Source organism: Passer montanus, unplaced genomic scaffold, assembly GCF_014805655.1.
Source record: "Passer montanus isolate IOZ18808 unplaced genomic scaffold, ASM1480565v1 scaffold15, whole genome shotgun sequence".
NCBI classification, from domain to species: Eukaryota; Metazoa; Chordata; class Aves; order Passeriformes; family Passeridae; genus Passer; species Passer montanus.
In genome coordinates, this window is record NW_024362051.1 from 3355415 (window position 1) to 3489360 (window position 133946).

General features: G+C 36.9%; 1 protein-coding gene across 1 annotated transcript; it reads right to left on the bottom strand.

Moving 5' to 3' along the window:
• Nucleotides 1-15782: 15782 nt before the first annotated feature.
• On the bottom strand, nucleotides 15783-77696 carry GABRG2 (gamma-aminobutyric acid type A receptor subunit gamma2). The gene is made up of 10 exons (XM_039701581.1): nucleotides 77574-77696; nucleotides 53472-53620; nucleotides 51821-51888; nucleotides 50847-51067; nucleotides 48466-48548; nucleotides 47649-47786; nucleotides 22820-22972; nucleotides 21097-21302; nucleotides 19231-19254; nucleotides 15783-17783 (listed from the first exon to the last, which is right to left on the bottom strand). The coding sequence occupies exons 1-10, from the start codon at nucleotides 77678-77680 to the stop codon at nucleotides 17508-17510; spliced, it is 1425 nt and encodes a 474-aa protein (XP_039557515.1). The 5' UTR covers nucleotides 77681-77696; the 3' UTR covers nucleotides 15783-17507.
• Nucleotides 77697-133946: the final 56250 nt, after the last annotated feature.

Sequence of the window (133946 nt, forward strand, 5' to 3'; positions counted from 1 at the left end):
TACTGCTCTGTGTGTTGCCAGTGGGTGCATTCAGTGCAAACACAGCTGCTCTGCAGCTGGCAGCTGACTCTGTCTGCCCATACCCTGAACCAGCTGCGGTCACCTTGGCTGGAGGTGGGAGACGTGTGAGAGCGCTGGCAGAGAGCTTTCTCTTACGGTAATGAAGTGTAACAGCTTGGGAAAATGCCTTTCTGAGGAGTTGTCTGGACTGAAAACAAGCCAGGCACATCAAAGGACCTAAATCCCTGACAAGGGGTTTGAAAAATAGGTCTGGGCACACAGAGGAACAAGAACCTGGCAAACAAAATGAAAGTCTCTTACGACTGTGCCATAGGATAATGCCAAACAAAGTGCTTGAGAATGGGCACCTCTTCCTAGAATTCTGGTATCACTTTACTGAATGCTTCACTTAGAGGGGTCTCAGTCAACCATTCAGATGTTTTCTGTCAACCATTCCTCCTACACAGCTGCCACTTCATTTATTTCTACTTTGAATGACTCTCTAAAAAATACCTTTGGAGAATTAGATTGGGTTGTGTTGTTTGTCACCTTCAAGAGAATAAAATCTTTTCATGAGTCAGGAAAAGTAATAAAGGATGAAGGGTTGGATTTGGAAGAGTGGCATATTTTTTCTTATTTGTTTTCTTAGGAAACTTAAAAATCAGAGAGGATATAAGTGGGCAAGGATACAAGTAGGAAGACATCTGAAGTAGCAAATTGTACTCTGTGAGAAGGTTGCTCTAGTACAATAATCGGAGGTTTGGTTGAGTTGAATTTAGTGTAATTTTTTGAGTAATGTCAAGCATTTTTGTCTATGAAAGCAGAAATAAGAATCAATGCTTGAATTTAAAATGCTCCAACTATAGCAGTGCAATGAGGAAGACATCTAAAGATTCCTCCCTCCTCAAAGTCAAGCTTTTGGCTTTTTGGAATTGCATACTCTGCATGACCTGGTTTTAAATCTGTTTCATTTGCTTGTGCTAACTCTAGAGAATTTGAAAAACAAGTAAGAAAATTGACTTGCTATGTTTTTTGCAGTTGTTCTGACTGTAGAGTAGCAAACAGGAAAACTCTTTGCTAGTCCAGTATATTTTTTTTCAGCTTCAATTTAGATCTACAACCCCTTTTTTGTCAGCAGTGTGTAGTGTTTTGTTTGTGGTGATGTTTAAAGGCATTGTACTTAGTTTAGGTAATACAATTTGAACCCAAACTTCTGACATTTCAAAACTCTTTTCTGTTGCTTCTTTTCTTTTCCCCAAAAAATCACACCCTATTCTTTGAATACAATTTTTTTTCAGACATATCCATTACATTTTAAAAGTATTTTAGGCAACTTTCCAGAGACCTTTCGGGTTTACTTGGCAGTGCTTATTAGTCAAAATTTGTCCAGCAGGTCCGTTTCTTCTTTCCTGCTTCAGTAATATTTAATACCTAACTGGTACTAGGCACGTGGCCCAAAACTGGTTTTGATCACTTCTAATGACCTGAATTTTAAATCTGAAGACAATAGAAGATGTGGTGATCAGAGGCTATTGGAAAAAAAAAAAAAAAAGACAAACATAGGTAACTTGAACATTGTTGTGTTTGGTCTTTTAGTTGCAAGAAGAATTTCAGTGTTGTCTGTGAAGAGCCCTGCAGTGACTGATCTCTGGCTGTGGTCTGCTTTGCAGTGTGAGGTCCAGGCAGCACCAGCAGAGCTGTCAATGCTCTCCTGCCTTTTCCAGGTCACTGGCAGCCTGGAACTTGTGATTTTCAGTCCCTCTCTAATGGATTCATATGCAGTTAATTACAAAGGGCCATTTTCCTGGATTGCAGCCAGAGTAAAGCTTTCTGAAAACCACTTTTCTGCAATGTCTGAACTTCTTGCTCCTTGAACATTGTTGTGTTGGTCTTTTAGTTGCAAGAAGAATTTCAGTGTTGTCTGTGAAGAGCCCTGCAGTGACTGATCTCTGGCTGTGGTCTGCTTTGCAGTGTGAGGTCCAGGCAGCACCAGCAGAGCTGTCAATGCTCTCCTGCCTTTTCCAGGTCACTGGCAGCCTGGAACTTGTGATTTTCAGTCCCTCTCTAATGGATTCATATGCAGTTAATTACAAAGGGCCATTTTCCTGGATTGCAGCCAGAGTAAAGCTTTCTGAAAACCACTTTTCTGCAATGTCTGAACTTCTTGCTCCCCAAAGGTGAGAACTGTGAAGTTTGCTGTTCATGCACAGAGCAGATGGTGGCAATGCCAATTTCTATAGGAGCAGCTTACATGAACCCTGGTGCAGAAGATCAGTCATTTGGAGTGAAATGTTAATTAAATATTGTATGCTTTAGAGTCCTACTTTTCTAATGATGATTTAGTCTCACTGCAAATTCCAATAAAGCTGCTGCCTGCAGCAGCACTTACCAAGTATCTCCCTGCATTCTCTTTTAGACATTCAGGTGTCAGACTCTGCAATTCAGCTAGACCTATTTTTTTTCAGTTTTCCAATGAAAAGTAGCCTTTGAATTTGAAATATTCCCACTATGTGAGGCAACTTTGGCCAGGCAGAGGTAATACTATAAAGTCATCTTGTGAAAAGTAGCCTTTGAGTTTGAAATATTCCCACTGTGAGGCAACTTTGGCCAGGCAGAGGTAATACTATAAAGTCATCTTGTGTCAGCAAAACCTCTGTCTGTAGTATGCATCGAGGAGAGGACATGGTTAAAACCCTTTTAAGTATAATTTTCAGCTTGAAAATGGAGAAGAAAAAATAATAATAGGTTTGTATTCAATTGTATTTAATTTCATAGTATGACACTCTTTTGGAGATAGAAGACCAAACTGGCTATTCCTGCCAGGTGTTTCATAAACACCTGAAAAGTTTCTGCAGTGGGAATAAGCAATTTGCAGAGAGAGACAGAAAACAGATTTTCCCAGGATAAACTTTTCCCCACTGATGAGTGTAATCCTTGAATAATCTTATGATCTTAGTGTAAGTCAATGCTGCTGCTATCAAGCTATGAATTATGAATTCTCAGTAGATCCATGTCTTGAACTTCTCTACTGTAAATCAGTCTGATATTCCATTTTTTCACAATTAATTAATAATCAGGAGACTTTAGTAGCAGAATGGATTACAGAAAGCCCACAAATGAGATCAGATGCTTTTCCTAAATTAATTCATTAATAAATTTGAGATCTTTTTCTATCTTTTGAAAAAAAATTGTCCTATTTTTCTGTCATAAGGAAACTAAAAATAAAGAGAAAATAGAAAAACATGAACAGTTATAGAATGAAACATTATAAATTTTTCTTCAGAGAAAAATTGAAATGTACTTTTAGATTTAGGCTTTTTATTAGTGTTGTAGTGCTTCAGAACAGATAAAATATGTATACACAATGTTTAATAGTCACACTTACTGGAGGTCTGAAGTTACACATTACATAAAAGAATCTAGTCTAAATAGTTCAGAGGCAGAGACAATAAGGCAGAGACAATATTGATTGATATGTTATTTTTGGCTATCAATATAAGTTGCACAATTTCAGCCTAAATAATAAGGAAAAAATTCATCTTTGGAATTTGGACAAATTACTTCATTACAAAAGTTAGAAAATATTACCTCTTGGCTTTTAGAAAATTGGTTTATTTGTTGTTCTTGGTCGTTAAAAACTACATGTTAAAAGTGAGGAATATTTTCTTTCACAACTTTTTAGGGTCCTCATAGCTTTACACCTTTTGTTCTTAAATTTCCAAACAGCTGTTATGGTAGGAGGACTAGGGAAGAATTACAGTTTGGGGATTGATAATGACATGCTAGAAACTGATATCAAAGCTTCAGAGAGCTGCAGAAGTACAATAAGAAAGAAGGATGTAAAACAAAACCAGTGTGATCTTGGGGTCTTTAGAAGTGTCACTTCCAAAATGATCCCGTGTATTCCTAAAAAAGGAAGCAGTATTTGAGACAGTGATGGCTAACAAGGGTTTGTCCTGGCTACGGGAGTTTGTCACCCCAAGCAGGTGGACACCAAACATGTTTTCCAAATTCCTGTGGAAGAAACATGATTGTTCCAAGCAATCTCAGACAACAGCTATGGTTTATTCAGAAAATGTGGCCATGGGATGCAGTAGAATAAAAACAGTCAGTCTTGCCACCTCTCATCACCCCTGGAGTTTGTTTTGAAGTGAAGAAACAACCTACACAACCCAAGCTTGGGATCCAATCAGTGAAATTCACTGTAGACAGAACAGGTTGGATTGCAAAAGCTCACCTTTTTGTATTGTGTGGCCACAGCACACAAGTGCCAGTGTTCTCCTGCATCTTCTAAGCTTCAAAGTGATTTTGAGAAGAAAACAGGTCAGGGATTTTGGCTGGTGCACATAGGATATAACCTGATGTGTTTTCCACTGTTAGTGAGACACTGCTCTGGTTCTGTTCTGACCTGGGGAAGATGCAGGGCTGCACTGCACTGTCAGCAGGACTGGTACTGCTGGCAGCAGGGACACGTGGGTTTCCATGCAGTGTGACAGAGCTCTGGTGGGGTCTAAGAGATGTGGAAGGTGCTCATAGTTTGGGGGTACATCAGTTGGGGTGCAAGGCTCTGTATCACATTGCCATTAAGATACTTCCTCTCCAGACTTGCACATTCAGACATTGAAGTCTTAATTCACTTTTATCCACAATAGAACCCCACTTCTCCCCTCCTGCAAAATTTGTTGGAGTTCTGCGTGTCTTTAAGAAAAGGCAAATGAACTTGCCCAGTTGACATAATTGTGAATAACTTTAGGACTTGCACCGTATCATTCTTTATTCTATGAGTAGTCCCAGGGAACAATGACAAGGGCTGCAGAATTTGTTATAAACAACTCATTTATTCAGGAGCATTTGCAGAAAATATTTACTGATCCGCTGTGAGGGATAGTGAGATTTTTCACATGTTTTTAATTAAACTGAAAACTTCTATGTTTGCATAATAGGCTGCTTTCCTTGCTTGGTTGCATACTGGTTTTGCTCTTTTTAATTATTTCTTATGCAAGAATCCTTTTCACCTTCTCTTTGCTCTGAGCAGTTTGTTGTTGTTCACAGTTATATTTTCACTGACAGCTTGCTTTGCTGTGTTTTCAGTGCATAAAGAGCAAAGCATACATTTCAGTCTCAATTACTTTCATTTTAGATTAGGAAAACCGAAATACAAAGTGAGAACAAATATAAAATCTTCATGAGAGAGAAAGCAAAGAATCTCTAAGATCTGCAGTTTAAAAAACTCTGTAAACCTTTCATCTTTAATCCTCTTATAATGCTGTCACTGGCTGACAGGCAGGTGGGGAGATTTTCCATTTTATGGCATAGAAAGGACAGATTTGTGATTAAGGCATAGATTGGGTCTCAAAGGATTCTAGTTCAGTTTACATCTTTTGATATAAACTTTGTATGGGTGTCAGTTTAGAATTCACATTGCCTGTATATTTTTTTTGCTTTTCTCTGTAAGGGTAGCAGTTCTCTGTCTATTTAGATGTCATAGTATCAAAAATGTTATTTGCAGTGGAACTCTAAACTTTGCTGTAATCTGAAATTTAGGTCTCCAGTTCAGGGATGCAGCTGTGTATATGCCTAATCCCTGTGGGAAGTCAGACTAACAGTGTGTTCAGGGTGTCTCCATACACCCATCTGATGCTGAAGAAGGAACAGATATCAGAGAAATTCAATGTAGCAAACAATGCCTCTATTAGCAATATGAAATTTGCATAGTGCAAATGTTCAGTAAATTTCTGTTGGATGTGTTTATATTTCAGTGTATTTCTAACTCTGCACTACAAGCAGAAATGAATATTCATCTTTTTGATGCTGCACAGACAGCAGTGGATATTTCAAGGGCAACTTCAGTAGAGTTTGAAATGCATATCAATATTTTAAAACACTCTTATTGGAAGGTATTACTTTTTACTCATACATAACATATATAAGGTATTACTTTTTACTCTGACATAAAGAAATTATGTTCACATTTAGTTGTGTATTTATCTCATCTTTTATGCTGTTCACCAGTCATGAAATCGGGTTCCTTTTCACCTAAACCAACATGCCTTGGTTTATCTTACACTAAGTTTTGTGCACAGCTGTGTGACCCCACTTTTCATATTCGGTCTTTCAGGCTTAGAGTATTAATTAAGCAAAGATTTCTGCACCAACTAAAGAAATGAATTTGTGATGTTTTGGCAAGAAAAACATTTTTTTCCCAATTAGTGAAATAGGAAGTCGGTTTTTAATTGCAGATTCAGAAACCTTAAGTGGCTCCTTGAGAGCTATCTGATGTCCTTTACTTACAATTTTAATATTCACAAGACAGGCGAATTGTGTCTCTAGGTGTTTTCTCACTTTTTCCAAAGTCTGTAAAATAGGCCAAGGAAGAAAAGAATCAGCTGAAAGAATGGAGAAGAGGCTTGAACAAATGGCCCTTGCATTTACCACTTCTCCCAGTAGCAGTATCATCAGAAAGTTCTTGGTGGGAATAATTGCTTGGCAGTGTGAGCCAATTTATCCTGGTTTTGCTTGCAGATCATGGAGATTATAGAGAACTCTAGGCGGAAACTTCTGTGCAGGTGTCCAGGATTGCTGCAGTCTCTGTCTCCCTGGGACTTTTGTCAATTTGTCCTAGACAATGCAGAAACCAGCCAGTGGATTTACATTCATTTCCTCCTTTTATTCTTCTTCAAAGACCGCTTTCAGAAATGCATTTTCTGTTTCTCATTACCTCCAAATATGTATTTCAGTCTTAAATGGATTAAACTCAAGGGATGGGTGTAGAGTCCACATCCTTGGTTTCTATGGTAGCAAATGGAATTTCTTCCAAGATTGCCTGCATGAGTTAATATGAGGTACAATTGAAGGGTGATCACCTAGAGGAGGATTCTGGTTTCTTGAAACCAGAAAAACCTTAATTTTATGTAACATTATTAATCAATGATTAGGGAATCAGTATGGGGACAGAGAGACTAAATCCTGGGATTTTCACTGCCTGCTGCTGGTAAGGGACTAAGGTGATTAATTTCATAAGGTTAATAAATAAGCTGAAAGAGCCTGAGTGTTTGCTACAGGTTGCTGTAGGTTTTGTTAACTTGAGGTAAAGGGATATTTTAGATTGAAAATAGGAGTAATGCAGTATATCTTTATAAGTCCTTCCCCAGCATGCAAAAACACCCAAACCAAAAATCCCTTGAGACAAAGACATCTGCTTCTGTCCAGAGGTGGCATTCATAGTGCTTCCCTCCTCAATGGGCTTGAGCATTCTGTTAGAGAAATGGAAAATGCAAAGCAATGTTTCACCTCTCTCCAGGCAGAATGATATTTCACAAAGAATATTTGGGTTATGTTTATGAATATCATGAAATGGTTCACTTATTTGTTTTCAATATTTACTGTAAAATATGTAGTATGGTTAAACTGAAGATTACCTATGAAGATGATATCCCTAGCTGGTACTTTAACCATTTAGTAGTAGAGCAAGCAGGTTAAAGGTATGAAGGAGATACAGAGTAATGAACGTAATTGACTCTTTATGCACCTTAATATTTAGCTTTATATAAACAAGTGTTACAAAGGGATGATGTATCACTGAAGTGATGACTTTTTAAACTTCTGTATGTACCTGTTCAACAATCCAAGGAAAAAGTATTTTTTAACTTGTGAAGAACCATGTGCCTGCCTCCTACATTTATCTTTTTTGTGCTATCTGTGAGTCTTGGTTGCCATCTAGACATTTATTGAACTTGGGTGAAGTCAGCAAAATCCCTGACAAAATGTGACAAGTCACACTGATGGTTCTGCAGTTTTGAGGGGTGTTTTTGCTAACACAGGTTAGAACATTGTTCCTCAGTTGGGAGTTTGTGTGGGCAATCCCAGCAGGGATTTCTTTGGTGCCTCTTTGGTTCCTCCACCTTACAAGATGGGATTGAAGGCTCCTTATGAGCATGGACACCTCACAGGAAGCAGCTCTGTCCTGTGTCCGTTTAAAGACCATTTCCCCTGAGTTTTACAACATACACCAATGAAATGTCAGCTTTTTCTCTGTATAATACCTGGAGAAGTGAAGATGTGAATCCTGAAGTTCCCATAGATGACTAAGTAACTTATAAAGTTACTTATTTTTGGTGATCTTACTTCTCCCCTTATGTTTTGATTGTCTAATTATACTAAGGACAGGTGACCTGAGATTTAAATTTGAAAAAAATAAACCTGCAAATAAGGTTTTTGAAAGAAAATTGGTATCTTAGGCTGTACAGGAGGAAACAAAGTAAAAATGCAGATCTACAGAACTAATTACAGATGTTCACTTTCAGGTGGGGATGTATTCATTGCTAGTTGTGACATAACTCTCCAGTGGTTCTGATTTTTAAATAATAATGTATTCCAAATTAATGGAAATAAAAAGTACAAACTTTAAGAATGTTAGTTCTTCAAATGTATCTAAAGAATTTTTAATTTATGGTTTCCATTATTTTACCATATTTTCAGAGATAGTTCTTTTGGCTGTTTTCTTTTCACTTTCATTTCCTATGTAATTATTTTAATTTTTTAAAATAAGTGAAGTATGCTTTTTATATTTTAACTCTGAAAAACATGTTCCTCATAACTTGTAATAATAGCAGAACAACTTGAGAAACTGCTACTGTTTAGAATAAAATACTTTCTGTTCTATTGTGGCATGAATGACTTTGATTAGTATTCTGATTAATATTTTGCCTGCTACCTATGAATTAAACAGAACTTTTCAAGTTAGTAAGATTTTTTTTTACTAAACCTGAAAAAGTGAGGCTTTCCTTTTCTGTTTCAAAATGTTAATTGAATTCATTTTCTAGGCAACATCTGAATGTCAATCCATTTATTGGAACTGTGATAAATGATTCAGATAGGATAAAATTATTTAATTGTACTAGTAATCAGAATGATGTAGGGATCTGGTAGTATTTCTTACAGGAATGGTCATGATGTTCTTAGTCTACCAGCATTAATTTAGAAAATTGCTATGGCCTGAATTTTTCTAAGCTGTTTAGGAAGACAAATAGAGAACAGAAAATAAACTGTCAATACTTGTCTCTTTCTTTACTTAGAGACGTTTATTACAAAGCTAATTTAGAGTCTTTATTTTTTAAAACTTCCTCCCAAATATTACTTTTCAGTTCTATGGGCTTTTTTTGGATGACAGGGTAAAATAAGGGCATTTTTAAAAAGGAGCATCTTCTCCCCTTGTAGTTTTTCTTTCCACCACGTATGAATTCAAGAATACTGAGATCTCATTTCTTCTGTGCCTGGATGCCAGGAGAGTGGGAGGGAAGGTAGAAGAAGCAATAACAGGGTACTTAGCATTTATTTGGCAAAATCCCCTGAAGAATTTTTACAATTATCTCAGATGTACATGGGATGTGAACTTCAGCCTGTTTACATAATGAAAACTCGTGTGTCTGCATTAACTCAGCATTATTGTCTCTTCCCCTTTGTACAGGTAGGAAAAACATCCTCTGGAGACTAAAATGCATGTTCATGCAATGAGCTTGTATTCAGCTTATCCCTTAGGAGATATTACCATAGCAAATCATATTTCAGATTTGGGATGGATTTTATTCTTAAATTATCTGTTTTATCTTTAAATTCCTGTAAAGGATGAAATTGCCAATGGAGGAAAAAAAAAAAGTGGATCAGGTTATTTTCAATTTTCAGAGATTTTGAAGAGAGCCAAGCACTTCACTGCTTTACCAGGCAGGCATCCTGTAGTTTTGTTCACTTCTCAATAGCTCTAAGCTATACAATTATAGAAGAGATGTATCATTTACACTTGGGCAATATTTGGTCCAAAATGCTGATACCAATGCTAAAAGAAACAGTCAGAAGTGATGTAGAGAGAAGAACAAAAAAAAATTTATATGTAGAAACATCACTTCATGGTTAACTATTACAAAATAATAACACTGAATAGGTAACAAATTTTCCTGCTTATTATTGATGCTGAGCCTTTTAAATCATTGTCTTTTCCCCATTGCCCTTTCTCATGCTGCTCAGGACTTGTGTTAGTGCAGTGCTTTAGGAGCAGAAGAGACGAGGGAGGAGGTGCCAGTAGCTCTGGAGTAATGACCCAGCCAGTGGGTGGGACCTGCCAGCTTGCACGGGCTGTAGCACACCCAATTCCTTTATGGGCAGGTGAGAAGGCTCTTTAGAAGGTTTTGGAAGAAAGCCATAACTTTGGTTTAAAAAAATCTCATTTTTTTGGGTTCTGTTCAGTCCTACTTTCAGGTGTACTTGGCACTCCGATTTGTTTTTTTGCACACAAGTGCTGGGTATGAGGTTGACAACAGCTGGAAGGAGGAACTGCCCTACCTGTTCTTGAAAGTGAGTGCTCCAAAGGACAGAAAAGGTTTCCAGTGCCTAAAAATGGTATTTTATTAAAGCAGAGGCAAATGTACTACAATGAGATGGCTCTTCAAATATAGGAAGTTCTCATCAGTTATGGCAGACCATGCAGAGTTTGAAACAGATGCCTTCAAGTGTACTGAGTTTGCAAGGTGATTTTTTTTAGCATAATTTTGTTTTCTATTTTACAGATTTTAAATAGATTTGTAGCTTGGGCTAATGCGTTTCCCATGTGACATTCTCTCCAGGTAACCACCCATGAGTTGTTTTGGACCTGTCTGTGCAAATGCTCTGTAGGACCTGGAGGGGAGCAGCACAAAGTCACACTCTCTGGTCCTCATTCCCCTTTGTAGCAAAGCATGATTTTGGATTTTTCTGCAGTTAATTTTTAAACAAATTCTTTTAAGAAATCACAATTAGAAGTGGGCTTAAAATTATTTGTAGTTTGATTTCATACATTTTGATTGTGGTTTTTTTTTTCTTTTTGCTGTGGTATATTTGCAAAACAATCTGTAGAAATAAATGGGGGAAAACCCCTTTTATAACTACATGACTGTTTCTTAAGTGGGTTTTGCTGCAGTTTAATTTTGTGGAGTGTTTTAATTTTTTAGACTTATTTCTTCTCTACGTCAAATATTTGAGCTGAAGAGCAAATGTTTTACCTTCATTCAAACATAACATATAGTAAACTACCTTCTGTCATGTCCTTATAGTCTCTACCTTTGATTTTTTGATGCTAAGACTCTCCCAAGGGCCATCCAGGGTAGATTGGCCAGTGTGCAATTATCCAACAGAACTGCTAAAGACCCCTAAGAAACTGGCAAAGCTACTGGAACCAGCCAAAAAATGTAAGGATGAGTTACCTGAGGTTTGAAAGAATTAATGACATCTGTTTTGGCATGAGTGTTGTCTTGGCTTTCCAGAAGTACTCCATCTTCAGCAGCTGTAGACTATCCTCAGGTGCTTGAGGGCAGCAGGACAGCTCCTACATGGGGAGGGTATGGTTTGGGTGGGATTTATGCCACACCTGGATGTTGTCAGGGTCTGCAGATCATGCCAGTCTAGGCACTCTCTGAGCAGTTCAGCGTAAAGAGATGGGCCTTAACATGAGCTGACATCAGCTCTCCTGAAAGCAAGTAAAATAAAAGTGAGCTTGAAGTTAGGAATTGGTCTGTTTTACCACTATTTTGTTTCCTGATGTCAAGTCCATTAACTTTATTACTTCACTTGTAGCTTCTTTAGAAGTAATAGTTTTCAAATTGCAAGAATTTTTCAGGGTTGAAATGGAATCACCAATTTAGATGAAACTGTGGGGTGGTGATTTTTGGGATAGAAGCATTTGTGCAAGAAAGATGCAGCACTGCTAAACCAGCAGGAAGCCATCAAATTCAGGTGAACGTAGCTGAGGGCAAAGGAATTGGAAAGAGCACAAGGAAAGTGCTCTCTTCTATAAGAAATCTCACTGTGGCAGCAGTTTAAGGAGTTGTGATAGAAGTAGAACAAGAATGAGAAACAGAAAAGCTTTTGAAATCGGAATAGGTTTGTGAGATAGTTTTAGCACTTCTACAATCTGTCTAGTCTTTCCCTTCTAGTCCTAAGGGAAGCACTGAAATGAATTCTGAGAGTTGATGGATATGCGTTGTTTCATCAATACAAGCATGGAGACTTTTTTTAATCTCAGTAAAAGCATGGTAAATTAACATGGAAGTTTTTGTTCTTTAATACAGCAAAGTATCCAGCTAGGCTAAATCCTCTCAAGCAGGTCTGTCTGACTTTCAAGCATTTATAGCCTGATTTGCTATTTTTATAAACATCTTGTAAATATATTAGTTGTGTGGATGACTCTGTGCTTATGTCTCATTTCAGGAATGAAATGAGAAGTCTTGATTTGGAGCCTTTTTGGGGAAGGTTGGTGGTGGTTTTGTGGGGGTTTGGGTTTTGTTCCTTTTTTTTCCTATGGGTAAATTAGGATGAGGCTTCACACAGCAAAATAACTGAATATATAGTTAGGTTTATAGCATATACTTGAAAATTCTAAAGAGAGTGATGGCAAATTAAATCTTGTCAGATATAGGTTTCAATATACCAATATTAAAAAACATGTTTCTGGTGGAAAGATCAATATTTCTGATGGTTTTCATGGCTGAATTAAAGCTACATTAATATTTCCTTATTTCTTGTTTTCCCTTTTCTCATTTTGATAATCAATATGAATTTTATGTGAATACAAATGAGAATGGCTTATCCAGTCTAACATCCTGTGATCTGGGTATTTTTCCCACAAGAAAGACAACCTTTTAAAATATATTTTTGTGAAGTAAATTGCCATTCTGGAATGAGTTATTCAAATGTGTTTGCTGACTTGTAAGCAAGCTTTTAGTTCATGTCTGTTATTCAAGATCTTTTAAAGGTCATGAGATTTCTTTTACATATTGAATAGGTATGTTTTTCATTGTAAATCTTGTCTTTAAAAAAAGCCCCACAGTAACGTGTAAGTAAGAAGTCTAAATATTTTCATCTACAGAATCCTTATAAATAAGGAGGGGAAAGTGCACTGACTCTTAATTTTTATAAATGGAACAATAGATCTCTCATGGGTATAATAAACCGATTTATCTGTGAAGCTTTTCATAAGATTTAATTAAATTCTCAGCAAAGTGACTGAAATTTTGTTTGAAAGACAACACTTGCTTTTTAAAATGTTATTTTGTCCCTTGGGCTGTAATTAGGTTGCATTTAGATGATTCTTCATATTTTACTTTTCTTTACTCTTATTACTGGGTTCTGCCCTGGATGATCCCTTAGTTTAAAAGAACATGCTTCAGTTCCTCAACTGAAGCCCACAAACAGACTGTATTTTCATGAAGACCTCATCTTGTAGCTATTAATTTTCAAATAACATTACCTTTCTACTATGGCTACACTAAATGTGATCCCTCATGCATGCAGATGAATCCTGAATCCCAAAGGTACTCTATTAAAAGTTCAGAGAACTGCAACCTTCATTATTTTAGCCTTGAAAATTATTTTCTGTAGATCATTTTGCCTCTAATTTGCCTTCTTAGCCTGTTGTTCTGGGCTGCCACTTTAGTCCATTAATTCATTTGCAAATTCTTTTGCTTGCTTGTCTAATTCAGTTCTCAGCTGCAGCCTGGATAGAGCAGATCAGCTTAATAATGACTTCAGCCTCTGTGTCATAGCCAAGCCTCAGTTTCTCTCTTTAACTACCAAATTCTCCTACAAATTATTTTTTTCCACACTGTCCTGCCTTTTCTCTGAAGCATGAGAAACTCTTCAGCAAACCTGGAAAAGTTCTTGCTTATTGTTTTCCAGACCTTTTTTGCAGCTCATCTCTGCTATGGTCCTACAAAACCCAGGTTTGGTGGTAAGGCAGATAATCCAAACCCTTTTTTGTTCTGTATAAAACAATGCTATCCAGTGCAATTTCTGCAGTTAACAGAGCTTTCTTGTTCCTTTTCTGACATTATTCACTTGCCTAATTCTTTTATAAGTATGCTTTTTTTTCTTTTTCTACATGTTTTAATACTGAAGGGCCTTGGGGGCACAGGTGGCAGGAGGTCTAAATGTTTGGATCTCCAATAGCTGTGTCACTGAACCTGACACACTGTTATTGGGCTAGTACAACTGTGGTATAGATTTATGTAATTGTGGGAAAATGAGGTGCAAATGAGGTAGGCAGGATTTTAAAAAAGACTCCTTGGTTATTTTTCCCCTTTTTTGTGTGTGTATCTTTAGCATTTTTTTATTGTACAGAGACTAAAATTATTCCAACTTGCTTGGCAAAATGTTTTTTTGGGGGGCTGGCTAACATAAAAAATAGGAGAATTATTGTTGAGTCATGTGATCTCCCTGAATACCAGCTCTTTATTTACACTATGGGATTGTAAATGTTATAAATGTATAAAGATTTATAAATGCTTTGAAGATGTCCTGTTTTGGTATAATCCCTGGGACAACAGTGTCTTGTCTCATTCAGGATATTACATCCTCTTGGAATGTAAATAGCAAGTAAATAATTGTGCCACTAGAGTATACTTGATAAAACCTCCAATACCAGTCTGAACATCCTCAGACACATCCCAGAGCAGTAATATTTATTTGCAGTGTGATGAGCTTGAAAAACATCTCAGCAAGCCTGGTGCATCAGGAGTGAGTTTGTTCCCTGGAATACAACTGGGACAGTCAGTATGTAGAATGTATACATTAGCATAATGTTTTCTCTGATATGTATACATGACCATGTCTCTGTAGATAGGTTTCTGGGCAGTTTTCTTCTGAATAATAGCATTTATCACACCCAATGTTTTGTGTACTGTGGTGGCAATCTGGATTTGCAACACAAAGGTTTTTTCTGTACTGGATAGGTAAATAATCCCTATTAGAGGAACACTTAGATTGCGCTTTGATGTCCGTTTCTTGCTGGGAATTACGTGTTTCTTCATGAACAATCCTTCTGAATTTCCTCCATTTTCCCCAGAAGGGAATGACAAATCCCCTCAGTAAGTGTGGCAGGAGGGAGGTTTTTGTAATCACTGATTAGGGTCTCATTTCCTTTATTTCGTGTTGTGATACACGGTGAGAAAAGTTCATTCACCTCCTTAGGGCAGGTGTGGCACACTTTTCTAGTTTGTATGGTTTGCATTATTGAGGTGAGGATATATCAATTCTTAACTTGTCCCTTGCTGGAAGGAGAAGCCAAACTTGCACAAATGAGGGATTGGATCATTTGTTCCTCGTTATTGAATCTGATTCATCAGTACTGCAGGTTTTATTACACACAGGTAACCTGGTGGCTGAACTAGGGTGAAGTGCTTAGTTTCCCATTAATTCTGCAGATCATGACAAAAAAATAATTCTGTGTATGTCAACCAAAAGACACTTGGACTGAGAGCATTAAAGGGCTGCTTTGGACTGAGTTTCTTGGCAATTATGTATAAAACCTATATGGGAGCAGGGAAAAATTGAAACTTGTAATGTATAAAATTAGTCACTCTTATTAATTGCAAGAAAATAAAAGTTCTTAAATCACTAACTACTGGGAAAAAAAATTAGAGGTACCATCTGAAACACCTTCCTATGTGAAAGGTGATTGGCACTCATTCAGATAGTGGTGACTCTCTAAGTAGATAAAGGAAAGTTATTTCTCTTTAGAGTACTTCCAATTCAGTGCTTTTTTACTTTTTTTTTGGGGGGGGGGAGAATAAGATTATCTTCAAAAGAGTTAGTCTCCATTCTTTCAAGTTATATGTGAGCCATTTGACTACAAAATGAGACAATGCAGAGGGTTATAAGGATTATAATCACTTACATTTAGGCAGCTGATGAATCCAACTGGTCAATCAATCTAATTCTCAAAGCATGCTGTTAACAAACTCATCACAGAAGAACTGGAGTTGAGTGCAGTAGTTTTATTGAAAAAGTCCACAGGTGTGTGCAATTCCTTTATTAAAATGTTTTCAAATACATTGGACTAGGAGCAATGGATGATCAAGAGATATTCCTTTTTTATACATTTTTATTTCCAAAACTATACAGACATTGGAAAACTCTCCTTTTCCTCCATTTCAATTAATAATGATTCTGTAGTGATGAGCTATAGGTGTCCCTTTTTAAGCTGCAAGCCCACTTTTCTGGAGGTGGTATTTTGCATCTTTGACAAATGAAAAAAAAAACCAAACCATCAGTCATATTTACATGTGCTTGAGGTTGCATAATTGAGCATCATACAGGTTCTGAAAACCAGTGGTTTTCAGGATTCACCCAGGTGGGTTGAAGGTTTTAAATACATACATAACTGCATACATGTGATTTAGTAGCCAAGACACCCTCTGTTCCCTTTTATTTTCAAGGCTATCTATAAATTCTGTGCTAGCCATGGTAAAGGTTGGTTTTAGTAAAGGTACTCACTGAGTGAAAGCAGCACTGACAACAACTATTGCTGGTCGAGGACATGAATGGGCAGAGAATTGTGTGTGTATATACAATAGAAGGACTAGTGTTTCAAAATTAACTTGAAGATCTTATGTAAAAATGACATCTATATATGTAGAATAAAAGCTATTTCCTGTACTGGATTAAAGAATAAAAGACCCCCACAAACACTTGAGTAAGGAAAAAAGTGGAGCTCAACATGGGATAAGAACAATAGAAGCACATGGGTTAAATTCAGAAGCTGATCTTGCAATGTATAATTACTGGAGATTCAGCTGAAATATAGCAACATTACCAATGGGAAATGAAGCTACAACTGCAGAGGACACATACATTACACTTTATGAGCTATTATATTGGCCAAAAAGATTTGTCTATATGTTATTTAATTGAATCCTTAAGGCTTCTCTAATATCTTGCATGACAGTGCTGTCTGCTTGGATCTTCCATGCACGAGGGAGAGGGGCAATTTTTCAAGAAAAAAGAAAATTAGGTTTGTCCACATTTCAATTACAATAGCACATCCAGAGACACAAAATAAAAGACAAAACTTTATAGTACCTTTTTTCATTTATTTTGGCCCCCAAAAGATGCATGCACTAGGCTTTATGTACTATAAGGTATTGAAATATTTACAGCATTGTACATGTGCTCTTAAAGGGATGGCAAAGGGAAAGGTCTGTTTTCATCTTGGTGGGAGTAGAAGTTAATTTTCCTAGCTTAATAATACCTATTCAAAGTGAGAGATGACTCTTCCAAAAAGAAAAGCCCACAGAGAATAAAGCTACAGCATAATTATACCCAATGTTAACAAACTGTACAGCACTTTACCTGGGAATTCTCTCTCTCACTCCTGTGTGGAACCACAGTATCAACTATTAAGTGATGTTGCTATGCTCCCATTGTCCTGTCTGCCCTGTTTCTCTGTATTCCAGCAGGTATAGGTGTATATTACCTATTGACATGATTTTATTTTTAAATTATTTTGGCATGTGGAATGGACATGTAATTCACAATAACCTGATGGCAGTTTTTGGACAAATGATATGACTGATATTTACGGGATTATGGCACTAAAGAATTCAGATCACTATAAAGCGCATCATAAATACTTCAAGTGGATTTAGGAAACCATCTCTCTAAGAAATTCAGTGAGTAAGGCTCATATCACTGATTTCCTACTGCTTTTAAAGGTACAGATATGATACCCAATAGACCAGGTTGAACAAGCAGAAGGCAGTCGGGAAGAAGATGCGGGCGTAGGAGTCCATTTTGGCAATGCGGATGTGTATTCTGCCGTGCCTCCACGCCCCCGTCCGACAATCCTCAAAGCAGCAAAAAAAACTGGCACAGTCCTTGCCATCGAGACACTCGTAGCCATACTCCTCATCCCTTTCTTGGAGGTGTGTAGCATTGTTCATTTGAATTGTAGCTGATCGGGGGCGGATGTCAATAGTAGGTGCCTAAGGTGGAGCAGCAAAAGAAGAAAAAGATGGCAGAGGGAGAAACTGTTATTACCACCAGACTGGTTGGGGATGATGGTCAGCATGTGCATGATCATTCTGGGGGGTACATGGGAAATTGCTGAGGTGTTCTAGTGGCAAAATTACCTTGAGCTTATTAAATGCAGTTGCATCATACCCATTAGGGGAAAGCAGCACAAACCAATCTAAAGTTAACAGCCATGGGAAATCAGCTTCAAAGCTAAACTGAGTAAACATGAGAGGTTAAACGAAACATCCAGGAATGTAATTGATGGTATTTGAAGTTTTTGTTTTATAGTTTATGTAGCTGCTTGATATCTGAAGGCAATTTCTGTATTGCGCATGAAAGGAACTGAATCAATTGGAAATGCAGGATTTTAAAAGGGGTTGTTCATGTTGAGAAAAAAGAATATGTATACACAGGAAAAAGACAAAATGTAGATTTTTTTGAATAAGATTAGGAGAACCTCTATAAGACTCTCCAATTATTTGAATATTTGCAGCTCACCACCTACTAATGCTCACAAGCTAGGAGGTTCAACATGTTCTGAATTTTATATAGTAGCTGTACATGTATATCTACATACATATAATTAGAATGAATTGAGCAAGTTAAACATTTAAAAAACACATTCACTGGGTGAATGCTGGGATGATTGGCATTGAAATTTCATGCCGATATTTATTAGGGAAGTACAACAATTCCATTCCATAAGTATGGAAATTGAATGTCATTTATTTTATGTGGTTTCTTCCCCTTCCCCTCCCCCCCCCAACCCTTAAAAAAATTTAATAAAATCTCTGCATTTCTGAAGGGAAATAAGGTTTCAATATGGAACACAACTAGATATATTAGGTAATTTTCTCAGTGTGTTCATCCACTGACAACGTTAGAATCTATATGCATCTTAAACCCTTTCAAAACTCTGACTCTTTTTTCTTTTTTTGCATAATGAATAGCATTTGAGTAATTGATGGTGACATTGAGGTTTTTTTTTCAGGTCAACATCAGAATAATTTGGCTTTATAATTAGGAGTGAAATCTCAAAGGTTAAAAATCTGGGGTCAGAGTTGAGTTCTAAAAGGGTGTATTGCAGGTTTTAGGCTAGCTGGTGCTATTGGATCCCATGGCAAATTGAGACAGAGGAGCAGAAATGTTTTAATGTTAAACTCTCTCAATTCATGCGATCCAATAATGTTGGTCACTCCTGAACTTAGGTAAGTTCAGAACCATAGTGGTATTTGGGCTGCTGAATCAACTCAATAAATTGTTTAGAAATTTGTAACCATTCTACTTAATTAGGAAGTAGCTTGAGGAGTTTTCTCATTAATTAAAAGACCAAACAAAACACCACTCTCATCTAAGCTCTACTAGTTAAATTCAGCAGTCGCATGCAGTGAATTTCCATTCCAAAAAACATTATACCTTGAAGGAAAACATCCGAAGAAGCTTTCATTTTGTAGACAGAAAAGAGAATCAGAGGGTTTTGTTTTAAATTAAAGAAAGGAAAGAAAGAGACAAAAATAATGTAAATTAAAAATATGTTTCTAAAACATGGTAAGTCAAAAAGAACTCAATTTATAGAAAGATTGGGATTACAGCAATTGAAACAAGTATCTGTAACAGAAAATCCCCCACATTTTCAATTTGTCACTTTCCTGTTTACATCTGGGCCAAAGACATAAGATATCAAACTCCTGTTAGGTTTTCAGATCCTGAGGGAATGCCGGTCTTTTATGCTGAACTGCTTTGAAAGAAGTCATTCCCATTTTATAGAAGCCCCTTTTAGAAAGAAGACTTTACCTGCAGACTGTGCCCTGAACACAACTTTTATGGTTGTTAGACTCTGTCATTAAGATTCTGGCAAGCATTTATAGTTCTGTTTCTTCTCAGAAACAGACAAGCAATGTAAAGAACAATTAAATCTGAGGTACATTTAGTTTTGGTCCTCTACCTGACTGCATAAGACACACAGACACTTCTACGTCCATCTAACACAGGACACATCACTTGATCATTTTACCTTTTTTTTTACAGTCTACCTCTCAGCAGCTTTTAAACTTGAAATTATAGGAATAGTATGTAGTGAAAGGTTCCTTAAGTGCTATTTTTTCTATATCCATTTTTACGATGTATTTTAAAACTAAAAGAGAATAGCTTCAAAAATCTTTGAATATGTTAGCAGAACAAGTATAAATTACTTTATTCTTTGTTAAATGCCTGATATGGATATAAAAATACTCTCTAAATGTAAAACATTTGTCCTTCACATTTTTCACTTTTTCTTCCTTTGGTTGGTTTAAATTTTTGTTTGTTTGTTTTGGTGGGGTTTTTTTCTTTTATGTGGGTGTTTTGGGTTTGGGGCTTTTTGTTAGTTTCTTTTTTTTTGGGGGGGGGTTGGGGTTTTTTGGTTTTTTTTGGGGGGAGATGATTAAGCTAAATGTTTTAGAGATTCTAGACAACACATTTGTCAGTGCAGTTGGCAAAGGCAAGGAGAAATCTGTCCTGGACAAAATAAGCATCAAATTCTTTCGCTCTCTGGGCAAAAGCCCAAATTGTTACTACACATTTGTCAGTGCAGTTGCCAAAGGCAAGGAGAAATAATGGACAAAATAAGCATCAAATTCTTTCCCTCTCTGGGCAAAAGCCCAAATTGTTACTGAGGGTGTTCCCAGGATTTTTTCACTGCTTTTATTATATACATTATTTTTACTTTTGGGTAGCATATATCCATAAGTATCATTATAAACTACTGAAAAATCACTTTCTAAGGCAAAGTAGGTAAATAAGGTAAAAAATATACAAAAAAAGAATTTAAGGAAATAATAGAAAGTAAACAGATGCTAAGGGGAAATTGGAAAAAACACACCAAAGTTTGAATATAAAAGTTTAAATGTAGTCCTGGTAAACAAGGTAGTCATGTTAATAATGTGGACATAAGATAGTGGCACAGAAATTGCTAATACTAATACAGAGAAACTGAGATTTTTTTTCTATGAAGAGATCTATATATAGCATAAATAATGGCTTTGGTAGTTGTGGTAGTTGTGCAGAATAGTTTGGTTAAAAAGATCGTTATACTAAGAAATTAGTTCTTCTAATTAGTTCTTCCAGAAAGCTGTAATATGTTTTTGATTCTCAAAGTGAATATTTGCATTCCTATTGTTATGAAGGATGGGGCTATAGGTAATAGAAAAGTATGGAAAAAAGGGATAGTTATAAAGGGGGATTTAAATGCTTTCTCAGAAAAATTAATTAAATTTTAGGCCTTGCTGGTAAAAAGATACATACTGGGTTTTTCTTCTTTTTGTCTTTATCCTTGCTTGGCTTTCTGTTGCTGACAAAGTAATGCAAAGTTCCATATTCCACCAGTGCAGAGAACACAAAAATAAAGCAGACTGACACAAAAAGATCCATGGCTGTCACATAGGAGACCTTGGGAAGAGATTTACGAGCAATTGTACTCAGGGTGGTCATTGTCAGGACAGTTGTAATTCCTAGTAAATAGAGAGAAAAACAGAAATAACATTACTTCAAGTAGAAAGCTGATTTTGCCAGTTATCTCTCTGTGGCTGGTTTTGAAACAATTTCAAACACGCAGCAAAGGTATTCAGTAGCACACTCCAGCAGTGAAATGCCAGCTAAATGGGAGCTTAGAGGATTAACAGGGGTAATGCAACATTTTTGCGTGGTCACTGCCAGTGCTGCTCTGTAGAGTACTTTGGTTAGATGAATTCTGATACATTTAATTTAAGGTTTTGGTTTTGTAGTTTACTTCTGGGGAGTTTGTATTTTTATTGAAATTGAAGTTTAGGGTTTATGCACTCTAATGCTTAAACAGAACAAGAGAAAGATCTACAAAATAGAAGTACTGTGACATGTCTCACCATCCCTTCCCTTTCAGAACATTATTGCATGTATTGCAATGTGAAAAATGTTAAAAAATACATCAGAACAGTTAAAATCTACCACATTTTTTATTGCATTGTTAGTTTTACTTTCTTACTGGTGCAAATAGATTAATTCTCAACAGAGGGAGAACTCTGCTTTGTGTACCTAGGTAAAATTTTAAATAATAGCTGAATGCCTTTATTAATTTTGTACTACTTTAAAACAGATTTTATAGCCTCTTTTTAAAGAGGATGTGAAAAAAAACAATAAAATGCTTAAAGCTTTCTTTTATTGAAGCCACTGGTCCCCTGTTATGTTCCTTCTAGAGAATCTGGAATGAAAATTGTGTACCCTATTTTCCACTCCAATGCTCTGTGCTGTGGTTCTCTGAAGAAATGAAGATGCAGAAGGAAAAACTGAAATAATTCTCACTTGTGTGGATTTAATGTAAAAAATGTGTTAAAGTTTCTCTAGCTGAATGTTTCTGCTTTGTTTTTTCTTACTGTTACAGCTTCTTTGCACAAGATTAATTTGGTCTCTTAGTTTATTTGTGGAGAAGTTGCTAAATGTGTAGAAATTTCTAATTCTGATTAATTGCATGTCACATTTTCATGTATAAGGTTTTGAATACCACCAAATTCCGTTGATTTTTTTTTCCTGAAGTCCATACTTGATTGTTGGTTTCTAAAGTGGTCATGGTGGTACATTCTCCCCTTATTACCACTTTGACACACAGCCAGATTGGTGGCTTCCTTCTAGGTAGTTATTTAATTTGTGTTGCCAGTCACCATAATATGGAAGTAGAACAAGTGAAACTAATGCACCCTGCCTCTAATCCAGCTGTGGGTCCCCATCCTCTTGGTGTTTATAAAAATTCTGCTGAAATCAGAAAAAATGTGAAATCTTTTATTGTTGACAGTCTACAATAGTCAGAATCTGACATGGTAAAAAGGAAGACATGCAAATATAGCTCAGTCTGTGTTATTCCTTGGAAATTACTGCATTCCTCTAAATGAGGAGAGTTCATGTGAGGTTGTCTGTTCTCATATTTACAAACTGATAACCTGCAGAGGTGTCAATTAAACATGATAATGCTTGAAGGAAACAGGAAAGATAAACTCACCCAGTGATGTTCTGGCTGGAACTGCATCCTTATTAATCCAGAATGAGACCCAGGACAAGACAACAATAAGTGTGCAGGGAATGTAGGTCTGAATAGTGAAATAACCCATTCTCCTGCTCAGGTTAAAGAACACAGACATGACTACATAGTCTCCTGTAAAACAAAAGCAGAACAAATAGAATAATGTTTTAGAAAACCAACATAAAATTTGTATGTAAGAGCTAGAGCTTTCCTATTTCACATCTGGGGTGTGTGTGCATAAATATTAACCCGATTCACCAGATGTACTGATAGCAAATACACACACACATCTTTAACACAGCTCTAGCTCAAGAACCAGTGGATTTACCACACTAGGAAAATTAGCAGTCGTGCAGATTAACTCGGGGAACTTTGCTGTATGATTTCAAGGGTAACCTGCCTTGCACAGCAGAACTTCTACCAGAGTAACTCCTCATAACCACACGTGACTGGTATGATCCCAGCAGCAGCCCAGGGTGTGGTGGGGGTCCTTCCTTCAGTCTCTGTGTCCCCATCAGTGTGCTCCCAGCTCCACTCTCAAGTGTTGCATGCTTTCAGATGTACTTCCTAAATTTTTAATGCTCTTAACTATTCTTCAGGGCTATGCTGTGTCAGTAATTATTTATTTTATTTTCCTGCTGGTCTTGTGTTGTATTCTCCTTTAAAATAATTTGAACTCACATTTCCTAAGTGACCCCAAAAGCTGGGCTGGAAGTTCCTCAGGTGTACATAACACATCATTCTTATTCAGTAGTTTGTGATTGTCTTTCCAGGTTCTCTTCCCCTCTCAAATTATTAAGTAAATTCCATCTGGGTTCAGGAACACAGCCAAGCTTCAGTTTTTGATGTGGTTTGTTTTTTAGTTTTTGGGTTTTGTTGGTTTGGTTTTTTTGGTTCATTGGTAGGATTTGTGGGCTTTTTGTTTTGTTTTTTGCTGGGGTTTGTTGTTGTTGTTGGTTGTGAGTTTTTTCCCTACACTAAAAAAAACCCCTAGTTCTTATCTTTACTTCAGATTACAGCACTCCTGGGAAAAATCTTGATTGCAAAGGAACTATGGAACCCCAGGGTACAAAGACTTCATTGCAATTCAGTGAAATGCAGCCCAGAGAAGTCTCTAATGGAAACAGGATATGATTTGCAAATATAGAGTGAGCTAGTTTTCCAGCACTATCAAAGAGTCTCTGTGGCTAATGCAAGTTCTGCTTAGATCAGTACCTTTAGTTAATATTGAGTTCCTTCTTCTCTGGCATAAAAAATTTAAATTTCTCCCAAAATAATCCCTTTGAACCTGACCACAGAAGAAACTTCAGAGATATTTTTCAAGTGGCGCTTCTTAGTTATTTTTTTTTAATTTGAATGTTTATATTCCTGGGTTGACTGGCTTTAGTTTAATTATATTATGATTAAACCAAAAACATAAATCTCCCAGATTTTAGATATGCAGTTTTTAAGCTGATACATCTGAATATGAGTGAACAAGTGTAATAATTACACTCTGATGATTTCCTTAGGTCACAGATAACTTTGCCTTGTATGTGCATATCCTTCATAAACCAAAAAAGTCCAACCAACCTATCGAAAAAACAGCACTCATCAGCAGCACTGCAAAGCTGAAGCCATAAATTTACAGTATGACTCATTCTTCATCTCTCTGGATCATATATTAACTTCCTAAGGAATGATTATTTTTTCAGTTTTTGGAATTATCCCTTTATTCACTTACCTTCATATATGCTATTAATAGCATTGCTATTTCAATTTGATTCTGCTATGATATGGCAGAGATCACTTGTAGCAGTAGCTGGTTTACTTCCATGCAAACATTTTTAAAGAGAAGGATTTTATGCTCACTGTTATTATATCAATTTAATGGGGCAAAGAATTTCCAGATGGAAGAGATGAAATATAAACCCAAATATAGATCAGAACAGAAAAAGGTACAAAAAGACCCAGAATTAAAGTTTAAGAATTAGGTGTTTTATTGCCGTTCTTGTTTCTTTCTACTGAAGTTTCAACTGCTACGGACTCTTTTGGAGTAAATGAGTGAGGTACCAGAGCCCAGGTAACTACTTGCTCCTTATTTTTTGTCCTATACTTGCACAGGTCTTTTTGCCCAACTGTTTGGCAGCTGTAACCCTCCTGCCTTGTATTCAAAGGAACAGAAAATATCAGACTTCAGTATACAAACCAGAACTTTTCTACAGGATTAGAGTTAAATGCAAAACTCAGCACCTGTGCTGAGAAGAGCTAGATAGTGATGATCTGAATCAGGGCATAGTGCAAGCCCTCCCTCGCACACAGTCCTTGTTCAACAGCTGTATGTGCAAACCAGCCCAGGGGTGCTGTGGTTAACGTGTGAATATACACCTATGTGTGTAGAGAGAGAGCAACCTCAGTCCTTCCATTTTATAGACCATTTCCAATTACTTTTTTTGTTTGGTTTGGTTTTAGTAGTGATCCCCTGGTGTCCGTGGAGACTTGTCGGGATTTTCCCTTAATCCAAGGAATGCTCTTTATACAGTAAACTATTACACTAATATTTTTACAGTAGTGTATGCATTATTTCAATTTTTTTGTTGCTGTTCATAATGTAATCCACAAGACCATGTAAAACATAAACCAAACTTGTAAAGGCCTTAGTCCAGCCACTGGCAGTGAAGCAGAGCTTTGAATTCTCTGTCATCTCGAAGGTGCACTTCAGAGGGCAGTTCATTCCCATAGAGCATTAACAGTGACAACAGGACATCTGCTACACAAACTGGAGACACTCTAAGTGCAAGTGTTTCACATCTAATCAAACTAAATTCTCTCTTTTCTTTTTTTTCCTTCTTTTTTATTTTTTTAATACACAACTTCATAAGCAAATATGTTTAGAAAGAACATCTCCCTACTAAAAGGTTCCAAAAGTTCAAAAGTTATATAATTGTTGTAGGACTTTTCAGCCCTCACAAATATTATTGCACATTCTTTTATGCAAAGGCTTTCTTCCCCAACTGATACTTGCATTTAAAAAATCCAAACTATTACAGAATGGTATTTGTAGGAAACTCTATCAGTTCCTGTACTTTAAAAGTCCATAGTGTTGTTCTGACAGACCTTATTTCTCATGCATTGGAGAATTGGAAAGGTTTAACTGAAAGCTCAGGGAAATAAGAGACCGTATATATTTTATATGAGTTTTAAGGTTTCTACTAATGTAGAAGTTAAATCAGGGGATGTAAAAACTTCAGTGTCAACTATAACTTGCCAGGCAGTGTGGAATTGACCAATATGATGAGTCACTCAAGGATGTATAAATTCTTCTAAATTATATCTTACTTTTTCATCTGAAAGCCTGCTGATGCTGCAAGCACTGCTGTGTTATGGAATGTTTCAGATCCTTACAAAAGAAAGGAATAATGTTAATGTATTACCTTGCTTTCTTGGGGTTTTGGGAAGTGGGATGTACAGATGACTTTTTTTTTTTTTTGAGGTAAAAGTAAGAAAAACAAATGGAATTTACGAATTGCCAGGACAAGGCAAGTTAATAATTTGGTAATGTACTTAATATGTCTTTTAGCCTTGAAGTAATATGTTCTAGTTTTGTCTGGGACAAGGTGCATTTTCTTTTGAGTAGCTGGCACAGGGCTGTGTTTGCATTTAGCATGAGAATGGTGCTGATGCCACACTGATCTTTGTTGGTGCTAAGCAGTTCTTACCCCAAGTTCAGGAGTTTTCTGTCTCATGCTCTGCAGGTGAGTAGCTGCAGAAAAAGCTGGGAAGGAGCACAGCCAGGACATCTGACCCAAGCTGGCCAGAGGGATACTCCACACCCTGGGATGTCTTGCCCAGTACATGAACTGGGGGAGTGGGCTGGGAGCTGCCAGTCACTGCTTGGGGATGGGTTGGGAATATCAGTCTTTGGTAATGACCAAATGAATTGTGCATCACCTGCTTCTCTTGGCTTCTGTCACCTTCTCCCCTTATCATTGCAGTTATAACTAGTGTTATTTACATATTTCTGATTAAATTATTAAGTTGTTCCTGTGTCAGCCCATGAGGTTTACCTTTTCTTTCTGATTCTCCTCCCTGCTGGGGTGGGCTGGTGGGTGGGGAGTGAGTGAAAAGCCACGTGTATTCAATTGCCAGCCAGGGAAAACTCTGACAATAACGAGATAAGGAAAAGAGGACTAAGTGGTGGAATGCTCCAGAGAAGTATCTTGCTGGGATTGCCAAGTTTACTTAAGTGATGTTGGAACGATATAACAGCAGGTCTTCTGAGATTTTGAATAAAAAATTCTCTGAACATACAAAATAATGCAAGACCTGAGATATGAAATTTAAGACTCAGTCTCAGTTGTCGCAACACATACAACCAAAACGTCAAATGCATCAAGTCCCCTGTGGAACATGGACTTGACAGTGCTTTGCTTTAATCACACCTTTCTTGATGGAATCTTGCCCCAGCCCTGTTTTTATCCAGATTTGGTTTATTTTCTGACTCTATTCATGCACTTCTCAGCTCTTTAGCTGAGACCAGTTTAAATACTCTGTTATTTTCAGATTAACTCTGTGCCTCAGGTGATTTTTCACTCCTGGTGTGTTGCCTGCATGAAGCTGTCAAACTAAGACATTAGTTTAGTAAAAAATTGCTAGACTTGATCCTCAGCACAATGTCATTTATTAGTCTTCACTTGGCAAATCTATAATCGTTTCATTATTACTTCATCCTGTTTCCCTGAGCTCTGTCTCTTGTTTGTCCAATATTGTCTGCTGCAGCAAGAAAGCTTCTCAGACTGCCAGATTGCTGTTTGGAACACTAATACACTTTTGGAGTTTTCTAGAAATGAATAATAGTGCAACCTGACAGTATCTTTATAAGAGAACATACTTAAGCACTCAATGTTTGGCATTGTAATTAGAAGATATTGGATTGCTTAGCCATTCACCTTATGTAGGTCTCTACTGTACATTCCTATTGTCCATTCTGAGGTATGTTTCTATTACACGTGTCTAGAAAGCAATACCTCCATAATTTTCAGTTTTTAAAGAAATACAAAATTTCCCTGGAAAAAATAATCTTATTACACTGAGGAGCATAATAACTGATCCTTCATATATTTAGATCCTTCCTCTCTTTCTCTGAATGTACACATTTCTTCTTATTCCTTTGTAGTAATCTGTGTTTGTATCTGCTTATAGACAGTCTTCATCTGAAAACACAATAGCAAATTAACCAGTTTCATCATGAAAAGGACAATCACATATATTTAAACCAGAATGCACTCCCTCTGGAAAATGGTATCCAGGTTGTATTTATCCTCACGTATAAATGCTCATATCATATTTTCTACTAAGTGCATATTCCTCCCAATTACGTTTGGAAGATCAAGAGATACAGAGCAGTGTTTTGACTTGAGACAGCATCTTCATGCTGCCACACTGAATGGGAAATGGAATACTTCTCTTGAGGCACACAGAGAAAGTGCATGAACCTTAAGTCATTTCCAGAGTAGGAGATAATTTGAAAATTAGATTAATACCTCAGTATTCAGTGCTTGTGACCTTAGTAAACCCTTGCAAAAGGTTTTATTTCTAACAGTCCTGTTCATCCTAATTTACACAGGCTCATAGAAGTCTGTATGAACTTTGGAAATTGTGGTCTTCCTCCTAGCCTACACTTGTGTGACATAGTGATTTGAATACCAGGATTCTGTTCTACAGCAGGGGAAGTGAATTCCTAATTTGAGGAACCATCTGTGCATATGTGCTGGCCTAGGTCCCAAAGGTTCAATAGAAGGAATTAGTCGTGCCAGGAAGCACAGCCAGAGGGAATGTACACTGTGCTTAAGTGATTTAATCAGCTCAGTGGGTGTGATCCTTCATTGCTCCCTGGTTGAAGAGTCGTTTGTACCTGTGCAAAGCGAATGGGGAATTACACCCATTAGTGCTCTCTTTATGCATGTTTAAGTGACTGTGCAAAGTGTAAGGTACTGGGGAAAAAAGCCTCTAATTTGTGCTCAGAAGTGATTTGGAAGCTAGTGCAAATGCAAGAGAAAATAACACCTCTAAAACACCACAAGAAATTGGTGTCTTAATTATAGTTCAGGTAGCAGCACTTAGAGCTAAGATTATCTCACACTTAGTATTATGAGATTCTTTCTGTTGTTTAAAATACTGCTGGATTTAAATTATTGAAAGAATTGCAGAAGAGCTTCAAAAATCATATATTGGCCACACAGTCAAGTTCCTCGTATGTGTTACTTCATTCTCAGATGGTTTTTGACTGGGGAAAATTCAGTGTTTCATTCCTGTTAAGGATACAGAGTTTTGAACAGGGAAATTCAATTAGGTGAAGGGCTGGCCTTGTTGTGTGTTCACATCATTAGTCATTCATGGCTAACTTAAAAGCTTTGGAAAACAGTGAATGTATGCATAGGCATGTCCATATGAATAAGGTTTTTGAGAGTTTATAAGAAGCCTATTTATTTCTGATTCTTGCAAAGCTACACACCATTCTGAATGGCAGGAACAGAGGGATGGTAGAAGTGGCTCTCTTCTCAGTCTGTGTTTTTCCTTTATATATTCCACTACCTAAAATGTCCAGCATTTCTCTGTGCTGCTGAGAGTTTATAGCACATGAGCTCATCACCTCATGCTGACTCCAGGGTGTCAGGAGTTTCATGGTGGAGATCTTCTCCCTGAGTAATGACAAGTCTTCTATTCCAGGGTCTGAACAGGATTTTCTTTGAGTGTTTGGTTATGTTGAATAATTTTGTCAATGTTTAGTAGTATTAAAAAATCAATGTCTGTTTTAGTTATTCTGATAATATTTATAATGTAGTGCCTTTTGTGTTTAAAATTTTAAAATTTGTGGAGAAAACAAATTATGTAGGAGAACATAGGTAATGAGTCAATAATTACCAGAAAAAGCTACCAAGTACCTTTATTATAAAGTTTTAAAATCTGAAGTTTTTCTCCCCTACATGAATTTGTTAAACTGCCAAAAAAAAAATAAAAAATCAGATAGCAGAAGAGTAATGTATTTTCCAAACTCTCCCAGAATTTCTAGCCTTCATTTGCTCCTTAAGAACATATCAAATTACTAAAAACTAGGATTGATGTAGGTTATATGGTATGTAATAAGCACAGTTTTGTTTGTGCAGCAAATACCAACCACCTGGCTCCTACAGACAGAGGTGCACCCACTGTCCAGATACCCAATGGGCTTTTATCCCCCAGATTTACACAGAAACCATACAGAGAGGAGCAAGCACTTTTTAAAATATTTGTTTAAAGGGACATGTTAAAATATAGATAAAAATTGAACATTTTCTCAAAATTACTTCATATAAACAACTATATAAATAAATTACATGCTTCTAGATGGGAAACCTTATGCAGTTCATCTTTCTGGATGGAGTATACATAGGGGAAAAATCAAAAACAAAACCTCGTGCCACAGGAGGGCACTGTCACCACAGAATAGAAATGAGAAAAGCTTGCAAGTCTGCCAGTGGAAAACAGAATCTTAAAAATTTCTAATAATTCTTGCCATTGAGTGTTTGTATGAACACTGAAATGGCACAGCTGACTTGTGTGGGTCTGGTATTAGAGGAGCACTTTTAAAGACAAAGCCAAGTCTTGTGTGATAGAAATATCCCCAAAGTAGCCTCACCTTTGTGCTACAAGTAATGACTATAAACTGAATCAATTGTTAATGAAGAACAACTGTGGCAGCAGAATTTATCTTCTTTTCCTCATAAATAGCTAATAGATACATCCTTGTTCTCTCTCTCTTTTGCTGTCAGCATGGCCAGCAGTCTTTTTCTGTTAGGCAGAGAACACAGCTAGTGCTCTTGGTTTATTTTAAAAGAAGGAGTGGTAAATGGTAGTTTGATGGAATAGATGTGTTTTCTTGGGTTTAGTCATGGTACCTGGAAATACCATTAGAACAGCAGTGCATGATGTCTATGAACATCTCCTGTAGGAGCTTCTAAATATCTCTAGTTCTTAAAAGGTTGCTGGATTAGTACAAACTATAAAAATAATAGCAACCGGGACCAAAAGGATTCAAAATGCTGCATCCTTCATAAAAGAGTTAGGCTTAGTGCCATTTTTAGACAGATATTCAGCAATAATAGCAAATAACTAATTGGTAAACTTGTGGGGCATTGCCTGTAAAGCAGCTGATTTCCTTCCCACTGTGTGCCCTCCTGGCATGGTGGAGGTTACCCAAAAGCTGCTGCAAGTGGAGAGAAAATGAAAGAAAAAGAAACGAATGCAGACAAATGTCAAATCGGGTGTTGGTACCAGAACTCTGGTGTATGTTCTGCTCAGCAGTGGCTGAGGCAGATCCCTGTCCCCAGAAAATGCAGGAAAAGGGAAGAATTGGTATCAGGATTCAGACCTCTCTACCAGCTCAAGCAAATATCAGACTGTGGATTACATTGTACAGTCCAGCTCTAATCTAGGATAAAAAATCACATAAATAGCTTTAGATTTGTATTAGTGTTTGTCCTGATGAATCTTCATTTGGCTTTTGTGTCCATCTCTTTTCTTCCCTGACAGGGTCTATATTTGGAGTTGTGCTGGCTTTTACTGTCTTGGTGGGAGCACTGAGTCAGCCTGCAGACTCAGTGGTTCAGTGAGATGTCTTAGACTGTTACAGTGGCATAAAGAAAATATTATATTTGTTCTCAAGACACCGTTTTCTATGAGGATTCAGATTTAACCTATTCCAATAATTGTCTTGTGTGAAACCTAAAGTGACCTATTTTTCTTTTCATTTTCCAACAGATCAGAAAGTTCATAAGTCTGTCAAGTTCAGTACCAATGTCTTTCTAAAACTGGTCTTTTGTCACTGTGCAATGTTTTTACATATATGGCACAAAAATATTTTTGGCTGAAGTATTTGATCACTGGGCACATGACTGAATTAATTTTCTTAAAGACAGGATGGAAATTTGACCACAGTACTAATCATATGCTGATATGTATGAGATATATTTGTTCCCACAGACAGAAATGAGAAGTCTGGGGAGAAAGCAAAACCAGAGGGAACACTGTTCCCCAGGGATCTGATCTTGAGATCTTCTTATCTCATTCTTTGCCAAATGCCCTTTTCATTGGTGCTGTCCTCCATAGCTTTTTGTTCTTTCATTGACAGATTTTTAGACTGCTTAAGAGCCAGAGAGTTTAAAAAAAATTGAGTCTCTTCCTTTCCAAAAATGCTTAATAATCTCTTTCCCTCTGAGGTTTAGCTGCAAAATACCACTAATTGTGTCATAGAGAAATCACGATGTAAAATTAAATAAAATGGTGTAAATACTTAGGACAAAGAAAGAAAATATGCCATGGCATTGCAGGTGTTTGCTTTTAACAGACTTGTACATGGAAGCAGTGCCATTCCCTACCTGACTGCTGGCATTACATAAAAATGAGGTGAGCTGTGGTCATTGCTGGTACAGCACAGCAACTGTGCCGAGAGATTTCCCCAAAAAGTCTAATAATAGAAATTCTTAATATCCATTTCTAAGCTGTGATTATGCAATGAGGTAAAACAATACCAAGATTTTGACAAAGCTTGCACTGTAGTCCATTTATATAAGATTATCTCTGGGATTCAGATAGCTGCAAGCCTGGTTTTCAATTTACATTCCAAGGGATGAATCCTAACTGCATTGCACAGCTGGATGGAGGGCAGGAGATGGGAGGAGATCTGCCTTTTTTTTGGTGCAGTTTTTAAAAAGTAAGGCACTAAGGTGTATGTCTGTGTGTTAATATGTCTGACATTAAACACCTTGATTTCCTGTGGGAGCAGGCAGAAGAGAGATGAAATTAGTTTATGTTTGTGAAATTACAATCTCAGCTGATGAAACTTCTGCAAAATGAGATGAATCATTAGACTCATCCAAGCAAATGAAATTTCTTTATGTATGAACATGACTTTCTGCCCAACAGTTCTGGATTTTGTTTGGTCCTTGGCCACTCATTCCACTTGAAATGCTGTTTTCTCAGTTCATTTGACAGAATGTGTTCCGTTTCTCATTAGTTTCTAATTATAGGAGGAAATAATGTAATGACACTAGGCAGTAATTAAAATCTATTACTCTTGTCTGCACCTTCTCTCTGGAATCATGGAGACAAGATTTAGCCTGAGAATTTTTTGTTGCTGAGAAATGTCAGTATGTGGAAATGTACTGAATGGAAGCTTAGGTGTGTTTGTCTCTAAGGTTTTATCTGTGAGTGCCAGAAGTCTGAAAGGAAAATGAACATCACTGACTGTGTGTGTTTGCCCATGATATGACTTTTTTTTTCCTAGTTTGTGACATAATTAAAAACAATTTTTTTGCTTGTCTGTGAAGGTGAATAAGCTATTACATTAGCATTAGCAAACACAGGAGGGTTTTTAGTGTGCAGGATTAGTATTCAGATATGACAGCAGCAATGGGTTGCTACTTCTGCGAGTGAACCATTAAGTTCCAGTGTGCAAATAATCTTCAACTTATGGTGCCTTCTGCTCTTTCCAGTTCCTCCTTGCCTAGGAAGCATCAGCCAAGGATGAGAGTTCAGTGTCTCAACTCTGAATGCTTTGGAATTGTTCAGGTTCTCAAGAACCTCTTTGACTCCCTGTGACAAAAAGTTCATCCAGTTCAGAGGCTAAAAAATGTGAGGATTACAGGAAATATCAAGTAAGGAGAGAAAGTAGAGAGTCACCATTTGCAAGCAGCAGCACCAGCTGGGGTGCTGTTCAGTCAGGAATTTTGCTGTGCCTGACACATCCTGAGTCCTTGGCTTTTTTGGATGTCTGGTTGCTATCTGAATACCTCAAGAAAAGCTGTCTGCTTCAAGGAAATTAGGCACCTATAGCAGGGCTCTGTGCGTGTTTAAAATAATGACTTGCTTAATTTTGATTATTTAATCTATTGCCATAATAATAGAGGTTTTGACAAAATGCAGTCATCAATATAAGCAACAGCATATAATAAATATGTTTTATTATAATAAAACTTTATATTACATATTTTATATTACATATAACTTATATGTAATATTTCATTCATTTTAAGGTATCCAGATGGCATAACCACTTTCTGACAGCATCCAAACCTGCCTGCTGCAGGGGGAACTGGAAATAACTTCTGTTTCTGTGCTTCAAAGTACGAAGTACAACACATCCCTGGTACTTTAGATCAAACACACTATCAGAATTATGAAATGGCATGGAATAAGGATTGTCAAAACTATGTAAATTTTATCATGTTGAAATTTTCAGCAGTTCGTGTCAGAGAAAGCAAGCACAAAATGGTGATTGTTTTTGTTTTATGGGGTGGCAAAGCACAAGATTGATACCGTACCATGGTATTCGGACTTTCTAGATGACTCTGCAAAGGATTTGTCTGAAAAGAGAGTCTGGGCAAGTCCAGGGGTAATAAAAGAAATATAAGATGTAAAAATGGGAATTAAATAAATGTGACACTTTGAGGTCTAGGTTAAAAACTGCTAATAAAAATTAGATACAGGCCTATTTGGTGACTGCAATGAGATAAAAAAATCAAGTATTTAATAATGTTGATCTAAATAAAAGCAGTCCCACAGACATGTTGAAGAACTCCCTTGAAACTAGTACTGTTTCATCAGCTTTCTGCAAGTCCTGGTTGCTGAAATAACTGCAAGTGACTAATATAGTTCATAAACATCCCTTCTCAGATTTGCTTTTATATCTTTGTGAATTGTCTTGCACAGCAGAGGTCATTCTTGAATTCCTCTGAATGCCTTTCATTTGGGGAGAAGAGAAATTTGAGGATACAGTACATTTAATCTTGGGTTTTCATGTTTCCAGTTATTTTCAGGGCCAGGAGACAGTAGTACATAACCTGGGGCTGCAATAAAACTTGACGTTTCCTTCTACTTCCTCTCCAGAGGAGAGAAGGCATGACTGCGTGGAGGCAACGTTCTGCAGGGGAGCTACAGATTTCACAGATTCATTCTGTCTGAACGCCCCAGCAGAAGAAATATTTATACAAGGAAATACCACTCAAACAGCAGCATCTCGCTTCCAGTGGGTGCACAGGGAGATGACTGGGAAGACAGTACCATAAACAAAGAGCCCAAGGGGTGCTGGGAGGGAGGGATGCATCTGCCTTTATTGCTCAGCTTCCAGCATTAGACAGACTTTTTTTTCCTTTCTTTTTTTAAGTGCTTAAATTCTGTTTATTTTTAGCTTCAATTAAATATTTTAGGATATTTCATCAGTGGATATTTAGTTTTAAACCCCCAGAAAACCAATTCAACTAACTAAGAAAATACTAAATTTTACTTGAGTATGAGACTCGAGAAGGTAAAACATCAAAGAGCAAAAGTTATACAGATCAGACCCAAAGTAGGGTGGTCACCTCCCAAATGTCCTGGGCTTCAGAGAGCTCAGTAAGAAAAGAAAATGCCTTTGAACACAAGAACTCAACATGGTAAAATGTAAATAGTCCTGCTGGAAAACACTGCACTCACTCCCACGTGAGCTGTGCTTTTCTCCTGCTGGACATGGGAAAGACTATACAAGAACAGGCTGCTCCCATTAGTAGGCATGTTTCAAGAAGGGTGCCTGCCTCATAGGATTTAGAGCTGTAGTTACACTTATGCTTGAACTGAGCTCAATAAAAAGAATATATAAATTGCATGAAGTCATGTGAATTACAGAAATAAGTGATGGGTTGCATATATTACTATATTACATACAGCCATACACGCATGACTTGTGCTTTTAAAATACTGCAAATCCTACATACAAAAGCTCAGAATGAAAGGAAAGATATTTTCACTAGACACATCTGGGTCTGTGTTTAGGTTGACTTGTTTGAGAGTAGCTCATTTATTGTCAACATTTTGTAAGCATCTAAAATCTGTTAAAACCATGGTTTAAAACCATAACATATAAAGAGATTACCAAATTCCCTAGAAGAAAGTGTTCCAGATTACACATCTCTATTAAAAATATGATGTTCTTATTGTTGGTGTTTAGAACCACTTAGAACAATTTTTGATAAAAATATGATAAATATATTTCTTTTCTATTTGAGACACTCTTCTAGAAGAGACTATTGCGGACGATTATTTGAGAGTCAAATATGATTTTCTTTCTCCTGCTATCAGTTTGCCTGAGGACAAGGCCTGCTCTGTGTGCAGATTCCAAATTGTTTCTCGTTTATTAAGTATTTTGTCTTGCAGAAGCCAGGTGCAAACCTTCAGCAATGTGCAAATTAATCTTGTTCACAATCAGAGGCAGCAGCAGAAACATCCGCTGGCAAAAGTAGGTGTTGCAAAATTGTCTAAGGTGTGATTGGTGAGGAAATGAAATGGAAAAAAAACCTAGCTCTAATAGAACAGTTATTTATATGCTAAGAAAGGAGATGGCAAATGTGTTTGGGTGTGTTTTTAACCTCTTTAGCTTTCTAGGAGGATGTTATTGACATCAGGTACAAAGTAAAACTGTTGAAGGAAAGAAAAAGCCTTTAAAACCACTATTTCTTTATCTGTTAGAGGGTGGAAAGAAAGGATTTTTAAAATGAGAGAAGAAATAAAAACACTGAAGTAGAAGGAACTAGGTTATTATTAAAATAGTAAATAAATGTAGAGTTTAAAAAACTGTGGAAGGTGTTAAAGAAACTAACTGCAAGAAACTATGAAATATGGCAAACAATGAGCTAATGTTCTAAAACTGTACTTAATACCAAGAGTAAGGCCACAGGCCTGAAGGGAGGAACAGAGATAAAGGGGATGCTTGGTTTGAAGATCATGCCTCAAAAGAGTCAGCTATGAATCATGAATAATTTATGCCCAGTATTGCCATTTGAAGTCAAATAGATCAAACTTAGGACGTGAAAAAAATCTTTAAAGACTACAGATAACCATCTTGAAGCTTTAGTTAGCAGCTTCACAGGTAGAGGTAGATCTTCTAGGTGTATGTAATCACCCTAGTCCAAATCCTACAAGGTATTTAAATGGCTTGCTCTTTTCAAGAGGAGACCTTTGAAGAACTATTTGTTTCTCAGACAGACATATTCAGGATAGAAGTTCACAGCTACTGTAAAACTGGTTCCCCTGGGAGTCCCCATTCCATGTCACAGTGTGTATTGCCATCACATTGTATGTTTTCAGGCCCACAAGTGTAACCTCTTAATATCTTAAAAGTGAGGTTACATCAATGTGAACTCCATGGGTAATGTCTTTTTAAGACATTTTTTCTTTTAACATTTGAAAATGTTATGTCCTGGAAAGCTTTTAAGAATGAACTGGCAATTGTGGATCCAAAGCACTGTGAGACAAAGGGAGAAGGATGCATTTGGAGTCCCACAGGACAGGGGAGGGAGCTGTGGATTGAGCTGTACCCTGTAGGCTGGGCTGCACCCGACACATGGCAATGTGATGTGATAGCCCTGGAAGCCAGATCTCTGGGCGGGGGGGGGTCTCCTGTTATTTTTTTAGAAGTTCAGGTGCTGGGTTTGTAAAAGAGAGGTAAGGCTGCAACAAGTGACAGGCATCAGAAAAGGCTGATATGCTCAAAAAGAGTCTTTCAAAGTGTTTTGCATTTATCTTTCTACAGAGGTTGCCAGACTTTAGGGTGGGGGGTGAGAGGTTGGATGCAGAAATGATGCAGGGGTCATTCACTCTGGGACAGTCATGATGTTACCTCAGATGCCATAAAGAGAGAAGGATACTCCAAGCCCAAGAGACAAAGCAATAAAATTGCAAATGTTAACTTCTCACACCCAACAAAATATTTGCTTTGAAGGGGCTCATGAGTTTGCTGGAAGTGATGTCGGAATGGAAATGCCATCCAGGGTTCTTCAGGAAACAGAGATCCCCACCAGCAAATGCTGCACTGCTCCTCCATGGTGCCATGGGCAGCAGCAGGGGCAGCTCCTGGCCCAGCTCTGCTGGCCACCTTCCCTGGGAACCACTTTGCTGCTCATGTGCACATGCTGCAGGTGGGGGAGGAGGGGTAACCAAAAAGCATTGAAAATGCTGCCTTGATCTCTTTCATTCTATTGAACTCAGAGGCTTAATTTGTGACATGACTTTCAGTTTTTAATGTATCAATGATAGTGGTGTTTCCAAATTGCATCCCAGCAGCTCCCAACCAGATCAATTTTAAACATTTTATTATTTCTAGAAGTTCAAAAGAAGATGACTGATGGTAGTTTTTGAAAAATACATGTTTTACTGATGTAGTTTCCTCCTTGTTTTTTGATTCTAACATTTTTATGTGAAGACAATTTTAAACCAAATGAATGTTGGAAAACATGAATACAGGTATAATCAAAGTTCTTCAAGCAGCTCTCAACATTAAACAATTTCTCCCTTGTTCATTTGTATTACCTTGAGCTAGCAACTTTGACTTTGGAATACAATTCCACTATCATAGGAATTTTATCTCAAAGGAAAAAGAGTTTGTAGCTCCCCAGTTTACATTTCCAAAGTAAATGAATTAAATGTCATACAGTTAATACTCCTCATTGCCCTTTTCTGAAAAGCTACTTTTTCCTTTATTTTTTTTTTTATATTGTAAGATTTTTTTTCTATAGGTAGTCTCTGATATTCTCTAAGAATAAGTTGTTTTGATGGAATTTTTTACTTTTCTTGTCACCAAAGGTGCATTTTTTTCTCTCAGAATGGAAAACTATCCAAAGGTTTTCCTATACTTATAGTTGATAGTATGCTAGTTTTTCTATAAATCTTGTCATAGAGTTGCTGACAATCCTTGTTTTTCAAAATAATAATGGGAAGAAAATGAATTTTCTTTTTCAATAATACTTTTTCTAGGATGAAATCAAATAACAGAATTACTTAGATAAAGTCCTTAGCACTAGAGCAAACTGGAGTGACAGCATGCTGTCAGGAGTGGCCTGGTTATTGCTCCTGCATTTGTATAACCAAAGTCAACAAATGCAGTTCCAAGATTCTGCTGTTTCACCTTAGGATTTTGTAATCCTAAGGGGGACAATCCACCAGCTCTGTTTCAGACCAGACATTTGCTACAGTAAGATAGGAAAGGAAGTTTTAATGAACTAGAAGGATGCTTGAAAGCATTCCAAATTGTTTTCTTCTGGTTTTGCATAAGTATTACTGGGTAGCCGCAGAAGATAATCAGATCAATGCTTATTCTTTGTTGACTATGTGTTTTTGCATTTTGCATTAGTAGAGAAAGAGTGTTAAAGAAGGTCAAATAGTTATTGCTCTTTGTAATTTGAATTGGTAGGGTGTGAAGTCACTGTAGGACTTTTGGAGGGAGGCAAAGGAGGGTTGGGGGTATTTTTAACCTGTGCACTGAGAATGGAAGCAAGTTTGTATGATGGGCTGTTACCTACACAGTATGACTCTACTTCCTCTTCAAAGTCATGCTCTCAGATTAAAATAGAAGAAATTTAGCTCCAATCAAGAAGAACACATTATTTGCATTATTCAAATTTTTTCATAATTTTCTCGATTTTTGGAACAACAGAAAAGAAAAAATAGCACTTAGTGACCAGTTTCATAAACATTTCTAGTCTCTAGCACTAAGACACATAAAGGGTGTTGTGGCACTTTATGCATTAAATCTTGAAAAATATTTTCAAATTCTCCTATGTAGGGCATGATACAAGAAAGTATTATTACATAAATTTTATCCTGCAGCTCTTTAGCCTTAATTATGCAATCTTCTTGAGAGTAGCAAAGAACTCACTTAATAGACTGTATCACTTTGTGAGATAAGTGGCATATTTTTAGCTTTTGTAATGTACATTGAAATGAGGGCAATTATGGCTTGTTTCAAAAGGCAACGTTAAAACACACACTATTTACAATTCAGAATTTGTTTTAACAATACAAAATGAGGGAGTTAATGTTTGAGAATATACAATGATGATGACAGCCATTTGAACATTAGACCATGCTTAGTGTTAGGCTACTATATTCATGTGTGAGAATGTGTTGTCAGCCTTGTAGGATGGGATATGGAATTGTAGGTAACACCCATCTAAAAATGTAAGTAGATTATTTTGTAGTCATAAAATACAGCAGAGAGTTTCAGTAGTTTGTACATCGTGTACACATTTTCATTTAACACCCTAGTGTATTCTCTTTTTGTTTCTCCCATTTTATTTGATAAAAATAATTAACAATTAAAGCTCACTGAAGGTCTCTTCAAAGTTAGTGATGTTAATTTAGTTTTATTTCCTTTTTCCATGTATTTTTTAAACATATGGCTGAATTTGAGTATTATTAGCTCCCATGGATGCTGCCTGGCTCTTTCTACATGTGACACAGATTTGTATGTCTTATTTCCAACCAGCCTTTCAATTATATCTATTCAAATACAGTGACAACAAAACAGCATCTTAGCTAAGTAGGTTACTAAAAATGCAATGTAATGACAGGGGTTTGAGAAACTAGAAATTGCACTTGCAAAGTGAAGGGATTTAACTGTGTAAGAACAGCCTTAGAGGAATATGTTTATTATTTAGGACATATATGTGCCCCAGGCAAAATGAAACCTATTTCAAATGAACTATCCCTACTCTGTACACATTATGAACACTAAGCTGTCCTCATCTTCACACATCCTAAAGAATTAATTTTTCTCCACTGAGAAATGAGGAAGATGGTGAATAACTAAATCAGGCCAAAGGAAGAAAATGTCCGAGATATTATCTTATAATCATTGTACTACAAACATGTTTTTTTGACATAAAAAGATCTGGAAGTGAAACATCAGTACAGAAATTGACCATCAGTACTACACTGATAAGTTTACAGACTGTAGACATTATCTAGTACTCTGCAGCTGAAAGGATGACGTGCTCAGGAACCTTGTGATTTATCAGAGGATTGCTTGAACTTTAGTTATTTGAACAGTGTATTAAAAAATATTTATATCAGTGATTTAAACCTGCTCATTACCTATTGCAAAATTGCTTAATGCTCAGACTTATTTTAATTCTAAAGTAATTGTGACTATACATTGTTCTTTTACTACTTTGTCACCTGGTCTGATCCTTTTGAACCAAAGATTTCTCCCTGCAATTCATTATAATTAGATTTAGCTGCAACTCCAAGAGTGACATTGCAATGATTTTCCCTTGTTGTGTTTCTGAAAAATCACTCAGTGATTGGAGGAGGTTGATTTCATTGCCAAACAGGAATTATAGGAGGGAGTTGGGATAATATGCTTTGTCCCAAGGAGTCACCAGTACTTATGAAAATATATTCATAGAGGCATAAGAGGCATCACAAGAATTTTTATGCTTGGTTATGTGCACAAAGTGTTTTAAGATATAGACTCACCCTCTTAACTTGCTGATTTTATCATAAAATTAGAAACATTCAAAACTCTGGTTTTTCTTACTTTTTAATAATTCAAATATTCTAAAAGATCTAATTATTTTCTTGCTATTAAATGAACAAATATGATTTAAAGGCAGTGTTCTATCATCTCTACACAAGTGTATTTAATGCAAAACCAATCTTGCTCGTAACATCTGTGTTTTTATAATTACCCAGCAATAAGTTCAATGAAAATGCTTGTAAGATCCTACATTATCCCTTATTCTCTGGTTACTTGTATATTAATTCTTTTTATCCTTATCTGACCTTGCTGAATCTCAGTTTAAGCTCTAGCAGGCCATGCTTTTAGATATATAAAACCTTATGAAGGACAGACAGAATAAAACCTTGACCCTCAAGAATCTTTATTCAGTTGGGGAGTTATTATGAGGAGGATTTCAGGCCCCTACAACCCTTTTCCTCAGGGACAGTCATGATTTTGTTTTGCTGAGGTAAGTCAGTTGCCATTGAGTCTAGGAAAGTCTGAGAGGAAAAAAAAAGGTTGAATTAATGTCACTGGAATTGGAAGGAAGTCTTTAACCTCTCTCAAAAAATGAAAAGTAATCATCAAAGAGCCTTTCATTTTTTTTTTTATATGATTAGGTAGAATCAGGTGGATTTCAATGCCTGAATCTCTATAGATACAAACCTGAACAGAAAAGTCAGATTCTCTCAGCCTCTGAAGTTTTTTAATCTATTGATTCCCTAGGAGTAGTGTGGTTTTTCCCTGCTTATTAAACTAAAAAGATCTAACCTGTCACTCTGAAAGAGATGGCAAAGTGAAGGAGTTTTGGCTCTGGGTGCTTTCTGCACCACCTCCAAGGGTGATGTCCCTGCAGACAGTCATGGATTTTGCCATGGCCAGATCATAATGGGAGTAAAATCTTAAGGTGTTTTAGGGTTACCTTAAGGTCATTGGCTTAGAATTGAGGTTTTCCATTGATGAAGAAAACATAAAACCAGGCTTTTCAGTTTATTGTGTCTGCCTTCTGCTTTAAATGTTTCACTGTCCTACATCCTACAGAGACAGTATTCTTTTAGCAAACGTGTTTAAGGTAATAATATAGCTTTTTCAAAAATAAGGATATTGAGATAAATACCTCCCAATACCATAAAGAGAACAATAACAACACACAGAACCCTTTAATAGCCATCTGGGTTTTCTGACTTACAGCTTTTGTCATTATTTGCTCCTCTGTAAAGTGGACACAAACATGTTTAACTTCGGCCAAAAGCAAGGTGCAGGTAATAGTACCTTGTACCCATTCAGTAGAGCAGCATCTTCAGACAGAAAATGTTTTGAGTTCTCAGACAGATCTCCCTGGCAATGCCATATGCTGCAGTCAACCCATGCTGGAGCCTGAGGCTGTGTATGGGGCTGGCAGGGATTTCTAGGTGCAGTGGAGATCCACTTATGCTCATTTTTAATGTCAGGACTATTTCCCAATGCAGATCTACAAATCTGATTGCAGCTGTCATATTTTGCCTTAATAAAGAAACAGAAGACAACTCCTGGGGTTTTTTCAGCATTATAAAACCTCTGGGGACTGCATATCTGCCAACAGTTCAATTCATTAGGATACAATATTGAAATAAAGTATAAAAGCTTGAAAATGCATCCTCTTCCACAAAATAATAGCCCTGATTATATTTGCCAGATAAAACAGAAACCAGACCCAGATTTACTTATGTGGTTTAACAGATGCATAGCAAGAGGAATATTTAATTACCCATTTATCAATTCTGAGCAATGCACTGTCTCTATTGCATAGCTCCCATTAGCTCTCTAAAACATAGAAAAGGAAGAAAATAAAGATATTTACAAATATCGCCTGACCAGTCTTGTGGCTCCTCTGCAGCTTGTTGAGTTGCTATTTATTAGTCTTCTAATGCCTTTGTATCTAATTAAAAATTCAGGACAGGCTCTGTAAATAAGCAGTAGACAATATCTGGTCTAAAAAAAGGAACTACCCAGTCATAGAAATGAACTGGGAATACCAGAAACTCCATCTGTCCTGAATAATTACGCATTTACAAATTGTTTTGCACAGTACAATATTTTATATGTTCAAAACAACTGGAATAGTGAGTAGAAGTGAAATATATGTAGGACTTGTATGAAATTCATGGAAACCTATTAATAGAATTTCAAGATTTCAGCAGCTTCTTTCCTCTTGGCCTCTGGTATGATTTCATAAACTCTCTGATTTTAGGGTTTCCACTATTTTCCTCTCTACCAGCATTGATCATTGTTATGATTTAAAAACAGTATGGTTGTTTTACTCCTTTGATCATCAATAATCTTTTATTCCCAACTAGTTCTATACTTCCAAGTATTTCTATAGGTCATGTTTTCTAAGCTCCTTACTTGTTTAATTCCCCTGCACTACCCTGTCTTTCTCAAAATATTGCATTTAAAAGTGATTTTTTTAATTGATCAAGCAGAATGCAGCAACCATTTGACGTAAATTTTTCACAGAGCAACGCAGTGAATATTTCTCCCAAGTTTACACACCACGCTGAGTAACACATCCCAGGGGCGGGTTTTTGCAATAATATCACATTCTCCATCATTTGTGGACTACTACAGCCCCCCAATTTCTTTTTTTTTTTTTTTTGAAAACTACTGATGTTTTTATATTTGTGCAGTTGATTATTTCCTTCCTACAAACTTTCACTCTTAGAATAATTAATTACAAATTTTGAAATGTCCTATTTCCTGTTCCCCAAGTGCATCATGTCCTTCTCGATATAATCCATGTGTGCATTATGTTTAACAAATCTTATACTACTGTATCACTTGCTGCTTTCTTTGTAAGAACTACTCATTAGTTTGTTTACTAGTTTGTTTTAGCTGTGTGCATCCCAATTTTGCAAGTTGGTGAATTTTTGTTCTCATGACTTTTCCATCAGTTCATCCTTTTTTATTGGAGAATCTCATTTTTATTCATGAGAATCTCATCTCATTCACTGGATGGGGCCTTATACTGTGAGCAAAAAGGTGACACACAAGAAATGGTAGTTTCTTAATAAAATATGCTCTCTTTCAGTAATGATTATTAACATGTATCAAGAGTACAAAATGTTTTAAACCCATCTCATTTTTTAAGTGTGTGAAGTCAACTGTAGTAGTTTATATAACTCAGATGATATTAAGTCTCAACATGTGCTCTACTGGAAATACACTAAACTAAACCAATGCTGTTTACACACAGTAGATTTTAGTGAAAAGGCAAAAAAAAAAAAGTAGATAATGTTTATGGACTAGTCAGTTATTCTTATTTCTTACTGCTTGGTCTGTGACTTTGTAAGAAAATAAAAGTTGCATGTAAATGTTCAATTTGGAGAGAAACAAGCTGGTAATTCAGGATGATGTACTTCAGATAAGAGAAACAGAGGGGTGGTTTGTAATATTCCAGTTGGGTTTTTTCAGCTGTTGCTGGGATTTGCTGGGATTTGCTAACTAAGGGACAGAATTCTGACATCTGGCCCTTTGAGTTAATCTTGTATTTCTGCAGTGCGTGCAAAGGAAGAGCAGCAGATAAATATATTAATTTCAGCAAGAGCCATCAGGTCTTAGGAAGCTTACACTCAAACAAGCCTTGTCCTTCTCTGCCCATAACCCAGCCCACAGTTTAAATGTTCAGCTTGGACATGACAGAAAGAGAGTAGTGGAGTTTGTAATGGCCAAATCTCAGCCGTCCTGATTCTCTCTGCAGGCACAAAGCAATCATTGCCCTCAAGGACGAGAAGGTGTTGGTTGTTGGGAGGTATAAAGCTGGAAAAAAGAATTTGTTTTGAAATTGTGTAAATAGAGACACTGAAGGTTTACTCCAGTTTCAAATGCCTTAATGATAGCCTGAAGATCCTTTTGTTCTCTAACTGTTCAATTTTGTATTCTCTAACACCCCTTCTTTCATTCTGGTTTCTCTGGGGTTTTTTTCACCTAAATTTAATTTTGGGGAAGAGTTTGTGGGAGTATAGTATAGCCTTCTTTCCAACATCTCATTAATTTTTCCATTGCCTCCTCCACTGTACCTCAGATTCTATCTCCACCAAAGCACTGGCATTAGTTTGTACTGAAATTCTGCACTGAAAGTAATTGCATAAAGTGTCAAGATTATTTTAGTTCTTTGGGTACTCAAACATTTAACTAGGGTACTCTGGCTGCACCTAGGTTGCTATTAAACTTGGAATCCCTTTTTTGTCCTTACTGTTCATAAAACTTTTGAAAATATACTCAAGCTAAGGGTATTATAGGTATAATTATAGGTAGAGTGTGGGTCTGACTGAGCAATACTGGACTTAGTGTAGTTTCCAGCATGCTAATAAATCATTTGAGGAAGCCATGAAGACCTATTAGTCTCTGCTGGCTTTAAAAAAATATTTGTAGGAAATAGACCAGATTCACATCACCTGCTATGGGTTTGGGTTTTTTTCCTGCCTTCTATTATTTAGATACCATAGCTAGATCAAAATAAAATCTAATTTTGCATATCTGTGGTTATAAACCAAGAGGAGCAATGAAAATCAAACACAGGGTAACTGCAGGAGAAGAAATACATACACAGGAAATTTTTTTCCAAATTTTTATACACAGCAGGCTTGTGAATGCAGCAGCAGCAGGCTGAGTAGTTTTTATGTGCTTTTTAACTTAGGAATTGAGTGATGAGTTTTTGCTGCTTTAAAGTGCATGCAAGCTGCTAATTACTTGATTTTAATTCAAACAAAATGAACTGGTGTGTCTCGTTATATTAAAAACTATGGATGCCAAATGATGGGAGTACTCCAGGTGAGTACTAACAGCTTGAATGACTAAACACTGAAAAAAGAAAGGTTTGCTTTGCACGAGAAAGGGATTTTTTGCTTTTTGCTATTTTACTGTTTATTTCCTAGTATGCAACTCGTTGACATTAAGAGAACATTAGAGCATGTTTTTGAGTCACCAGTGTACTCAATCAGGGTATTGGAAGCTTGTAGCATGTCAAGATTTTATTATTTTCAATCTCTGGTCAAAAATAAAAAGAGTTGATTAGAGAATGGCTCAAGCAGAAAATTAAAGAAAATAGCAAATAGAAGAAACTCAAATTAAGGCTGAAATATAGATAGTTTTCAATGTGGGCAGGATGAGACTGGAAGCACACTTGGGTGCAGTGCTGCCATTTGTGCTGTCTGAGGGGAGATGTTTTTATTGCTGTTTATATTTTTGCTTTGAGAACCCAGTGTAATGGTGGTTATTAGCAGCTGTGGCTCACAGACATGCTGCTCTCCTGTCCTCTTTTGCACCTTTATGTTTGTTTTCCTGAGAAAATGAGAAAAGTTAACTGCTTTCTTCAGTACTTGACTAAATGCCTTCCTTGGCTACAATGGCAGCAGACTCCATGAGGCATACATCGCTGCATTCTGGGTTTGCCCTGCTCATGAGACTGAACACATCATTGGTGCTCAATGTCCAGAGATTAAGGAGCTGGAACTTGAATTAATTCTCCATCTCTTTGCTTGTTCTCCTGTGTAATGTACAGCAGGCTCTTCTCAACTCCAGCATATCTCACTTTCCTTTTTGAACAAAACAGTAATGCTGGCCTTTGAGAAATAAAATGGGTGGGGGTATTTCTGAAGTCAGAATAAACACAAATGTCGGAATTTAAATTCAGATACTTGCCAGAACTATAAAGTAAGGTAAAAATTGGAAGGAGCCGGAAAAAATCCCCAATCTGCTTACATTTCATTGTTCTTTTTGAGAGTAAGAAATGAAAGACAAGAGATATAGTGCATATACAAGAATATTAATATGCAGTTCCTCTTTACATCTCTCCTCATAGTCACTGGTTTTCTTTCCGTTGAGAAATAAAACAATAAATATATCTAGAAAAATATTTTTCTGTTTAGTTAGTAGGGTTAAAATTGTATTTTTATTAAACACTGAGTACTTCCTCATTTATCATTCTAAATTCCATTACTTGTTTCCAAGGAGATAGAAATATGAAGGAAGGCCATCTGAGACTCTGATTTGTAAGGCTGTTCTCTTTAATGAAAATTGAATGTGTCTTATTTTAGGAAACAAAATAAACTTGGAGCCTCTGTAGTAAAGAAGTTGGGACTTTGAGTTTCTCTTCTGTGCAGGCTTACTTTGTGGGAAGGGGATTGTAAAATGTTCAGTGCAGTGTCAGATCATCCTTTAGAGGCTCAGTTCTGTTGTTTTCTGCACTGTGAAGCAGTGCAAGTTCCCCCACCCATCCACCCTTTGTAGCAGTGACTTTCTCCTGACAGACAGGTTTTTTTATGGAGAACAAGAATGGACAGTAAACAACTGGTTTTTCTTCCTGAAAGGAGCTCAGAAATGCCAAATCCTGTAATTGTTCAGTGCACTGTAAATGCTAAGTTCTAACCAGAGATATCTTTCTTGGTTTAATTCTGTTAATAAGATCCTAACTGAACCTGGAGGCAAATCCTTCAGCTGTCTTACCTGAAGTAGTCTTCACCACCTCAGTTGTGTTTCTCAGTCCTGTGAAGGCGAACTGGTAAAGCCTCCAGGAGCGGGTGTCCCCCACCTCCACCGAGCTCCTCTTCCACTGGTAGATGATCTCTTCTCGGGGGTAGCCATCTTATTGCAATGGAAAACACACAATGCTTTGGTTCATAGTCTCTGCTAGGCTGTAGGGTGCTTTGGGGAGTAAAAATACTACTAGGCTATTTCTGGGAAAAACTGGGGAAGCATATTGCAAGTAAATTATAGATATGTTTTTCTCAAGTTACTTACTAGTGCCTTTTACTTAATGTCACATTTTATTAATTATAAATTATAATAGCACTTGAGATAAATTTTTCAAAAATAGGTTTTCCACTTTTTTTGACCTAATAGGATGCAATTTTGCCCATCCTCCAGATGCATCTGCAGCTGGACCAGGAATTCACACCTTGATCTAACCACAAAATGTCAAACTCTTGACTCCAACTACAGCAATAGTAAAACACCCATGCACAGAGAGAAAGTGGAAGGCCAGGACACCTTGATGCTGAAAGTAAAAATTTCTTGGTTTATGGTCAGATATAAGCATAAATTAATCACATAGAGTCCAGAAATTTTATAATTTTTGATAGCAGTTCTTAATGATATTTGCAACTATATATGATACATGTACTGAAAACAAAAAAGTAAAAATCAGTGGAGTATGTCAAATTAAGAACATAACCTTCACTGACTCTAAGTATGTAAAAATAAATTTATAATAAGAAGTTTAGTGTGGGTCAGAAAAAGAAATATTTTTAAGCATGTTACTTACAGCTTGAAAATTCCAGTGGGCAGGAATGGACATCCATTGGGAAGTTGTGTAACTGTAGCTGACACTCAGCATCAATTGTCAGCCTGAGAAGAAAGAGATCAGGAGATATATATATATATGTGTGTGTGTGTAAAGTATTGCTATCTATGTAATTGCTGGAATATTCCAAGCATAGGAAGACATCATGGTTACTGATAAGCAATATTTCTTTTTTGGTTCCACAGACCCTGATCTTCTACTTTCTGGACTGTGTAATACAAGAAGGTATTAAAGTTCTGTTCCTGTGCATCTGAAATGGCAGCATTACTCATGACTGACAAATCCATAGGTAGGTAGATATACAGGTCATCTCATGAGCAGTGACAAATCTTTGTGTCACAACATGCCATAAAGTATTAGGAAAATGTATTTTATGTGACAAAGATTCTATTTCAGAAATGATGGATAGGAGTCCAAATTTAGACATCTGCATCCAAGCCAGCCATCTAGACTCCCTTCAGAGCTAGTGCAGAGGCGCTCTGAGGATACACTTCCTCTCACTCCAAAATAAGACATTCAAATTTAATCAGAAAAAAAAAATGTACCAAAAGGTGTTTGTCTCCACTGAATACTAGGAGAGTCTCCATGCTAACTCAGGTAGTGTTGATGTTAAGCTCAGGTAAAGACAATAACTTTCAGAAATCCTAAATAAGATGAAATGTACCCTCTGGTGTTCCTGCCAAAAACTCCCCATTTTTTCGTTTACTCCCAACCCAGCCATGACCTGCAGGATACTTGGGCTTTGAAAGAGAGGGAAGAGGTGGGGTGAGAGATGGAAAAAGGAAAAGGGTGGGGTAAAATGTTTGTTTCACAAAGTGTCTCTAGGAAAGCTGTAGGTTTCTGGTCTTTGCTGATTCTGGGGTATTTAAATGGTATTTAAATGATGAGACAAACCTGGCTTGTCTCTAGGTTCCTGAATGAAGGTGTTGTGGGCAAATGACCCTGAGTCATCCTGTGGGACACAGTGGAATACTGGGACCACCAAGTTAATGGAGTCCAAAGGCAGCCTTTCTGTGTTGGGGATTTAGGAAGCAATCTAATTTCCCTGTTTCCCTTCCTCTTCTCATTTTCATCATCTTCAGTACCACAGATACTTGATTTCCTGCTGGGCAGGGTGTTCTTAATCCTGGGGGAGGTGTCTGAGAAAGCTCAACCAGCCCTTCTGGATCCCTCTTGAGGACAGAAGTTGATCTGGACTCATATTTATCAGACTAACTTTGATTTGCATTGGATTTCAATTCTTATTATCTCTTCTAGAAATGCAATAGGCAATAAATGTAAAATAACTACAAAATAAAACTCATTTTTATAATTCAGACAGTTGCAACATTAAAAGGTTGTCTCAACCAAAGCTTCACATTTCATTAAAATTATGAGTGTACTTTTCTCAAAACTTTATTTTTGGCAACAATAAAGTAAAAGCAAAATAAAACTTTGATGAAATGTAGTCTAAAGCTCAGATAATCTTATGTCTATCATCTTTGAATCTATAATCTCATTTTACATTTTAAATTCTCTTGAAAAAGTGCTATGTTTATCTATATTTTACATAAACCCAAATATTATATCACATGCAAGAAAAAGTATAAAAAAACAATCTCACAGGATTTTTACATTTAGGAAGTATTATGATCATTTGGAATATGATATTTGAGTTGTTACCTATGGCATACACATAATTATTGAAGAGGCAATTTGTCTTAAAAGAAAAACTATATTCATGACCAGGGAACCTGGACAGGTTGAGCACATCAAGTTCAGATCCATGAAAATTTTGGTGGAATGGGGCATATCCATAGGTTTGAGTTAAATATTCAGAGCTGGGATGGCATAATCTTATTTGTCTAAGATATTTGAGGAACAAATTGCTTTTTCAGGGGGGAGTTTCATCTGATTAGATTGTAATCAATTCAGAAAAAAAAGCCTTTGATGTATGCAGTAGCTCCTTTTATACCATCTACTTAGTTCAAGGATATTTCACATTTATCAGTTTAAAACAATTAAAAAGTAGAAGGGACAAAACAAAATGTAAACCATAAAACATATGTGAAAATGAAGACTAATTGCTATAAAAATGCCTATGTTAATACAGGAAGGTGGCTATTGTGGAGCAAGACAGTACAATATGTAAAAAGAAATAAAACTTCTTATTGTGCCAATATAAAATAAATTTCATACAATTGATATCTTCTAAATTCTTCCCTTTTTCAGGGTTGTTTGTGGAAATATATAGGAAAACCCAATATTTTTCCCTTCAGGTTAATGTCAAATGACCTGAATTCACAGGAGTTTTCTCTTTGGCTTTCCTTAGAAAAAATTAAATTAAAGTTAGGTATAAATACCTCAAAGTGTACAGGACTCTGCCATCATTCCAGATCCTGAGCATCCTGTTAGGAGTGGTTATCCAGTGAGCATCAGCCTTCTTGGAATTCCGGAAAAAAGTGTCTGGTATCCAGATCTTCCCAACCATGTTGCTGTTTAATCTGAGCACTTTTATGGTGCTGTTGAACTTCAGACGTCTGTCATACCACGTTTGGGCGAAAAATATATCAATTGTATATTCCTGTTGTGTTAACCAGAAATACTGATGAAAACACAGCACTCAGCATTCCACAAAACTCCTGATATGCTTTCCTTAATTTCATATGAAAAAAATGGGAGCTACAGAATGTGATACTAGAACTGATAAAACTGATCTCTTTTGGTGAAGTTTTGAGGCATGTTCTACCAAAGATTACTGTTTTAAAACAATTTATTATTTTACCATTGAGGGTAAAACTAAGGTACAAGTGAGTGTTATACGCATCTTTCTAATTCTGTGTCCCCACATCTCAGCCCACACCTGCTCAGGTCGGAGAACAATTATTATTTCCTTGGATCTAGGACAGGAAAAGCTTGAGCTGACTAATTGCCTGTGCCCCCTGGTTGATCTCAGAAATGGTGAAGTTGCTGGAGAAGTTCTAGGCCTTTTACTTATTATCTCGTGGTGGTAAGACTGGTAATATCACTCATGACTGGTTTTGTCAATTTTGTAGCAATCTGGAAGATTGGTTTTATTGTAGTTAAACTGTTGTAAAGCATTTGAGAACAGAGCACACAAAAATGTGAGGATATTAAAGCTATTATTTTTGCATTTGCAGCATATAACTGTTTTCTGACTTGTACAGATTTATAGCCCAGAGTCCTCCCATCCATAATTAAAATGAGATTTTAAAAGTAATATAGGTATGCCACAGCATTAAGAACTAATGGAAGGTTTGTAATGTCAAAATGATGGAGACTTTGTAACAAGGCAAATGGGCAATCCTTTACCTACCATATTGATAGCATTCACAGGGCCAATGCTATTTACGTACATGTCAGTGTGAATTATTGTCGGTTTAACTGCAAGAGAAACAACAAGAATCAGTAACCAATGAAGGTCAAAATCAACTACGTGAAAGTCAAGCACAAGCATGTTACCATGGCATCTCTCCTCTGTGGTTGCCTTACATTTAAATGTGCATATAAAATAAATACAAATTTTCAACAATATCTTCAGTTCAAAATTATTTGGAGACACTTTGGACAAATTCTTGTGTCATTTATGCTATCAAAACAAACTCCCTTATGCTGAGAGAACAAATACTGAAACAAATGTTCGTAGCCTAGAGAGGGTCATCTGACTGAGAGGATCTGCATTTTGTCTCAGGTCACAGCAAAGCATCAAAGCAAAACACTATCAACAAAAGCAAACTTATTTCTCTTATGATGCCTTGCATCACTTGTTTTACATCGTAATGCCAAACACAATGCCACATAACTCCTGTGGCCTGCATAGGTGGCTGTAGATAAGTAACAATTTTGTGAGCCAAAGCCAAAATACTTAAGGCTCTAAGGCAGAAATTAAGAATAGTTGTTATGTTAGATTATTTTGAGATCACTCCATTTCAGCTTTATTCTTCTTATATACCTTGGCTACAGCATGTTTGTTTTTATCCCAGGTGATTTTAGGAATGCTTTACTTCTTTTCTGTTTCTAAAATCTTGGTTTAAGTGATGACAAATTCCTCTGCTAATTTACACTGCATACATACACTGAAGGTTAAAGACTCATGTTATCCTTCACTATGAAAAAATCCTTAGTTTATAAGCCACGATAAACTTGTTGGCTTCCTTCATTAACCTTGCTGCTCTCTGCTTTCCTCTGTCTGTCTACCACATGAAATCTGTGCCTTTTTCTCTAATCTTATTACTGCTGTGTCCTCTTCAGCACAAGTATTGTCTGCCTGCTCTTTGCTCTCATGGGGCTTCTCAAACTGACTGAGATTTTTCCCTTCGAGTTACCTCAGTAATCAGTGGAGAGGAAGATCCCTCCAAAAGGTGATTGAGTAAAATAAGACTTCCATTCAGAGTGCAGGCTTGGCTCTGTTTACCTACACTGGCTGTGGGAATCATCTGGGCACATTGGCTTTGCTTGGCTGCAGCTATCTTTTGTGAACCTCCTCCTCTGTGCCCCATTCTGTCACCTCCTGCCCAGTGTGTGCTAACCTGCTGTTGTTGGAGGCTCTGTATCCATCACGTCATACAAAGATTAGGCTGTATTAACCTCTTTTTGGCCTTTCTTTCCATTGTATTATTTGTGATTCTCTGACAGAATCTCTTAGGTACAAAAAAAAAAGGTAACTTGTTTTTTCTTTCCCCAGAAGTTTAATTCTGAGCATCCTATGCAGGTATATCATCACAAGCTGCCTGATTCAGCAAATTATAACACTCTTATTAGGCATCTTAGGATAAATTCAGCCATCTTAATTTATGCCAGCTTCCAAAATCAAGACTAATTTACATGCCTCTGATGTTTTTCTGCATTGCATTTTAGTCTTGTAAATACTTTGAGTGGATTCTGCTTCCTGAGTAGCATAATATGATATGAAAATTCCTTCTCTTTACTGCTTAATCAACAGTGATCTAAAACTAAAACCAACGTACCTCCTATGTCAGGTCTCAATTTGTTGTCATATCCTTCCAGCAAACCATTTAAAATAAGAGTCACATCACTCTCATGGACTTTGGGAGTCAAAACCCAAGTCTTATTTGAAGTGTAATCTTCATAATCATCATCTCCCTTTTGTGTGGAACTATTAAAGAAAAATGAAGAAAGGAAAAGCCTTGAAAAATACAAATTTGAAGGTTTCTTTCTTTAGAAGAAAACACACATGCATTTTAGATTTTAATAATACTATAAAAACATTTTTTAAATTTCCCATTTTTAAAATTAGACTCCCAGTAAAGATGCCAAATTACAGTTGAGGTTACAGTTCACTTTATCAGCATTTCCTTTTAGTATGGTTGAGATCACATTCTGTTTGTTCAGAGGAACAGCAGTGCTTATCACCTTTGTCATGGCTATTTTTTCTCCCATTGACTCAGGTGGGTCCTGTTATGAAACAAATCTGTCACTTGGCTTATGCAACTCTCCACCAAAATATCACTTATTATGTACACATTGCTTTACTTCTGTTAGAATGATTTGATGAAACACATTACTGACAAGAGCAATAATTATATTTATTCAGACAAACTTCTCATGCAGCTTTTCTCCACTCTGATGAACTGGAGCGTATTGTGCATTTGGATAGTTGAGCACAAATTTTTGCCAAGGGTTTTCCTTTTCCCTTTTGCTAACCGCAACCCACAGAGGATAAAAAGTCTGGCTGCTGGGGTTTTTCTGCTCCTCAGAACTATGACAGCAGATCTAATTTAACCTGCTCAGTACAGTAAAAAAAGCAAGTTCAGAGTCAGAAATGTGTAGACTAGTCTTAATGAATGTTTTGTTTCCCCAAAATCAGTGCTTCCAGTTCCAGAGGAGAACATTGAAACTACTTTAGAATATGATGTAATCAGATATTTTCATTTCAGAATGTTAGTGATAATCAGCTGAACAGTGCTAGGCAACTGTATGGTTTTTTGCATAATATGCCAGTGCCCTTCTTTGTGACAAAGTTTAAACACTGCTGGCTAGATATGGAATATCTTAATGATACTGCAAATATCTTAAGCCAGCATATAGAGTGATAGGGTGAAAAGCAGAAAAATTCATTATTTTCCAGTTGCAGCTAGAATCTGGAGTGGGAAAGAGCACAGAGAAACAGATTCTCATGGGAGCTGGATCTTCTGCGTGCCACACAAGATTGAAAGAGGCCCAGCTGGCCATGGCCATGGGTGCAGTAGGGAAGGGACCATTCCTCCCAGAGCCTGAGAGCACCATTTTGTTAAGAGCAATCTTCGCTCAGCTGAGGTCACACCCTCCCGTCCCTGCAGTGCTCTCCTGCTGCATCCAGCTTGTACCACCCAGAGTGGCCCAAAGGCTTTCCAGTGCTGGTGTTTGGGAGCTGTAAGCCAACTGCACAAATACAATCTCACTAGGAAAGAGGCTTTGGGTTCTTTCTTCCCCTGGGCACAGCCTGACAGGGAAGAGCTGTAGCCCTTTCTGCCTCAGTGCAGGACGCTGCCTCCCAGGAGGTGCTGAAGGCACAGGGACATTTCAAGCAGCCTGAGACTGCACAGGGCTGTGGCAGCTAGCAATGTGCAGCATGGAGAGAAAGCTGGTCTTGCTGTGAGTTGAGCTTGGAAGCTGCTGATGAGTCTGATGTACACCTCTGTTACATGTGCTGGGTACAGGCACCGACTGCAGCCTCCAGGCACTGCCCCACCCTCGCTGCAGCAGTCTGGGAGCTTCCCAGGTCAAGAATTGGCAATGCAGCCTCAACATTCTGGCTGCACAAGCCTGGACTTATAGTGTTTTATTAGGAATCAAAAGCAAAGTTTTAATTGGCAATATGGTCCATAGTATTCTGCTGGTACTGACAAACAGGCCAATTTAATTAAATTGAGAGGATTTTTTTTTTATTCAGTTGTCTGGAGTTCAAAGATCTAATTGTAATTCAGAGAAACATAATTGAAACCAAATTCTCTCTCCTGGAGGAAAGGAAATACTTCTAAATAAAGTCTTTGCAAACAGAAGGCACTAGATTATATGTTTTCAAACTATGCAAAGTGAATGAAGAAAAATAACTTTATTTATAAAAAACCTTATTCCTGTTTTATAACTAATTAAACAACCATTCTCTCAAAAGAATATGTTTTTCTGAATGAAAAAGAAAAATAAAAGCAGTCTTTCAGAAAGGCAATATGTTACTGAATATCAGTGCAATGAAAAAGCTTCAAAGCTCAAACCAGCTGAGTAGTAGAGTCTGGTCCACTAGACAGTGCAAGATTAGAAGTGTGTTTGTCTAGAAGTTCTCTCAGATCTAGAACAACCTAACCGAACAGCAGCCCACAGTAACTGAAACTTCTATTCCTTCTTGGAACTTATTTGTATGACAGAAACAGCTGTTTGTTTGCTCATCTCTCCTCTCAAGCCATTTTGGCAGTCCACATCTCCAAAACCAGCAAATACTCTATGAAATCAGTGGGAGATGGAGGGAAAACACAGCAATGTATCTGGGGGAAAAGGCTACTGAATTCCAGCTTTTATGAGAATTCCACAAGGATCATAAGTGAGCATGGGTATGCAACTGTCTGTCTGTGTAAACCTGCATTCCAGCCAGAAAAATCAGAGGTGCTTCCCTATACAAATGAGCAGAGCTTTAGCAATGCAATGACATTAATACAATGAAAATTATAATGACAAAGCCCTTTTCATCTCCTTAAGATTTTCAGATCAGTCCTTCTGATTATATGGCTGAAATTTTTCAAGTGTTTTTAATGTCCAACCCAAATTTGTTAAAGCTTAGATTATACCCAAATGCATATTGAAAACTATTTTTATTTTTCTGACTGCTAGAAATTTTCAAATCTAGTAATATAGCTATGAAGAGAAACACATATTTACCTATTTGAAGATTAAACTTTAAATTTTTGAAGGTTCATCTTTCTGATACTGATACAAAATCTCACCATTTGAGATGTTCCACTGTGATATTAATGCCACTGCAAGACGTCTGCAACACTGCTTTGCATAAATCCATACATTTCCTTGCTAGAAAAGAGATTACTTAAGAGGGTCAGAACCCAAGCTTGAAACTTCAAGCCATAGAGTAATTAAAGTTGAAGGCACTTTTGGAGGTCATCTGGTCCAATCCCTTCTCAGTTTGCCATCTGAGTCTGCATGTGGTGGCTCTTATGGTAATCACAAATATAGATATATATCTATATGTGTGTAACCATAAGTGTTTAATATGCAGGGGGTTATTTGTATGTATTAATTTATTTGAAATATATCTTCAAAAGGCAGGAAGAGGGCAGAAATTGCTGGTGCTAATAAGCATTTATTAATTTAGATCAGATTTTCTTAATAATATATGCAGAGATCTATGAAATGGTATCTCACTCTACAATTATATAAAAAAATCTCATTCTGCCAATGAGTATTTTACTATGTCAGGGGCTAAACTAGTGTTTTTTATCTTCCTTCCTAAAAAATTTCATAGTAATCTTAATCCTGCATTGAAGTTGTTGCTCAATTTGTAACATTTATAAAGCTCTTTTGAATGCTCATTGGTGAGGAGTAACTTTAGCACAAACTGATGTTGGTGCAAACTAAGTATTCAGGAACTTATTCTTCAGATCTTTGCCAGTGCATTTGGTCCATACATTTCTTTGCAATACTCTCTGGGCAGCATTTAATCATTTTTGGTGCAAGTGTAATCCCTGTGGGCAGAGGTACCCACTGCAGGTGGAGCTGGGGTCACCAACCAAGGGAAAAAAAATTAATGAAATGATGCTCACTTCCATTGTTATAGCTTCCTTTGTGGGCCCCTTAGTACTAAAGGCATTATTTCTATACTGGAAATGCATTGAAATTGTAGTAAAGGGTGTCTCTGCTGGGAAATCACTGATACCTTAGGAAAACAGTTTTTTTCCATCTTCCTTATTGATCCTTCTTCAGAAGACATGGTCAAATCCATTACTTAAATGTTTCATTAATGTGCTGATACACCATTCTCTTAGCAGACCAAAGCCACAGAAGTCCACATTATAGTTTGGGAATATATATTTTTTTTTTTATTAGATCTATCATGATTTCTTTTCTTTTGTGCTTTCATTTCCTGGAAGTTAATTTGATGCCTACGTAAACATAATCTTCACTTTAGTAAAACTTAACAAAAATGATATTAATAGTATATAACTGTCTTACATTATTATGCTTTCAAGCCTATTGGCTTAAATTCTTTAGTTCAAAAATTAATATAGGTTACTCATTTCAAAACTACTCTGTTTTAGTTAAGTCCTAACGTAAAGTCAACACTATAACTTTGGATGATCTCTGCTGTCATCTCTATATCAGAGACACTCTAATGTGAGTTCCAGGAGAATCATATGTAATGCTTCTTGGAAAGACGCTAGGTATCTACAAAGGTAGAGATAGGCCATGCACTATTTAATATCACAGACAGCAGCAATAATTTTACAGTCTAAATTGGGGGATAGATTGGGCACATCTTGTTTAAGTAGTGAGCAGTAACTCTCAAATTATATCCCTTTGAAATAAGGCATTATTTCCTAATCCATAAAAATGTGACTTTCACAAATTATTACAAGGAGTAGAAGAGAAAGGAACTCTTCTCTGGCAGAAAAACCTTTCACAGCTGGTCAGTCTTTCAGCCTTCAGATATGAGGTCATATATTAACTCATCAAAATCTCCATAGTTCCAGTGACTTTAAATGAGATGCCAGCTTGTACCTGCTGTGGCTCTGACGTCTAATTTTTCAAAATATACAAAATTAATTTTAACTATAACAAAGAATTTTGTTTTGAAACTTCCCCTAATTAATTGCTAATATTGCATTGTTGTTTACAAGCAGAATGAGAGTAGCCACTAAGTGCTTAAAGGAAAAGACCTTAACACTATTGAATAGCTAATGCCTAAATAATTTAAATCTAATGAAAAATTTAAGTTTATTTATCAAAAAATCTGGGAATCTTCGTATTTTATACAAAGTAAGCTACAGAGCTATCTGCAAAGGTTTAATAAACTATTTGAACATAAACTGAGTTTTCTATTGAAAGCACCAATGTTTTCTACATCTAATGGAAGAACTGAAACAAGGCTTGCCAGTTCACCTAACTGTTTAACTAGCACTGTTTAATTTAATGAAGAGCCAAATTCAATTCATTCTCTGATGTGCATAAAACATTACCTTATTCTATAGGTCATACATTATTCATGGTGGTAACAGGGTCAGTGGGAAGGAAAGATCTATTCCAGGTTCCCAGTGTGGGTACAGAGATGCTGTGTGCAGATGTGACATTAGAATGTGGAGATAGCAGATGTGGAAGAGAAGACAGTGTCTCTGGAAATCTAACCGTGTCTAAATTCTCCCTTGCTGACTCATATTTTTTGATTGAAGCAGAAAATGTTTTCACAAAGCTGTGCCATGGATTCTCTTGTCCTGTTTGTGTTTCCGTTCTGTCCATTTGTGTTGTTTAAATTCCAAGGCTATGTGCAGAACTGAGTTTCTTGCCATAAAAATGGCACCTATTTTCTCTTTTACTATTAAATGTTCCTCACAAATACCCAACCTGCAATTTTATTAGGACTGCAAATCATGTTATGCAAAGATTAATCTCTTCCCAAATAATTTCCCACATCAAAGCTGGAAACTCAGATGCTTTTCTTGGCGAGGAGAAGATCCAGACAGTTAACACAAGCTCCATAACAGAAAATTAAGTTGAAAAATTTGGGCTAAGAAATCACTGAGAAACTGTCTTGTACTCCCTTCACCTAGATTTGTGGTGCTTCTGCAACTCCAATTCTGGATGAAGCTATAATGTTCCAGAAGAACCTGAAATCCTGGATTCACAGTTTTCAGCAAAGGCTACAAGGATGTATGAGCTGTATTTTGGCCATTTGTTGTAGTCATATAGTAAGGGAGGCCAAGGAAGTTCACAGGAGGAAAGAAAATAATTTTGACCTCTATTCAGTGGTTTGGGTGTGGTGGATTTTAGGTAGGTCATCTGTAGAAGATGTTTTGTTTCCTAGGCACTGCTTCTGCTGCAGCTATCATTCCATGTACTACTCAAATTATGTAATTAGTTGAAATCTTGGCCTGAAATGATTATTTAAAACAAAGCAAAGGTAAATTTTTCTGTTATCCCTAAGTCACAGAGGGACTGAAGCACATATGAAAATAATTATTAAAATAATATTGCAGTTCTCATAAAGAAATAGGTACAGCTGAAACGCTTAGATTATGGGACTGAGCACACAAGTCTCAAAATGTTTTTCTTTAAGGGTCAGAAATTACTAGAGGAGCACAAATGAATGCTCCCAGCAATGAGTTCTCAGTCATCTTTACTGAACATAAAGGCCCCAAACTGCCAGCAATCAGTCATTCCTGAAAACTGTGCCTGCCCTGAGATGTAAAGGCCATCTGGATTCCTGTGAGCATTTACACTCTGTTCCCCTGAAGAGCAGCACCTGGCAGCGCAGCACCTATGGATCATGCTGTGGATTTCACAAGCTTTCCTGTAGTCATTCAGCAGCTCCCAGCAGCCTCAGTGATGCTTGTCAGACATTTTGAGCAAAGCAGTCCAGTTCTTAAACCTCTTCACAGACTTCTAAAATATTATATGGCATTGGTGGTTTTGTATCAGTGTCTGTAAAACTGTCAATCATAGCAGGCTGGTTTAGCTTCCAGCCCTTTAATCTCTTGCCCAAGACATGCGCTCACATTAACTACTGCACTTAAGATGTAATAAGTTTTAGCTATTTGTAACTATTGTTAAAACCTCTATTTTCCATATTTTCACATTCAGCTGAATTTGGCTACAGCAAGTGTTTATAAAGAAAGGTGTAAAATGAAAAAATTAACTTGGTTTATGTTTTGTTTCGTTCCTGTCAGTTCATGAAAACACTTTTTTAAAAAACCCTTTGGAGCCCATTTATTGAGAGTGCTAACAATAAACCTTCTGGTTTGCAGTATTTACAGTGTTTTCTAGTTCACTGTGCTGAAAAATTGTAGTGCAATTCTTGCATTGCACAACTGATTGGATTCAAGTCGTGAGTGACTATGAGGGTTATTGTCCCTTTTGAAATATTTCTAGTTGCAACAATATGGGCTCACAGCCAGTTGTCACAAAAATTACCAGAAACAGAGAGCAGTGTTAGCAGCTCTGGCAAAGAACCAGAAGCTGAAGTGTAGCACCCAGTCTAGGATCTGTTTCTCCAGCAGACCATTGAGGTATATTGTTAAATAAATTGATAGTGGGTATACATCACCAGGTCTATCAGAACAGATTGGTGTTATTAACCAAAGCTGAATTACACCACAATATCAAACTCGTGGGTATGGAGAGGAATTGTATTGTACCCCGAGGGAGGACAGCGAAGTGTAAAGAGATTAAGGAAACTTTAGACCAGTAAGGAATAGAAAGATAATTATAGAAACAAGCATACATCATTCATTTTGAACAGCCTGAGCTTGAAGTGCAGCATTTTTAGCTACTAGAGCTCTGGAGGAGTCTCAGATGTGATCAGATGATTCAGATAAGCCTCCATAACTTAAGATGATTATTTCAATTTTTTTTTGAGCTGGAATTTTGTATGACTGTGTTTCTTTCTATTTTATTTACTGGAGGTTATATAATCTACTTCTGTATCTGTTTTCACTGTGGTCATAGATATTTGTGTTAGCAGTGAGCAAAACATTAGAAAAAAACAGAAAAGGGAGAAATAGCTGCAGCTATTATTCTGCATCAGTTGTAGGGTTAGCTTGAGTTGATCTGCTTTATTTGAAAGTATCTAGCTATATTTAAGTGTAAAGGGTTTAATCTCGGAATACATGAACCTCAGAAGGTTTCTTTTTTGTTTTACTTTCATTTTTTGCCACTCCTCTCCCATCCCATCCCCTTATCTCCTTTTTCAATTTTTTTTTAACTATTCTGTGCATCTCTGAATTTGAAATCTAAGGAACTTGGAGCATGATTTTTACCTGATGCTATTACTCAGCTCCTGTAGATTGCCACTATAGCTAAAAAATCTCAAGAGAAGGAGTAAACCATTACTGAAAATGTGATTTGACTCGGTCAGTTTTAGCTTGAGCTCACTATTTTTTCTGGCTGTGTTTTATTGTACATAACTGTCATCTGTTAGTATTCCATGTGGTATCTCTTCCCCAATGATGTACAATGCTTTTATAAATTATTGCCCTAAAATCTCACTATAAATTAAAAAGCTCAATTCTCTTCTCAGTGAGTAAGATTAGGAAAACATGAATGCCCTCCAGCCATCTATTTAAAAAACATTAACTCAAAACCCCCAAAACTATTGCTCAATTAGACTTGAGAAATCAAAAAATAGGTTCTTGTTCTGTAGTACCCTATGAGGCACTCATAGTTGTGGTTTTTTCAAAATTCTTGCACAATTTTTTTTCTGTATTTTGTCTGCATGGTAATTTCACCCAGAAGGAAGTCACTTCTGGAATCAGTCACTCATGATGTAGTCATCTTCTTATCACTATCTGTCAGTGTTTAAAAACAAACATGTGAGGTGCTAGAAATGTCAGCAGTTTTTCTTATTGAGTAGCAATCTTGAGCATTTTTTTTCAAATTTAAAATACTCTTTTTTTAAATTGGTCTACTATCATGAGCTGTAATTCAAGTTAGGCTGAACATAAATTCATGTTAAGCTGAGTATAAATCCTTATTAGAATTCAATCTATCAGGGAGTGTTTTCATTCTCATCTTCTCCATCTCAGTACTCAGAAGAGCTCTATAATGAAGTGTTCCTGGTGTCGGGCTGGGAGCCAGGAACATGGAATGCTTACCCCAGCTAAAGGACCAGTGTTCTGCTTGCTGTGCTGAGCCAAGTGATATCTTCTCTGCACGTGAGTGTAAACCATTTTTACAACATTAATAAACACATAAATATCCCTTATTGTTTGTGTTTGATGAAGACGGGGTATGATGCTGAACCATCTCACAGTGGAGGAGGAAACAATCCCTAACCATTCCTTAGGGAATGACTTTGCATTGTGGTTACCAGCAACATTAAAGCCGGTATTGTTGGTAAAGCAAGTGGGTCAGGTGAGTCCTCAATGTTTAGGGAGCCAGCCAAAAAAAATTGAAACTAGTATAGGCTTATTCTGAGTCTATTAATAATTCTTTCTTCTCTCAGATCATGGAAGTATCATTACTGGAATGTTTTTAGATAGAAATACATTTGAATAAAGAGCTGAATGAACAGAAAATAGCTGCTCAACACACGTCTGTAATCACATCATGATGTAGCGAACTCATTCACAAAATAAGAGTAAGCAAATGGTGAAAATTAAACTGGTTTTTGTTGATTCTTTTTTAAACAATGCTTCTGATTTAACTTCATTTTTAATGCATGGTAACCAATAGTAACCCATGTGTTCCCACATAAACCGACTTATATCATGCAAGACGCTGTTTGCACTCATGCTCATAAAACAGACTGTGCAGAGGTGGATGTGGAATTTAGTTCTGATAACAGGGTAGATGTGTGATACATTAAGAATGTAAGTGGCAAACTAACGTCTCTATGTCAGCTGAGTAGGAAAATCATCAACAAGTGTTCTGCAATTCCCCTATGGGATTTATTTGTTTTGATGGACTTTCTTTGGTGGTTGGTACTATCAGGATGGCTTCATGTCAGAGTCTCCTTAATCCTGTGGGACATATAAGCATGCCAGCTTCTGGGTAAGGACTGTCAGCACCTGTGCTCTAAAATGCACCCAGGCAGGGTTTCTCTGCTCACCCCATACCCTGGAGAAAAGGAGGCTTAGGGGGGACCTTATCCCACCCTACATCTCCCTGACAGGAGGTTGTAGCCAGCTGGGGTCAGTCTCCTGTGCCAGGTAACAAGGGACAGCACAAGAGGGAACAGCCTCAGGTTGCAGGGGAGGATTAGGCTGGATGTTGGGAAAAATTTTTTCACTGGAAGGTTTGTCAGGAATTGGAACAGACTGCCAGGGAAGTGCTGGAGACACCAGCCGAGAAGTATTCAAGCCACGTGGATGTGATACTTGGGGACATAATTTAGTGGTGAACGTGGCAGTGTGGGGTTAATGACAGTGCTCAATGATTTTAGAAGCCTTTTCCAGCCTTAATGATTCCATGATCCTGTGCCTTTACCCTGCCATGCTGCATTCCACTTCTCCATGCCTCTGCTGTTGTAGTAGCCTTGTATTTCTGAGCACTGCGCAGTGATGTCAGTAACTCATTCTCCATGGAGTCATGGCTTGTTATTATTGTCTAAATAAAACTCAGGTTGTACCATACAAGAAGTCAAATAAATTAGCCATAGATGCCTGGTTAATTAGATAAATGGCTGTGGCAGCTAAACCAAGTAAAACAGAGCTGTGGGCAGGTCAAGAGGAGTTCAGACCCTGACAAGCTCTGTCCTGAGGCTGTGCAGGCTCAGTGCAAAGCAGTGCCTGTGGTGTGTTGCTGAGCTGCAGCTGCAGTTCACACATGGTGCTTCCAAAAATCATCACATAAATTGTGATGCAAAGCTGTTGCATCTTACTTGCCTATTTATGCCCCACTTTTCCAGAGACAATTTCAAAAATAAATGCTGAAAATTTTCTAAAAAGCTTGCTTTGGATATGTAGTCCATAAAACGAAAATCTCACTATTCAACTATATTGAGCTATCTCACTATATTCATCTTTTTATGCAAGAATTTCAGAACCTTTTTTTTCTGAAAAAAATTGTGAATTATTTTAAAAGTCTTAACTAATAGATATGATGGTGAATCTGTAATTTTATTTTAGTGAGAAGAAACTGTGTCTGGGCTCACTTAGTGTCTTATCTTTTTTCTTTTTTTATCAATCTCCAGTAAGTAAAATGTAAGGCACATAACATGCAAATTCTACCTAGCTCTGAAGTTTTTGACGTTTGAGTGGGCTCTAGGCATAATGATCACTGCAAAGCCAATCTTCCCATCCCTTGCATTTGAATGCGACTATTAAAGCTCGTCAAAACACCAGGAAAGTAGGAGCAATTTCTATTCCATACACATACAAACATATATCTTCCAGAATTATTTTTTTTCCTCCAAAAATATTTTGACATATCTTTTTTTACTCTCATCAGCATTATATAATTTTACTTTATAAATTGTCATTGCTCTGATTATGGTCAGAGTTTTTCCTTGTAAAAAGGAACGAAAATTTTACAGAGAAAGATAGAAACTTCTTTTATAAGTAGATGTTATTCAGGGCTAGAGAAAGGTGGGTGCCTCATAATTGGAAAAGAGAGCAAGAATAAGAAAAATAACCAAGTATGAGTGGGTTTGATTAATGTGTATAACTGGCTACAAGGGTCAGTCGTAGTATGGCTGTAACCATAGACATATTCCAAAAGCATTATTTTGAAACACTGCATTGGGAGCCAAGTTTATCCAGCACTATTACCAATTTATTTCTGAAATTTCTGAGTTTATCCAGCACTATTATCAATTTATTTCTGAAATTACTTCTGGAGAGAAGTAACCATGTTAAGGTCTAAGAGATGTAGACTCTTGTAGCTAGAGTTTAAAAATATGTTTAGCAATGGAATAATACAGGGTGCTGAATATGCTACAGAGAATGACAAAAAGTCCAGAAAGACATACAGAGGTGAAAATATTTCCTTCAGTTTGAGAGATTATCTAAGAGGATTTTCTTTTTCCTTGCCTCCTCATCTCCTGCAGCTCTGTACTGTGGCTAAGTCAAAGGATCCACTAAATGTGCTGCAGAGACTGTTTCAGTTGAAAACCTGTGTTCATGTATTCAGGCCACAATGTCCAGTTCCTCATCAGGTTTCCTTGGCTCCATCAGAGCTATGTAGAGCAGCCACTATGGCACAACAGCAAGGAGGTTTAAAGACCAAGCAGGGATGGGCAGATGTTTCCATCTGGCATTACCAGGTCATCTTGGATTAGCCCATGGCCAGCTCTGGGGCCTCCTCGGAAGAGATGTAAGCACCAGTGGGGTCATTTATGGAGATTGTATTTGTGAGCATTGAAGCAAGGTCCACAAAAGAATTTAGGGGAGCTGCACAAAGTATCGTGGAAACTCAGAAAAGGCTCATTGGCAAAATGCAGAGGGTTTCAGACCCCATTTTCTATGATACAGAGGAGGCACCATGAGGCTTCAGAGATTTTGTTGGTGGTTTGTAAATCTTACCCAAACTGCATAATCAGGAACTCTTTAAAAACAAGAGCCTTTCCAAGACTTGAGCAGATGCTGGTAGGACCATCAGGTGAGGATGGACACCTGCAAACCCCTAAAATTAATGGGAGATGAGCAGACACTAAGCATGAAGATGTTTTGCTAATCATAGCATATCTCCCATATGGATAAATCCATCTTCAATTTCCCTTGCTACAGATCCAGCAGCTTTTTATAAGCTAGAGCCTTATGTGGAATAACTGACAGAGTATTGACAAAAAGAAATTCCACTGGAAACCACTGAAGTAAAACTCTGCATGCAATTTATCCTCCTGAGATCCTGGGGAATTTGGCAAACACACCTCAGGATAATTTGTTTAATAAAAAACAGGTGCTATTCTAAGCTCTACAGTTTTACAGGACAGATTACCAAAGAAATAATTTAGAAGAGAGGACATAAATGGAATACATTTGCTGGCAAATGTTGCATTTTTAGCTTATATCTGTCAGATTTTCCAGGATTATGCTTTCCATACTGCCAGCTGCTCAGTATTCCAATCCTTGTGCAGAAAACCATGTTGGTAAACATTTAAACACAAATGAAAGTGTTTTCCTGGATAAAGGCTTGAATGCTTAAAACCTTGCAAAACTGAAGCCCAGCTTAGCTGCCTCAGCCTGTTTTCCAAGGTGTCATTGCAGACATCACATCTTTGTTAAAGAAATACATTGTTTACCTAGCTCTTGGAATTGCTGCTCGTTAACTAAAATGAGAGGTCCTATTTAAAATATGCACTATTTATGATTGGAGGTAATTTGACTATTAAACTTCTGGACTTTTCATTAAATCCTTTCATTACTATTTTATTGAGGAGCTCAGAACATTGCATATGCAGGTAATGATTGCAGATAACAAATGTTTCTCATTTTTTAGTCTGAATATATGTTGCATTGAATTTAATCACGTCTGTACTTATCTGCTATAGAGAGACAAAGAGAGAGCCTTGGGGGTGGTAACAGAAGAATTTATTTTACAGATACAGTACCTTTCCTCTTTCTTTTTTTTTCCCTTTCCTTAATAAATTGTATAATTAAAGCTGCTCAGAATTTTCCCTTCTAGTATTCACCAAAAGCCTTCACATACTCAGAACTTTTTCAAAGTTACCATAAGAGATGAATTTCTTGGTTTCTGGCCAAAGATTAATTTTATTTCAAAGCCTAAAATAAAATCCACTTTTTGAAATCAGTAAGGCTAAAATTATTCCTATTTCCTTTTAATATCAATATATATATATATGGATTGTTTTCACACATATAATCCCTAGATGACGGAATAGTAAATTTTGGAACTCATTATAGAAATAATCCTTATTAGAAGGTATACCAGAGTAAAAATTGTTGGCTATTAAGAGGTTAAAATGCTATTAAGTGGGTAAAACAGTGGTTAAAAGTGGTCGGATATTAATAGCATGTAGTTGGAAATTGCTTAATTTAATTTCAGAGCAATGAACTGTCCCTGGAGGTGCTGTTGGCATGGGTGAGAGGAAAGATAACTGTCCTCACCTGGACAAAAGACCTTAGATTTACAACCTTTTGTCATAAAGGAGGCAGAGCTGTGGATCAGGATCACAATAACCAGTGCACAGAAGAATATTTTAATGTTGTTCACCAATTAAATATGGATTTCAGAGCCTATTAAGTTGTGCTGGACATGGAATTTAGGAATTTGGCCCAAAAGATTTGTCATGACTTTAATCTCATGTGCTACATTAGAGCCTTATTAAGGCTTTAAGTAATTTTAAGTGCATGCTATAAGTCCTTAAAGCAGCTTAGTGAGATTTTTTAGCATTTCCTTTAGAAACCAGGAAATAAAATGAGAAAAGGCATTATTGATGTGCTGTTAATTGTTCTTGCCCCAAAGAGCTTACAAATATCCAATATGTTTATTCAATACCACGTGGCCTGTGATAGTGGTTAATTATTTGGCTTCATTAAAAGAGTAGTAATATTTGTAATTGTATTCTAAGGACCTCCAAGTATTTTACTGCTGGTAACCTTCCCCTCTTCCAAATTCTCACCTTGCCAGAAAATAGTGACTTATTTATGCCATTACAAAACAAAATTTTAATACTCAAACACATTTGAGCCTTCACAGGCTAGAGGGGTAGAATGCATCATTCAAGTTACATATAGAGAAGCTAAAAAAATGTATTTTCAGTATTCAAGTTCAGTTACTAAGACAGTTCTTGGCAGTGTAAGTATTATTACATGGGTCACACACCCCATATTCCTTCTGAAGCCACTACCAGCTTTCTCACTTGTGGTCTTCAAGAATGGCTCTGGTCTGTGAGCCAAAACATATACCCAGGCTGTTTGCACTTCATGGAAATGGTTGCTCTGCATTTCTCATCTTTGTTAATTTGAACATAATAACTCATCTTTCCAATCCCTGCACTTGTTTTCTGTTTGAAGCAAAGTAGGCTTCTTGTATAATTCCAGTCTTCATAATTCACTTCAGGTGAAGACCAGGTTCAGTTCTGCCTCTTATTCATACAGCAAGTGTACAACCATCCTGGACTCATAGCTGAAGTTTTTACTCCTTGAATTAAGTAACTCTAAGGGCTATCAGTAATTCATCTAAGAAGATCAAGCAGACTGTAATTTTAATTATATATCAGTTATTTGTTGGCATTCTTCATTCACTGACATTTGTATGCCTGTTAGACTTTCCTGTTTTATCTCTATGGTCCATGGTATCACAGATATCTTGAAATATTGTCAATTCCCAAAAATAAGAATGAGCTGGTGATTTACATATAGAATTATGTTATTAATTTTGGGGGGATCAGATGATTATTTTTCTGGACAGAGAGTCAGTTCAAAACCTTAAACTATGTAAGAATGGCTCTTAGGGATATAAAAGAAGAAACCAGAGGGATTGATCAGGATATAGTAGAGGGGAAAAGTCATTGCAGATTTCTTGATAAACTCTCTTCCCTTGCCTGCTTCAGTATCTACTGTCCAGCTGATTGAAGCCCTTTTAGTGTTAATTTGTAGTGTGAAGTCTTTTGTGTCTTCACCAGTTTTTGGAGAGGAAATGCAGAGTACAAACTCTACCACCCTTCAGTGGGATGTACACAAAATGTCCAGGAGATAACTGATCTTGGTGCCTGGTTATGATGGGCACATCTCAGTCTGCTTTGGTGACACTCTTCTCCACCTCTAGCAAACATAAGTCTGGCTCAGTAGGTCCCAGAAGTGCATCACTTAATAACACATTGACTAATACTTTCATTAGTTTAGTAAGGTTTTCTAGCATTATCTGATTAATTTCTCTTAATGGTTTGGGGTTTTTTCTCATTCTTCCTTCTCCTGCTATCTCTTTTACTCTCTCTTGGAAAATAATCTAAGGGAATTAAATGAAAGTAGAATTTAATGGATAATCCTTAATCTGTTGCAGCAGGCAGAGTTCTGTTTGGCTCTGAAGATATCTTGTTGTGGATTAACAAAAGCTTCATATGACCAGAACATGCTATTTGTGTTACACAATATAACATTGAGCCACTAGTGAAGGAAAGCATTCATTTGCTCATATCATCCACTTTTTGGGGGACAGGAATTCTGGCAGAGGGTTATTAGGGGTATGTATGGATCCCCTTTAAGGTGCATTTCTCATCAATGTACAGAACGAGAAATATTTTTCAGCAGAACATGGAGCATTCAAAAAGTTGAAGATAAATAGCTCAGAAAGAAAGGTGGCCTTTTATCTCAAGGGTTCACATCAAAGTCCAAGATGACATTCAGTAAAAAATACAATTTCATACATGACTACCTGTATCATTTGGGAAGAGCTTATGCAAACATAAAACGTAAATAACTTCTTATTCCAATCCTTCCAAAAGATCATTATCATCCTTCATTTATTTTAAATGGCTTTTTTACATATATTGATCTTTTATTTCTGGTAATGTGTGTATTTTGGTTTAGGTATGGTAAAAATTATATTTCTTTAATGTTTTTCTGGCTGTCTGCAAACAGATGAAAGTTCTGTCTTGTAAGACTAATATTTAGTTTCATACACAATGGCCAGATTTCACAGCTAGGCCTACACATTGTGTTGTTCTTTACTGAACGTGTGAAAATGTCCATACACTAGATCTGAAAAAATAGAACTGATCCTCAATATACGAGAATCTGTTTTAAACAATAGTGATTTTCTATTTTAGTGGTGATCAGCTATTGCACTAGGATTCTTGTATGATTTACTGAATTTCTATTGCCTGCTATCACTGTGCAGTAACCATAATGCCGTCATTACTCTGGGTCACATCAGTGGTGTTTTGTGCCATGTATTTTGCATCTGGCAGCTGCCAATAGCAGAGGATAAGAGCAAAAGATAAGGGCAGAAATATCCCTGTAAAATCTCTCCTCTTCCAGAAACATGCAGCTTCACTATTTCCTATACTGAAGTGCTACCACTGATTTTAATGGATTTTAAAATATTTTTCTTCTCTTTGAATCTGTATAAATATTTGCGACCTGCATCACCCCACTTATTAAAAATAAAAACATTTTTGTAAGCTTTCAGGGATAATATCATTGCAGGTTCTATGTCCTTTATATAAGAGAGAACAAGAGAGCTGTTGTAGTCAACTTTTTCTGTGTTGCTTAGGACATCACATGAAAAAACATTATGCAGCTGAGGTAGTCATTTACATGGGAAGGTATTTGTTACATTTCTCTTCTGCTTATGCAGTCACTGGTGGTTTTCATCAGCATTAAAGCCTCCTTTTTTGACAGCAGTTGTGTTAAAAATATTACTGTTATATAAATAAGAGGATATCACCGTGTGTCAGACTGAATACCCAATATTCAGTCTGACAAGACTCGCATATTAATTTTCTGTTGCAACTATACAAGTACCCCAGAATCACACTAGATATAGTCCTCACTATTCTCTCAAGAGTTTTTTTCAACCTGCCACCATCACCCCTATTTTACCTCAGTTTGTCTGAGCCAGTTTGGAGGTGTTGGAACTTGTGAAAATATGCATCTCCCTCTACCCACTCTCTTTTCATATGGATGAAAAAAAAAATGTACAGTCCTTTTGTAAATTTCTCACATTGAAGGAGATGGTTACACATTCTGATATAAATTATGTTCTAACCACTGCATGTAAAGAATTTAAAAGCAATCAATGTTATTTTCTGTTTTGCTGTTTTCTTCACTTCTTGGCTTAATGCAAAGCTAAATTTCGTCTTAATTAGAAGAATCAAATAAGCAGGTTACTTCTGGACATTAAAATAGGAAACCTGACCCAATTCAAACAGTAAAGCTCCTACTTACTGCACCAGAGCTCTTCTGAGGCAGGTGCTCACCTAAATAAAATGCTCTTAAAGACATTATACCTCCACAAGAACACACTCTAGGTGAATTCAGACTCTCACGCTCTGCTCCTTACAGCACCATGACAATTTAGGCCATAATCCTTTATCACAAGGAAACGTGCAGTGTTTAAAGCCATCAAAAGTCACTTACCAAATTGAGTATAAAAACTTCTGTACATCTAGAATGGACACTTTATGCTATTCCTTTCTCAACTCTCCATCACCTAAAATATCTCTTCACCCTGTTTTTTGTGTGTTGGATATTTTCCCTAGGGGCACTTGTAGTCCCTAATTTCATTGGTGCTCAATGAGTTTAGTCTCATTCTGTGAGAAAGGATCTTCCTTACCTAATAATAATTATAGATGCCTGACTATGGTGGTGGGCTCTTTTTTCTGGAATTTATGGTTCTTTCCTGGTACTTCTGAAGTCTTTTTATTCATTGTATAAGAAACATATCTTGTTCTTAGTAAACAGCTTCCTGTTTTGAGCCCAGAAAGTTTACATCTACTTCCAGTGAAGTTATCTGGATGTCCATTTCTATCATCAGCTGTCATATCGTTTCTAAAAGGAAAATTAATACATCTCTTTCTCCTGTATTCTCAAAAAGCCTCCCTGGTGCTTGTTCAGGGGTTCCATTCAGAAAAAAAACCAACTCATTTTCTAGAATGGAGACATTCTTTTTTGTCCAGAAGGCCAGGGAAAGACTTATGTGCCACTTAAGATCAATTTACATTACAGTCTGTGGTCTGAAGTGGAGTGTGAAGTTTTAACTGATCATCTGTATAGAATAAAAAAGAAGAAATGAAGGAAAAAAACATTTAGAGGTATTGTAAATCAGCTGTAATGCAGGTTGAGAGTTTTCTGCAGAAGCATTATGCAGTGTAAGAAACACTTTTTGAAGATACTTACTGAGTTATAACTTAACTTTGGGTGATTTCTCAGTTCTTAGATAAGACAAAACTACCTGTACGAATCTATACTGGATATATCCTGGCTTTTCTCAGCAATGGACTGACTTCAGTGGAACAGGAATTACTGAGAGGATAAAATGAGGCCTTGCCATGTGAGAAGATTCCCAGAACTGCTGAGATTTTCAGCATTAGGTGTTGGATAGGATGTTGGTTTCTTAGGAGGCAAAACTGGGGAAATGGAGAATTATATCTTATCATTCATGTTAAAAGAAATTTGCATTGCAATAGAAATCTCTTTTAAGTACAACATTAAATTGGCTATGGAGCATGACAATAGGGGAAAAAAACCCAAAAACCTCTTCAACTCTGACATCCTGTATCAGGTTTTTGGGGGTATTTTTCTTAATCTCTGTGTTTATATACATGTGTCCAGACTCTTTTCACTGGTGCCCAGCAATAGGACGAGGAGTTATGGCCATAAACAGAAACACAAGAAGTTCCACCTCAACATGAGGAAGAATTTCTTTATGTTAAGGGTGCAGAGCCCTGGAACAGCTGCCCAGGGAGGTTCCTGGAGTATCCCTCTCTAGAGACATCCCAAACCCATCTGTACACATTCCTGTGTCTCCTGCTCCAGGTGACCCTACCTTGGCAGGCAGGATTGGACTGCATGATCTCCAGAGGTCCTTTCCAGCCCTAATGATTCAGTGATTTTCTGAGCTTGAATTCACATTAATCCACCCTCCATCTTCCACTTTGTTTTTCACTTACAGTCTTACAAACTCACTGCCAGTCTCACACAAGCTACCTCTTTTTCTGCATGAAAGGTTTCTGTGAGTGGGGCTGCAGGTTTGCAAAGCTGCAGTTCAGACTGCACCAGCAGAGAACCCCAGAACACTCCAATTATCCCCATGAATGCTAAAAAAATAAGTAATCAAATGATCACCCTAATAGAATGTAGGACTATATAGGTAGGAAAAAAATAATAATAACAACAAAAAAATATATATTTTACAGCTGGATTGGCTGACACTCCCTGTGACAAGGGGGAGCCTGAAGGGACTGAGCCAGCTTCAAATGAGCCAGTGCATCTCTGTCTGCAGGACAGAGCCAGGCACAAGTATTGACCCTAAAACTGCCTCTGCTTTGGAGCTTACTGGAATGTATGTCTGCAAGGTACTGTGAAAAAATCAACCATCCTACAAATATGTGCCTCTGTCACTGGTCACCTGTTTCTAATGCTTTATCTAATAATTTAATAATTAATTATTTAATTCACAATTCAGTTCTCTGTTGGAGAAAGTGGTAGTCATTACTTAAGCATATAGGAGTTTAATTGTACTGGGACTGAGACTTGGAAAGAGTTCCCCTTGACAAGACATTTGCTTCTTTCCCTTTCATCCATTCACTCCTATTTTCCCATTTTAAATTTTTGTGCTACTCCTACAGAATTTAGTGACATATGTCAATAGAGCAAATATAGCATAAATGAAAACAGAGCAAACACAATCCAAATCAACAAGATACTTTTTCCAGATTACCATTAAACATGAACATTTTAAACCCTAAAGACCCTAAAGCATGATTTGGATGGCCATGAAGAAGATATATAATATGAAAAATGTGGGTAATATGGTACTAAAAGAGCTGATTCATTTCCAAAGATTTTTACTGTAGTTAGTTTCTGTAGTTTTTTATTACTGGCTTTCACTTTTTAGATTTTCAAAGATTCAAACTTTCTGAAAGACATCTAGCATTGCTTTCCATACTCACTGGAGTATTTTGGAATACATGAGTTTTGGCATGTAGATTATGTTTAGGTGGTTTAGTCACTACAGCAGAAATTAGTCAAAGGGTTTCATCCATATTTCTGAATCATATATTTTCAAGTAGGGAAACAGTAACTGTAGTCTTTTTTTGCCCCATCAAGTTATTAATAATATAATTTAACCTAATTTTCAAATAGACTTTAGGTCACTAGTTTTGGTTGTATTTTTATGACAATATAGTTGTTCCAAGTTTATGTCCCAGCATTGCTGCTCCCAGCAGTCAGGAGAGCAGCATGGCCATGAAAAACTCCTGGGCAGGCCTTGCTGCCCCTGACCTGCTCAAGTAGGACCTGTGTCCACACAGCTTTAGCTCTGCTGATACAAACACTGGAGGGCATAAAACATTCAGTTTCATGGTATCATAGATAAGGATAAAGTCATATTTTAATAGCACTTAGAACCACATCTTCTGTCATGACACTTTTTAAGGGGATCAGTATTTGTGAGGTGATAAATTGTCTCTTGCTGAGCAGCTCCTTATTCCAGTAAGGAATAGTTTTATCTCAACAAAAAGTTCTGTATTCCTCTGGCTTAGTGTCAGTTACACACTGTGAGAAATTACTGGAAATGTATGAATAACTGTGGCTGCAGGATTAACACCAAACTGATATTGGCAAGTTTTACAGTAACTCTAAGTGACTGTCCATCTGAAGGATATTCTTGTCATTCTTGTTATTATATCACATCACTTTAAAAGAGCAAAAGAATTTTATTTACACCCATGTTCACTAATTTACTAATAAAAATGCATGTACTCACTTAAGCACCAAACTATTTTGATGCTAAAATGATTGCTTTGTTTATGGGGTTTTTTTGATCAGTCTTGACAGACTTCAATTTTAGACATGTAGTTGCAGCATAAAAATATTGCCATGAAACTACTTGGGCACAAACAAGTGAAAAAAAAGTCCCACATTTCCCATCTGAACATTATTTCCACTGTATTATGTAGTTCTTGGTGAAATTTGTTATTTATCTGCAAAAATAATTTATAAACCCCATATATAAGTGTGCAGAGTACAGCTTTAAATAATTTTGAAACTCTGCTGGTGAGTTTTATTACATGAAATGTTTTAAATACATGTTGTATGTTCGATAAGGACCATCAAATAATTAGTTCTGATTAAGGTGTACAAATATATTTTCTTAAATAATTTTAAATTGTTTCTTGATCCAAAGATTTTTATGTACAATTTTCAGAAATTGGGAGCTTGATCTGAGGGGTAAGAGGAGGAGAGAACTTTGTGCAAGAAGTTTGCAATCCAGTTATGAATGTCAAGAAACCAACTGGAAAAAAGCACTACCTAAAACTTTAGATTGCCCAGTTGTAAGAATGTACTTTGTGCATTTAATAAAACTGATTCAAATTCTCTGAAGATTAAATACCACAGTGTTGTAAAATGACATTTTTTCTGAGTTCATTCATGATTTACTGGAGCCAATGCTAAGATTTTAGCTACTTGCATTAATGTCTGAGTGATGTCTCAGCTTTCCTCTTCTTTTTTCAATATTCTAAATATTAATGATTTTGCTACCATAAATTTCTCTATATAGTAATTTTGTATTAACAGGGTTCAAATTTGTGCACAGTAATTGTAATCATTATTTTGATCAAATTCTGCAAATTCTTAAACTTCTGTCTGTATTCTGATTGATGTCAACATATTTATTCAGATGTTTAACATGGAGCATCTTTGTTAGTGTTCAATTGGCTTTTCTAAATTTCAGTGTCCAAGGAAAGTGACAAACAATACAATAATAATGCCCTCTTTCTGAAGTGTTTGAAGACTTTTTAACAAAGAAAACCTTTAATCTATAATAAAAATGGTATGGTATATTCATCTATAATAAATAAATGGCTATAAATAAGTAATAATTAAGTTCAACTTTTATAACTCTATCTTGGTCCTTGAGTTTCAAAAACTGATAAGAAAGCTTCTTCTACAATGGGAGGAGGAAAACGTCCTGATTGTTAGAATTAAAATCATATATGCATATTGACTCATTTAAAATGTTTCTGTAAAGCACTGAGAATAATTTTCCATTTACTTGTAGCTATTATTTCTTGGTCTATGATTTATTTTTCAATATTATGAGGTCAGGAAGCTGCCAGAAGAAACCATCTTGGCTATCAGATAGCTGTGAACAAAATACAGAACTTTTTGTTGAGATAAAACTATAAATTGCATTATGAAGGGTTTCTTCTAAAGCTTATGAAATAATTTTGGCAAAATTCCTCTCAGGCGATGCTTTTCTGAAAGATGAGTGAAAAGAAGGAAGTGTGCTAAAATAAGGATCTGGGATTATTTTAGTGGAAGTTTTATGTCAAAATAATATGAAAACCCATCATTAAATCCTGTAAAAATTGACTTTTCCATTTCTGTATTCAGGTAGTAACCATAACTGGTTCTATAAGGGTCAAAAATACCTCACACCTGTCCTACTCCCAACACCAAAGTAGGCTCATCGAGTTTTATTTCATTTTCTACTCAATTTTCAACCACTTTTAGTTTCTTCTCACAGGAATTCTTTACGAAGTTCTTTTTGTGTGGAAAAAAGTTACTTGAAAACCTAGCAACTTTTCATTTCCCTAGGCAATCATTTTGGCCTTTTATTTGGCTTAGAACTAAGATCCTACCATTACAGGTATGAAGTTTGATTTTACTTAAATTAAAAATTAAAAAAAGAAAAAAGAAAAATAAACCAAACAAAAAATAAAGAAACAAAGAGAAAGACCCCACTTTTTGGTATGGTAGTGTCCATGGAAAAGGAAGGAAGGGAAATTTGAGGAGCCTGTGTGAATCCAGCGTTAGTAGTAGCAGAGAGTGGGCACTAACTTCTCGAAGGCATTGGTGACAGCACGGCTTGTGCAGCTGTGGGGAGGGGTCTGTTGCCTCTTGGAAGGCCGCACACTCTGCCGTGCAGAGATTTTTCCTCATCTAACCTGTTAAATGCACAGTCCACACGTTTTTGCAGGGATGTCTGCTCCAGCGCAAAGCCTGGCACTGCAGCAATTCTCCCGCCCTCCACTTTCTGCTCATCCACATATCCTGCTTCCTGCGCTGTCGGGATTTTCACCCCTTCCCGTTTGCATGCACACACGCAGCATGCCCAGCGTGTCTGCCAGCACACGGGTGTGCGGGGAACATTCACTGCTGCGAACCCCAAAACTATCGCATCCCTGGGGAGCCGCGGCCGCCCGCAGGAGGGATGCGTGGGGCCGGGGCTGTGGGGGACCCAGGGGGCTGTGAGGGACCCGGGGGGGCTGTGAGGGACCCCAGAGAGCTGTGCAGAGCCGTGCGGAGCCGAGCGGAGCCGTGCCGAGCCGCGTCCCTGTCCTTGGTACCAGCCCTGCCCGCGCTCGCCGCGCAGACCCGCTCAGCCATGATGGGGCTGCCCGCTCCGGGAAAACAAGCAGGGATGCACGGACATTCTGCCCGCAAAACACAGCTGCCGTGTATAGCTGCATGCACCGGGGCAAGCGATTAATTCAGAGATAAAAGGCTTCGTTAATATGGCACCAAATTCTGTGGACACCCCGGCATGTACCACCATCACACACACCCGCTGCTCACCCTCCCTCTGTCCATGTCAGAGCGACAACAATTGTAAGAGAAATAAAACATTCTAAGATCTCAGCTGCTAGAGATGGATGAATGCAATGCCACTATCCAAACCTCTGGCATTCTCACGACAGCTCAGCAAATTCGCAGATTCTTCACCCCCCCCCAGCCCTCCCTCTCCCCCCACCCTCCCAAACAGAATCAGAAAGCACATCTTACCACTGGATGAGAGAGAAGAACAGAAGTGCCCACACCATCATTTTGAGAGAAAATGCAGGATTCAAGAATGCAGTGTTCCCCAGGCTTGTTGGATTTGGAGGAATCATCTCTATTCCAGCCCCCCCACCCTTTTTTTGGTAGTAGTTCTCCCTCCTCCCTACCAGGTCCCGTCAGTGGGATGAGACATTGCGCCCAGCTGCGGGAATTAATATGCAGGGGGAGAGAAATTAGATCTGCACAAGCCCTTTGCAGATATAATCAGAAAACGTCAGCTCTGGCAGCAGGCAGCAGCTTCCAAATCTAGGGAAATAATATAATTGGGAGAAAAGGAAAAAAAATGGAACCCAAACAAAAAGCGAAAATCACAGACACTCACAGAATAGAGACAGTCAAGGAAAGGAGCACATACACATTTACGGAGCCGCTGACACACATGCAGGAAAATCCAATAAAGCAACAAAGAGTAAATGAGAGGGGAAACAAACCAAAAAAAAAAAAAAAGACTAAAGCAATGGAGCTTCTGCCTGAATGCAGATTAACTCTGAGGTCAAAGTGGAAATGATGCACTCTGCTGCAGCACAGATTAACACATGCGTGGTGTCAGCCAGGGTGCTTTTTAACCTTTGATTACACTTATGCAGGCAGCCTGGATTTTCATTTTGGAGCTGAGAAGGATTTGGCAGGCATAAAAAAGGAGGTTGGAAGGAAAAGCTTGCCCTGTGCTGCTGAGCATCCTCATTTTTCTAAACAGCGTGGAAATCGTGATTGCAAAGGGGGAAAAATGAAAGGTTGGATGGGGGAGTGGAAAAGGGAGGGATGGTTGTTGCTAAGTAACTCAGGAAATGGGGAAAGCAGCATTGGTGGAGTCGGTATGAATGAGGTGATTTAGTGTGTGATAGGATCGGGGGAATATACAAGGTTTTAATCTCCCCTCCCCCAAATAAAAGAGGCTACACAGACACAGGAAACACTTCCTGGCCAGAGGGGAAACGCTAGAGGACTATGGAAGATGAATGCTGCCAAATTTTGGAACCAGAATCCCAAATTCCATTGTCCAAAAATGCAATTTAGTAACTAGTAGTGGAGTACATAATTCAGGGAATCTCAGGATTTCCTACAGTAAGAGTGCTTCAGTCTAAAATAGGTACTTGGACTACGATCTACAATAACGTTTTTTTAACTCCCCTGGTTTTTTGTCTAGATCCAAGTAAATATGGACAGTAACAAGCCTACCCAATAACATTTATGAACTGGAAAGTTGGGCAAACGTAATCACCAGGAACATTTTTTTCCATCCAAAGCTCACTTTTCTAAAACTTCAGGAAGAAATAAATAAAAAACTATCAAAAAAAAAACTTAAATGATGGGAAAGTGAAATGTTCCCAATAAAATAAAAACATCAAAATTTCCTGCTGGACTTAGTCTTGTCTGAAGCAAATTTGAGACTTGGATTCTGCTCAAACCTTCTAATACCCTGGACAATCTGTTAATTCCCAATGTCCAAATGCAGAATAAAATTTATCCATCAGAATTAGATACAGTAGTTGCTTTCTCAGAGTCTCTAAAAACACAGATCCAGCTTTCAGCCATCAAGTTAATTTTTTCTGTTTCCAAACACAATGCATTCAACTATAACAATAATCAATAGATCAATACTATTAGTTGAATTATATACATTTTGCTTCCTGTATAATTTGATTATTATTGGAGCCAATACCTAACCCAGTCACTGTATTTTTATCAGTGTTTACAAACAAAATAAGTTGCAAACCTGTTACTTAATATTTCCAGTCAATGGTCTTATTGTTAATTAAGTTATTCCACCAACATGTGAAATACAGCTTCTTCAGTGACAGAAAGCTATAAGATATTTTAAATACTCTCCCCATATCTCTCTTCCCCTCGGTGTTTACATATACATATATATATATGTATATATATATATATATATATTTATGTGTGTATGCATGTTCAAATATCAACATTTGCTCATGGTTCAATTCATTACCTGTAAACATGACACTTCTGTGATTTTATTGCTGTAATCTCCCTCATCAGTTATCACAACATTTCTTTAAAGGATGAGAATTCTGTGTATACTTTGGTGAGGGAATCAAAATTGTTGATAGCTAAGAATTTGAACGGTGCAAACATTTATTGTTTGGCTACTGCAACCGTGTCTGCACAAGCATGGCAGCTTTTACTCTGCACTTTTTTTTACTGAAAATTTGTTCCATTAGCAAAGTCTTCTTGTCTGAAAAGAGCTCCTGGATTCCTACAAAATTCTTATGCCCTTTCATTCCAGAAGGTCAGCTCATTATTCTTGCTGAGGCAAGGGGTCTGCAATAGAAGAAAAACCTGCAGGTGTCAAAGCTTGAGGAAGTTTTCCAGGTTTCCCATCACACAGATGGTAAGCAAAAAAGAAGTGGATACTGTAATACTAATCCTGCTCTGAGATGTAAAAGATGTAGAAGACCATTGATAATATTATTCCTGTGGGTACTTTATTAGCTGTACCTTCTATTCACATTGTTAATTGGTTATCAGTGGGTTTTGATAGACAAGCATACTCTGAAAATTGTGTGGATTTTTTTGCACTTGCAGCACCATATTATGGTAAATTTTTCATCCCAGACCCATCAGCTTTAATTTGTATTTCAGCTGCCTGCAATTGACATTTAGGCATTGACTTAGGTAGTGGGAATTAGGATCTTTGGCCTCTGTTGCAGTCAGTAGATCACACAATGGCCAAGTCAGGCTTTTGAGTGCTCCTTGATAAGATCATTTCAATGCTAAAATACTTGACCCCAATACATAAAACGTATCAAAACCAACAATCAAGCAATACCAATTTGCCTCTAAGTAATTTTAAATGCAAATTTGTCCTTGCAGTTCTTTGCAACCTCAGTCTGAAGGAAGGGAAAGTAAACCCACATTTTATGCTTAAAGAATTTCAATATTATATTATGCTGATAGCCTCTGCTAGGAAAAATTTCATTTATCTGCACTGCCGTAGAAAACAAAAATGTACCAGGCTGTTTTCTCTCTGAACACACATTGTCTTTGAAGCACAGTGTTCTTTTTTCTGTACCCACAAGCTCTATCAGACACTGATATTCTAGGATTCTATCATAATAAATTATCACAAAGGATCAAATTTACATGAGGACACTGCCTAGTGTGAAATGTTTTCCTCACACCTTTTGTGTGATAAACCAATCCCACATAGTAACTTGTCCCTGGGCAAAAATGTGGTATCTTCACAACAATTTCAAGTTTTTGAAAAAATTGCCTTACGAAGAATAATTAAGCACAGAAGTCATTGTTCCAAAAAGATGCATTCTCTATCATATTGTAAGAGTATCTTAGTCAATATGATAAACACCTTGTACATTTACAAGGGAGTTCTCAGGTCCTATGATTTCCTATGTGTCCAAGGATAACATGGCTTTTCCTTATCCTAAAGTTATTTATTTTCTGTGTATCAAATATTAGATTGCACATCAGAAAGGAAGAAGAAAAAGATACATGTAAAAAAGCAAGTGCAAAAGTAGGTGTTACAAAAGATGCATAAAGTAAAAAAAGGACTTTGTCAATGTCAATATCTTGCCAGATTGTTTTTATCACATGTTCTTATCTGGAAATTCTTTCTGTTTCAGCTTGTTGTTCCTTGTGTTGCTTTAGACAAAAACAAAGCAAACCACCAAAAATAAAGTGCTCATTTCTCTCTCTCTCAAATGGCACAGGATTTGGGTAGAGGTAACTGGCTTATATGGGTCATGCTGAGGATGCTTTCTTAAAGGCATAAGAAGGAAACATCTAGGCAGTTAAATTTTCTATTATTGTGCTTTATGAGACTATTTATTACATGTCAAGTAACATTTTGATGCTTAGAAAAATACATTAACTACTGTTTTAAATTATTCTTATTCTGAAATGAAATATCCCAGGTATAAATAAAATGACTTTTGAACTGCATGAATCCACATATTTTTAAAAATAACTTGTATAAAGCTATTTATAAATATATATTTTATAACAGTAGTTACAACATTGATAATATTTTGCATTCTTCAAAGACTCTTCTAGCATATTTTAGCCCTGGGTAAATGTCTTAATACTGAACTCCTGAGGAAAATAGCATCCAATATAAGGCATTTCTTTGATGGGATTCTAGGACTTGATGTAATCTCTTTTTTTTCCCATGGTCTACCTTTTAACACATTTTCTGGTCATGAATAGGTGTATAAATGCATATTGAAACATGGAAAACCTAAAAATTAATCTTGAAACACTGCCGGGAGAAAGGTAGGTCATGGTTTTATACATTTATTACTGCACATGTGTGTTCATGGTTGTGCATGGGAGGATTTCATTTAGAGCACCCAGACACCTAGTTCTCTTTTAATCCATGTGCTCAAAATACAGTGAGTCTGTGAAGGAGGGGTATGGGGGTGGGCTGAACAAAAACTGCACTAGATAAGTGCTAGACTAAAATCATCGTTTGGAGATGGTTATTGACAGAATCAACATAAAATCTGGACCTTTCAAAGAGCTTTGTGAACCAAGCCCAACACGATTATTACCTCTGCACAAATACATACATTTATGTCAGTACCAAGAATATGAACTCAGAAGTATAGTGCACAATGCATCCAACCATAGTTCTGTCTATTTTTTTCCAAATGTAACCTAAATATAACTATTTGTTATAGTATTAAAAAATAGACCCATCTTAATATTGGATCTCGCTGCTACTTTTCCCTGGTAAATATTGGATGAAGTCAGAAATATTGCCTATCATGGTGCAGAATATGGATGCCACAGAATTTTGAAGTAGGACTCCAAGGTATATTTAATTATTTAACTGGAAAAGTATTGTTTAAACATTGTTTCAGTCCTGTTTATTTGGAACATGATTCACTTAAACTGTCAGAATAAAAGAAAAAAGGCTAAATAGGTTAAAAATAGTAATTCATTCAAGAAACCCTTTGAGCTGAAGTCACCTTCTTAGAATATTAAACATACTGCATTTTTTAAAATAAGCCAAAATCTTATGCTGCTTGGAAAATTATTTTTAAAGAATTATTTTAAAGCTTAGTGATTAAAATTGAGAAGTGTTTCCTAAGACACTACCACATACAGTGGTACTGCAGGATTTAATGCAAAGTGAACATTTTACAGATAGATATTATTCAATCTGTATCACCAGGTTTCTATTCAAAGCAATCACTTTCCAAGCACTTGACTTAAAAGAAAGAATTCTGGTAGCCTAATACAACCAAAGCACAACCCTAAAATACTCTGTTTGCTTACTTGCTTTGATCTTGTGCTAAAACAGTAAAGAAAACAAGTTGTTGGCTAAGAGCTCTCACACTGCGCTTAGATGTACAAGCTCCTGCCAGGAACAGGCTTACCAAATGTTGTTTTGTGCTGCAAACATCTAAGATGCTGTTATCATCAAACTCTTGGAGCAAACTGCATTCCCCATCTCCCTCCACCTGACCTGATTTCGCTTCCTTACCCTGTAACCTCACCCAGAGCCCAGTTCCTTCACACTAAAATCTTATGAGAAGGAGTCACCACACTAAGATACTTTCTGAGGACTAAATTAGTGGACATTTTTCTGAACAGTTTCGTTAATGCCTAGGAGAAGTTTCTGCTTCTCGGGAGTTTTGAAGAAGCATGATTTTGAGGAGTCATTTACTGATATGTATTCACATATGTCAGTCTTGTGCACAATATTTCACATGTTTATACTGAGAGCTTAGATCTGAACCCTGTGTTAAACTACACCTTCCTCCTCATGCTTGCCTTGTGCTGAATCTCTAAGTTTAAGATCACTTTTGAAGCCATTCCAGGAAGCCAGAGTGTGCTTCCTGTACTCAAGCACCAGCCAAGAGGGAAAGGAGAATGCTGGAGTTCTCCAGCTCTACTCCTAGGGTTGAGAGAGAGTGGCAATGCTCCTTTCTGGGGTGATGACGGAATCTACATGAAGGAACAAGGGAACCCTTTTTACATAGTTTGCACTTTCAGTGGGACAGGTTGAATTCTGTTTTTCATAAATATGATTATTACCCATGACTACTCAACCTACTTACATCTTGTTCTGGATATTACCTGCATGTAACTTGTAATTGTATATATTGTCTATTTAGTAATGAGAAAAGAAAGAAATACCCTGTGCACAGTCAGCACTAAATACCAAAGGGAAATACACATTTGAAATTTTGAAAGGGTGCTTTCTCATAGCTGTGTTCTAGCACTTGAATATATGTGTATTGGAATGAAATGAAACAGGTCTTCTTCCAATCAGCTATGAAACAGCACATTTCATGGAGCAATATGCTTGCAAATGTAATTTCATCAGTGTATACTCACATTTGGCAGGATTAATGTGTTCTGTAAATGATATGTTTTTGTTCTAAGTCATTGTATATATAACTTTTCGTATTTACTACTACAAAGAAATAATGTTCTTGAGGCTGCCAGATCTGTTTATTTAAACTGTGCACATCTACAGTATTATTTTTATTCCTATATGAAGAATGAAAATTTTAATAGACCAGGAAATCATGGTTCATTAATTTATTAGTTTTTCACAATATATAATGCAACATTATATATTGTGAAAGAATAAAGAACATCAAAATCAGATGCTTGGTTTCTGCCTGATAAAAATAACTTGGATACCTTAAGAGAATGATTGCTTCTTTCAAAAAGAAGTGAATTATCAGCTTTCCTATTAAGAGATATATTTTTTTCGGAAAAGTAGTCTAGAAATCCTGACAAGAGGCCAAAGGAAGCAGTTTGAAATGCATGCTTAGGAAGTCTCAACAAACCTTGATGCAATTTAAGAGTATATTTAACTGCTGTCTGAGCCCAGGACTTTGCACAAGGAGGTGAAACCTTCTTTTTTATTGTTGCAGGAAGAGGCCACTACTTGACAGAAAACTTAAGCCTCAGAATGTCACTTTTCACAAGTGTAATCTCTATATTTTCAGTAATGATATTTTTACTGTTTCTGTTTTTCTCTCTTACCAAGAAAGTGAGATCTAAAAGTAAAATAGGTGATGTTTGGAAATCTAAATCCTGAATTTCTTCAGCAGTGAATATTTTAAGACACCAGTCTCCAAAGCCTGTGTGATAGCAGACACTCAGGGATGGCACTCCTTCTATCAGACACAGCATCACTGACTTTCTGTAGTTCTTATTCCTTTTGTATAGAAAATCTGATTTGATATGTGTTGTTTGTCTGGCATTTTGCTTAGTGTTCACTAACACTGATCCACAAGCTCTGTATTTCCAGGCCAGATTTGGTATTTCCTTTAGACAGTTTACATAATCTTAAGATCTATTTTGGTGTGTCATTATTTCCTGTGATTGCAATATTCAAAGTCTATTTGCAGCAGCAAAGTAGTATTTCCTCCCAAAGTAACTGAGAAAATCTTCCTGTCATTTGTGTAGGACCACATTGGGACACAAATGTGGTTTCATACAGGCTGAGTGGAGCAGGAATGGCTGCATGGGAATGGATCCAGGGTGCTGAGGGCTGTGAAAGCCTTACAGCTCGCCCTGCCAAGGGAATGTTATGTCCATTCTGTACAATCATTGCAAATGGTTTTAGATTCTTCCTCCAAAAACAGGAAGTAAGGGAAGTAAAAAGCCATAAACAATGTTTTCTTTATGGATAAGGAGGCAGCCCATTGTCTCTGTTTGAGAAAGAAGATGAAACAGAAAAAAAATGTATTAAACTCATTATACTAATTGTATGAACTCGTTATACTTATTCTGCAATGTGAGGATTCGCAAGAGCAGAGTTTTTAATACAGTATTCATCATCTGTTTTTCATGTCTGCATTTGAGCTATAAGTTTGGTTTATTTTGGGTTCATCTTTTTAACTTTACATTAAGCTGAAGAAGAAACCTCATATTTTGGCCATGTTTCTGCTCACAGTAAGCTCTTTTGATCTTGCAGCATTGGGAAGGATCACTTTCTGTGCAGGGAATGTAAATGCACTTTGGGAGTGATAGCTGAGAACAGTTCATGTGTGCTAGCACAAACACATTTTTTGACTCTGGACTTTTGATGTCATGCTATGACATTCTTATGGGCAAACTAAGGATATTTGATCTAGTTCTAGAAATTTCTCCTCATTAAGTTAATAGGGGCAATCATAGCTTTTGTTACCACAAAAATAAAGGTATGCAATATTGATTTACATGAGGGGGAAAAAAAAAAAAAGTATATTGCTTGCAAGATCAAAAGAAAATGGAAGGAAAAAAGTGACTTCCAAGGATGTTACATAAAGTTCATTGTTACTTTCCATCTCTGTCTCTTAAGTTCAGTTTTGTGACATGAAAGTTCACCACTAAGCAATGACTTCCAGGACAGTATTCCTAAGAAGAACCTAAACCCTGTTACTTTTCATGTTATTTGATCTTGTATAACTTACAACATACTCAGAACAGTAACTGCATTGAAAATCTCTTCAAACTGCTTGGACTACAAGAGACTTGTCTTTTATTCTTCTTTCCTGCTTGCATATAGTGTGGATTCGTTTGCATCTCTAAGTGACGTGGCCCATATACTCATGACAAAAAAAATGAACCTGAATCATGCCTTCTCCTCTGAAATGTAGATTGTGTGATGATCTCAGATGCAGATCAGATCCTAGGTTTTACCTAATTTAACAGATTTCTGCTGCTGTGCCTCTCTATGGTTTTAAGCTTTCAAGAATCCTATTGCCCCAAAATATAAATTTCCTAATATAAGCAGTGACACATCAAGGGAAAAGTGCTGAAGTGATGTAGTTCTATATATTCTACTTAGTAAGCCAAGCTCATATTGAAAGAAACTGTGAAGGCTTATACTCACTTCTCTGCCCCTAACTGGCTGCCACAGTTTATTTTTTCAGATGAAATAAGGCTTCAGAAACTGCTCTGAGACCGTACAGTGACAGGAAGTATAGAAATTGTAGAATTTAGTATTTGACTCTTTTCATTACTATAAAGGTCTCAGAACTGGGACAGAGAACACAAAGTCTCTCTAAAAACCTGTCATAGGAAAATGTAACATCACCAGGCTGAAGCCTGAGGTCTGGGTTGAGATGTACACAGGGAATCAGACAGGCAGGAAGGGACAGCATGATATCCCTCATCCAGTTCCTATTCAGAAGAGCTGTCAATGCTGATGGAATTTAAACCAGATCTTGCTGTTCAGGTCTAGAAAGGCATCAAGGTTAGAGATTTCACAGCCTCTCTGTGCAATTCATTCTAATCTTTAATTGTGCTGACAGTGAATCATTTGTTCTCCCCCTTTGACTAACTTTTATCTCTGGCACTGCCTTCTGACCCCAGGGAGCTGCTCCATGTGCAGCCCCTTCCCTGGTCCTCTGGGGACTCGCTGGTGTTTATCAGTTGAACAACTGTACAAGTTCTTGTCTTGAAGCCCCCAAAAAGGACACAATGGTCCAGCGTGCTCTGATGAAGGCCAGGTAAAGGTGAGTGATGACTCCCTCAGGTTTGCCTTCATCCCTGCCATGACTCCTGTTTCCCTGTCAGTGAGTCCCCAGCACTACTTGGGGAGGAATTATTCCATCCCATTGCAGTACTTTATAGCTATTCTTACTGAATTTCATTTTATTCCTTCAGCCAAATGCAGCCTCTCTGAATGGCAGCCCTACTCATGAGCACATTGACACCATGCCCTAGCTGCTCTCATCCACAAACTCAATGGGGCTGCATCCAGTTTCTTTTAGTGCCCAGTTTTGCAAACAACAAAATGCAAAATCTAAAGGCTCTGTCTAAACTAGAGGGATAACCACTATGTTAATTTCCTTTTACACTAAAAATTTAAAATTAAAAAATTATTGTAAAGTACCATGACTGGGATCTTCCCAAGAGTATATTTTAGTTTCTTTATTTGGCCTGCTTTGAATGTTACCTGTTTGTGAATCTTCTCATGGAAAAAATATTTAAAATAATTAATCTTAAATGCCTCTATTTTCAAAGGATGCTCATTTAGTTTCCTGGTTCTTTTACACTAAAGGCTTTACTATCAGAGGGGCTGTTTCAACTAATGAGACCGTACAGCACTATGCATATGTTTCAACACAATCCCATTAGCACTTCAGTAAATTAAATTGCATTTTGAAGCAAAAATAACTACAAAAAATGTTCAAATAAGTTTTAACATATAAAACATTGTAATGCATAATCAGGCGAAGTTACATATTATCATTGCAATGATAATTCTTAAACAATTTTGCTGTTGTTAAAGTTGGTCATGTTATAATCATGATGAGGCAGCATTGTCTAGTTTGAAATGGTGTGTACTATCATTCCAGGGGCTAGACTAAATATTAATATGTATATTAATAACAAAGCGAATTAAGAAAATTTAATTAAACCAAATACTGAGAAAGCTTCATTTTTAATATTCCTCTATCTATTGTCACTGTTAGAGACATTGAACCAGGTAGAAATTAAATTAGGAGAATCCAAAAATGTATCCACTTGAAAATGAAGTGTCCTCTCTGACATAGCAGTGAATCCATGAGTAAATTGTTACAACAAGAGACCATTCAAAGGAGGCTTTCAAATGCTTTTTAATTATTGGTTAGATGTTACACATTCCTCGTTATTGAGAATAGTGTCTCAGGAGCTGTAAACCAAGATTTATTTTGCTGAAACTTTTTATCTTTCTCCATTCAGCAAATATTGATTTAATCTTTCATACTTCTCCCAAAGAACAAGCCAAGAAACTAATGGACTGAACACTTTGATCTTTGTCAGATGATGCCAACAGCAGTGGATGTCAGGGTGAATCCAAAGCAGAGGTTAACCTGCTGCTTTTCTGCCTGAAGTTTAGCAGTGGCACCTGCACCATCATTTAAGCCAGAAGGCAAATGGAGATTAAATTGGTTGGGTTTTTAAGGGACACCACTTATTGTTTCATAGCAATCCTGAGAAAAAAATGGAATCAGCTTTTTATGCCTCTGAGTTAGCAAGTTTGCACAGTCACAAGCCAAACATTTCTTTATTTGTGTGTTATTCGCCACAGGTTGTAGGAATATAGAGACGTGTGGTGAATATTACATGTTTAGAATCAAAACTGAAATTTCATAGACCTCCTCAGAGACGTGGGAAATCAAAAATTCAGAAATGTCAATTTGTTTAAAGCTGATTACCCTACTGGCCATCTTGAAATAGATGAGCTCACTCCACTGCACAATTGGGCTTTGAAATACCCAGGAAGGGAAGCATGCACCTAGCCCAGCGTTGTGCATTGTTGGGGTGGGGAAGGATTGCAGGCACAGGGTTCAGTGCACTCTTTGGGTTTGTGGGTATCGTGTCCTATGATGTAGGATCACCCTCACCTTCCTTTAACAAATGCTCTTCTTTGAACCTGCTCCACTCAGTTGCACCTCCCAGGTGTTCATTCCAGGCTGCTGCTGCTGAACAGCAGGAATGGGATATGTGGACAGCTTTTTTCCCAGGGAGGCAAAATACTACTTAACAGAATTTAAAAGAGACAACAGATGGGGAGACTGTTTCTCAAAATAATCCTCCCTAATGGACATTGCAGTGACAATCCTGCAGAAAGAAGGAGGAGAAAAAATCTCTGCAGCATCTGTGAAAGGAAATCCTGGGAAAACAAATAAATTAGGCTCTTTTAAACAGGCAAAGGGCTGCCCGAAGTTATTTACGCTCAACAACGTTTGCCTAGTTATTTCCTTCCATTTTGTTTATGGATGGTTTAACTGAAATTTCAGATGGGTTCTGTCAGATCATATTCCCAGTCCTGGTTCTTTTGCACTATTTCAAAATATGGGCAGAATTTTGTTTAATCAGCTGAGGAATTCCTGGCCTCAGGATCCCAAAGGTAATGCCAGCCAAGGTGATGCCATGTGTTTTGCAACTTTTCTCATCCTTATCTCCAACATGGAAAGCAAAATGTTGAGAGAATTCTCCCTTTTCTTGCTTTCAATGCCATCCATATATGCAAATATATCTCGTCACTTCTGTTCTCCTTTTGGCAGTGAATAAACTATTAATATGTAAAACTTCACAGAGTTCTAGTGCATTTCTCAAACTTTTTTTAGTGTAACTAAATCATATTTTCTCTATTCTATTTATTGATCTGGGCAGTGACTCTTATGCTCCTTTGCATGGTCTAGAGCCTAATCATACTCCTTTTGTTCTGTGATGTGACATCCATTAAAATGGCTCTCTAACATTTGGGTTCTGTTTTTATAAGTCGATGTTTTTCTCTTTTTTCACAACTATTTTTCAAAAATCTTACTATTTTTGGAATTTGCATATTCATTGTTTGATTTGGTCTATTAAATTGTATGGATATAAACATGGATTTTCCCTGTCACAGAATGAGCTCCAGTGCTGCTACCATATCAGCTTAACTAGGAGAATGAAACAGAAAAAAAAAAATAGAGTGGGCTGGAAATAGGAATAAGAACAGATGGCCTAAGTTAGCATTTTTAGATATTATATTACATAAAGTGGTAGGAGGGAAACTAAAAAAGGTAAATACCAACCTTTTTAATAGTAGAAGTTTTCTGTTGATACTCTCTCTGTATTGTATGGATATGAAAACTGAAAACCACACTGCTAAATAGTACAAGTTTCAACATTCAACTGGTTAATTTGTTAAATTGGAATTGTAAGGATACCTACAACAATTATGAGTATCTCTGGGGTTTTTAAAGACTTTTGCATTTCTTTGAAAGGAAATATTTATTGTTTTTTGTGATCTGATCTGAAGTAGGTCATGTCTAGAAGTGTAAAGGAGAGTCACAGAGATGCAGCGTTTCTGAAAATGATCTGGGGGAGTGATTTATCATCCCATCATTGCTGAGAAAGTGGCAATCCAAAGTCCTGAGGTATTTTGAAGTACTCAGCTTTTAGAGAACAGGTTATGCTATGATCTTTGGAAGTATGCAATGTAGCTTTTAATTTATTTAGGTGTAAGAGGCCTTGAACCTGTAACAGAAATGAATTTTTAAAGCTGGAGTATTTTAATGTTAGAGGAGAAATCAGCCATATCTGAGATTTGTCAGAGCACCCTTCCAAACTCACTTAGCAGTGTGATTGCCCAGGATGGGACTGGGAGCAGGACACAAAGAGCTGCTGCTGGTGATGCTGGGGAAGAGCAGGGGCAGCTTGGGCAGCATGGTCCAAACAGGCACTGGGAGCAAAAGCACAGCCAGAAGCATCAGGAGCCTCCTGCTGACAGCATTTGGGACCCATCCCAGTCACACAGGAGCAGAATGACTGCTGTCAAGAGTCAAAAACATAGGTGTCTCCACCTAAAATCAAAACTCCTTCAAGGTCCTTCAATCCTTTTATGAGTCTGGGAAAATACACAGAAGATATAATTAAGTACAGAAGAAAAAGAAATTGTAAAATTTAAAAAAAAAATTCTATGATAAGCTCAATGATTGAGCATTTTAGTAAATCCTTTAAGGCCCAAATACATTATAAGTTACAACTTTAGATGATAAACTGAGTATTGAAGTCACATATTCTTCACTAATTTATTAGCTAAGAAACTTTTTCTACTTATTAATTTAAGACATCCTGTCTCTCTGTTCCTGTCTAAAGCAATTTTTAATACAAATATCAAACACATTTCACTGAACCATTTAATTTGGCCACAATGCATCTTTGCAGTAAGATAACACCTGAATAGCTGGTCAGAATTTAGCCATAAACCTCTTTATGACTGTACCTATTCCATATCAAAGTCAGATAGTATCATTATATTCATGGCTTTGAACAAAGTAATGCTCTTCTACATTATAAAAAGTAATTTTCCTTTACCTTTTGATGTCTTTGCCTTTCCAAGAATTTGTCATTTGCAATGATAGTCAGAATATCATGGGAATCAAAGTTCTTCTGTGAGCAGCTCTGTTCATGTGCAATGAGAATGAATGCATAAATTATTTATTTGTGTCATTTTACATTTTGGTTTTGAATTATATTTAATATCATGTTCTTATTATATGTTTCCAATAAGTATTTTCAAATAGAAAATGGGTAATAAAATTATATAATTTCTTAAGATAATGTTATTTTAATGAGTGCTGTGAATGAGGCTCATCATTAGCATTTCTTGCTGCCCAAATAAACCATCTCTTCTTTTAGAATCTTTGTCTATACCAGGAAAAAAAATTAAAAATATTTATTTGCAAATTAAGTCACAATAATATTCTTCAGAGACACTCTGCCACAATATGTCTTCAAAGGAGTGTCTGCAGTTTCTGGCTTGAAGCTGTCTACCACGCTTCCTGTGTGACTTCTCCAATGCCTGACTCTTTATTTAGGAGCTCAGTTGCCACCCAAACTTTTGTAACATTGCCAAGAAACTTTCAGGTGGATGCTGGCAGCACTTCTGATTTTATTGTGTGAAAAGAAAACATTAAAAATATTTTCCTGTGTGTTTGCTTCCATTTATGCCACTTGTGTAAAGCATAGGCAAACATTGATAACAGCATGATTCAGATAAAACATAGACATAAAGGAGTTTATCTAGATTAAGTATATATATTAATTTATATTCTTAATATATCTTTTATATAACCTATATATATATAATTATATATAATCAATATATTGGTTTATTTAGTAGATACGTTAAGAACTAGAATTAAATACATTATAAAATAAAGCTTTACTGTAGCAGGCTAAAGCCAGAGCCTTGCTTCAGCTGAACCTTGTGTTTCTATTTTATTGTTTTGCAGAGAAAGGTTGTTCAACATACTGGCTGGGACGAGACAAAAGCTTTTTCTGTTTGTGTGTGAGTATCTGGAACCTGGATACCTCCTCAGGGGATTGTTAAATTGTCATATTAGAACACATATTAGATCACAAATATATATATATATATATATATAATTATATATAATCAATATATTGGTTTATTTAGTAGATACGTTAAGAACTAGAATTAAATACATTATAAAATAAAGCTTTACTGTAGCAGGCTAAAGCCAGAGCCTTGCTTCAGCTGAACCTTGTGTTTCTAAGCTTTAGCACAATAAGAGCAGGATGTTTTAGATTTTCAAGCATTTTTAGGTGTCTTTCACAGTATGCATAATCTTTCTTGTAGACCTTTCATTGGCCTCCTTCCCTATGCACTGAAAGAGGTCTGCTGGTAAGTTCAGTGCAAGAGCTATACTTTCACCTGGCCTTATAGTGGATTATAATTCTATAATAAATTCTAATTTTGTCCCTATAGCTTTTCCTGAATATTTTACTGTCTCAAGACCAGGCAAGAATCTGTAAAAAGTAGACTTCCAGATAAAATCCAGCACACCATTAATTTTTGGGGGGATTTACATTGCATCAGAAGCCTCATATGAAGAAAGACTTAGGAAATGAACCTTTCAAAATACACCACTCACTACCTAAATTCAACCAAAATTTTTTATTCTTTGCAACTTTTTGGAAAGCTTCTCTTTCTATACTCAGTTTCACTTTGTTAGACATTACTGTACTGTAGCATTTAAATATCTCTTCTTTATCAGTGATATCTCAGAGTGATCAAATTTAATCAAATGCTAGATAAATTCATGAAAAATCTGACCATAATGAATTGTTGTAGGAATTAAATGTATTTTCACATCTGGCCTGATTCATTAGCTGTGTGCCATATTTATTTTATTTTCTTTTGACATCATTTTATAATACTAAGAGGAGAAATATATCCTAATTAAAACATATATATATATTCATATATATTCAACTATTCTTTTATCTACATGTGTTCCCCTCCTAGAAGGCCATAATAATGGTAATGATTTATTTTCCAGGGAAGCCAATTTAAATTTTTTACGAAATAATTCCTACTTAGGCTGGACATAGAGGAGAAAATATGAAGTCAAGAGACAATCAATATTTTTCCCATAGCAATTGAATGAACAAAATAACACTATCTATTAAATATAACTGGTTTTGATTTAAATGTTCCCATAAACTTTGTTCAGGCTCTGCTGAGCCTGCAATATATGTTAAACCTATCAGAAGGAGAAAAACACTTGTGGAAATACAATAAACAAGCCTTAAGGCAAGTTGAAGAATCTACAATTTTATTATTGATCCAGCACTGGGTCTGGGAAGAAAAAGAGCTGGTCAGGTATCATCCATAGAGTCCCCATTTGAATTTCCTTAGCTATTGTAGGTGTATTTTTCTTTTTGAAGAGAGTGTCTCACTTCCATAGACCATTCATATAATGTTATTAAAATAATATTCAAAGTTATTTTATATGCTCTTCTATAGTTTAGGAACCATACACTCTATTCTTTAATTTTAGTTAAGTTTATTCCCTTTGATTGGATAGGCATTGCAAGAAAACTAGTGAAATAAAACTGGGTAATATTTGGTTCCTGTGGTTCTATAAACTTTTAAAACTTCTTGCTGTGTGCAAATCCATCACCCACCTGCTAGAGTCACAAATTTCTCTTGTGCCAGATCAACTCCAGTCGTGTTAAAGGGTTTGTAACACAGTGATAACAAAAGTGCAGCTCTATATCTGTTGTTTGATGATCAGGCCACACCAGCAAGAAAAGTGAGACTGATGTATTGAGTCTTTACATATTGTTGATATCAATAGGACCACACTGCTTACATTTTTCTTCTCCAGTTGCTTTTGAGTTCCTACTTGCATTTTAGTTTTATTTTCACTCTTGTATTTTTTGTTTCCCTTGGTAATAATTCAGGTTTGTTAGAAATAGCTTCTTTTCTGCTATTTTGTAGAGCTATTTTCAATAGTGAAAACAAGGGAGATGTGAATTAACTACAAGGATTTTTCATTTTGGACAACTATAATGGAACTTAGCAATAACACAATTTTTTCCCATGATTACTTACCATTCTCACATGAACTCCATTAGCAATTACAATACCAATGACTGATTCTGTGCAGGAGGGTAAGAATGGAAACTTTCAAAACATTTCAAAGTACACTGAATCGCAATTTAAAAAAAATTAGTAATGTGAATAAATTTGTATTGTGAATAAACTTATAATAAATAAACTTTTTTTGTGAATGGGAAGAGAAATATGCTACAGAAATGTTCACGACAAGTCATATGCTTCAAGAAAAAAAATTCGTACCTATTGCTAGGATTTTAAGCATCAGAATACTTTATGAGCCAAATCTAAATCAATATCAACATGAAACCTTCACAATGAGTACAAGGGAACATGTGAGTTGATATAAAACATTCATCTGTTAAATAATTTACAGTACATTTTTTCCCTGTTCATCTATCCTACTTTCACATTATGTTTATGGGTTTTTTTAAATATTAATGAATGGAGAGCACCTTTGTATACAGGTTTTTTACTCAAACTGCATTAAAAATTATGATTTCAGTTCAGCTATCTAACAGAAAAGGAAATGTGAATTAGTGCAAACCTTCATATAACCCAAATGTTTCCTTTTTTTTCTTTTTTTGATTATCCAACACTTGAAGCAAGGCAACAATTCACAAATTGCCAAAAGCACTGGGAAGACCCTTCTGTTTTCTTGGGGCAAAAAAAAAAGGACAAAAATTTTTAAAAATTTACAAAGAGGATCTATAGGACCTCAGCCTATGACTCCCCCAGAATCCTTCTGTCCAGCACATTGCGGGGTACAGAGAGAAAGATGCTCACCATCTCCCCTGTGTTACGTTACTGATTGTGGAATATTCTTTTAAACAAGGAAGAACTGAGGAAGAACAGATCTGTAGTGTTGCCATAAGGTCTTTGTTTCTAATCCCCATTCCAAACCAGATAAAACTAGAAAAAATAATATTACTTCATCTACCTCCACAAAATATCTGGTAAACACCAGTTTATTATAATTAATATTAATCAATATAAACAAAGATGCTGTACTTTTACACCAAAATATTAAGGAGGCAATATAAAATAGGGACATAATTTGGGTTACCTCTTCTGCCACCAACTTTGTGTGTCTCATTTCCCTCTCTGTAAAGACAGTTAAATATCACATGTGATTTTCTGTTTTTTCAAAGTATACTATAAGATCTCAGAATGAATATTCAGTTCATTATATACTTGTGAACTACATGTGCCAATTCTGTTCTCTGTTGTGAGTCCTGTTGCAGCAGAGATAAATTAAATAGCAGGAATTTAAATCAGATTAGGCTTATAAATGCCATAGAAATCTTTGTTAACCATTTGAGTTTTCCTCCTGTGCATAGGATCACCCTGGCTCTCCCTTAAGCTCAAAACCAAGCTGGATGCTGTTAATAACACTGACATCATGACAGGAGGTACTGTATGCAGCTTTGCCACTTATAATCAAATCACCATTTCCTCTATCAGTTTGGTTGCATTATTAAGTGACACTTAAAAGTAATTTTGATGATTAAATGAGCTGTTCTTCACAACAAGCACGTAATTTTCTTTTTTCCATGAAGCTTACAAATCAAGACATAATATTCTGCACTTGGCACATCTATGTCAGGTGTAAGAAAATTGGTCTGGAGTTTTACTTCCTTCTTTTCCTGCTAAGAAGATGTTTCCATCACTTGTAGTATGTGTTTCTCTGTGGTTTTATTTCCTACGCAGGAATGATTTTGCTCACAGAGGGAATTCTGACAATAACTGAATTGCAATTATTTTGGCAATTCAGACCGGAAGAAAATGAAGGTGAATATGCTGTGAAAGTTGGTGATATTGGTTCCTTTTGGAGTTATCAACCATAATTGTGATATCAGGTATCTAAATTTTAAAAAAATTATTCTAAAAGCCTCATGTGAGCAAACACTAGCATTAATATTTTCATTCAGGTCTCAGATGTTTCTCACACTAAATTAAATGCCATTCAGTGTAAGAAAAGTCTATCTTGTTACCCCTCTTGTTCAATCTGATTGAAGATCTTAAGGAAACATAGGAAGCAATTAATATTATGCTACCTCTAATAAATCTTTGTATTACTAATTTTAATTAAACACAAAATATATGGTCTCTTAACCTTCATCATAACAGGCATGTGTGAGAAATAGCAGCAACTCAGACTATGAAGGACATTTCAAGCACAAATTTATTTGTTTTCCTCTGATGCAAGAGAGTTGAATTTTACCTCTGCAAATAAACAGCTGTAGCTCCTTCAGTGATAAATTCTCCTTATTAATTTGACAGGTAAGATTTAATCATAGAAGGAAGGAAACCAGACATGTGTTTTATTAGCAGAGAACAGAGAACAGCTTCATCTGTGTCCATTTTATATTATTTGAGCACTATATTCTGTGTTTTGTATGGGTTTTGTTGTATGGTTTTATTTAGTTCTTTGCTGAAAAGTCTGGAATTTCTGCTTTTATAAAAAGTTATTTCACATTCTCAAGGAGCCTCACACTGGAACACATGGAGGAAAATTCTGGCCTTGTTTGCCCTAGCAGGAGTTTGACTTTGATGACATTTGTTGCCCCTTTTCTTGATGTCTGGCACACCAGTCCCATCTTACAGGAACATTTACAAAGGCAGTTTGATCATGACACAGAACTAACTCCCAGTACCTGCAGCAGGTGGCCAGAGAGTTTCCAGCCCATCAGCTCCTGCATCCTCCAGGGCAGAAGGCTGAGATGCTGCCCTGTGGGTCTGTGCTCACACTGCAGGGTGGCTGAGCAAAGGGAACAGCAGGCTGGGAGTGGAGCAGTCCTAGCCCAGTACAGCCATGAGGAATTCCAGCTTTACCGAGTCAAAGGCTTACACAAACTGCAGCAGTGCAGCCAGCCTGAGTATAAAGTAAAAAAAAATGTATGTCATGCTGTAAATACATAAAATTTGATGAATTTAAGAAAACAAGTGATGTATTCAATGTATCAGTGAGATTTTGCTTTTACATCATGTAATCCTGAATTATGCATTAGTCTGAATATTTTTACTCCTGTTTATACATTTCAATTACAATATGTTTGTATTTCTGCTGCTTACTCAGGCTTTGTTGCTTTTTGCCTTAAAGTCTATTTAATTTTATTTTTAGTAATGCAATTCAACACAAGTTTTTGGAAAACTCCAAAAATTATGGAAGGAATTTCTAAAATGACAAGTACTGTCATACTCATCAAAGAAAATTTCTATCAATTCTAAATGCTTTATTATATCTGTGTCTTCAGAACTGACTAGTCAATATCTGAATTCATCAGTTCTTTTAAAAATTAGAGAAACATATACTTATTAAAAATTCTGTTCTGATGGCTGAAAACATAGTATTATTGTTCAAATGTCTGCAGCAGTCTGTTACTTGATTGTTCTTTTTGTAGCTCAATTTCAATTTTAGATTATGTTTAAAATTATCTGCTGTATTCTTGGTATCAACTGCCAAGCACATGATATTCTGGAAAGCTGAAACTGCTAAACTGCTTATACATATTTTTTTTCCTAAATGTTATACCTAATTTTAGCAATGTTAACATTGTCATCTTGCAATTATATAGGGGCATATACATCATGACCTGCAAATAATGTAGCAGCAAAGGGTTTTCCCTCCTACAGGCTTCTATTCCAAATGCTTCATGAAATCAGAAGGTATGTAAAAGTTATTCTGAGCCACTAGCCCACCTACAGCATGTCACTGTGGATTGCTGAAAAGTACTATTTAAAAAAATGAATTTAAGATGGTGAAGAAGATAGGAGCTGTTACATTTGTTGTGACGGAATTTGTAAGATGTTCAGTTTTATGTGTCAGTTAAATGCAAAAGAAATCAAGAATGTCATATTTCAATCCACAGCTTCCCCAAAGTAGTTTCATGAGTTATTACGTTGCCAGCTGCCAGATGGTCAGTGACTTATCTGAGGGCTCAGATAATTTATTGACAATGACATTCATTCATTTCCATCAAATTTTTATTTAGGAACAACATGTGGTTTTTCTGTCTTACTCTTTTTCTTCCTATGGAGTGAGTGAGGAAATGAAAAAAATTATGGATGTCCTTCTTGCTTTGCCTTGTCCTCTGGGAAAGGGGTAGATTGAGCTGATTCATGGGGGTAGTTTGAGCTTCTTCTGGATGACACCGCAGGATTCCTTAAATATGCAATGGCTTTCCAGTTTTGAGTCATTAGGAGATGTCTAGCTGAGAGTATGGAAAAGACTTGAGCTGGACCAGCTGGTACAGAATTCAACAGCACATCATTCAGTGTGTATGGAGAAGATCCCACATTTGCAGTTCAATAAGGAAAACATTCTTATTTGCAAGGACAGTTACAGTGTCCAGGTGATCATGTGAAGGATGGAGGGGACAAAGAGGCTTTATTCGACAACTGACCTTATTTCTCCCTTCTGCCAACTTCCCCATTTTTTTTCCTAATATCAGAGCTTTTGTTGTTGAAAGTGTTTGTTTTAATTCCTAAGTATGGGACCAGCACTACTCTGCAGACACTAGAGGTCTGACACAATGGTGCAGTAAAAGGTGGCAGTTTGGAAATATTACATAGCTGAGATTTGAAATCCTGGACTATGGATAAGCTTTGAAGACTTGTGTACAGCTGTCACAGAACTGGCAAAACTACTTAACTTTAATTGCTTCAGAGTTTACTCACAAGTTCTTTCTTAAAAATCCCACTGTACAGTAATAAACAAGAGAAGTATTCTACCTGAATACCCTGAGGTATTGTATTCCTTTAACTGGAGGGTTTGAAACAGAAATAGGAATTATTTTTACAATGCTCTGAGGCATGTCCAGCCTGCAGAAAGTGTAATTTCATCATACCCTACATAGGTTTTCTCTCTCTCTGCAATGTCCTTGTTGCCTGGATAACTTGCCCAGCTGTACTGCACTCGCATGATTTTTCTGGAACTTGGGAGTTGATGTACAAGGAAGGCAAACGTAGCTTTTGGTAATGGTCTTTAAATTGCAGACAGTTTCTATTAACTGCTTGCTTTAGGATTCCACTGGGTAAATAATAATTCTTTTTCTCATTAAGAGGAGGAAGAGGGGGAAAAAAAGAAAATGCTAAAATGGTATTATCAGGATTAAAAAAAAAAAAAAAGCAGCTAACAGAATAAAAAGGTGGAAAAAAAGAAAATACTAAAATGGTATTATCAGGATTTAAAAAAAAAAAGCAGCTAACAGAATAAAAAGGAAGGCTGAATAGTCAAGGGATAAGAGATAAGCTATATTAATGAGGAAGGTGAACCTGATTGATTTAGAGCCATTATTTAGAGCTGGGGTGGAAGGAAAATTAGAAATAGACCCTATTTTTATATCAATACATAATAACCTCAATGAACAAAGTGATGCACTAGAAGTTACTTAGGAAATCCAAGACTTTGAGGCACTTCAAGACACTTCAAGCTCGTAAAGACATTTCAGAGCATGCTATCTTCCTGTTAAGGCAGAACCTGTTTTTTGTTATGCACTACTTTGGACTTGAGATTAAGATTTGACCCTAGGTCCCAAGTACTAATGGAACATGGAAAAAATAAAGAACTGAGAAAGTAACTATCTGCAACCTTCACTGGGGCTCCAAAACTGTAATAAATTGTGTGTCTGGATGGGATGTACTGTCTGTCACAGGAAAAATGGGATATTTTTGAGTGTAAATCCATATTAATGGAAATACCATCATCTGGTAGTCTATTAATCTGTTGAAATCAATAGGAGCTAGACAACAGACTGGGTTTTGGTGCCTATGTGTTGCCTTCAGTCACCAGCAAGTCAATAGCAGAGAATGCAGTTGAGATCAGGCTCCTAAAGAAACAAACTGATATCCTGACTGTCATCCCCTTCCTCTGAATTCTAAACAGTGGCACTGGAGGGAAGCAGCATGAAAGTGAGATGCTACACACTGTTAGTACAGAGACAACCTCTAAGTATTCAAGTGTGATGGTTTATTTATTTTAGAGCCTGTTACTTGCTTCAGTGGGGCTGTCATTCCCTGGGACTCCTGTTGACCTTGCACACATGGCAGCAAGGGTGAGAAACCTGCTTATGCTCTAGAAATTAAATCCTTCCTTAGCACAATCCAGAACAAAATGAAAAGTGGAACGGTTGAATTTGAGGAGCTCCATTGAATATTTAATATCTTGAATACAAGTAACCAGAAGAAGAATCCTGCAACCTTGACTTTAATAGAAAAAGATAAGAGGGAAAAATGAGCTGGCTCTAAAATTATTTTTCTAAGGGCAGGGGGCATAAATGAAAATGGTAGGGTGTTCCACAGCAATATCCCATCCTGTGTGACAGTATTTTTCCTAAGGTTAACAGGCACATACCATTCTTTAGATATGTGATTCGTGGGACACACTGATAATGCTAATCTGTCATATAAAAGGGAAAAATATTAAGTTATTGAAATGAATGAAGAAAAATAAGTTTTAAAAAAATCAGCTCAGAATGATATATTAATGTACCATTCTGTTTAATTTGTATTCTAGTACTGGTCTTAGAAAAGCACTCTGCCAGTTTGGGGTATTTAGTGTAATATTTAATTTAAAGCTGTGATTGAATTCTGGAAAATCTAACAAGCATTTAGCTTCATTTATTAATATCTAAAGATGCAGTATTCATCATCAGTGATTTTGATTAATGTTCCCCTTCAGCAACGATACACAACAGTGAGGTGACCTTGATGAGAGCACATTCCATGCTATTAAATAATAGACATCCAAAAGATTATTTTGATTCTTGTGCCTGATTCATTCATTCCTTTGGCAAAAGTTGTTCTTGGTAGAATAAAGCCATGCATGCAATGAGACAATTCTTTAAATTTTAATTCATTTTCCTTTAACTTTTAAAGTGAAGTTTAGCTTCCTTTGGGGGCCATCATCACGAGATATTAAAGGTCACTTGCTGATGAATTGGTTTTTTTCCAGTGACTGGCTTATGCTTGGAATTTTTCTTATATTTTCCAGATAATTCTCATAATACATAACCATAAACTTGAAATTATTAATTAAATACTACATATTTATAAGACAAGTTGCATAAGTGCTCCTCTAGGATAATTTGGATGTAATTATTCACTGAACTTAATGAAAAGACTTGGGGGAAAAATATTTTCACCTGCCACTTAGCATGGAAACAATCCAAAGGTAGGGAAAAGTTCAAAAAGACTGATAAATAAGAAATATATTTTTATGGATATGTATTTGATTTAATAAATTATGTTTAATAATACAGAACTTTAAGGAGGGGTAAATTATTAAGTATTATAAGAAGAAAATAATTTTTCTTGAAAATTTATACTTTAATGTTTTACAATTTCAATGCAGGGTCAGTTCCAGTTGTGAATAGTATGGGACAAGTCAAGTTTAGTTATGATTGCTGTGACAGTCACATGGAAGAGAGAAATCTTATTCTGGACACAAATACATTGGGCATAACATTCCTCTTTGAGTGGAGTCTTCTGCATCTGAGTCCTTTGAAAGACCTGCAATAACAATACCACAAATGTATCACCCCCTCCTTCTCGATGAATTATAAGGTCAATATAAGATAAATATGAGCTGTTTTTTCTTATAAGCTCCTGAGAAGTACCTTTCATTAGTATCACTTGTCAGCAGTTAGCTGCACATCAGTCCTTGCATTTGCTGATGGCTCAAGTGATCATGCACCACGTGAGGGGAAGTGCTTTGGAAAGTGCACTAAATGTACATTTATGTTCAGACTTCTAAACACCTTTGAAATACAGCCTCTGGTCTTTTGCAACAAAACTAATTTTTGTAGAGGTTTGGTTTATAGGAATACTTGTGGGAAAGGCAGAGACTCTCTCCTAAGGAGTCGTTTGTATTCAGGAGGTCACATCTGCAGATGGTTGATTGTGTCCTCAGTGAGAGTGGGCTCAGGTGTGGGCACTTTGGTGAACCACCAGAGTCTATAAAAGACGGGTACCAGACAAAAGGGGTTGAAGATGTGTGAAAGAAATGTTTGAAATACTCTTTCAGATATCTTTTAATTCTGTATTCTCTGCTGTTTGTAATCTACTGTGACTTCTTTTGCTCCTCCAACTTCATATGAAGGCATTCAGAGTATATCCAAATGCCCAGTTTCCCTCAGCCTTGGGACATGGAGACTGTTCAGGTCAGAATGCTCTTTTATAGCAAGTCTTTGTTCAGGAATGAATGTCCAGTTGGGTAATAATGGATAACAAATTCTTCTGTAATTATTTAAAATTCTTTTGTCTTTAAACTTGTGACTAAAAAGCTTAAGACAAGGCAGCTAAACTTTAGCATCAAGATAGTAAATGACAGGATGCTTAGAAAGGAAAATCATGTTGGAGAATTCCTTATCCCTTGGTTGAAAACACAATTGCCAGACATTCTTGCTATAGAGAAGGAAAATAGAAAAATATCATAGAAACCAATGCAAATTAGATTTATGATGTTACTTCAGGGATTTAACAGCACAATTTTGTAGGCACACAGTTTGTGGTGATTGGGATGGGCTGGCCCAGCCCCATCCCCAGTGGCTCAGCTGTGAGCAGCAGGTGAGCAGCACTGACAGCAATGAGCCATGGAGTGCCCAGGGGCACTGAGCAACCACCAAAGGGAGCAGAGGGCACACAGGGGCAGGGCATGAGCAAGAAGGGGTAAAAAGTTAGGCTGGAGAACAAGAGGGGCAAACATTTGCAGTGTTCTGAATTGGCATGGTGTTACTCTGTGTGGCAGATGCTTGGGGCCTTCTGAAATGGTATGGGGATACTCTCTGGATTGTGGCCATCTCAACTGCGACACAATTCAACACAAAGTAAGTAAAATTTTACTTCTGACTTTTACAGGTGATTCATTTTCCATGGTTGGTTTTAAATTTCTTTTGTTCTCTCTATAAGAATAGTGATTTCTAATCTTATCAACCTTTGCAGGTGTGGTGAAATGCATTATATTGTAAATCCTTTTTATTCTACTTAAAAAAAAATTAGAGAAAGAAAACAAGTTTGCTGCAGATTTAAGAATCCCTTGAACTCTAGTAGTGTCTGTAAACAGTCTAGCACTGGTGCTGTGTCTGTTATGCTGACTACCCTGAAGCCACCCAAATTTATGAATGTTGAAGTCAATCTGTAATTTTGCTGTCACTCTTAATGTAAACACCATGGGCGAGATTTTCTTTTAGACCAACACCCTTCCTGCTCCCTTCCTATGATTGCACTCCCTTTCAAGTATGTCTTATTTGAGGGTAGGTATCTCACTAAGACATGCTTAGAGTCCAGCTTTTTCACTGCCACAAGCTCTCAAGTTGGATGCTTGAAGGACATATATGAGATTTTTCTCTGTCATAACTTATATACATAGAAAACTTAAACAATTTTTTGTACAACACAAACTAACCATCTTGTTAAAGAACATCTGAGAAAAAAAAACAAATTTAGAAAATATATCTTCTGATGAGTAAGTAATTTTTGAGTTTTGTAAATGATGTAGATTTGGAAACCATAGTTATTGAAAACTTGGTTCCCATATTATGCTAATTATGGCTGTCTTCAAAATTTGTAGAACTGCACCTGTTTTCCTTTCTGTCGGCTTTCTGCCCATGGTTTTGCTATCACTCTTAATTTCTTTCTCTCGATCCATATGATCCTTTCTGGACTCTGCAGTGAGATTTGTGTCTCCAAGTTGCACAGTGTCATGGAATTACACTTTCTAAAGCTTTGTGTTGCTGTCAGAGTTAAGTTTAGGATGAGGGAAATTCAAAATAATACAGCCAAGGTCAGCGAATTCCTACAGATCCATCACTGCTGTGTAAGGGTAGTAGTGGCTGAGGCAGATACAACTCAGCTGCATCAGATCTGATCCCATTCCTCTCCTTTAGCTTCATAAAGGATTATGTTTTGCCACTAGAACACCTAACATTCCTTTTGCAAAACTATCTCAGTGTCTAAAGAAGTCTCTATTCATGTTTAAGAATGAGATCAGTATTTTGCAACCTAATTCAAATAGACTTGCTCTAAGATTGTGACCAAAGGGATTGCTGGGAGATTTCTGTTTTTGTGTGGGTTTAGAGTACTCTTTTTTTTTTTCTTCATAATGGGCTTCAATTGTTCATAGGAATTTCTTGAAGTATTAATGATTTATCTTTTATTTTGGCTTAACTTGGCAGTTGAATTTACCAACATTGTTTTTAAAGGAAGGAAAAAAAGAACTCTTAGGGTGTAAAAATATTTTTCAAGGGATTAATTGTTCCAGCAGATTTTCATGAAAACTGGTTCTTGAGTTCTCCTCCAATTTGAAAAATGAAACCTTTCTACTGAATGCTGAGATTTTCATATGGGATTTTTTTAAGGAATGTGAAGTCACTAAATATGAGTATATGTTAATACCCTCTGTGAATATCCCTTTGGGTGAACAAAATTGGAAAATGTTTTTGAAAGCCTGGCCTGCCACTGCCATTCCCATTTAATTTGCAGTGTATTTCCCTTTGGCCATGTCCCTTCGCTTCTACTTGAAGACAAACACTTCACAGACTAATCAGACAACTATTTATTGTAGATGTTTAGGATTAGTGAAATGTTTTGAAATAATTAGCTTGAAGGTTTCTGTGTATTTCTCATGTACATGTCTGCTTATCTTATATAGGTGTTAAGTAACTTGTACATACATCTGCAAGAATAATTGTTGATATTATGAATGTTCACACAGGGACTGATGATGCATTGTACATCACTATTTCCTGTAAAAGCACAGCATAAAATGTTTAATGTCACAAAAGAAGGTCAAGTGAATGCCTTAATTAGACTTTTTGCAGAAATTGGGTGATCTGGCTTGGAATCAGTGTCATTCAGTAATAATTAAAGAGTGTGGAAAAATGAAGTCGCTTGGTAAGAAGCAACTTGTCTCATAGTCAGCATAAGTAAGCACCCCTTTAGTAAGAAGTGTTAGAGGAAAAATTTATATTTGTTTCTGGTTTTCCAGATCTAAAAATGCATTATACTATTTGTCATTGTCATCTTTTCTTGACCTTTGATCTGCTGCCACTCATTTCCTCAACATCTTTTTAACATTTCCCAGAGTTGTTGTTATTTTATTTTCTAGCTTCAGGCCAGATTTATGGAGGTTCTTATTTACAAGCACAGATGTTTCAACCCACCTCTAGAGTGACAGTGTGACATGATTCCACCTGTTCAATGGAAAATCATGACATGTTTTTCTGACTTGTCCTCACGCACAACTCTATCTCATCTTTAGACAAAGACATACATGTTTTCCTTTTGCTGTCTCAAAGACAGCAGCTCTTTGATTTTTCTCCTGTGCATCACTGTTTTGCTCAGGCTTTTATCAAGGCATTTGCATCTAGGTTGTTATGATTATCATGAGCCAAGATCTGTTTGATAGGCTTTCTTATCTCTGCAATCAGTAAGGCTTTTCTCCAGTTTCTTCTTCTGGCCTCTAGTTGCTGTAATTTACATTACTGTTGGCCTAAAGCATTTTTTGGAGTTGTCCAGAATACCACTGTGAAAAGTAATTTGCCTCACAAATGCTTTTCCTTACCCTGTGACTTTATTGATGTGCTTTTCCTTACCTCTCACATCAAACAACATCTTATCTGTTATTTTATTTTACAGACATCTTGTCCATAAGCAGTCAGTCAGAACCAAGAGATCAGTGATCACATCCTGCACTTGTGATGTCAGCCTCTAATCTACATGTTCAAGCAAAGAAATGCTCTATTGGTTGTTTAAACTTCATTAAAATTTTACTTTGAACCAACAGGAGTAAATTAACTCACTGTGAGGGTTAGAGTTTAAATCATTCTTTGTCTTGTTAGCCTAATACTTGTTGCCCTTTGGAAAGGGTTGAATGTTTGTTTTATGCTATTCTTCCGTACTATTGATCCTTATTTTGGCAGACTTAAAATGTAAGCTTCTTCAAATGAGATACTTTGGAAAAACAAGCACTAGCTGAAACATCTCCTTATTAAATATTTTCATTAGACAGAAAGGTTTATGACACACTGTATCCTACCTTTCTCCAAAAAGTGCAATAAGTGTTATTTCACTGAGGAAGCTAATGGTTCATTTCTGTCAAGTGGAGTTACACAGCCAAAGCTGAAATTTTAATGAAAATTACTGTTAAAATATTAAATCAAATTTACCTTTAAGTTCCCTTGCATCTAGAGATTTTCTAGATTGGACTCAGGAAGAGGTTTACACTGCTCTGATAATATATTTAATACCATCTCAGCATGTGATTTGACATTTACATATCTGTCTCCCATCCTTTCTCCTTTGATTTACACACAGTTCTGCATCTGAAACAACTTGCAGTAGGTGATCAGCAGCCGAATATTTTGGGGGAGGGAGTGTTTCCTTGAAGAACTGTCAGATTCTGTGTCACTCAAATAAATAAAAACACACACCCAGAGTAGCAGTACCATTACTTAACAATTTAAGTCTGCTGAAGTCAGTAGTGCTGAAATCGTCAGTTTTGGAACTGAATGTTGTCTCACCAACCCATCAATATGTAGAGATCCTACGTGCTGGGGTTAGTGTGTGCAGAAATCTGAATGTGCACATTAATGCCTTGTCTTTGTTTGGTAGGAGCTGGATAAATTCAATTTCATCTCTCAGAACCACCTTTAGAGTGTTGTCCATTGAGCTTTGCCAATTCAGTCCTGTCAAGGAGTACAACAGAGTTAGAAAATATACCAGAAATTGGACCACACAGTGCCATGGCATTTGTTGCAATACTAGAATGTCTTGCTACTTTTCTGTGAAGATTTATTTTCACTGTTGTCATGCAAAAGTTGTTCTTTATGAGTGACTGTTTCTGTATTTCATGACTTAGCATTTATCTATATTTCCAGAATATATATACATATCTATAGAATATATATGTGTATAGAGATATATAGACTAGATCTGTGATGCGGTTTTAAGGCTGATATGTTGTGGGAATGTCTGAAGGTGTGCATGTGCCCTGAAACACAAAAATGTTAGCACTGGGTTTTTGCTTTTTACTGGCCAGTCTGCTGTCTTCAGGTAATGTCAGTGAAAGCTGTATGGTTGAAGTCATACTTCTTGCAGTGTATTTTGTATTTTATACCTCAATGTGTCCGTTCCTACTGGATGATGATCAGTTTGGATGATACTAGATAAACCAGAATCCCATCCAGGCCAAATACTGCAAGAGCTCCTCCTAATGGAGCTAACAGAAAGAGAAGAAAAAAAAAATAACGGGGAGAGGGGGATGTATGGAGTGGGGGGGACAAGGGAGAAAAAAGGAAAGAGGGAAAAGAAATGTTGGAAAAGAAATACGGGAAAATTTTCCTGCATTTGCTGCTCTGTGTCTCCTAATGTGAATGGTCTCAGCATGTCACTGAAAGGCTTTGGTACATCTTTGTGTGAGACAATCATGTGTGGGATGTTTCAGAACCAAGTACACATTTCTTCTGCAGATTATTTTACCATGAAATCCATACTTAGATACTAGAAAAAAGTCTTCTAATACTCTTCAGGTGTGTGCCAAAGCCTGGTGCATTTTTCTTTTTAGGGAGTGTCTGGAAGCACTGAGTGCCATACTAAGCTGCTCACAAATGCATCCTCTCTCTGCCTGCATTAGCATGCAGGAACTTGTGTGCAAAGCTGCTCTTTTTGCAAAGTCAAATCTGTATGCAGGGAGCACTTACACATTGAAAAGATGGCTGGACTAAATCGAATATTTGGCTTATAATAAAGACTTCTAGATTCCAGTCATATAGATCCCAGTGCTTTTTCTCTTCAGCTGAATGTGTGTCTCTACTCACTGGTCTGGGTAAGGAGGACAAAACAGAATCTTAATTTAAGATGACAAAATGTTCTCCACAAACAGGGAGAACGTGTTTTAATTCAAGCTGTCACCATTAAAAGAATGGGCTGGCTGGGTACAACAGCCTGGAGCAGGTTGATAGGGAGAGACTGTTGGGCTTCTCTTCTATTTCTTTGCTTTATTTATTTCTAACATAGAGCAGAGTCACCTTGAAACAAATTTGAAATAATCACGTCTTGTTAAAATAAATAGTTATTGTAATCTAATGAATTATGATTAAGTGATTTCTACAAGCTGTGACTAAAGACTCATATTTTGTACAAAAGTGTGGTAGGTTTTAGGGCCATTTGAATCAGTGGGACTACATTTGGCAAAGAAACAGATGGCAGTTATGGCAAAGGCAGTTTTCTATCACAATGTTACTGCTGGGCACTTCACTCACAGGTGTAAATAAGAGCTCCCTGGTGTCTGCTGTTTCACATCCAGCTGTGATAATCTCTGAGGGGCTATTTAACAGATGGACACCATCACAAGCCTGCTCATACCTGATGTCTTTCTGCTGAAAGCTGTCAAAAGAACTGTGTATGGCTTTATATTGAGTTTCTCCACCCTTTGGAATCTTGTGATGTATATCATTATTTAGATAATCACTATCTAATTTGCATAGTGAGAGGAGTGCAAGGTAAAAAGCAGGTTTAATACAAGCCAAATTTGTTCACTAGCTTCTTCCATGAGTGTTTTTAGTTTCCTGGCCAAAATGTGTACATATGTTTGGTTCTTACATATTCCAGAAGGGTGGCTGTGATAAATAAAAATGGCATATGTTCCTAACGTCAGAGTTTGAAGACAGCTGGTGATTTTGAGCTAAATCACAGTAGGCCCAATTCTATTTTCAGTCTTCTTTGAAATCCAAAGCACTGACCGAGCTAGAGCAGTGTATAAGGATCTCTAATGGTCTAATATTTAAATAAATAAACTGGTGGACAAGGTGAGAAAGGGACTAAATCCAAACCAGGCAGACTACAGCATTGCATTTGAATGTGGCTGCTCAGCAGCCTTGCTTCTGTGTCTCTGAGAAGTGGTGGTAAAACGTTCTTCACAATCTGAGTCAGAAATTAGTTAAAGGGTAGTCATGAAGTATTATTTTTCTGGCATTGAACAGGGGTGTTTTGCAACTAATATGAATTTCCTGGATGTTTATTCATACAAAATTTTAGTCTTACAACTTGTTAGATCTCATACCTGGAGTCTGTAAAGAGGCTCTTCATTCTTTAATCTCCATTCATGAAGAGAGGGTCTTAGAGTAGAATTCATTTATCTAATTATCTCAGTTTGAAAAATACATAATCTCCTTCTCTAATAATTTTAGGAGACGGCCACTTCCAACAGTCAGGGTACATTTGTGTCATTCTGTTTACACAGTCAATATGTTCAAGGTATCTAGATGATGAACTTAAATATTTACCTTTATTCAGGATAATTATGGTGCATAAATCATTCACTAAATAATTTTAAATGAGCAAATTTGCATAGCTTAAAAGTCAGTTCAACTAATTAGTCTGTTAAAATAATTTTAAAGAATGAATTAAACTAATGTTTGCTACAATTAACTTGTCCAATTCTAGTATGAAAAGGGTCACTTAAATTCTAGAATTATGCAGTAGATGACTTATTTTGATTTCTAAACTAATCATATATAGTAGGACCTACTAATTACATGCTTCCATCAATACTTAATTACTATGTGCTTCTCACTTGCCAATTCATCCTGTGAACTTGGTATCTTCTACTGAGCAGCATGAAAAGTAAGGTGTATTTTTTATGAATTCCTGTTAGGACAGTTTACTTTATGCTATTCTGTTCTCTGTTTGGGCAAAGGACCTTTTTCTAGTCTGCTCTTTTCACTTGTTTCTGTCTTTGTTCTCCCTTTGTCATGTTCCCCTTCATCAAACATTAATTATATCTCCCCATTTTCAAAGCACTTGTACAACTGATTTTTAGACCCTTGCAGCATAATTTTGGGGAAACGTGTTTGATTTTCTGCAAATGTCAGTCCAGACTTTGCATTAAGAACTGCATAATCGAGAGAAAACAGTTGATGACTGTTCCAGCAACAACTAACATTCTGGAAGTAAAGTAAGATCCTTTCCAGTGCACCCTGTAGGTGATGGAGTCTTTTCTCAACTGGTGTCCTAATTGCAGAGGAACTGGCTTTAGGCTTTTCTGTTCTTTAAAGAATAGAATTCCACTGGAAAGAAGCTGAGACAAGCAAAATCTTTCAATTCCCACAAGCAGTGTCAAGACAAGGTGTGCTGCATAATAACTCCCTGCCTGACAATAAACAACATTTAATGTCTAAAAGTCACTGCTGTGCCATTTCATAAATAGTGGCCTGAATTAGGCTGGTGGTTGTCTCAGTTTTCAGTACAGTAGAAATAAAGCTTCAAATGTTGACTAAGAGGAGCTTTTCCAAAGGTTTCTGTGCAGTGTGGTTTCTACCAAATGCCTTCTTTTCTGCATTTAATTTAGTAGAAATGTCTGCAATAATTGAGGTGGGCCTGGTTTATAAAGGGCAGTGCAATTACACTGGTTTAGGCATATGAACAAAGATCAAATTATCTGATTGACTCTCAAAAAGACATAAGCTGATTAATGTAATTGCAAGTTTAATTGCTATAAAAACACTTTTATTTAAAATGTGTGCCATTAGCTTGACTAAACCAGTGAGCCTTCCAAAAACTCCTGGTCTGTGTTAACAACTTGATTTTCATGAGTCTGCAGTTTACCATATACTCATATCATATACACTAATTAGCACTATTTCCTATAATTTTTTTTCTACTTCTTTCACTTTTGCAGATGACCCCTCCTCACACTCTGGCCCTGCTTAAAGAAGCCCTGCTTCACCCAAAGTTATCTAAAAGGGAGGTGTACAGGACATAATTTTTACAGAACAGTTGGCTGAATATTTTTCCCTATCCCTAGCAGAAAATGCCAAAAATAGAAAATTAAAATAATACAAGGAAACTGCTGAAGTTGTTGCTTGAGACAGCCTGTCAGGCTTCATGGTTTTGCTGCTGTTTTTTGTCCATAGTGTGAAAGGCAGCATAGTTTAAAGAGCAGTCAATGGTGATAAAGACACCACACACTGAATTCTCGCTTGTCACTTGATATACTGAGACCTGTCCAGATATCTCAGCTTTCTGTTCATCTATTCAGACACACCCATTGCTCCTACTTATTTAGACAGTCTCAAGTTGGAACTCTTTAACCATGTGATTTGCTGGCAAGTAGTGTGTTATTCTAGTTTGCTTCAGTTTTTAGGAGTTAATTTATTCTCTAGATGTTTGTGGTGTGCTTTCATAGGCATGACAAGTCCCCACATTTCCATAGATATATCTCAGTTATCCCACAGCAGAAAGTCTCATGAACATTAAATTTTACAAGATTGCCTTGCTTTAGTGATAAAAGTGTGTGTGCTAAGATTCAGTTTGGGCAGAGCTCGAGTGGGAGTCCCTAGACTTTTTTTTGCAGTGAGAATCTTGGAATGTCCAAAAAGGTGTGTAGGCTTCGAAAGAGAGACTTATGAATACTGAGTAGCTCTTTTGGAAACTGAGAGTTTGGAGTAAGGCATGGCACATCCTTTTTTTGCACACACCCTCCCTTGTGTCTCCTTTAAATGTCTCTGTCAGACTCACACTGCTAAATCAGTGGTTTTCTTGGTTAAAGCAATTCTGTCAGTCTCCTCTTAGGTCCCCAGGGAAATTCTAACCCTTTAAAGGTAGGCCACATGTCTGCTCTTTTCTTTCCATGGCACACTTTGAGCTTGTGAGCTCACTGAGCCTTTTTTCTGAGTCTCAAGAGCTCAAACCAGCACCAAGCTGACTTAAAGCCAGTCCCACACCCATCCCACAGCTTGGCTGGGAAGGAGATCATGGTGTTTCAGTTTTCTCTAAACACACTAGCAATTTGTAACTGAAGAACAAGTATGGCCTGCGAGATGCAGACTCCTTAGTGCCATGCACGATGACTGGGGCTACTCCATACAAAAATTCTGTTTTGTTGTTGTACTTAGATGTTGGGAAAATTTTTGTCAAAATATCTATGCGCACTTATTTTAAATAAAAGTGTTTTATAGGAATGAAACTTGAAGAAAAATAATGAATAGCAGAACAGGATTATACATTAAGCATAATTTATATTAAAATATGAAATAAAATTTTGAAATAAATTCTAATAATTTGTGACTTGATCCTGTTCTTGGGCATTCCCAACACTACTGTGCAGCACCACTGCCAGGGCAAACCTGTTTCTGATCCCAGTTAGCAGCTCACATGTGATTTAGCACATACTTCTGTTTGTAACATAAATGCAGGTATGATCAAATTATATCAATATGCCCCTTCTCAGACCAGCTTCCTTAGTTTTAGAAACAACATGTTTACTGAACAGCCAGGCATGCATACAGAAAAGTATGTTTTGGAAATCTTTGGCAAGCTATAGCAATAGCTATTTCTGGAATGCCACACTCCAGAGATTCCTGGTTTAATCTAGGGAGTTTGGAAGTATGTGATACAAAAAATTATATTTTGAAAGCTCATCTATTCTTTTGCAAAAGTAAAAACTTCCCCTTCCTGCCAAATTCTTCATTTTTGTGAGGTTCTGCTTCCATTTCACTAAGCTAAGGAAGGTGAGCCAGTCTCATTTTAAAAATTAACACCAAGGCTGCATTCAGCAAAATAAACTGCTGTCTTTTCAGCCGGTTTCAGATACTTCAAAGGGACAAATTAGTGCAGCAAGTGGTGACTTTGTCTGAAGGTGGTGATAGCTCCTAGCCCATCAGTAGAGCAGGGGAGATGAGCTGTTGGGGGCCAGCTCTGCAGCAGCCCGTGGGCAGGCACCCCACAGTCACGCTGGGCGTGGGAGCAGGTGCTGTGTCTGTGCAGAGCTCTGAAACAGTCATATGGAGGTGACTGTCACATCAGCTAAACCCACAAAACCAGGATTAGTCACTGCTGGGTTTTTAGCACAGCTCACTCTTTTCTCAGTCCGTGAGACAACAGGTGTTTGTTGTTCGAGGCAAGCTATGCTCCTGCTGGATGCCAGAGAACAGAAAGTCCTAAGAATAATAATTTTTCACCGTGAGCAACATGTCAACACTTCTCTAAATAGAGGAGCTCTAGTTCAGGTGTGTTCTGGCCTTTACCATGGCTCCCCCAAAGTGTAGAAAGAGGACAGGCACTCAAATGTGGAAATAGCACTGAACTGATCTAAAGGGATCCTAAAGGTGTGTTCAGTGTCATGAGCAGGCAGAAGCATTTGGCATTTGATTTGCCACTTCAGTGGGATTGGACACCTAACATTAAGATGGCAAAAATGCAGTCACTGTACCAAGATTTATATCAGGTCCTTTCATCACATACACCTATCATGTCTAAAATTTAAGATGAGAATATTAACGTGTACACCTGTCCCCAGAAAGTCTGATTTGTGATATAATGTAAGATGGTGCCAAATAGGGCTGTTGCTGGTTGCTTTTTCCTTCCAAGTGGCAATAATTTCCCATTACAAGCTTAGCAAAGTATACATAAAAATTAAAGGCTGGATTTCTTTTTTTAACACTAGCAGCTGGCTGCCATTTGTTTGAGTGCTTGACTTGTTTCTGTAAAAATGTGATTTATTTGGAGGAGATTTTTCTGTGGCACATTGTTTCCCCTCGGGCTATCTCTGAGTCCATAGCACTGGAGATGGTGGTTAATGAAGACAGATGACGTTCCCAGCCCCCAGGCTACTGTTTTCATTTTTCAATACCAGCCTTTGCATCAAGGAGTGAGCAGCAGCAGAGACATTCTCTGCCAACAGCAGGGTCTTTGTTTTGTTTCCCAAGGTTTTTCCTTAATGGGAATATCAAAATTGTGTTTCTATAATTATATGTTGTAGGAACTTTAAGGAACAGTATTAGTTGTAAATGCAATGTTGAAAATAACCATGACCAGCCAAACTAAAGGGTGTTACTGTGCCATTTCCTCCTCTCCTATTCCATTCCTATCATTATTTGATACAGAGTGATGGAGTAGAGACAGGAGTGAGTAAATGAGTTTTGCTTCTTTCAAATCAGTGAAACTATACAAACGCAATTTTTTTTCCCTCTTGTGTGAATGTTGGTAAAGTATTTTGTAATTTTTTGAGGGAGGCTGACAATAATTGTGTTTGCACAGCAAACATCATGAGGCTTTGGGTGTTAAGTGAATGGCTGGAATGTGGCTTGTGGATTAATACCCTTATTCATTTTCAGGATGTCAATATTGGCCACTTTACTAGGTCGTTTGGGTCTCCCACACAGCATGTATACCATTATTGAGTACCCCAGCTGAGCTCAGATGAAACTGTAGTAGAATCTATTTTAAAATAACAAGAATAGTGGTTTTCTAAAAAATTATATAAACATGCTGAAGTCACTTGAGTTCTGATTACTTTCTAACCTGACTGATTTAACCCCAGGTAGCTATGGATGTTTCTCTTTCAATGGGGAAAATACAAAGAATTTATTTTAATAGATATTCATATATATGACTTTGCTTTCATGAGTGCATTTTTGTAAATACTTTGTAACTTTGATGTTAACATTGCAGTTTCTGCAATTTTTCTCATTTTAGGCTATTTACTAAAATATTCATGAAAAGCAAACACAAAGCTGTCAGTTAATTAATTTAGAATATACATGTATATTAATTTATGTTCACTTGGCAAAGTTAAATTATATAATTGTTTTATACAATGCAGGGTTTAAAAGATTAAGCCTGAAAGATGGAACTCAGTATTCAAAAATAGTTATGCTTTCATTTTATTATGATTTTGTAACTTTCTATCCGCTTCTCACTTTCTGAGACTTTTGCTGTGTTCTAATTGCATATAATTAGTTTACTGCTATAATTAGAACACTTCATGAAAAAAAAAAACCTTAAGATGGTTAAAGTCTCCCAGAGAATAATCATATTTGCTGCCTTGAATCTAAGCACTTCAGAGTTCAAAATGCAAAGATATAAGAATCTTTGAAGAAGGACCATCTGAGAAATGTGGAGATCAGTCTACCTGTTTATACTTTCTTCCTAGTCCTGTAGAGATACGAGAAATTCAGGGATAATATTACATATATGCATGTAATCATCTTTGAAGCTTGAAATTCTCTCAAAGCCAATGATAATTTGTAGCTGACTTCAACAGAATCACAATTTGATCCACTTGATGAACTTTCTGGTTGAAAAAAGGTCCATGAAATAGGGAGAGTAAGGGAAAGCCCACTCGATTCTCTGTGGGGTAGTAAAAGCACCTAGCAGTATTTTATACTAAAGAAGATAAATTATTTAAATAATAATTTGTGTACTAGATAAAACCCAGAATGGTTTGGAATCTTGATTGCTTTGGTCTTTCTCTAATGATGAACTGTATACATTTGCTCAAAATGACTAAAACCCAAAAGGCATTTTGCTGGTGATTTCTGTAAGCTGCTGAATTCCATTGGATTGCCATGCTGGATCTCTTCTCTAGTACCTAGTTCTTTAAGGTAACTGGCTAGGAACAAGAAGCTTCTTTCTGCTCTGTGTTTGTAATATCACAAGAAAAAAATCAGTAAAAAGAAAAGATACGTTTTGGAAAAGGTCATGTCTGGTTGGAGAATGGTAAAAGTAGCAAAAGCCACAGTCATCTTACAGGATTTTTCTTCACTCCTGAGAAGTTTCAACCTTCAACCTTTTAGCAAGGTTACCTACTCAAGTGACTTATTAACTATTGTCAAACACATTTTTTAAATATTTATTTTCTTCCCTTCTTTTATACCCCAAAACCCTCCTCTCACATTTGGGGGATGGGGATGACACTTCACAGCTAAAATCACGAAATCAGCGAGACTTTTGTCACGGTGTCTGAGATCACTGGTATTTGGGATGGTTGTTTTAAATTCAGATAATTATTTGCCAATGAAATAATTGAAAATTAAAGCATTTATGAATCAAAATGTTAGGTAAGTTGTCCTTAAGTGGTGTGCTTGAATAAACTTCCTATTTATAAGATGCACTGTACTGCTTTTTTTGGAAGATCCTTATCCTTCTCTTAGACTGTTTCCCACCATTTTCCAGTTCATCTATCCCCACCATGGGTTAACTCTTCTCTGACTCTCTTCTGCCCATCAGAGAGAGTGGAGACAGTAATTGTGAGGTTCAACATGACCTTGCAAGCTGGTGTTCTTGAGCAAGCTGGAAAGGAGTCAATGAGGTCCCTTTATCCTGAGTGGAGCTGACAATAAATCATGTTTTGAAAAGCTCCTTTTATGGAAGAATGAGAGTCCAACTATATTAATTCAAGAGATAAGACTGAATAAGGTTTTTAAGTCAATAAAACTTGTCCTGGATTGGAATTTGCAGGGAACAGACAAGTATCAGCAGAGAGTAAAAAGCACTTTGAAAAGGGTCCCTGGTTGCTCAGCTTTTTCTGATGGATTCTGCTTCTGATTATTCTACTTTCCACATTAAACTCTTGAAACTATGAGCTTCAATTACTTCAGGGCTTTTGGACAGGGGAAGATCACAAGAGATAGCCTTGAATATATCTCAACCTTTTCCAAATTCACTAAATTAATTTTTCTGATTTCTTCTCCTCCTCAAAGAATAGACGTACAGAAATAATGTGTAACATTTCTTTGAGATCAAATCATTAAAAAAGACAGATATATTTAAGTCTATATATATATACACACACAGTGCTATCCTAAAAATATGGCCAAGCTAATAGAGATATTCCAGTTCTTCATTTTTCATCAATTTGTCTCCTGTGTAGCTATTCGATACTCAAACAAGTTTCATGTATTGGTTGAGGTTTCTTCCTTTTGGTTATTGACCTCCACCCACTCAGCCTCAGACCTTTCAGTCTTCCACTCCTGAGCCTGCCATGGTTTTGTGAACCTTCTGTGAAATTTAATGTTCAGTGGGCACAGTGTTGGCTCCCAGGCACATGAGCCTCAGTGAAGTGCAAACTGAAGAACTGCATTTATTTCAGCTCTCTTATCAATGATAACTTTGTTCCATGACATGCAGCTAAGTAAAAGTGGAAGGAAAGCAATTCCTCCTGCAGAGAAAAAATAGTGGCTAGAACAAAAAGAGGTAAAAAAAGGGAAAAGGCTAAAAAAAAAAAAGGTCTAAGAGCATCTCCCAGAGAAGAGCTGGTCTTTCATTAAGATAAAATGGAAGTTGAGGGTATTTCTTGATAACACTTCCAACTCCTCACCTTTTCACAAAAATACAGCGGCCTCTGAGGGGGGCTGGTCTTTTTGTCCTCTTCCATCAAGTTGAGTTTCTCATTTTTCCTTATGGGTTCTGGCCTTTTAAATCATTCAAGAGGGTGTAATTCCTTTCGTTAAAGAAAAGTCTCACTGAAAGTTTCTGTGTATATTAGCAAAAACTTTTGTAAAACCAGCAGCAGCAAAAAAAATTCTATGCATGCTTTCTGAACTCCTTTCTGTGAATAAAACCCTGTTTAGGCAAAAGGTTTTTTGAGCACCTTTGTTTTAGTTCAGTGAGTGAGATGTGGGAAGTTTTGCCTCAGCTGCACTTTCTTTTGAAATCTGTATAAGCATTCTCAAAGGTTTGTTTTTTTGACCTTGGGCTGACTTTGAGCTGAATGCTGTAGTAGTTGCTCATGTTTCAGATGAGGTACAAGTGCAAGTGTGCCCAAGCACAGAGTTCGTGCTCTGAGGGCTTTCAGGTGAGCACTCATGACTTTGGGAGCAGCCTCTCACAGCTTCCTTCATCTGCCACTGCAGTTCAACAATTTCCTCACTTCCAGAAAGAAACATAAGCAATTAATCAAAGTTTACACTGAGATGCTTGATGAAGAGATCAATAATTTGTCTGTTGCCTTAACTGACAAGTTCAAAATGAACAGGGACATGGTGACACCATTTAGGCTTGAGCAGAATAGATGATGACAGATTATTTGTGAATTGGATTGAAACAGCTCCTTTCCCTTGTCTGTCCCATTTTCCAATGGAGCAAAAGAGAATTTTTTAAGTAGTTCTGATGACCATTACTGCAATGCAACTTGTACTGAGTTTTATCTCGGGGAAACTGCGTGTTTTTGCCGAGAATCATGTACTGTGACCCACAAGGATCATTGAAATCCAGCTACTGGACCTGCACAGGAAAACCCCAAGCATCCCACCATGAGACTGAGAGCATTGCCAAGCATGGAAGCTGTATAAATTTTATAAAGTTGTGTTATCACTGCACTGGCACTGTTACACCATTTGTTACCCTAGATGCAGTTCTGGTTTGTTTTTAGTGAAACCATAAAAGCAGGTGACCAGTGAAGGAAAAGGAAAGTTCACCAATACAGAATCACCTGAAATCTTTAGCTTTGTTACCCTAGATGAAGTTCTGGTGAAAACATAAAAGCAGGTGGCAAATGAAGGAAAAGGAAAGTTCACCAATACAGAATCACCTGAAATCTTTAGGTGAATGTTACAATCAATCAATAAGCATTTCTTAGATTAAGACAGCTGATAACACAATGTGTTAAATTTTAAAATAATGGGGGACGGTCTCTGAGAAGACCCTCTGGCTCAAGGGTTGAGGTAGTTTATAAACTGAATAGGGTAACAGTAAAAAAGTAATATCTCGTAATGTATTTTTCACACAGTTACCAGATTGTACTCTCTCTTTATTTGTTGTTCCTGTCGGCAAGCGTGGAGCAATAGAAACAAAACAAGGTGTCTGGGTATAAACATTGGGGTGTTTTGAGTGTCTGAAGTTAACTCTGAGGAAAGAGTATTGAAGCTTTAGGGCAAAGAAGCAGCAGACATCTGTCAAATAACAACTGTTGAAATGAAATTTTGTGGTAGGGGATCTGTATTTCACCAAAAGATAATTTTTTGTCTTGTAGGAAAGGAATAATAAATTTATAGAATAAAAAAATTGCAGTTGGACACATCCAAATATGTCTAGAATATTCTCATTGATTTAAGCTAAATAACTTACAAATGTAATATTTCTTGTCTGTGGAAGGGAAGGTAGCAGTGTGAAGCCAGGTTGGCTGTTTTGCCTCCCTCTCTGCCCTGTGCTGTGAATGAAATGCCCAGCAGTTTGTCTAATATGGACACAAGATGTCTGATAGCCATCATCCTGGAAGAATCAAACAGACTGGAAACCTGTGTACCTTGTAGGGAGCAAAACAGACAAGGTTGGTTAAACCCAGAAAAGCATTAGGGACAGAATAGAAAAATATTGGTGAAGCAGCATTTAAGTTTTGTAGTCTTTTACATATTGAGACTTTGGTGAAAAAGGTGAAAGTCGAATATATCTTCTGTCTTTGAACCATTTGTGGCAAATGTTTTGTCCATTTGTGTGTGTTAGCAGGTTAATCATTGTACCCTGTTGGTTGGTTTGTTGTTAGCAATGTAGAGTTTATTGAGAAAAATACCAGAAAGGAAGGAACCTGAAGCTAAAAATCCTGAGAATTCAAGAAAACACTTGGAGTAAATTCTGTGGTCTTCCTGAAAGTCAAAAGGCAGTGGGTGTTCTCTTTGCCACGGCTCTTGTTGGGCATTAAAGGAGGATATCCAGAGTGTTGCAGATCTCAAGCTCCAGTGGCTCAAGGCACTGGGAAAGGCATGACCTTCCCCACCTTCCTGCCATGGGTAGACTGAACCCTATGATATATTTAGAAAGTATGTGCACCCTCTAAATGAGAGTTCTATGAGACATTCTAATAGATGACCTAATTTACATATCAGTCATTATTTATGCATTTGTTTTCCGAAATTGCAGCTACCAGCTTGATTGCAAATGCTAATACAGAAGAACAAAGTGAGTTTTGAGAGGTTATGAACTTGTGTTATTGACTGACTTTAGGTCTGCCTGCTCTGCATAGTCTCTCTGGTTCTCTGGCAAGAGCACAATGAAGATGTTTTGGATGCTGAAGCCCTTTCTGTTTGCTTTAAGTCCTGAATGAACCAGGGTTAGAGCTCTGCTCAACAGACCCAGGTGCATCACTTCTACTGATGATATGGAGCAGAAGGCTTTAAATTATGGATGTGTTTCAATTCAAATGGAACCAAACTGAAAAATTGCCAGTTTTTGTTAGATGATTGTCTTGGTTTGAAAGACAAGGAAGGAGCCTCCCTTAGAATAGAAAATATAACACCCTCTTAAGAGAGAAAAAAAATAAAGCCAAAAGGAGAACTCCCAAAACCCCAACAGTGGTTGGCATTTGTCCTGTGGTTCTATGATTTTTGTATTCCAGCCACAGATGTGCAGCTTAAACATGCTGAATATGGGTAGTTTACCAAAAACAAGAGCTTTCACTGATATGAAGCATTTTATTGAAACTTCAGACTCAAAAAATCACAGCAAGAAAACCATGGGAAAATCTCCTTATTTTTGTCTATGGCTTCTATCTTCATGATGGAGCACTGAACAATCATGTAAAATGCTATTAGAGTATCTGAATAACTACAAAATCTGTATTAACAATCTTTCTGTGATCTATTGATAGAGCTAATTCATGCTTACCACTCTATAAAAACCTCACATAAACAATAGAACAGACATAAAAGACTCCATATGTCGTCTTGTGATTCTGAAAATAGTTGGACTCTATAGTTCAAATGCTTCTGAAATCTGAACACAAAATGTGCTTCACATGTAAATATTTATCATGAAAGCTTGTAGCTTTTTTCCCCACTTTTCTCACTCTATCTTCTTTTTTTTAATGCCCTTCAATTCTGGATAATAAACTAACAAGCTGAAACTCAGGAATGTTGGGAAAATATAGCATACAGTCCCTTGATAACACAACCCATCTTACTTGGTGCTTGAACTTGGGTCTTAATTATAGAAAAATAAATTACTTATTTACTAATCCACACAGTATACCCTAATTTGCTACTTTATCTCACGAAGAATAATTAAGTTCCATCTAAACATCTTATCAGTTAATCCTCCCCAGAAAATGAGCTCATTAAATTAGTGTAGAAGGGTATTTTGTGTCACAAATCCTTCTCCTGGTTGAATAAACAGAGCTTTATTTATGTTGCAGAGTAGGAACATTTTTAATTTCTTGGTGACGTTTTAATTATGACCACTGATGCTACAATTAGGAGCACAATGAAATCAACACAGTGGGACAAGGCCATTCCCAGCCTGTGTCGACTTGTCACATTCCAGAATACTTAGTTTCTTTTTCTGGTCCACATGAGAATACAAGCAAGAAGGGAAACACAGAGATAATTTTTAAGCAGAAAGAGTGGTAATTAGGGCCATTGTTCTCAGTCCAAAATGATGTGATCATATCTGCAATTGTCACTTCACGGCTGCTTTTGTTTCCTGTGAGTACCCAGCTGTTCTCTGGACTAGTCACTGGTGGTTAAATTCATTGCACAAAATTCCTAGAATATATCAATTCAAACACTGCTGTTCTAGTGAGACCCTTGCTGAAGGCAGGGAATGAGAGAAGGTGTGAAAATGGATTTGCTGATTTCCAGCTATGCTGATCCTTAAAGAGAAGAGTGCTTTTTTTGTGTGTGTGTGTCAAATAACTGGTGAGAAAACTAGCTTTCAAGTTGCTTTGGAAAGTCAGCAAGGCCACACTAATTTCTTTAGCCCATGTGTGTATAATACCTGGAACAACATATTGCCCCTGTTTGTGATGTGAATATGATAAGGGCAGGGAGAAGGAATAATCTCAGGCATTCAGGAAGAACAGGCAGCCATTCCTGCTATCTTCCCTTTGTTTAAATAAACAAAATAGTACATTATGAGAAGTCCAGTAGAGGAAGACATTCTCAATTTTAGAATGTTCATTTCCAGTAGTAAGTTCCCCTTTATACTTTGTAAAGTTATACTACATGTATGCTTGCTCTGTATTTGCACATACTTGTTTTCTTTGCATATGCTTCTCCATTAGTTTAAGCTGTTGCACAAATATTCATGAAGTGAGTTATTCTGTGTAGGTGAACTCATTTAATTTTCCATTCCTGGATGACTTCTTTCATCTGTAAACCTCAGTAGATGTCTCTGCTATGGAAAAGCTGACTGTGTCTTTAAATGCCAGTCTTTAAAATTAATAAAGAAGCATGTGCAGCAACAAAATCTCAATGAGCTAGCACTAGTCCGATTACTAACAAAATTCAATTTTCTATGACTTTTTTTCCTTTAGTCTCTTTGAATATCTACCACAAAGAATCATGATTATGAACCAGCCTGACAGCTGTCAGTCACAAGCTAATTGGAGTGTATCTGTGCAAGGAGCTTGGATTCAGCTATATGTTGAAGAAAATGCCTTAGAATTAACCTTGACTTCTTTTATCTTAAAGCCAAAATAAGGAAAGATGTGTTTCAGTTATTGGGGTTTTGTTCTTCAGGGGTTTTGGAGTTTTTTAGGACTGTGTCTGTTGTTTTCAGAATGCTTTTCTGTAACATCTGGAGAAAGGTAGATAAAAGAATGGTCCCAAGTACAGGTTTTTCCTTTATGAATAACAGTTAAGGGCAGAAATAACTGCTTTAAGGTGTCCTGCACTATAACTGTTCTGGAGCCATTGTGGGTTAACAGAATTTTCCAGGTCATTTATGATAATCCTTTTGTGATAGCAAGATTGTCTGGCAGAGTGATGGAACAAGTGAGCTAAGATCACTTAAATCTATTTATAACAAGGGCTATAGCACTTTGATTATCATGGGGATTCAAAGAGACTGATTTTGTATTTGAGTGTGAGCTCTGTCGGGGATGGAGATTAATTTTATAAAGAGGTTATATGCAATCTCTCTCAAATCTTTGGATGATGGTTCCAGCAGAGCTGGAAAGTGAGCCTCCAAACTGCTGTCTCAGCATCTTTCAGTGTCTGAAAGGACATGGAAATAATCAGTGGTTGGGACGGGGTGGATGAGGCGGGGGGGTGAGGGGGAAGAGATTCTAAGATAGAATTTTTATATCCTTGTTGTAGATACAGCATAGTGTGTGGAAGTGACACTGGGCAAAACTTGAAAGAACTGTTTCTCTTTCTGATACTGATCTGCTCTTATCTGCATGTCTGACTCCCTTATCAACCTTTCTTTCTCTTCCTTTGCTAATGGTCCTTTCCTGGACAGCTCTCTCATTTATATAAAAGTGCCTTTTTCAAGGAAGCCCCAGTATTGTCTGGGACTCTGAGCTGCCTGTTGTGCTGACTGAAACTCATGGGGGGCCAAATAAGCATTTACAAATATCTCTTTGAACTGGTCATCAATCAAGATGCCACAGGGAGGACTCCCAGGCTGGTCTGCTCCTGTGCTCCTCATCAGTGTGTGCTGTGATGGAGAATTAGCCCTAGAGGCTTATACTTGACATGTCAGTAGGATTTGGTGATGAAGCAGATTAATTTCCTCACTTCAGATTGGGAATTTGGCTTTTCTGACAAATAATAATTCTACCTTTACAGAGGGTGTCCCAGTAGGCCAATTAATTTGACTTTGCTGTATAATATTAATTGGTTTAGTCAACTTACTTGATTACTGCTTCTTAATGAAACAGGTAGCATGTCATTTTATGTATAGTTGTTCAAACTACTGCACAGATTCCTTGTTCATACTACATATTTTAATCTCTCCTATCAGAGACCGTTTTTAATTTTTAATTTATTATATTTTAAGAAATCTTTCTGATCTATATTAAATCATATGATGTACATTAGTTGTGTTTCTCAGGCACTTCTCATTTTTTGTCTCAGTTTTCTCATCCAGAATTGAACAGGATTTCTTTATTTAACATCCTATTACTGTAGATGAAAAAAAAAAAGTAGATACCAACACTAATTCTTTTTATTTATTTTCCACTTCAGTCTCTGGAGCTCTGATTCCAATTTGCATTTTTCTACTTCATGACTGCATTGTATTGGGTTGAAATTTGTAAATTTTCAGCAGCAGCTCTCAAATCCCTGCCCTGGTTAGTTTGCTGCAGTATAAGCCTACACCTCATGTCAGTAATTTTACTGAGAATTTGTTTTTCTGTTTTATTTTCCCAGTTTGGGCTTGTAGGTTTTTATTTTATTGCTAGGTAATAGGATCCTGCACTCATCTGCTATTTCTATCTGTTAAGCCCAGGAAGTAAAATGATACTATAATCCACTTCAAATCACATTATAACAATCCTTATTAATTGAGTCTTTGTCTTTAATCACCTCATAAGATTATGATGATGGAGTTTTGCTTAAAAACTGCCACCCATGCTGTTAATAGGGCCACTGGATCTCCCTGGAATCCTCTATTTCTGCATAACTGAGCATGTTACTTCATTAAAAAACCCTTTTCTTTTATCCCAGCCTGATTCTGGCACTCACTTTTTTCCACACATGACTCAGCACCATACAAGCTGCAAATTGTATCAAAATTTTCAAATCTCTATTTAATGTTGAGGTGCAAAAAGCTCAAAGATGAAACACTCCTAATTGTCAACTCTGAATGCATGTCCAGACCTGGGTGATTCAAACTGATATTTTTAATTAGAAGATTTTAAAATCTTCTTATTGTATATTTTGGTCAGGTAGGAAATTATCATGGCAATTATATTGATTAGGGTGCAGGAATGTTTTTCTAGTTCTTTTTATTGGATAGATTTTCTCCAAATCAATAAAGAATTAAATCCCATTTTAATTATATTTTTGTTGGCTCAATTACTACACTAGCAAAATTTTGTGATGTAGCTGGAGAGGGTCCTAAGTCAAATCACTACTTAGGTCTTGCTTTCGTAACATGAATCAAAAATGTATAAACACAAATTCAACTAACATTCTGGGATGTACATTAATATTCTCAAACCTCATTACTGGTGGATGGAAGTTTATTCCCTCTTATTTTCTTTTGCTCTAGCTTCTTTGAATCTTCCTTGTATTGCACACAGGGCTTTTTACTTCTTAATGCTTTCCAGCTGAATCTCTGAATCCATCATCTGTGCTGCTCTTTTCTTCCTCTTTCTTCTTGTCTTTTGTACAGGATGCATTTTTTATACTATTCAGTATAAAATACAACACAGACTGCAGATATGAGAAAGTTTTATATAACAGAATATACCTAACATTTATAATATACTTTACTAACTCGTGGAAGTTGAGCAGGATTTTATTGGTCTGCTAGCTAATTCATGTGAATCATTTGTTAACACTGTAATAGTATTGCTACATTATCAACCTTGCATTTTAGTGATCATATATTGATCCACATTTTTTTATAGCACCTTATATTGGCTATTAACTTAGAAATAAAATACCAACATTATTTCATCAAAATCTTTTTTAGAGCAAAAATATATTGCTCAAAAGAAAGTGTATATGTATCTTTTACAGAAAAAACCTTATGGAGCACAGGCAGTAAAATTTTATGTTTGAGTATTTACCAGGCTATTTTTTATCCTGATAGCTCAGTCTTGCACAGATTGTACACAGTTTAGACTAGAGCAGTTGTACATTGGTCGTTCTAATTCAGGTTTCTCAAATGGTACATTACTGATTCATTAAGACTGGACTTCACAAAGGTTGATGTTTTGATACCCCATCAAGGATAATCTAATCCAAGTAAAGTCCAGTATTTGTTTATCACTCACTAGAGTCAAACTCATTCCTCCATTTTTGGAGTCCAAAACCAATTTATCATATGGAGGAAAAATTATATTTAAAAAAAAAAAAAAGGGGGAGTTTGTATTCATGGAAAAAGATCTAGTTTGGTGATTCTGCATCTTACAGAGAGTAGCAATTAATTTTGCTCCAGAAGCTAATTTTTTATCTCATACAAAGTCCATGTTAGTTCAGGATAAGAGTCTCAGGGTGGACTGGAATGCAGCAACTACTTTGTTATTCCTTTCTATGTCTTACTGTCTCCTTTGACTAGATTGGAAATGACTAAATGGGGATTTGTTTTGGTATTTAGGCCATATACAGTTGTTACAAGTCACAGCTCTGGGGCACTGCTGTCCCAGGACTACTGCTCTCTAATTCTGACATAGGTTGCCTGCAGCCACAAAATCTTTCCACAAGCTTGTTGTGTTTCTTAATCCCACTGTTCCTTGTGGCACGAAACAATCTGTCATCTCACTTTGTTCCTGAGTCTCTTCCCTGTATCTTGCCCTAACAACTCTTGGCAAAAGCAAGAGTGAAACAAAAGCATGTGATTGAAGGTTTAGCAAAATTGAGGGAATCTGCAAGGAACTTCTAGCTCAGATGTTAGTTTAATACTACTGAGAACAGATTTTCCATTATTTATTTTTAACAAGATCTGTCGAAGGTGAAATTCAATAAAGTTCAGCCCCCATGGGCCAAGACATCAAACTGGTTTATGTACCCACATTTCAGTAGTTAATTGTGGTTAAGATATATCATGGCTCATTTGGCCACCTTAACTTTCCCAGTTCATGAGAACTCTGTCTAGGTACACACAGCTTGAGAAACAGCTTTGTAGAAAACGTTAAGACTGAAAAGCAAATTATGCCCACACAATAAGAAGTTGTGGAGAAAGGAGGAGAAAAATGTGGCGAATGAGTGAAGAGTTCCACCTCTGTGTACTGAAATATCCACTTAGAATCAGAGCTCCAGGTTATGTGCATCAATGCCACTCACACATTAGAGTAGCTCACCATTTATCTCCATGGGAAATTGGAACAAAATTTTGAGGGTTACTGAGATGGACATCACTCAGGAGTTGCTTGCTCTGGCCCATTAAAACCATGCTTTAAGTAAAAAGGAAAGCTTGAAGTGTCACACCCCAAATTTTCCACTGGTTTCCACAAAGTTTAGGAGGAACTGTGGTTCCGTGGTTTGTTCACTTTCCTCAGGAAATTATGCAGTGTGGTATTCTGTGCATGAATTCTGCTGTGTTGCAGGTGTCTAGACATCAAAGATGAAGTGCAAATTAACACTAAAGCTATGGCAGATAGAAAAATCACTTGTACTTGGGGAGAAAATTCATATTTATGTGTATAAATTAAAAATAATTTAATAGCATTTTAGTAATTTGATTAGAGGTTTAGAACTGTTTCATTAGGTTTGAGAGTTCATCCTCATCCTACCACAATTTAAGCTCTAAATACACATATTCAAGACGTGGTTATTTTTCCTCAGTGACTTTGTGCCCTTGGCAGAGTCCCAGCAGATTCCCCAGAGCTGATGCAAATTTCTCAAAGGGTCAGCAGGTTTTGCACTCTTTCTGTTATGTTTGCCATAGAAATACTTTTAAAGTATTTTATAGAGCTAAGCACTCTGCCATCCTCCCCTCCCTCCCTCTCCTCCAAGCAAACAATAATTAGGAGCAATGAAAAAAGAAGAATCTGATTTTTTTTTCTGACTTCCCCCAGACTGTGTTTCATATTTATTGAACAGAAGCCTCACAGTGTCCTCCTCAGAAGATTCAAGAGCCATAAGGCAACTGGTAGTATTTAGTAATCTTCTGCATCAGTAGTTTTGCCTTTTGGGCTCCAGAATTGATTTTCCTCCTCTTGACTTATTTTTACAGCTCTGCCCCTTGACCTCTGTTGCTCTGCACTGGCCAGCAGTGACACGAGTGGCAAAGGAAATGTAAGTCAGGCTGGTGATTTCTGGAACATCAGAAGAGACAACTGTAGAGTAGAACTGATGGGTAGAGTGAGTTAAGGGACTTCTTTTGAAATATATTACAGCGGGGAATCCCTTGTCACAGAGAGACCATTCAAACTTAGGAAACTTTCTTTTTTATGAGGAAATTCACTGCAAGAAAGGGAACGTGTCTACCCTGCAACCACAAAACCCAAAGGTGTTGTCAAAACATTTTAAGCTTCTGCTAAGAATTCCATAAACTGTGTGAGAACCATCTATCTCAAAAATCTTTGATTTTTCACTAGAAACAGGCTGGGGTGAAAAAGTTCTCCACGAAATGTATTTCTGTTTCATTTAGAATTCTCTTTTAAAACTGACTTAGCCACAATGTGCTTGTATGCCATTGCCTAGTACGGGCTAGAATTTTGGGTATTAGCACATTCCAGGGCTGAGGCTTCTAATGCACATGAACATTACCATTACTGTGGTGAAGTTTTCAGCTTTCCCTGTCCTTTTCTAATTACCTGCCTCTTAGCTCATTGTACAGCTTTTGCTGCTGAGAAGTCCCAGTTGCACACCCCAGATCCTCACTGCTGCTGGAGCTAATAGCAGTAATACCAGCTGATCCCTGACATTTTTTCTCAGCAGAATCTAAAGGTCATTGAAGAAGCTTGGGAGAGCAAAGTGAGTAGATCCTTGCATGATCTTTTCAAATCTGGTGAACTGCAAACAATTCTCCCTCTTCAACATAATTTGTTTAAAGAGGGAAACATGAGCATCCATAAACAGCTCAGCATTATTATTACCATTTTACATTATTGAAAAAGTGACTTATCCACGTTCACCCAGAGAAAGACTTGGTAATTTGAGTCCTTGGACCAAATAAGTTAATAATAGTTAAACCATAGCTAAGCCTTTGGGTCATATCACCAAAAATATGGTATTGTAACCATGGTAAATATTTTTCTCTTGAATGCACAGAAGTAGACTGAAAGTTATGTTCAGATGAACAGTGTCCTAAATCTCAGACATCCTGAGTTACCAGTTATTGCAGACCAGGTCACAGTCTTGTCTCCTGTTTTTTTGCCTGTAGTAGTCTGAATTTCTTGGACAGAAAACTGTTGGCATACATCCAGTGTTAATGATTTCTTTCTGAAACACTTTGGTTTAACTGTGGAAATAATCTAACACATACAATTAATACATTTAAATAAGAATTATTCAGAGATAGGGAATGGTGTTTCCTGTAAGAACCATTTGTCCCTCTTTGGAGCAAGGAGTGCCCAAGGACAACTTTTCAACCTTATTGTTCAGTGGTGCCACAGCGTTCCCTCAGAGGGCACCTCAGAGACAGCCCCACACCAAGACTGAGGCTTTTCCTCAGAAATCTGTGGCAGGCACAGTCCTGCTCTGTGTCAGGTCACTCCTGCAGGAGGCCCTTTGGGTCAGGGGCTCAGGCAGAGCAGTGGCCAGGGGAACCTTGTCCAGGTGGCTTGGGCATGCAGGCACTGGCTGCTGAGGAAACCCAGGAGTGATGGGTCAGCAGCTCTGACATCACCCCCTCCTCCCTTCCTACAGATGCACATTTGCTGCTTGCCAGCCTCCTTCAGCCTATGTTGAGCTGCTTCAAGTCTGACTTTACACCTTTCTTACTTTCAGTATTCCCTCTGGTGTGGTACAGGCAAAGTTTCTGTGTGCACTGCTGAGAACAGGGTGTCCATTCCAGCTAGGCAAAGTACACTCTGTAATGGGTCAATACCAGAGCTGAGATCTCAGGCAAGTTCTTCTCTGTTCCTATATAGAAACTCACAGTAGTAGAAAGAAGTTATATTTTCCATCTGAGATTTTAGTGTGATTCATTGCAATTCTGTTTCTTCTGTGCTGGTTTCTGTTCAAGGTCCTTCACTGCACTGACCTTGATGAACGCTTGTTTTCCTTTATTCTTGCACACCATCCAGCCACAGTTATGGTGTGAAAAGAAATCGATTATTTGCTTTGCACTGACTGTGCTTTCAGATATTATCAGTTGTTTAGTTGTTTTATCTTTTAAATATACATTCCCAGCTATTAAATGCTAGATATAATAAAACAAAATAATAGCTAATAATCTGTGTAGCTTGCTTGCAATACAGAGATATAATAGCTTGTCTGACATTTTTTAGAGCCAATATTTACCTTTATCACTGCTAAGTGCCTCCTGGGACTCATTATTCATGTAATTCCCATTAAGAGGCAGTAGTAAAACAGCCTGTTGTCTTACAGCTCTTGTTGTTAAGTACATTATGTTTAGTAATAAATACGTCAGCTTTTGTTACATCGGAGAATTATTATTATTTCTTATCTGCAGACATTTATAAATAAATGAATCATGTTTATTTATAAACTTCTTTCCATTTATTTCTTGCAGTAGCCAGATAAAACTGCTTTTCTCTAGGTTATATCTCTTGAAGCTTACTTATTCCTTTTGAACCTAAGGCTGGAACAAAATTAATATTCTCACTTTTTGTATCTTTTACTTTTCAGTCAACCAAGGATGGTATTCAGAAAAAGTAAAAGTTGTATTGAAAGATAAATTCTGTCAATTTAGAAAAATGTGATAAAAATGTCTCACAGAAATTGATTTGGATATCTAAGTTATTCCTGCTGTCAGGAAGGCCTGATATAGGAACATAACAAGTAACTTCTGTCTTAGATTTGTCTTCAATGGTTCCATCCAGGTCTATAAAAACCCTCAATATAAATTTCAAGCTCTGTTATATAATTAAGAAAATGTTTTGCAGCAGTGTGAATATAACCTAGAATTCTGTTTTGAAACCGGTGTTTCCATGGCTTGCCACCTTAGTATTCATGGCATTGTCCATGTAGCTGCAAGAGGAAGATTTTTAGCTGCATACTCTGGTAGAATTCAGACTCAGAAAATTTTGCTAGCAGAACTTGCTGCACAATCTGATGATGTTTTTCATGTGATAATTGCTTCTTAGCCTCACCAGTATGTTCTAAAAGTCATTCTCTACATGGATAGAAATAATGAGGTTTTCAAAAGCATCAGGCACCTGTTTAATTCTGCTCATATCCACTTGAAAGCATTTTGTTGTTTTATTAACTCATTTGCTAGGAGCAGACCAGGGGACTGAATGATGGATGGTTAGTTATCAACTAAAGCTATGATAAGGACTTTCTGCTTTACCAGTTTTTTGCGTTGTCCATAATGACCTTTCTCTTCTGTCTCAGTAGTCTTAAAATTATTCTTCTCTCTACTGCTTGGGAGTTGCAAGCCAAAAATCTGTCTGTTCAAAAACTGTTAAATGGATGCAGAACTTTTGGCCCTGCAAACTTTGTTGGAAAAGAAAGTCTGGGTCAGGATCAGAGATGAACACAGGCCTTGATATCAGGAACTCAGTGACCAGAACACAGCTCCAATTTTTAGAAAGCTCCTAGTGAAATAATGGCTGGCATCCTCTGAACTGGAAATTACTTACCTTTTCTGCAAATCTGGCTATCTTTTGAGGGATAGATGACATGGAAGTAAAAAAAGTTCTTGCAGGCATGAACATTCTGGCTTTGCAGCCATTAAACTTTGTATCAGTACATTCCTTACTCACATGGTTCACGCTGTCCTTTAACTGTGGAAAGGGAACATTGCTCCAGTTACTTCATTAAAGTTTTCTTTGCCTTTCACAGAGCAGATGAGAGGTTGTCAGGAACAAGCTGGTAAAGGTCCTAGTAGCACAATGCCACATTTTGCTTGGTCTAAATTAGCAGAGTTCCTACAAATCAGGGCTGGTGAGGCAAGGTAGGGATGGAAACTAAACCCCCCTACCAAGCCCACATTTTTACATTAATCTGTGTATTATTTTGTCATGTCCATGAGGTGTAGCTGAGCATTATGTGTGGCTACAAAAGTACTTTACATGATCATGTTAAAGCTAATGTTTGATGTAAGACTTCTATTTCCTGCCATCACTACCTTGAAGAGTGGTGTCCCTCACCTTGTCATGCCTGCCACAGCTCCTCAGGCAGGAGAAAGATTAACCAGGAGTTGAGGTTTGCAGGGTTTTGTACGAAAAAAAAAAAAAAACACATTTTGCTTGGTCTAAATTAGCAGAGTTCCTACAAATCAGGGCTGGTGAGGCAAGGTAGGGATGGAAACTAAACCCCCCTACCAAGCCCACATTTTTACATTAATATGTGTATTATTTTGTCATGTCCATGAGGTGTAGCTGAGCATTATGTGTGGCTACAAAAGTACTTTACATGATCATGTTAAAGCTAATGTTTGATGTAAGACTTCTATTTCCTGCCATCACTACCTTGAAGAGTGGTGTCCCTCACCTTGTCATGCCTGCCACAGCTCCTTGGGCAGGAGAAAGATTAACCAGGAGTTGAAGTTTGCAAATCAAAGCAAAACCCTGTCTGAAATGCCTCCTGAATTATTAAAATTAATAATTTCATCAATAAAGAGATGAACTCTGATTACATTTAATTCAGAAATATTAAGGTTTTTTCTTAAATTTATGTGCCTATAGCAGGTCCTAATAATCATAGTGATTTTTACTATGACCTCCATTGTGTTTTTCTCTGATTCAAAAGGTGTATTCATTTGAAAGATTCTTGGCAGAAATCCATTTCACTGTTTTTATAAAGTATTTCATAAAAAGAGAATTTAATTTAGGAAAAAGATCTATCTATTGTAGTTTCACTATGTTTTATTTTTGGTTTTAGATAACCATAAAAGATTTACTTCACTTTAATTTTTTCTGGCATTTTTCATATCCTTGCAGTAAATTTGTTACAAAAGTCAGTATTTCTACAATGGAGAGCCATCCTAGGAGCTTACAAACCACCTCTTTGAAGTGTGAATCTGCTGCTGTGGGCAGTAATGGAACAGCATCTCCAAGTATGAGAGGATTTTAAGTAGCTTTCGTTAATTCTATGGCAGCTGAATTATTTTTTCCTATGAGGCATTGCAGGGATCTGGTGCTAATCAGATGGTACATGTAAAATCAAGAGTGTAGCAAAGGCAGTGTGCTGGAGAGCCAACACCAAATCACTGCTAAACAAATGGAACGTCTTGGGGCTGATTCAGATCCTCAGGCTTGTACCACTTGAGGCTGATCAAATACTGCATTATAAGGACACTTGAAAAGAAATTCATTGTATCTGTTTGCATTCAAATGTCCTTGGCTGAAAGAGGAGCTCAGCAAACACATCTTTGCTCCCTTGACAGCACATTGGGAAAAGCTGTGCCCTGTGCTGGCTGATCTGCAGGTTTTTGAGGGGAAGCATCTCTACTCTTTGGGTGAGGTGCTGTAACAGCTGTGCTGCAAATCCCACTCAGGGCATCTTCAAATGCCTTAAAGCAGTTTAATCAAATAAATTTATCAGCGTCTGAGAAGTCACCCTGCCAGTGTGGATGGAGCTATGGCAGAGAGAATGAGCCTATAGAAACTCGTCCTTTCAAGGCTTTTACCTCTCTTGTTGTATTTGACGTAGTTTGGAATCAGATGGAACATGACAGCAACAGCTTGACAAGCCCATAATACACTTCACTTGCAAAATTCATGTGCTAGGACTGTAAACACATTTTTATTTAAGCTATGTCATGTTTATGCATAGCACAAGGATATTTTTCTTCAGTGGATCTGCTATAGAAAGTCTGAGGAGATCTAGCATTTTTAGATTTTAAAGTATGACTGATATTTTTTGCAGCCCATAAGAAAAAGTTTGACTTTGCCCAGTCACACTAATTTATTTGGACAGTCATTGAGATACAAAGCACAGGCTAAAAGAAGTTATCTTATTACTTGCTCCTTGAAGCATGTGTGCCCCATTTTCCAGGCATTAGAGTGTTTCATAAGCTGTTATTATTTATTATATTGATGAAAAACAGAAGGAGATAGAAAGAAAATCAGGTTTTTCTGGTCTTAGAGTCCAAGAGCAAGAATTTAATTAGAAAAGTCATGGGTGGTGTAAAAAAGGTTCTTGATCATTAAGAAAGTTCTGCAGTAGCTTCTAGGGATGATTCAAGGAAAAATGAAGGAGCTTCTGTTGATGTAACATCAGAACAAACAGAACTCCCAT

Coding starts and splice junctions, on each gene's coding strand:
- GABRG2 (XM_039701581.1), bottom strand. CDS start 77,680: ATGATTCCTCCAAATCCAACAAGCCTGGGGAACACTGCATTCTTGAAT. Junction 22,973..47,648: donor GGTGGTGAAGACTACTTCAG/GTAAGACAGCTG, acceptor TTTGTTTTACAG/GAGACTATGTAGTCATGTCT. Junction 21,303..22,819: donor TCCAGCCAGAACATCACTGG/GTGAGTTTATCT, acceptor TCTATTTACTAG/GAATTACAACTGTCCTGACA.